This window comes from Echeneis naucrates, chromosome 15 (genome assembly GCF_900963305.1).
Source record: "Echeneis naucrates chromosome 15, fEcheNa1.1, whole genome shotgun sequence".
Classification (NCBI taxonomy): Eukaryota; Metazoa; Chordata; class Actinopteri; order Carangiformes; family Echeneidae; genus Echeneis; species Echeneis naucrates.
This window is the reverse complement of record NC_042525.1, coordinates 22,367,547-22,500,569: the sequence shown is the minus strand read 5'-3', so window position 1 is coordinate 22,500,569 and position 133,023 is coordinate 22,367,547. Positions and strand designations below refer to the sequence as shown.

At 41.3% G+C, this 133,023-nt stretch overlaps 5 protein-coding genes across 15 annotated transcripts; 3 read left to right on the top strand and 2 right to left on the bottom strand.

The window, feature by feature from the left end:
• Nucleotides 1-1,376: 1,376 nt before the first annotated feature.
• Nucleotides 1,377-25,173, bottom strand: dlk2 (delta-like 2 homolog (Drosophila)). Of its 6 annotated transcripts, none has more exons than XM_029521758.1 (7): nt 25,130-25,173; nt 16,098-16,311; nt 11,083-11,188; nt 4,744-4,843; nt 4,302-4,432; nt 4,070-4,214; nt 1,377-3,289 (listed from the first exon to the last, which is right to left on the bottom strand). In XM_029521758.1, the coding sequence occupies exons 3-7, from the start codon at nt 11,165-11,167 to the stop codon at nt 2,506-2,508; spliced, it is 1,245 nt and encodes a 414-aa protein (XP_029377618.1). In that variant the 5' UTR covers nt 11,168-11,188; nt 16,098-16,311; nt 25,130-25,173; the 3' UTR covers nt 1,377-2,505. The 6 variants fall into 6 exon arrangements, with proteins under 6 accessions (XP_029377618.1, XP_029377620.1, XP_029377619.1 ...); XM_029521760.1 differs by lacking the exons at nt 16,098-16,311; nt 25,130-25,173 and adding exons at nt 5,425-5,790; nt 6,550-6,645; XM_029521759.1 differs by lacking the exon at nt 25,130-25,173 and having other exon boundaries at nt 16,098-16,369.
• A 14,766-nt stretch (nt 25,174-39,939) lies between these two features.
• Nucleotides 39,940-90,400, top strand: tjap1 (tight junction associated protein 1 (peripheral)). The gene is made up of 11 exons (XM_029520760.1): nt 39,940-40,285; nt 62,105-62,220; nt 62,984-63,029; nt 68,073-68,245; nt 72,671-72,699; nt 73,240-73,401; nt 74,986-75,052; nt 80,103-80,210; nt 80,417-80,500; nt 81,526-82,227; nt 82,444-90,400. The coding sequence occupies exons 4-11, from the start codon at nt 68,126-68,128 to the stop codon at nt 83,092-83,094; spliced, it is 1,923 nt and encodes a 640-aa protein (XP_029376620.1). The 5' UTR covers nt 39,940-40,285; nt 62,105-62,220; nt 62,984-63,029; nt 68,073-68,125; the 3' UTR covers nt 83,095-90,400.
• Nucleotides 90,401-97,900: 7,500 nt separating this feature from the next.
• Nucleotides 97,901-101,733, bottom strand: yipf3 (Yip1 domain family, member 3). Of its 2 annotated transcripts, XM_029521340.1 has the most exons (9): nt 101,484-101,733; nt 100,712-100,921; nt 100,390-100,496; nt 100,260-100,305; nt 100,050-100,142; nt 99,477-99,608; nt 99,181-99,294; nt 98,980-99,103; nt 97,901-98,855 (listed from the first exon to the last, which is right to left on the bottom strand). In XM_029521340.1, exons 1-9 carry the CDS (start codon nt 101,553-101,555, stop codon nt 98,734-98,736), a joined length of 1,020 nt encoding a protein of 339 aa, XP_029377200.1. In that variant the 5' UTR covers nt 101,556-101,733; the 3' UTR covers nt 97,901-98,733. The 2 variants fall into 2 exon arrangements, with proteins under 2 accessions (XP_029377200.1, XP_029377201.1); XM_029521341.1 differs by lacking the exon at nt 98,980-99,103.
• Nucleotides 101,734-102,265: 532 nt separating this feature from the next.
• ncoa4 (nuclear receptor coactivator 4) lies at nt 102,266-114,379 on the top strand. 3 transcript variants are annotated; one of them, XM_029521391.1, is made up of 11 exons: nt 102,266-102,409; nt 107,755-107,881; nt 109,858-109,998; nt 110,316-110,407; nt 111,057-111,165; nt 111,255-111,335; nt 111,426-111,548; nt 111,932-112,705; nt 112,917-113,228; nt 113,319-113,411; nt 113,611-114,379. In XM_029521391.1, exons 1-11 carry the CDS (start codon nt 102,372-102,374, stop codon nt 113,614-113,616), a joined length of 1,896 nt encoding a protein of 631 aa, XP_029377251.1. In that variant the 5' UTR covers nt 102,266-102,371; the 3' UTR covers nt 113,617-114,379. The 3 variants fall into 3 exon arrangements, with proteins under 3 accessions (XP_029377251.1, XP_029377252.1, XP_029377253.1); XM_029521392.1 differs by lacking the exon at nt 102,266-102,409 and adding an exon at nt 103,213-103,416; XM_029521393.1 differs by lacking the exons at nt 102,266-102,409; nt 107,755-107,881 and adding an exon at nt 109,192-109,451.
• Nucleotides 114,380-121,187: 6,808 nt separating this feature from the next.
• LOC115055839 (zinc finger protein 771) lies at nt 121,188-132,429 on the top strand. 3 transcript variants are annotated; one of them, XM_029521863.1, is made up of 4 exons: nt 125,140-125,232; nt 125,311-125,521; nt 126,830-127,457; nt 130,060-132,429. In XM_029521863.1, the coding sequence occupies exons 3-4, from the start codon at nt 126,880-126,882 to the stop codon at nt 130,961-130,963; spliced, it is 1,482 nt and encodes a 493-aa protein (XP_029377723.1). In that variant the 5' UTR covers nt 125,140-125,232; nt 125,311-125,521; nt 126,830-126,879; the 3' UTR covers nt 130,964-132,429. The 3 variants fall into 3 exon arrangements, with proteins under 3 accessions (XP_029377724.1, XP_029377722.1, XP_029377723.1); XM_029521864.1 differs by lacking the exons at nt 125,140-125,232; nt 125,311-125,521 and adding an exon at nt 121,188-121,263; XM_029521862.1 differs by lacking the exon at nt 125,311-125,521 and having other exon boundaries at nt 125,119-125,232.
• The last annotated feature ends 594 nt before the right edge of the window (nt 132,430-133,023 follow it).

The following is a 133,023-nucleotide window of genomic DNA, read 5'->3' as shown; positions in this document are numbered from 1 at the left end:
GAACAGGGTGATGGCAGGGACAACATATTCAAATAGATGAGGATAAGAAATTTGCAAAAAACTAAACAAAACAAAAAAAAAACCCCAAAACTATCCACCCACCCACTCACACACACACACACACACACACAAACAAGTTTAAAACTGATTGTGATTGTTACACTGATTTATTGACCACTTGGGCTGAATTCATCCATCAGCAAGCTGCTTCTTTATCTCCAGGTGGAGGAGAGCGACTCTCCATGAGCAAAGTGGAATATTAATTTTCTCATCCACATTCCATTTGATGCCTTTGGAGATAAAACTAGAAGGGAAGGGACTGAGTGAGCATGGTGGTTAGTGCTGTTCCCTCACAACAGGAAGGGTGCGGGTTTGATTCCCAGGCCTGGGGCCCTGTAGAGTTTGTATGTTCTCACCATGTGTTTGGGTTTTCCTCCGGGTTTCCTCCCACCGTCCAAAAACATGCTTGTTTTGGGTTCATTGGTGACTCTAAACTGTCCGTAGTGTGAGTGGTTGTTGGTCTCTGTCTGTTGCCCTGTGATGGACTGGTGACCTGTCCAGGGTGACCCCGCCCTCGCCCAGTGTGAGCTGGGATTGGCTCCAGCACCCCACGACCTGGAAACGGATAAGCAGTAGAATCATCCAAACAATGTTCTAACACAAAATGGTAGACGACAATGTTAATAAGTTTTCATTGACAGGACTGGCCAACAGCAAATGTTTCCTGGCTACTTTTTGAAGACGACGTCTTTGATGAACAAGGTAATAGGTAATTTATTTCTCAAAATAAAGAAAAATGAATGGCATGTGACATGAGTGACAATTGTGTAAAGCTTTGCAGCTATGGACATCTTTCTGGTATTCTTTTTTGGTCTTTTGTCTTTATGTAGAGATGGACAAGAATTCTGATGACTCTTGGTTCTTAGTTGGAGTCAAACAAGGGACGCTGTGAATACCTGGTGTGAATTATAAATCAGCCCGATGGGGTTTCACACTCTTTCTGGCTCATTTTCTACAGTTTAAATCAGACATTGCAGTTGTGGGTGGTGTTTACCTTGGAAAGGTTGCCAGTCTATCGCAGGGCCAACACATAGAGATATTCAACCATTCACACTCACACAAAAACCTACAGACAAGAGTCACCAATCCACCTGAACATGCAAGTCTTTGGACTGTGAGAGGAAACCCACATAGGTATGGGACGGACATGCAAACCTCACACAGACATCGAATCGGTCATCAAACACATGACCTTGTTGCTGTGCGGCAACAGCAACCTCGATTGTGTTTCTGAATCATCTTAGACCTGCTCAGTCTCTTGTACTTTCTTTCCAATTATAGTGTTATATGTGGGGATGAGAAAAACCAGCCAACAGTGTCCATAGCTCATCATTCACAACTTTATTGCACAAAGTTTGTTATAAAAACATCCAACCCTCAGACACACAGCTGATAAATAAAAGCAATAAATTAGCTTTTAGAGCTGCAGAAAAACAGCACTTCTTTTTTTTTTTTCCCATCACCACATAAAATACTGTTTTCACTTCCATATAAAAGTCACTGCTAAATATATAAACATGTGTTGGCTCAGAATGCTTATACCCAAATGGAGTGGCAGAAAAACTATTCTACACAGTGAAGCTTAAACCTGCTGTTCTGCATCACTCAACATTGTCACTGCCCTGCTGTACCACAGATATCACTGCAGGGTGTGAAATAATGGTATTTACTCAGTCAAAATGTTCTCCTGAAGTAAACAAATAGGGCTTTGACACAAACAAACAGAATTGGTTACGGTTATCAAAGTGATTATTATATATTATACCATACAAGGACATATGTCCAATTGTACATGTGATGGTATTTTACATGACTGACTATATATTTTTGCTGTACACATTTGTTTGAATATAACAACTCATTCAGATGGAGAATATAGTTTGTCCCACTTTGTTAGTACTTCTTTGATAAAAACTCAAAAAAAAGGTTACAAAGTCTTATGGATACAGTTAACTGCAGTTGACTATAAATCCCAAGTTGCATTTGGGAAGAAACATCCCATTGAGGAAGCGAAAAGCTGTGGTCCATTTCAGGTTACTCATCCTCTGCAGATGCCACTAGACTATTCCAGTTCAAAGGCTCCTTCATGTGCAGCTGCCGCCAACTATCCCAAGATTCATTATGCACCAGTAATTAGAATACACCCCTTCACACCTCACATTCCTCCTTACCTCAAAGGGCCTATGACTGTTTACTGTAAGTGTTAAGGCTACAATGTCAAAGTTCTTTTGCATATAACCATCGTGGTTCAGACCTCTACCTAACAAAAGTGAAGCTGTGAGGTCAAAGTCTGCTCCAGTTTCCAGGATCATGCCGACAGCTCTGACCTCGAACCTTTGAACCTGCACTGTTCATCCAGAGGAGTCGAACCAGCTAGGCAAGACAACCTGCCCACACCTCTCTCGCCCACTCGGCTTGTATTCCTGTGCTCTGGTCCAACGCGGTCTATATGAGCTCTGTGTTCAGTTTCTTCTGAGTTGTGTTGTGTTGAGCATTCAGGAAGCTGATTTGAAAGTCCTGCTCATCATGCCGTGCTTGCTGTCCACTCTTCTGTCCTTGCCATGATGGTGGGGACGATGATGGTGGTGATGATGTCAGGCGCCAGCAGGGAGCACAGTTTTTGCAGTGCCCCTGCAGGACAAAGCTGATGGTCAACACCACCACGCCTAGTGTCATTCCCGCCAGCACCAGCAGGACAATAACCTGGACCTCTGACAGGCGAGGAGCATTGCGCTCATTCACAGTCACCTTAAACATACGGTCGTCAAGACGACTGCTGTTACTGCTAGTCCTCTGATTCCTACCTGCAGTGGTCAGGTGGATTCTGACGTCACCTCCTCCCCCCTCCCACCTATGCGTCGTCCAACCAGGCCTGTGCGCTTCTTGTTTCCTCAGTGGCGTCTCACATGTGGCTCCGGTGTAGCCAGGTCGGCAGATGCAGTGGAAGCCTCCAGCCCGGTCGTGGCAGCGGCCTGCGTTGAGGCAGGGCTGGCTGGCACAGTCATCCAGGTTGACGGTGCAGAAGCGCCCAGTGAAGCCAGCTGGGCAGAGGCACGAGAATCGATTGACGCCATCCAGGCAGGTGGCGCCATTTCCGCAAGGCTTCATCAAACAGTCATTCACATCGGTCTCACAGCGTGGCCCTGTGAAGCCAGCCAGACAGCGACATGTCAGCTCCTCCGCAAATCCATCCGCATCGGCACAAAGACCGCCATTTTTACATGGTGATCTGGAAACAGGAGAGAAAAAGGTATGACGAGGAGGGGAATATTTAGGGGACAGGTGGCAGCAGCTGAGAATGATGGGAATGTCTGTATGAATGTTTTGATCTAAAGATGGCTTGGAGAAAAATCACAGAATGTCATTCTTGCAGGGAACATGAGCAGCTGAGCCACATTTTGTCATAATCCATCACAGCACTGAAGATTTTAATCTGCACCAAAGAAGAGTTGAGTTCCAACATGGCTGAAAACACCAACACCAAGAAAAGAAAGGGGTTAGGGTTAAGATGAGTATACTATGGAGGTCTTATTGCATTAATTCATTGACAAACAGCCTATTGTTCACATGTGAACAAAAGGAAGTTAAGATTTCACTTTTAAGTAAAATGTGGTAGTCAGGTGAGCGACAACCGTGTGTTTGACTTGACACAACACATTACACCCTATATTAATGAGTGTACTGTGTACTCCACAGTGTTCTCCGTAGTGTACTCCAGGTGTAGCTGCCACCTGGAAACCTTCAGATGAAGCTGCTTCCTCTCTGCTGGACAAGCTGCAGTCTCAGACACCGTGACAGCCGCTGGAGGTCAAGCTAGCTTAAAGGGACAATACCCTGCTGTCAGCACATGAGGGTAGTAAATATCCTTGCTGGGACAGAAAGCTGCCGAGATCAGAGGTATTGAAGTCTATATCGAGCTTTGGCTCATCAGACTGTGCTGAGACTTTGTGTAGGCGTGATAAGAGTGACACTCATGATGATGAGTGTGTGTAGGAGCATACACACAGACCTCCTCTGGTGACAGGGTCCATTCTTCAGCTGACAGTTTTGGCCATGGAAGCCTTCAGGACAGAGACAGGTGTATTCACCACTTTCCTCCATCATACAGGTGGCTCCGTTCTGACATGGCTGCTGCTTGGCGCAAATGTGCAGGTCTGAACCAGCAAAGACATACATAAATATGACCAAAATGCAAAAGGCTGATACAAACTGGGAAACCTCATTTAAGACCCATCTCTGACCTTTGCCACAGAAGCGGCCCCCCCAGCCCTGCTCACAGCTGCACTGCCATGGCTGCTCACAGGAGCCATGCACGCAGCCAGGCATCGGCACGCAGTGGTCACAGTGCTCGCCTTCCCATCCAGGGTCACATCTGGAACACAAAAGCCCAATAGCTGTTACTGAGGGTTTTAATACTGGTTATTTTGAAGTCGTGTGAAAGACAAAGAGCTCTCGGTTAGAACCATGATCAAAGCTTGTCTACTTGTCTAACTGGACAAGAAAGGAGTTGCAGTTGCAATCCCCTTAAACATAGCAAACACAAGACTTTCTCTTATGAAAGGAAAGGAGACAATGCTAATAACAAATATGCATATGGAGCATGACATCAGATTAGAAGTTGGAATAAGGATCTGATCAGCTGATTGATGTTTTTGTTTCGTGTGTGACTGATGGATGGCTCACCTGCAGACTCCAGACTCATCACAGTGGCTGTTGGTGAGGTTGCAGCTGCAGTCACTTGATGCAGATTCAGAACGGGACAGATCAGGGACAGCTGATGCCACTGTGAAAGGAAGCTGACATAAGAGCTAGAATGCAACAACGCATTTTTTCTGCCGATTGCTCTGCACAAGTGTGCGACACTGAGCAGCGTAGGTGTACCCTCTTTGTGTATCTTAAGTGCATGTGTTTCAGTCGTCAGGACATATATCAGATCGCAGATGGTTTGACCCCCAACCTCTAACAGTCGGTGAGACACGTGGCATTCAGTGTTTCAGCAACTTGTCTGTCAGTGGGAGAGACAGCTGATGAATACTGGCTGGTCTATTTGAGTAAAACAACTAAATTCCCTGCTCATGGTCTAATGACTCCATCTCTGTTACACCATTGAATAATCACACTTGTTTGTTTTGTTTGTTTCTGTTTCACAGAACCTCACTATGATGTTGACGTTTGACCTTTTAGATATAAAAAGGTCACCACTTCTTTTTAGATATTTAAATTGATAAGCATATGAATTCTTGTCTTACAGTGAAAAACGTGTTTTGTGAGGTTACAATGATCTTTGATCAGCAAACTCTAGCCAGTACATGTGCAAATTTGTGCCAAATTTGTGCAGAAGACATCAGAGATATTGAAAACAACCTTCCATCCCAGCAGACTTTCTCTCTTTAACATAAACAGATCATTTAAATTCCTCTGTGTTGTTTGGAGAAATAAACTGAGGCCCAAACTCAGCAGGAATATCTGCTCCATGTTTAGACCACAGGCCATGACCTTGACCCCTGAGCTGGCAGCAGCTCTGAACACAGGTGAAGTCAAGCTGAAGTGGATCAAGTATCAGCTGGAATGAAGGAGGATTGTTTTCAAAGGGAGTCCTGACAGAGAGACAACAGCCTTGTCCTCCACCCCGGCGGCTCCTGGACCGGTGTGGCACTGCTGGCCTATCCCAGAGATGCCGGGGCAGCTCTCACATAACTCCAACAACAGCTGGGAGGTGCTAAATGTTATCTGAGAAGAGGCAGACAACAGAGAGCAGAGGGTTAATCTGACAGCTGGGAGAGCCCAGATTAACAGAGAACAATAAGATGCCATGGGCCACTGAGCATGCTCAGTGAGGATTCACGCCCACCTGTGCATGCAGCCATGACATGACTGCTCTAACACCAGGCTGAATCACCCTATCAGGACCCTTGATGTGTTCTATGAGGACACTTGAACACACAATGAATGAACAAAGGCCTTTGTGTTATTTTTGTCCAAGAAGGACTCAAAATGAAGTGTTTTTATTACGTCCAGTTATTTTAAAGACAATTAGATGAAAGAAAAAAAAACAAAAAAAAAAAAAAACTTGTTAAATGAAAGAAGAAAATGACCTACAGCAGGGAAGAGTGAGAACAGGAAGACCGAAGAGGAAGAATAGGAACAGAAAAGAGAGGAAGAAGATATTAAATATGTTACTTTCATGTGTTTAAATTCTCTGAAAAAGTCTGTGGTTGAATGTTTCTTGCTGTAGTAGGCTTCAACAGGATGCTGGACAGACAGACCTGCCTGGAATGTATTTAGTGTGTGTATGTTGTCTTCAGTCACGAGTCACATCCTGTAGCTTCACAAGAAAGAAAAAAAAAAAAAAAAAAAAGACTGAAAAGAAGATCTGAGAGAGAGAGAGAGCGAGCTGCCTCCTCAGCCTCCTTTTCTTATGGTGAGTGGAGCTGACTGACAGCTGAGGAGATGCCACATGCACCAAAAGGCTGTGGGTTGGACTCAAACCTGAGCTGCTTTGGTCAGGACAGCGGTTTAATGGGAGAGACTGAAGAGCCCAAATCCAGATTTATTTTGATCATCACTTTCCAGGACATGTGGGACCTGTAGAGGTAATCAAACTGAAATTGAGCCTGAGATACACAAAGAAAAGCCACAACTGTGCGTGTGTGTCTGTGGTTTAGTGTTTCTCTGGATAATTTTAGCTCCTCCTGCTGCTTTAAACATGATGAATGGTCCACTGATTGAAATCACCTCCCTTGCTGCTCTTCTGTTGTGGGATTGGCTGGGTCAGCATCAGCACCTGTTCCTCTCATTAGCCATCCAATCAGAGCTACTTATGAGATGGTGCTAGCAATTCTAACAAAGGTTATTATTGTTTCAGAGGCAGTCTGCATGTTTGCGTGATTACAGACACAAACTAAAGCTGGTGTGAAGATCAGTGCAGTATGTGAAGGGAAGGGAACTAGTCTCCAGTCAGTGACCCTGGTGGCTCTGACTGCAGTGAGCGTACTTTGGGTGAACTATTCTCTGCTTTGAAGACAAAATAGCAATTACGCTCATTTACTGATATGCTATGCTGATTTACTGACTAAAAATGAAGGAAGACTCCATGACTTCACTTTCAGAGCTGCCCTGCTGCTGGCACCTTGGCAGTGACTACCACTGCTTGACTAGGTTCCAGGTTACAGGACAGGCAGGGGAACCACAGAGCAAGTTTTCATACTGCAAAACATTGTAGAACAGGTTGACAAGTGGCAAGAAACACTACACCTGAACTTTGTAGACTTTGAAAAGGCTTTCAACTCTGTCCACCATGACGATTAGGAAGAAGTACGGAATCCAAGAGAAGATTATGGCAGTAATGAGAACATTCTATGATGTCTTCCAGTGTGTAGTTGAAGGAGAACTGTGCAAGTGGTTTGACATTAAAAGCAGCATCAAACATGCATGCAACATGTCAGGATTCTTATTGCTAATCGTTATGGGTTGGGTAAGGAGAAGAACAACTGGACATGGAGAAAATAGAATCAGATGGGAAATTACATCAAAACTTGATGACCTGAACTTTGCAGACAATTTATTATTACTGTCCTCTACGAAACTTCTGAATAAAACCACCCAAATGGATTAAGAAGCTGGCCAAGTAGGACAAAAAACAAATACGAGAATTAATGCAAAAAAAAAAAAACAAAAACACACCACACAATATCAATAGGCGAAACACAGGAAAGGTAGATGAATTGACTTACTTGGGAGCCATAGTCTGCTAAGAGGGAGATGGAATAAAGGACCTCAAAAACCGACTCTCAAAAGCAAAAGATGCATTGATCAGATTTAATAAAAAAAAAAAAAAAAAAAAAAAAACTACCTGGAACTCCAAAAGCATCTCCAGAAGAACAAAGCTACAACAGTATAAGATGCTACTTGTGCCAGTACTGCTTTATGGATGTGACACATACTCAGACAGGAACAAAACAGCCACTGCAATATAGCAATGACACCAGCACCAGAAGACAACTTGGAGACATACTGTCCCCTCATGGTCTGAAGTCAGGACTGTGGCAGCCAACCGTGACTCTGAAGACCTTTTGTGCCACAACACACAATGTGGATAGGTGAATGTGAAGCAAGAAGGGAGGGCAGCATGGTAATATTGTAGTCTGCAATGTTGCCTCACAGCAAGAGGATCATGGGTTCGATTCCCGGGCCTGGGGCCTTTCTGTGTCGAGTCCCAGTGATTCCCCCAAGTACAGTTTCCTCCCACTGTTCAATGACATCTTTTAGGTTAACTGAATTGGCAACTGGTGCTAAATTTTTTTTTTTGGGGGGAGGGGGGGGGGGGGCACGCAATTTACATACATACGTCATGGTTCAGTACGAGCTTGGTACGATGGGGGAAAAAAAAAAAAAAAAGTAGAAAATAATATTTTGGTCCTTTTATTTTTGGCAGGATCCTTTACCGTCTTTTTCACACACACGATGTCCTGTAAGGAATCTAACTGAAAGAGCTCCTCAGGTGCGTATCTCATGTTCCAGTGTTTACACTGGATTATGTTTTACTGGCGTCCTTTACTTAAGGAAGTGAATAAAATAAATTGAACCAAATAAACATTTAAACCACATTTAATTACTATTGACAGTCACCCACAGACTGAAGTAACACAATCTTTTCATAATTATTTGCATCTTACAGCATGTTTGTTTTTAATTTCTGGATTTGATGGGGGCGGCACCCTGGCACCCTCCACTGTTGGTGACTGAATTGTCTGTAGGTCTGAGTGTTTGTTGGTCTCTGTTTGGCCCTGTGATGGACTGAAGACCTGTCCTGGGTGACCCTGTCTTCACCCAGTGTGAGCTGGGATTGGCTCTAGTATCCACTGAGACTCGGAAATGGATAAGCGGTAGAAGATGAATGAATGACTGGGGCAGTAACCACTGTTCTGAGCTGGCTATGGGTTGGGTATGCTGAGCTAAATTCACTGCTTGATTGATATATTTACATGCGTTCTGAAGTTGCAGTGAATTTGAGTGCTCAAACCCAGAGCACAACATTCCTCAAAACAAAGTAGGCCTAGCCATAGTTTGAATGTGATGTGATAGTCACACAGACAAACCTGTGAAACAAAGTGAAAGTTTAAGTTAAAGCCTCAAACTGGAGGACAGACTCAGAATGTGTAACATCAAAGCAGAAATTCAGCGTTCTGTCTCTGAGAAAAATGTTCAATGGTTAGATCAGTCAGCTCCTCCCAGCAGATCTTGACCAAGTGTTGGCATCCTGCGGTGCTTTTTCACTCTTCAGAGCTGAGCTGCAGCACAAAAGACTATCTGCAGAAATTCTGCTAACCTAAAAGCTTATAAACTGATCATCTTAATGAAATGAAAAGATGCCTTATCACATAAAACAGGTGGAGTTTCCTGCTGCTCTCTAACTAACACAACTGTGTCACTTTACAACAGAAAATATTTGATTTCCCTCCTGAAAAACAAATTATTCCTTCACATGTATTTAACCTCAGCATATATCAGGTCTGGACCTTTGAACCTCTCCAGTTTCAGGATTTGTTTGTGAACCTTTCACGCCACACAATCACACTGATTGTATGTCTAGAGTGAATGAAACAATGTCCCAAAATAAGAAGCATCAGCTACGTAAAAATATTGGTGAGTGAGTGAGAAGCATGAAGGTCATTATCTTATCATTATCTTAAAAAAGGTAACAACACCAAGAACAGAGGTCACATTTACAGGCCAAATTAACGAAATGACCCCAAGCACACAATTATCAGCTAGTTAAATGTAACAGCAGCCACCCATCCAAAAGCTACAACCTCAGTGACTCTAACAACATGTAAACAGGTGAGTTTGTTTGTTAATTTTTGTGTGTGTGTGTGTGTATATATATATATATATATATATATATATATATAAAAAATTAACCCAGCAAACTTCTCATGGAAGAGGAAATCAAACTAAACTAGAAATCAAACTAAATTTTGTTTCAGACTGTTAACAGCATGTTGATTTCTGTGGTGAAGTTGGACATTTTACCATGGGATTCTATGGGAACTGCAGACCTCCCGAGACAGCGACCCATCTATCACTTCAAAACATTTGTAAAATAAATAAAATGATAAATATTTCCATTAATTGAGTCTGTAGACATGTTAGGGCATTACTGCCTGAAGATGATTATTTTGCAGCCTGCACTGCTGCTCTCGGGAGTGGGGAGGGCAGGCAGGGAGGGTGAAGAGGGGTGAGGTTATCTGAGCTCCTAAAATTTAGTGATGAGTGAAACAGCAGAGTAAAAAAAAAAATAAATAAAAATATTTAGCTGTGATCACATAGGCTACCCTCACACTCTGCTATAGGGCCCCCCCCCTCCATAAGCAGCCCTGCCAATACCGTCTTCGGCCTGACACCTGTCTGTCCTCGACACCCAGAGCTCCTTTTTGATTAATCACACTGCTGCCTGAGAAGCAGCTCACAGCTGACTCACCCTGGGGTGGGGGTGGGGGTAATTAATCTGTTCTCCTGAGGGGTAAACTGTAATGATGGTGGAGTTGGGGAGGGGCTCAAATGCAGAGAAGTGGCTTGAATTTTGCTGTGTGATTCTGTCTACAATTTCTTTCCCGCTTTCAGTCTAACACAGAAAACAACATTCACATACGCAAAGTCACAACAACATACAAGCCCAATCGCAATAAATCATTTACTGCAAAGTCTGACAGCATGTTAAATTATCACTCAGGTTGTTTGTCATGAATACTAAACAGTGAGATCTGAGGTAAGGTCATGTGAAATCTTCCATGTGATATGTTTCTGGAAAAACTCCACATTTATCAATGCCCGGCTTCTTTTGCTCATCATCTCCTCTTCCTATGTTGCAAAACACTAACTGACAGGAAGGTATGGACAAAAACACAGAAATCACAAAGCCTGTGCAGGGGGACTTTGACTCATTTATTCTGAAAATCTACATGTCTCTTTCAGATATCCAGTTTTACTACCTGCAGAGTAAAAGACCCTGAGATGACCTACCTTGGCCTGTGCAGGAAGGGACAATGAGGACGGTGAGGAAAAAGACACTCAGCAGCAGCAGTACTGCAGCTCTGACTGCAGACATGTCAGCTACGTAGGCAAAGACCTGAAATATAAGAGAGATAAGGTGACTCAGCATTGGAGTTGGGGCCCCATGAAAGGTGAGACGCACACAGCGGCTTCATCACTTGAGTGTCTCCAGCTGTCACCGTCCTGATCAAAGACCTGAACCAGGTGTGAAAGAGATAAATCAGAGCTGCTCCTGCTAGTGTAGGATCAGAGCTGGACCTCAGATCAGCTGTGAACAGGCAGAGGTCACTCACATTCATCCTGACTTTAAGTCACTGTGTTGACTTCTTTTTAGCTTCCTGGTTACAGTGTCAGCAACCGCACAGACCTTTTCACAATAAGTCTGGATGAACAATTGATGTCAAAGATCTGCATTCACGTTTAAATTCACTGCAACCAGTGAAGTGACTTTGACCTTAAACTCATTCAAACTCAACCCACCAAATATACAAACCTCTATGAGGCTCATTAGAGGGACCATTTATTGAACCCAAGACCAGTCAAACCATCAAAAGGACCCAGAATCACTGTAGAGAGTAAAAAAAAAAAAAAAAAAAACCACAGAGATTCAAAACCTCCACAAACACTCAAAGAGATCAGCAGTTCAAAGCCACTACAAAGACTCAAAACTACCACAGACACTGAGAATCAGTATAGCGGTGTTTACAGGTTCTGTAAACAGTAACATTTTAGGTCCCACTGTCAGTGGGTATGACACTTCAGTGCCAATGCATCATGATGTTTGACTGCTGCAGGAGCAGGATGACTGCAGTGTAGACTAAGCCCAAACATGGGTTTATTCCTGACAATAATCAGATCTTGATTTTATGTATCGTTTGGTTTATTTCATATTCCACAATTGAGCCATTTGCTCACAGTTTCCATTGCTGTTGTTGTTTTTTTTTTATATATTAACTTAAACAGTCTGACATCACACTGAGTTGGTTTCTAAAATTTCTAAATTAATTGTAAAATATTAACATTTTCAAAATGTTTGTCAGACCAACTGAGGGGAACCACATGTTACAGCCTGTAATTTGTTGAGTAGTTTAGTAATTGTTGGGAATCACAGTCTGTCTATAAAAGTGGACCTGGACTCTGGGTCTGTGAAGTCAAGTCAATGGTGGAGAGTCTTAAAAAATGTTTTTCTAATGGCCGCCGACGGGGTGCAGCTACTGTGTGATTGGCAGGCTATACCACCCAATCAGGATAGAGCACAGAGCAGGTCAACTTTAGCCCTTGCTCAGAAATGAGGAGATGAGTGAGGGCCCACCAAATATGGTTTAAAAAAAACAAACAAACGACCAAAAAATAAACCCAAGATGCCAGAGGGACAAATTATAAATCTGAAGCTTCAAAACATTAGTTCATAAAACAATGGACGATGTCACAGTTGGTTGATATAGGTTTTTTGGAACATTCTTTGTCCATCTTTGTTTCATTGTATTCCTGTAGTATGTGAAAAGCTGCTGCTCTGTAGTGAAATATTTTGATGACTCTCCAGAGGATTCTTGAAGCCTTGAGATTTAAGGGGTCTCTGCTCCACCATCAGGACGGGTCCCACATGATATGGTGAAGACAGAATCTACATTTAAAGTAGCAGACAAAAGTTAAGTCTTAGAATAGAAACAGAGACAGACCTTGATGTCTGTACAAGAAAGTTTTGTGAGTGACTGCCTTGCTATGTCTGTATATGTCTGCTTTTGTGTGTGTGTCTGCGTTTGGCTGTGCATGTGTGTGTGTGAGCAGTGTAAGTGGAGCTCCTCACTCAGGTGGCTGTCAATCCGGTTGCTGTGTGCTCTTATTGGCCATCAGCCCACAGAGCTCCATCCTCATGTTTCCATGAATCTGCAGGTTTGTTCTCTCTCCCTCTTCCAAGAACTGACAGAGGAAGCTGAGGAGGAGTGTGTCCTGAAGTACAGTCTAGAGAGACAACCTTTCCCAGCTTCCTCTCAGTGAGCTCCAGCTGTGCTGTGATCAGACTGATCCAACCAGCTGCTTCTGCTCTTCATCAGTGGAATAGCAGTTTTACAACAGGAAACTGAAGGTTTTATGGTCTTTAAACTCAACCATTTTAAGTGATGAAAATACACATATCCATTTCCTGTCTCTGTGTGGTTCAGACTGATGTGTCATTCAGTCTGAACCAACAATGGTGATTTAGGTTTAATGTAAACAACCAGTTGTGAACCTTGTATTAAACCACAGCAGGAAACCAAACCTCAACCAGGGGCTTAAAGAGACTGAACAGAACCTGAACAAATTAAATGAACATCAGTGAGGTAGCAGCAGACAGCACAATATACTGCTTAGCTCTGTTGCCCCACAATAAGATGGTAGCAGGTTCAATTCCTGGGCCTGTGATATTTCTAAGTGGAGTTTGTACGTCCTCCCTGTTTCTGTGTAGGGGTGCTCCGGTTTCCTCCCACAGTCCAAAGACATTAAACTTTTTTTTGTGCAAAGACAGCACAACATTGCACAAGCCGAGGTAGACAATACACAAAAAAAGCAAAAAATGTAAAGGGTCATTCAAAATGGAAGTTCAGGGAGTCCAGGGAGGACAGCTTTCTACATACTGCAATTGGATATTACATCAAGCCACGCCTATAGATCCTTTTTCCAGGCCAGATCTATAAGCCTGGACCTCGTTCTACAAGATGCAGTGCATCCCCATGTAGTCAAGAAATGGGTCAAAGGTCCGGTAGAATGAAAAGGGTTTTTTAAAAGACTTCCAGTGGAATGATACTAGTCATGGTTTGTTTCCACTGATTGAAAGTTCAGCGATCCAACAGGCTAAGATACATTTCCGGGCACAGTGTAGCAGTGTGCAAGACGTCTCTGTTGCAAAAATCAGCAGGTGGCTCATCATTCAGTCCCAGCAGGAAATTCCTTGTGCTCAAATGTAGATGGCAATTAAAAATTACATTAAACTGTTGAATAATTGTGATCTAAAACTAAGACAATGAGACCAGCAGCAGATTGGCATTCCCCACCAAGCTCTGACAGAGTAGGACTCATTTTGTGTCTGGTTTCAGGCGTGATATAGGGCCTATGCAAAATCTCGACTTGCCTCTCCCAGGCAGAATTAGACACCAAAACCTTGGAGGGCTGACAGCACAGGGCATTCCAATGCTCAGACTCTATCCAAATCAGATTACCATATAAATGTTTTTAGTAAAATATTTAAGTTGTGTATTGGCCAGTCCTCCAGAGAAATGTAATTACATTGCACAGAATGAAATTTCAAACTAGACATCATGTTTGGGTTAATTGGTGACTCTAAATCGTCTGTAGGTCTGAGTGTGAGTGTGAGTTGTTGTTGGTCTCTGTGTGTTGGCTCTGTGATGGGCTGGCGACCTGTCCTGGGTGACCCTGCCCTCGCCCAATGTGAGCTGGGATTGGCTCTGGCATCCACTGAGACCCGGATATGGATAAGCTAATCTAAAATCATATAAAATGATGATCTTAATGAAATGAAAAGATGCCTTATCACATAAAACAGTGGTGGAGTTTCCTGCTGCTCCCTAACTAACACAACTGTGTCACTTTACAGAAAATATTTGATTTCCCTCCTGAAAAACAAAATATTCCTTCAAATGTATTTTACCTCAACATATATCCGGTTGGACCTTTAAACCTCTCCAGTGAACCTTTCACACCACAGGACACATAATCAGTGTCAGTGTCTAGAGTAAATGAAACATCATGTGCCATGGTCCTCCAAAAACATGAAGCATCAGCTACATAAAGCTATTTGTCATGATGCAGATATTATACTGTGATATTATTTTGTATCATATTAATAGCAGAAATAGTAAATTACCTAAACATGTTTATTTTGAATGTGAGCGCGAAGAGTTGTGTAATTTTACTAAACTGCAGTAGCAGGTCTATGCAGTGTCCAGCTGTTAACGGGCTAACATGCTAACAGGCTAAAACACCAAAACTGTGCTCCAATTTGAGTCCTTCAGAGCCTTCATGTGAAGACTGCTAGTGTCTCAAAAGTGAGAGCATCTATTGCATTTTGAAGGCTCCTTTGAATGCAGCGCAGAAATTTTCTGAGCACCAAAAGACCCAAGAGCTCCATCAAACGTTTCCAAAATATTGTTCAGACCCTAGCAAAGAAGGCAAACGACATATTTCATATCCAAGTGTTGTTTTTAATCCCAGTCGAACTACAGTCGAACCCATCCAGGAGCTTAAAAGCCTGACATTTTATTAAAAAGGTTATGTGTCGTCAGGGTTGCTAGGCAACAGTCATACTTGCAATGCAAAAGGCAGGAACAGGTGGTGAGGCAAAGCAAAAACCATCTAGATGGGACTACATCATTGTTTCCAAAGTGCTTGGTGTCTGCAGAGAAAGTAGACATGGCGGTGTTTTTAAAATTAAGATGTAGCAGTGTGACTGTACGCTCTCTGAGACTGGCGCATGAATGAATCAGTGAGCCCTGAACTTCCCACTTGTTCTCTTTAAAGTGAAAACTAGTGCCAAATACTTATCACAAAAAAAAACCCAAATTGTTAAATGAAGTATACTTGCAAGTTGACACTGTAACATATCTAAACCTACAGGTCTAAACCTCATGCTCAGAAGAATTCCACTACCATCACAGCTGTTATCAGAAAAATAAATGAAAGCCTGAAAATCTAAGCAGGCAGCGGCCAATGTTTGGCCTGTGCTGCTTGCCATAGATGTGACCTCATACCAGTTATGTTTCAGACTGTGAACTTTGGGGTTCTCTTTGGGGTCAGTTGAACAGACAACTGGAGGTTTCATCCTTCATTTGAGCTAAAAACGTTCCCCCTGCTGTCTTGGTGCTAAACTGGGATAAATTCCTGCTCTTCTTACTCTGGATCTAACCAAAGCTCGGATTGTTCCTTGAAACTGAACCTGCAGAGGACTTTAAATCTTGTGATCTGTCCTGCTTCCAGCTTCCTGTTCTTACCTGCTGCTTCCTGTTGGAGGTTCCTGTGTCCTCGTTGCCTGTCTTCAGGTTTTGTCGTCAGATCTCTTCCTGCTCTTTGCTGTCAGATCTTCATATTGACTGTTTTCGTCTGTGTTTGTCTCTTCTTCCTGCTCACAGCTTTAGTCTTTGAAGCCTTGTTGCTGTAGCGACAGACCTTGAGGTCGTGCTGCCCACACACTCGATTGGCAGGCGTCTGCAGCGGGAAACAACGAGCAGGATCATTTTTCCTGAGATTACAGTGACAAACACAACCTCCACAAAGACAGGAACTGACATGCCTGGATTACTGAGTGTGTGTGAGTGTGTATAAATGAGTATCTTCCAGGCTCACATACCAAAGCACATGTTTGTGTGCGTATGCATGTATGCGCGTGCGCACACACACACACACACCCTTCCTTTTAGTGTTTAGTTGAGAAAGTAAAGACTGAGGGGAGTTTGTGTCTGTGTGTGTTTGAGAAAGGATAGCAACAGGTGGCCAATTTAATGCTTCAACATGTATTCACTCACACACACACACACACACACACACACACACACACACACACACAGAGTTGAAGAGTTTCAGTCAGGATTTAGAGCCCATCATAGCACAGAAACAGCGCTGGTTAAAGTCTCCAATGACATTCTAATGGCCTCAGACAATGGATCAGCCTCCATACTTCTCCTTCTAGATCTTAGTGTTGCATTCGACACCATAGATCATAATATTTTACTACAGAGACTGGAACATGAAATTGGAATTAAAGGAACTGCACTAAAGTGGTTCAAATCCTACTTATCAGATAGACATCAGTTTGTTCATGTAAACAACAGCTCCTCCTCATGTACTGTAGTCAGTCATGGAGTCCCGCAGGGTTCGGTACTTGGACCAATCCTCTTTACGCTTTATCTGCTTCCTCTAGGCAACATTATCAGGAAACACAGCATCATTTTCCGCTGCTACGCAGACGATACTCAGCTGTACCTATCAATGAGGCCAAATGAAGTCAGTCAGATAGTCAGACTGCAGGCATGTCTTGAAGACATAAAAGTCTGAATGACTGGAAATTTTTTACTTCTCAACTCTGACAAAACAGAAGTTATTGTACTCGGTCCTAAGCACCTCAGAAAAATACTATCTAATCATCTCATCAGTTTGGACGGCATTACTTTGGCCTCCAGCTCCACTGTAAGAAACCTTTGACCTTTGAGTAATTTTTGACCAGGACATGTCCTTTGTCCCTCACATAAAACAAGTTAGTCGGGCAGCTTTCTTCCACCTGAGAAACATTAGGAAAATCAGAAACATCCTTTCTCAGGATGATGCAGAAAAAACTAGTCCATGCATTTGTAACTTCTAGGCTGGACTACTGTAACTCATTACTATCTGGATGTCCAAACAAATCTCTAAAAGGCCTTCAGTTAATTCAGAACGCTGCTGCACGAATATTAACAGGAACTAGGAAAAGAGATCACATCTCTCCCGTGTTAGCTGCTCTTCATTGGCTGCCAGTAAAATATAGAGTAGAATTCAAAATCCTTCTTTTAACATATAAAGCTCTTAATGGCCAAGCTCCATCGTATCTCAGAGAGCTCATAGTTTCTTACTGTCCTAGCAGGCCACTCTAGATGGAGGTTTACTTGTGGTTCCTAGAGTCTCCAAGAGTAAATCTGGAGGCAGATCGTTCAGTTATCAGGCTCCTCTTCTATGGAACCAACTCCCAGCATCGGTCCGGGGGGCGGACTCTTTAGTAGCTTTCAAGACCAGGCTTAAAACTTTCCTGTATGACAGAGCGTACAGTTAAAAAGTCCTCTACTCTTTAGGTATGCTGCTATAGGCTGGGGGAAGGACTGAGCTTCTCTCTCTCTCTCTCTCTCTCTCTCTCTCTCTCTCTCCCCCTCTCCCTCTTTCTCTCTAACTCCCTCCTTGCATGCGCTGATAAAAACCATCCTTCTTAAAAAAAAAAAACAAAAAAAACAAAACAGTTTCACCCAGTTCTACGCATTTATACTGCATTTACTAACCATGTTCTGCCAAAGTCTCTGTCTCTCCCAGTTCCTCTCCTCTCTCTCCCTGTGCTGTCGCATCTCCATCCCATGTTCCTGCAACACCTGCTGGTCCCATATAGCAAGAGCAATTCTGTATTACAGCTCAACTCCATGAACTTCATGCAACAACATGTTCCTGCCTACACCCCCCTCCCCCCCCCCCCCCCCAATGCCTCTCTCTCTCTCTCTCTCTCCCCCCCCCCAACCGGTCGAGGCAGATGACCGCCCCCCCCTGAGCCTGGTTCTGCTCGAGGTTTCTGCCTCTTAAAGGAACTTTTTCCTTGCCACTGTTGCCAAGTGCTTGCTCATCGGGGGATCTGTTGGGTCTCTTTAAATAAATTTATAAAGAGTTTGGTCTAGACCTGCTCTATATGTAAAGTGCCTTGATGTAACTTTGTTATTATTTGGCGCTATACAAATAAATCTGATTTGATTTGATTTGATTTGTGGCTGAAGATGAATGAATGAATGGACAAACATGGAACCAGGAAAGTCTACTGATGTGGTGGTAACACTGGACTCAAACACAGTGACCAAACACAGCCCAGCAAAATGAAACTTCTGACCAAAAATGTTTTGAGTCTGGACCATGCACCTCCACATTTGGGCACATTCTGTTCTCCTCCGATGTTGTTGGACAGCTGAAAGATGTGTCCATATGTGGAAGTTGCATTTGGCAATCATGGCATTTAAGGGCTAGACTCAGGCCCAAGTATAGACAATTCATTTTGCTATGTGGGCACAATGCATGGATCTATGTTTAAAGGCATAAAGGAACAGAATTAATCTTTTAGCAATGCCACATGCCACAAGTCTTAGGTGTAAAACGTGAAATGAGTGGGCAACAAAACAGGATTTTGAAAATGTGGAGTGTGTAAAATGTACCCAACTGCACACTTATTATTCTGCCCACCATACCAAAGAATCTGATGTTTCCACTCAGCTGCTGATTTTTCCACTCACACAAGTCTGTGTGATGAGGCTCTAATAAAACATAAAAGCTGAAAAATTAAAACAATTAAATCAGAGTGTGGTGGTCCACAGCAGCACCATCTGCTGTTTCTGGATGAATATCTGAGGGCAGACTGGGGTGCTGCTGCTCCCTGAAACCCACGTTGCCTTTTTCAAGCTAAATTACTGCTATTTACATTTTCTGTCTGCCAGAGTATTTTCCTGTAGCAGCAGACTGCAAAGAGCAGATATAATGTTTCCCCTTCAGGATAAACACTTAGTACGGGAACACAAACAGACAGTGTGAGGCAAATTATTGCTCCTCTGTGCAGGTATAACTGCAGGAGGGTGAAAATGTTTAATAATAAAAACTAAAACAGTACGTACAGCTCAGCAGATGGTTACATATGCATGCTGTGTTAAAACTGCAGGAGTAATTCCATTATTTCATGTATGCAGAGAAATTGATAGGGAGCAAATTCAGATAAGCTAATAATCAGCTCTTTGTAATGCCATGTACTTGCCAAAGCAGTACGGCAGATTTAAAAAGATGCTTATTTTAAATTTTGTCTATGGTTCTAACATTAGCATCAACAATTGTTTACTTCCAAATCCTGGAACATCCACATGAACGGCAGGACACAAGGTTTCCCAGGAGAACATCACACTATCTCCACCAGCAGGTCTTCTTCCCATAATGCATCCTGGTGCCATTTTCCCCAGGTAGGAGACAGAACCATGTAAAAGAAAACCTGATCCACAAGACCAGTCTACCATCTGCCATTGCTCTGTGGCCGTGGTCTGAGGCTCATGTGTCCATTGTAGGATATTTTGGTGTGATGGACAGGGGACAGCGTGGACACCCAGACCAGTCTAGTACACAACAAACAAATGTTCTTAGAAAGCACTTGTGACACCTTTCTAACAGAACCAGCATCAACTTCTTCAGTTAATATCATATTAGGGCTAACTTCAGTGAGCTGTTTGTGTATTTTCTAGCTAGCTCATTAACTGTATCTAGCTGCTTATAATCTGCATCTCAAATTAGTTGCCACATTCTTCAGAAGACATCATTTTTGAAAGGTGTGGAAATTCATTGAAAATATATATTTAAGTCACCAGTGCTGATATATTTAGTTTTCACAACCATTTGTAGCAAGCTAAACACATTAATTTTCTTTTCTTTTTTTTTTTCTAAATCCTGAAGCTTCTGTTCAAATTTCCACTTTCATCAACACAAATGCTCAGAAACAGACTTTGGAATTTACAATTCATTCAATTAACATGCAGTGGTGATGTCAGTCAACACAACATTCAGATTTGACTGATGGGTTTTTTTGTTTTGACGATTTGATGAGTTGTAAATAGGATCATACCTTATACATTAAGAAATATTTGTTAAACTGACTCTCGCTGAAATCACACCTACGAACTAATGTTAAGGTTGGCTGAGCCTTTCAATTTCTGAATTGACAAATACATTTATTTTCACTTCTTATATTTCTTTTCGGCTAGCGGGTTGGAAAAAAGGAGTTTGACATTGGCTTTGTTGTTGTGTCTCAGTTCTGACAGGTTTGACTTTAAAACGCTCAGAGGAAAATAATCCACCTAAAGGAGCACTCACTCCACCCTGCAGAGGTCAACTGCTGCCATGACAACAGAGGATGAATCTGTCTGGTGATGTTTCTGATGGTTTCATCAGAAACTAAAATGGAGAAGTCCTTTGGGCTCCAGCAGTGCATGTAGCTCACATCTGTGTTTCATCTGTCAGCTCCTCATATTAGAAAGCCAGACTGTCTTCATCTGGGGTCAAAGGTCATGCAATAGATGTGTGTATCCAAGGATCATTATCAGTTGTATGCAGGGTCAGGGTTAGCTTCACATTGAGTCCTTCCTTCATCTGTTCACTGATGTTGACTTAACCTGATGTTTGTTGCCTTGAAATACTCACCAACAACTCCTAACCTACACAAGTGCCATATGCCACACTGACTGTAAAACCGTCGCATTTCAAGGATCACAACCTTCAGAGATTACATTTGAAGACTGATAGTGTCACAGCAGTGTGATTGTGCCTCTAATGCGTGGGAACTTCGTGGCCCAATTTTATCCCAAAATTTATTGCACCAATGAAATTTATATGGCAGTGGACAACACCACAGGAACCTAAGAATCCTGCTAAATGAATATATTGGGTTTCAGCTTATCCAAAGTTAAATTAAAAAAAAAAAGTATTTAATTAATTAATAATTTTTTTTTAATCAATCTTGCTAGGAGCAGAGCTCATACACAGATAGGCAGGGGTTAGGCATCAGCAGAGTCAAAAACAGTCTGAACAGTCGAAGTACTAAACGGGACAAGGAAAGAGCAAAAAACATGGAGGTATGTATACTGAAAAAAGAAAAAAGAAGGAACCTTGACAATCTGCCAGGGTAGTCATGGAAAACTACGCGTATGAGTACTGAGTGGATGATTGGTGATGGCAAACTGGCATAACTGACAACTGGTGGGAAACTTAACAGGAAGTGGAAGTGAAACAAGGATGCTAGAGAGGTTAACAAACGAAAACAGAAAGTGAACAGAATCTGAAAAATGTCTGAATGTAGTGAGCATTACACATTTTGCAACCCAATAGCCAGTACTAGTACAGTTGGTGATGCAAAGTAGAAATCACATGGAGGTATTAATTGAATTCAGCTTTGGAAACATCCCTATAGCTGTCATTGCCCATGAAGATCTGGCCCCCAAAATAGGGACGCAGAGCTTCTGACTCTGGTACGGTCTCCATTCAAATCAAAAGCTGTTGTAGTTGTAGGATCTGAGATGTTAAGGGATTTCTTTGGGTCAGATGCTATGTTGCACATTGTATTATATGTTAAGCACAAGTGCTATCAGGACCATGAAGCAAACTACCCACAACAAAAAGACTGGCATCCAATGGAGTCTGACAGAACACAGAGAGGACTGAGAGCTGTTAGTGTGCACTCAGGCCTCGGGTCTGATTCAATCAGCTGTTTGTACAGATACTTGCTGTATTTTGAATAAACTCCTGCGACACCAGACCTTGAAGGCCTTTTTCTCCCAAACATTCAGAAGTATTAGTTGCTGATTTTTGAGATCATTTGTTAATGTCGGGCACTGGTGTCTGACCTCCTCTGGCCCATAGCCAGACAGTTTGTGCACGCCCACACACATTTCAGGTAAACACTTCAAACCAAATCCTCTGAGATTGGACGGTGTGGCTTGGGGGTGGTTTGGAGTGTAGCTGAGGGGCGTCACTACTTTGTTGTGACATCACAAAGTTTCAGAATACCTGACCTTTGGTACATTCACCGTATTAATACAGAATCTAGAGTTTATCTATAATCAGAGAACACATGGAAGTCAAACTATGGACCGTATGTATCTTTAATTATATCTGCAAAAACAGCCAAGGCCTCAAGATTCATCAGGCCAGGATGAAGTGTTTGGAGTAGGAGAAAGTGTCACAGCGCACAGATACCACATCTGATGAGACGCAGGAGGAGCCGAGCCAGGAAGCACCCCTCAGAGCCCGCAGCCTCCATGTGGCATTACCTGTTCCCCCAAGTATGTCTCTGGCAAGATTTGCCCCAGCAGCAACTACATGGACACGCTGGTGCAGAAGGGAGGGATCTCTGGAGTACAGAGGTGTCTAGAACACACTCAGCTGGTGACTCATCCCAGAAGCCCGGGAGAACAAGGGGGATCTCAGTGCTGTGGTTAGAGCTAGTTAATGCATATGGCTCCATCCCACACAAATTGGTCCAGACCACCATGACCGAACATTATGTGCCACACCACGTTGCAGATCTCATTCTGGATTATTACGACCAGTTCAGGATGAGAGTCACAGCAGGGGAGGTAACATCAGAGTAGCACAAGTTGGAAATGGGGATAATCTCAGGCTGCACTGTCTCAGTTGCCCTTTTTGCCCTGGCAATGAACATGATTGTGAAGTCTGTGGAACCAGAGTGCTGGGGGGCCCCAAGACCCAATCAGGGCGTTTATGGATGACATGACAGTCACCACAGAGTCAGTGCCAGGATGCAGGTGGATCCTCCAAGGGCCAGAAAGACTCATCCAGTGAGTTTGGATGGGATTCAAACCAGGCAAGTCAAGATCGCTAGTGGTGAAGAAGGGCAAGGTCACGGACAGGTTCCACTTCAACATCGAAGGGTCAACGAAACCATCAGTCTAAGAGAAGCCTGTCAAGAGCTCGGGCAAGGTCTTAGACCTCATCATACTTTGCATATCTGCAGGACTCCTGTCAGCCATTATAGACAAATAAAGAAAAAAAATAATGTAAATGGTGCAGCAGGTCTTCTTCCACCCCTGCTGTTCAGTTCTCACTGCCGCTAAAAAATCTTCAACCCTGCACCACCTCTGAGTTTCTCAGTTTTGTAGTGAAGAAGCCTCTCTTGTAATGTAACTTGAACATTACCGAACATTTCCTAACAACCTTTGGTTTGTCTTTCCAACGTGCTACAACTAATCTGAAATGCCTTTATTCACACTTCCAGGATCAAGAAAGACAACTTTATATATCAAATTGTAAGCACAGACTATGTTACATCCTTTAGCTTATCAGCAAGAAAAAAAGAAATCACCAAAAACCTGCAACAACAGTGATGACATAGGACACAGAAGCAACAGTGAAGGGACAAAACAGCCAAACTGCAGATCACAAATCAGAGCACTCATATATTTACATCTAGCTGTAAAGTCAGAGTCTCAAGATTTAACACAACACAACATTCAGTGATAAACATGTCCCGTTTGATCTGCGTGAAGCTTTAACAGCTTTAATGTGTTTTCCCTGAGAAGTGATTTAACAGCATCGGTGGGATTCTGAGCTCATGCTGCAGAGATGCATGAATGCTGCCTGCAGAGGTGAAAGCTCTTTCATGATAGACTGAGGATGCTGACAGATTTCACCATTTCAACATTTTTACTGCACGATTTCCATTTAAACAAATACATGAATACCACAAAATGGAAAACTAAAAAAATAAATAAAATGCAGTTACGTGTGTGGAGATTGTTGGAGGTGATTCCCGTTTATTTTATCAGAAGAGGTCAATCTAAATGCACTGGTCAATTATGCTTATGTACCTTGGCCACTACATGAATTAAATGTTATAATATGATAAATGTAAGCTATCAGTTGATGACCATACTTACATACATATGCAACTTCTGACCAACCCATATCAATTTCAGGCTTAAAAACACTTCTCTCGTATAAACCACGCCAATTTCCGGTTCAAGTCCCGCCCCTTACAAGTACGAATATGTATACAGATAGTAGTGTACTCGATCATCCCTATTTTATAGACATGATTGAACAATAAAAGGAGAGAGGTCATGGTGGGACACCCTAGGAAAGTGTATGCAGTCTCTGAAGGGCTGACATTAATTTTGTAATTACAAGTAATGCAATTCTAATTACATTTGCTCCATCCCACATATGACTATTGTATAATTGACTCAGTTTATTCTTAAAAATGTATCTCAAAGAAACACTGCTCTGAGTTGATTGGTGTCTGCAAGTGATATCAAGATCAGGTCACACAAACACGACTAGAACTATTACCAATAATGCACACAAATACTACTACTTCTGTTAATAATGCACAAAGACGAGAGATTCAGCCAGAAGTGAAAATATTGCACTGTAAAATTACTTTGTTATAATTTAAAAAGCATTTTAATGTTTTGCCAAATGCACCATGACCAAGTGCTTATGCAGAACACTTTAGCATTACTGTGTTAACTGGTGCAGCAGCTTCACCTGCTTTATAAATTGGTTAAACCTTTTTTTATAATATATATATAAAAATGTAGTCTGACCACATTAGCTAGCAATTGAAAATAAAATAATGAAGTTACTGAAAATGACAAACCATCATTGAAACAGATACAGATACATATTGATAGAGTGTAACATTTCAGTTCCTGAGTGAATCAGAGAGAGTAGGAAGGTTTTATCAGTGTTAAACAGCTCTTACCTTCAAATGACAGCTCCCTCCTCTGCTGTGCTCATGTCACAAAGCTCCTTAATAGTCTGTGCACTCAGTCTCTGCTGCCCTGGAAAGCACACATGAACACACCCTTAGTTCCTCTGAAGGTTATTTTAAAAAAGGTATGTGTTTGTGTTTGAAGCTGCAGACAAACGACAAGGAGACTCTCCTCCACCCTCCTGCCCTTTTCATTTAACACACTCCCCTCTACAGGGTATGTTGGGGTCAGACCCTTTACAGGGGGTGGAGGGGAGGGTGGCTGGTTCTCCTGGTGTTTGTCAGAATAACTGTGGTGTTAAATTAGATTTGATCAGGCGAGAATCATCACACTAACACGCTGAGGCTATGCGTGTTTGTGTCCACCTCTACAGTCAGGTGTTAATAAGTGTTGATTGGGCTTATAAACACTGTCAATGCCAGTTTTAACGCTTTCACAGATAAAGAAAAAGCTGTGTGATGTTGTGAACAAGGCTGCAGTTGACAACAGTGCACAAAATGTGAGCAGTTCATGTACAAATTTTTAAGACCAAAAGCCCAAAGAAAAACAATATGAACTCGGTGGGCTAATCTTCACCCTGTTTGAGCCAATCTGATAAAGTATTAGTAGACACATTAATGAGACCTCAGTCTTTGCATTTCCTTGTGTAACGGCTGCTACATGTAAGTCCAGCTAATAACTGATACACTAGAAATTATTTAAAGTAAGGCGAGTATCAGAGAACTCCAGGTTCAGCTGCAGAGCCTGAAAGAATCAGTGTTAGCAGACAGATGACACACAAACAACCGAAATAAGGCAGTTCGAGTTTAAATGTACAATATGCAAATGAATAAACACATTACAGTCCCAGCCTCTCTAAGCCAGCTTCCTCTGCTTCACAACAGCACATTAGATGGGCCTGGAATAAAAACTGAAATAATGGTGTCCCCTGTGGAGATTCCTTTAAGCAATAAAATAAAGAACCAGGTATGTTTCCCAATGTGCCATGCTCCTTTAATTCTCTTGTGTGTGTGTGTGTGTGTTCTTCTTGAAATCTTTTCCCTTGGTTGCTGGCCACTGACCACACACAGGGTTCAGATCCCCAAGTCAACAAAACCAATGCATGCCCACAGTGCAGAATGCATACGTTAAAATCTGTTCGCTATTTATCTCATTAAGTTATCACCATCATTCAAGCTTTCTTCTCAGGTATAACCAACTATCAAGGACATACAGCACTAATCGTTATGAAATGCATAGATAGGTATCATACAAGCTTTCTTAGTGCCAATGAGGAGTCAACATGTACTCCTGTTTCACAGTATCAATTTAAACACACAAAAAATCTTATAATATGGCAGATAACATCATAATTTATGGTTCTAACATCTCAAATCTATTCATACTTTAACCACTTTTAATATTAAACATTTTTGCGTGTATCAAAATGCCAGCGGTACACAGAGTACACAACTTCACTACTTGAGTGAAAGTACAGATACTTCTTGTCAAATATTATTCCAATATAAGTAAAATTAGCTTTGTCAAAACATTACTTAAGTAAAAGTATAAAAAACGTACCTCAGGAAATCCAGGAAAGTAGCTTTACTGTCATTAATACACTGATGTGATTCTTCTACAGACACATTTATAGCTCAAAAATACCTTCAGTTAAAGAGGCCTTACAAGAACCGGTCTCTGGAGGGGTCCGGTCTAGTCTCTAGCCTCTGGAGGGGTCTGGTCTCGGGGGCGGTCTCTAAGTACAAAACATGGTTTATATGGATACAATAAACACAGTCTCAAACTCCACAGGGTCTGGGGGTCCAGTTTGTGGAGGTCTGTGGGGGTCCGGTCTCTGCTGGTGGTGTTGTGTTACCACATGTTGTGTCTCTGTTGTTCGCCTTGATTAATAGACTGTCCTGTGTGCTCCATGTCTAGTTCCTCCCCGCCTCCTTTTATGATAGTACTTGTCATATATTCAGGATGACAGCAAAAATGGAGGCGAGAATTTGTTAGTTAGAGTCGTGGCTCTGCACTTTAGCTAGCCCAGCTTATGCTAGTGCAGCTAGCTATAAAGCTAAGTCTCGTTTCACTTTAGCTTGGCTCGTTGATGCTGGTAACCATGGTAACTAGTAGTCTGGGCTAATTTCGCACACACAGAGGCGGAGTAGTTGAACACATGGACCCGCTTTATTCAGCTCTTTTCTTCCTTCGAACATCACTACACAGGACTTGAGTTTCATCACGATGACTAAAGCTTACCACAGCTAAACCTGGCGTTACTTCTCACACCATTCACCAGAGAGAGGGACAAACACACAACACAACATGACTACGTCATACGTTACCCACAAGGCCACCGGCCTAAAGGGGAACGCTCAGGCCAGTCACACTGCGCAGCAGCCATGGGACAAGTGAATGAGAGACTCAGGACAGAAGACCTGAAGAGTTGGAGCCCCTAAAGTGGAGCCGTGTGGATATGAACCGCCTGTTTTAGCACAGTAGCTCATTTGCCACAAGTATCAAACATTTCGGTACAGTTCCCCAATACTGAGCTGATTTTGTGTTTGTAAACCTTTCATCATCTAATCTCTACAAAAATGAGCTGTTTGTCTGCAGGGTTCTAATTTAACACCTGCCAGGTTAAAATTCATTTTGGCAGGTGTAAAACTTACAAGCCAGTTTGGCCGGTGATGCATGAGGCGATCGTGTCGGTCAGATATACTCTACACTATGTTTTGTTCTCGGTCATTTGTACCCCTGGCAGTGATTCCTACATTTCCAATCAATACAGTGCCATAATGCATTTAATACGCCCATTGGCTGCATGAATGCAGGTATTTCACGCTACAGACTGGAGTGCAACCAGCGTGAGAAACAAACAGTGTGAGGGAGGTAGATAAAGACAGCGGAGCTAAAGTTTAATGTCTAAAGTAAAACTAAACTAAATGCAGCAGTGGTTGAACTTGGGACAGATGAGGTTGGGCGAGAAGAGAAAGAATGGAGGGGATATAGATATTGACGACAGAGCCTGCGATACGACAAAAATAAAGTTTAACGTCAAATGGCTGATGGAAATTCTGATTGGCTGGTAACTTTAGAGAGTCATCAGTCACATTGGCTTGGTTTACAACCTCACTTGTCACTCTGCAAGTGTCCCACACTGCTGTACTGCGGCTGTTTGTTCAGGTCTCCCTTCTCTATCTGATCCTCCACAGTGAGCTGTTATGTCTGTACAACTCAGCTCCCGCCTCCTTCCCATCGCACATGTTTCTGCACGTCTGTTACTGAATCAGATTAATCAGAGATGCTTCCCGGTCCAGCAGGCTGGGTCTTGTCCTCACCTGGAACAAGGCGGGGCTTTTTAATATTTCCAGGATAGAGTGAGGAGTGGAAGCAGCTCAGAGACGGTTGATCCTGGCAGACGACACACTGGGAAATGAGAGAGCTCTCTGTTCAGAAAAAAAAAAATTCATTTCAAGTTTCAAAATGTGAATGTCCTAGTATTTAACTAAGTTAGAAGTCTTTTTAAGTTGGAGTTTGGTTCCAATAGCTGTGATGTGGAACTATGAAATTCCACAGCACATTAAATCATCATTGGATTGACTAAAGACATTTGTCCAAACCACATCACCACCTCAAGGTCCAACAACCACCTAAAATACCACTGAAACCTCCTGAATTATCATGAAAACCAAGGAGCACTAGGTTAATATAATTAAAACATCCCAGGGGTCCTAGTAAGCGGCCACAGAGAATACTTTAAATTCCCTCAGCCCATCCGATGAACACTAAGAATCTTTTCAAGTCCTTGAAGAACCTGTGGATGACCACTGGAACCACTTTGAGAACTTAGTCTCTTTGTCTGCCTTGCGATAGACTGCTAACCTAATCCAGGTGAACCCCACCCTCACTTGGAATGCTAGCTGGGATTGGCTCTAGCACCCCCTTCCACCCTGACAGATTAAAAAAAAAAAAAAAAATGAAAAAGGAATGAATATAGAACACACACACACACACCCGTGATTAGCTCCTGTTAGGCAGCAGCTGATTGAATTAGGAGGCAACAAGTTCAGAGAGAGCAGAAGAACGCCTGCAGAAGGCCTGTCGATGTGTGACATCGAGGATTAAACCGAACTCACATCACATATGGTGAGTATCCTTCATTTTGGTCATGTTTTATTTGTTTCCCTCACTCAGTTTATTTCCTGTTTTATTTTGGTGTCTAACTCTCCTCTCGTTTCAGATCCACTTCCTGTCCTTATGTGTTGTCCCGCCCTGTCCTCGTCATCCCCTGATTTCCCCCACCTGTGCCTCATTACCCATACTCCCCCTTCTGTATTTAGTCTCTGTGATCCCTCCCCTCTCTGACAGTTCATCTTTGTATTTCCTCTTGCAAGCGTTGCAGCATTTTTTAAATTGTGATTACCCTCTACTGTTTCTGACCCCAGACTTACCCTTGGACTTTGCCCCTGCTGTACTCCTTTTGTACCTTTGCCTTCACGTGTACCGAACCTGTTTATTAAACCTGACTTTTGCAAATCCCTCTGTTGGAGTTGTGCTCTTGGGTCCATCCTAATTTCCTGCCCTCCCTGTCACTCATATAGAGAGTATGCAGAACTTTATGACCCATTTAAAACACTTTACAAAGTGAGCAATATTTTACCAACACGCACTGATCGAACATATGTCACAGGAAATTTGAGGTTCAGTGTCTCGCGAAAGCAAACTTATACATGACCTGGCCACCAACCCTCTAACAGAAGGGCCCACTCCACAGCGTCACGTACTGCTGTAGCAGGGTGGTGAAGCGGTTGGGCCTGAGGTCTCTGAGTGTTTGTCCCTGAGTGGAGGCACAGTCCAACATGTGCATGAACAGGTTGATCTGTGATAAACTGGCAATGTGTCCAGGGTGGACAGATGGACAGGTGCCCCAACCCTGACAGTCAAGTTGTAGAGATGAATGAATAATAAAGCTGATAATATTGCTGTGATGTGTCATTGCAGCAACGATATATCTTCTCTCTGCTCTCCACCTTGCCTGAAGGCAGCTGGTTGATGTGTACAGTTAATGTGTCATATCTCAGCTACTATAAACTCTGTGCTGTCTTTGATCCACAGCTAATTGTGGCACCCCTCAACCCCCTCACTATTCTACTTTCAATTTTTCCAATTTCAGTCTTATCATCTGGAACAGTGGCCCCACTGATAACACATGGATCAGTGAGATTAAAACATCTCCATCTGCAAGTGAAAAACCAAATCAGCAGAGATAATTTCACTTCAACATTTTTTCATTATTTACTTTCCAACTCCTGGTTGCACCTCCCTTCTTTCCTTGGAAAATAAATCTGACCACTGGGGGACATTCAGCCGATGCCACTGAGACAGCTGTGGGTGGTGAAGAGGGGCCGATGAACATCTAACCTGCTGAATGGAATGCAGCAGGAGCAGCTGGGAGATTCCTTTGTGCTCCGCACTGTTAAGCCACCTACCTCACTAGGCTCCTTTGTTTATCCAAGGGGAAGAATGGCAGTGCGAGAAGGGGGCCAACCTCGACCCCTCCCTCAACCACAGCAGCTGAGGATCCCCTAAATCCACCCAACCCCTGCTTTAACACTCAAAGGGTGGCATCTCAAAGTTAAAATGGAATATTTAGGAGTCACTTTCACATTTCCTCACCCATCTCCTTTTATTCACCTTTCTACATCCTTAAATCTTTATTCCCTTTACTTGTCTCATTCCTTTTCTTTAGTATTTCCTTGTATCCTCTATTGTGTTTCTTATTTTCACCGTTCTGCCACTGTCCTTACTTAGTTTCCTTTCTTTGCCTCAGTCACATATTCTCCTTCGCTACCTCTGTCTGCATTACAATCTCTGTTTCCAACAACTGTTTTGTTATTCCTTCCCTTTTTTCCTGCACCTTTTTAATTCTCCCTGTCTTTGTTCATTACTCCTCCATATCACTGGCATCACCTTTCCTCCAATGATTCATTTTGTGTGCTTTTGACCTAGACCTGAGGTTATTTTAGTTGTTCAGACTACAGTTTGAAAGAAAGAAGAAAATTTAAAACAATCTCCTTATTAAAACTTGTTTTAGTTTAAAAGAGCAGTGGGACCTCAAGTTCAAGGTGTTGTCCTCTCAAAGTAGAGTTGCAGTCAAGAAAACTTGTCTCAACTGTGACCTCTGAAGTTTTTACCTTCAAACTATTTATTGCTGTTGCTCAAACTGATCTAATATGGAGCCAGAGGTAAGGATGACTTCACAGCTCCTCCCAATCAGCACCTGCAGTCCTGTGTTTTCTGTACAACTTGTATTACTTTTTAGACTTGTTACTGGTGAGAGCACATACCGTATAGGCATATTGAATGCTGAGTCGTGACTCCCAAATAGGCAAACACTCATCTTCAGCCACTTTATCCGTATCGTGGGGCTGCTGGAGCCAATCCCACCACACAGTGGTACACCCTGGACAGGTCACCAGTCCATCGCAGGGCCAACACACAAGGACAAACAACCACTCACGCTCGCATTCACACCTATGGTCAATTTAACGTCACCAGTTAACCTTTACATGCATGTCTTTGGACAGTGGGAGGAAACTGGAGCACCTGGAGGAAACCCACGCAGACATGGGGAGAACAGGCAGACTCCACACAGAAAGGACCCAGGCCGGGAACCAAACCCACAACCTTATTGTACCAGATAGTGAATTTTATGTTTACAAAAACTAACCTTGATAGTATTGTGACAACACAACCTGCATTTTAATGACTAACCCCAACGGAAACAGGTGTACAAGTCCAAAAGTTTACTTAAGGCAGATCATAATTCCAGTCCAACAACCCAATCCAACAAAATTTGGGCAAACAAGCCAATATTCTCACAAGACAATCCTAATTCCTAACACCCAAATATTTATACATTGAGTCAGCTTGGCATTTTCTTGGAAGGTGGGTGGAGCTATGGGACAGGCTGCAACATTGGCGCAAACATCCCTCTCCACAGATGGCCACCAAAACCCTCTGTCATGGAGAATCAAGTGTCCAAGTATATCCCCACTGGAGGACATAGGACCAGACTGAAGTGGAGACAGAAACTTGTCCACAGGACATAACCACATTCATGATGAAGTGCCTCCTTAACCCTCTGCTCCACCTCCCACAGCCAACCTGCAGGACTTATGAGTAGGTCCAGGCATTTTTATCTTAAAACTCAGACCCGAGCTCATGAGTTTCAGGTTTTAACATTTTTTTTTTTTTTTTTTTTTAAATCTGGATGATAGAGTAAAATTGAAACAGGGCCCACCTGGCTTGCTGAGAAGTCAAGCTGATTGGATGTACTGCAGATTCTGTCCAAGCCAGGAATGGCTGTTCTGTTCCATTCCTTCAGGAAAAACAGCTGCTTGTTTCCAACATCAATTCTTCTCATGAGGTGAAAACTTACAGGAAAGAAAAGCGCATGGGTGCACCTTATGATCCTTAGCCAAGTGCTGAGACAGGACTGCACCTACAGCCACATCTGATGCAACCACTAACAATGAAGTGGTGAGTAGGATCTTGTTGAATGAGATCTGGAGCAGATTTGCCAGCTTCCTCCACTTGAAGAAAACAGGAGAAAAAGAAGCCATGGAAAATATACAGTGCATGCAAACTTGTAGTTCTAAATGTGCACCGGTAGATATTAGCAGTAGGGGAGGAGGTTATAATGGTAAGTGAGTTGTAGTGTGTAATGATAACCAAGGGTAACTTTTGCAGCAGTAGGTAATGAGCAGGAACTTGGAACAAGAGTTGTTGCAGGCCCTTCTGAGTCCCTGGCTGAGGCCAATCTCTAAGTCTGGACTTTGTGTTGTCCATTTTGATGATGCCTACTGAGATCACAAGACCCAGAAAAAGAATGGTGACATGAAAGACACTATTCACCCTTAATGAACTGTTGGTTCTCCAACAGTGCCTGTAGCACCTGCCAATCATGTCACATCAGTGACAAGTGCTTGAAAAACACTGGGGGTATTTGTGAGTCCAAAAGGCATTACCTGGCACCAGGGTGGTTTGGACCCAAAAGCAGCTGAGAGGTAGACAGTTGGTAATGACTTATTGCCAGGGACGGGTAAAGACCAGGGTCTACAGAGCCAATCGCTGGGGCTGAAGTGCCGATGAGGAGACAGAGGAGCAGTCGGTGATCAGGGTGGTCGAAGCTGGGAGAGCAGTCCAAGGAGGTTGAGGTACCGACAGGGAGCAGGCAGAGGATGAGCTGGGAGAGCTGACAGAAGCTGAGTCAGAACTCATGGACGGGGATGGAAGGCTAGCAGGTACAGCGGGAGCAGACGTGGAGAGCAGGTAGCGAACAGGCAGGGTCAGCAACAGGAGATCTGACTGCTGTAAAGTCTTACATGGCAAAGAACAATCTGGCAAGGAGTGAGTGTGGAGCTGGTGAATATATACCTGGGTTGATTGCGGGTGATGGGCTGCAGGTGTGCTGATGGCTGAGTGAGAGCAGGTGTGGTGTGAGTAGTGGAATCGCACTGAGCCCATGGTGAGAGACAGGGGCAGACTGTGACATTATCAGGTACATGACACTATCCACATTAAACACCATTCTTCCATTCATCTCCGTCTCTGATCCAAACTACAGGGGTATGCATTCTGAAGGTCCAATTTATTAAAGATGTTGGCATTCTGGAGTAAATCATGAGGATGTTTGAAGAGGTAGAGGGTAGCGATGCTTTACCATAATGTTATTGATGGGCTTGTAGACAATGCAAGGCCCAATGCTAGACCCTTCATCTTGACAAAGAAAAAACCAGCACTAGGTGGTGATAAATCTGTCCAGCAGCAAGACTCTCCTATGTACTCCTCCATTGCCCTCCTCCCAGCTGCAGAAAGGGGGTACAACCAGCACCTTGGAGGTGTAGTGCCAGGAAGGAGGTCAATAGCCATGGCATAGGGGCAGTGCAGTGGCAAAGAAGTCACTCTTCCTTTACTTAAAACATCCATCAGGTTATATTAGTCCTGTGGCACACCTGAGATGTTGAGCTCAGCTGTAGCAGAAGACAGACTGACGTATGACTGATGTAAAGTGTTAGTAAGACAAAAATTTCTCCATCCCACAATATGTTGGTTGTCCAATCTATGTGTGGATTATGCTTCTTCAGCCCAAAGCTACCCAAAGCTAGTTGTATCTGAGTTGATTTTATCAGGTAAAATTTCATTTTCCTATTGTGGTTACCTGACACAGCAATCTCAACAGGAACAGTTACGAGCATAATGGTTGTGAAAACCCCAACGTCTAGGGAATAAGCAGGAACTGGTTTCTCAAGAGGAACAGTCTCAGTGCCCAGCTGACATACTAGTTCCATCCATCAAATTTCCGTCAGCACCTGAATCAACCAGCACAGCCACAACACTGGTTTGGCCCTGATGAATCAGCGATGTCTGAAGAGGAAAATGTGGAGGAGAACTGAAACAGAAATATGACTAACCACTAGTCTGCCCATTTACTGGACAGGCTGTGTTAGTGCTCCAACGGTTTTCCCATGCCCTCATTAGGCGTTAGTGAGGGTCCAAACAAATCTGCCCAAGTGCCATGGTCTGCACAGCAGCTGACTCCTCTTCCCTGCTAACTGGTACCTTTCATTTTCCAGTTTCGTTATTCCAGGTGGTCTTTAAGGAGGACACTCTCGGCTGCTAGTGATGCAAATTCAATAGCAAACGCTGCCACTCTGTATCACCCTTGTCACAGTTGAAAAAGTCTGTGCTGCGTCTGTACCAATGACCCAGTGATCAAATTCCTTCATTCATTCATCTTCAACCACTAATCTGGTTCTGGGTTGCAGGGGTTGCTAGAGCCAATCCCAGCTCACATTGGGGGAGGTCGGAGTACACTCTGGACAGATCAGCAGTCCATCACAGGGCCAACACACAGAGACAAACAACCAGTCACACTCACACGCGAACACACCTACGGACAACTTTCAGTGATCAAATGTTTTCTTTATTTCAGCAGTGAACAGCTCTACCATACATACCATAGCCCACTGTCTTCCTTGCCCCGCCAGAAGGGAATTTATATAGGCCACCTTGGAACAATCTTTCTAAAAACTGGAAGGCTGGAGCTCAAACATTAGAGAGCACTGGGCCAGAAAATAATGACAATTAGCGGGCTCACCAGAGTAGCGTTCAGGATGAGGAACTTGTGGCTCATGATGTGTTAAAGGCAGAGGTGGAGCAGGATTGGGTCAGAGGAGGTGGGAGGAGGGACAGGTGTCATAGTAGCCTAGAACTCAGCAGTCATATGGACCAGGTTTTGGTCAAAGAGTATAGACAATTCAACTAACCCTCCTGCAACCTGGGTCAGCAGTTCTTCATGTTGCCCAGGAGCAGAGGCTTGGGGTGTTACGGTATTATGGAGCTGATGAGCATCTGCTGGGTCCATGCTGGGTGGATTGGGACATGACAGGTTACCCTGACAGAAACTGCAGACAATTGGAAGTCCAAAGGTTTACTTAAGGCAAAACGTAAGTCCGGCAACACAATCCAAAACATTTAGAGAAAGAACTGATCTAACTGCCAGGTATTGATACACTGAGCACTGATGACTGATCACAACCAGGTTATCCACCGCAGGTAGAGGATAGCTTCTCGTTGGGTGGGTGGAGCTCACCCACATTCACACCAGCACAAACACCAACAACACACGCAGGGAAGGAGGAAGAGATCAAATAGAGATTGAATAATGAGTCAAACCCCATGACGGTTTGAATTTATATTACGGATTGGGAGTATTTTCAGCACGACTGGTCAGACTGATGAAGATGTTTTCTGAATTTTTTAATCTTTTGTTCATTGACTCAAGCTCTCTGAGCCACAGCATTATGGTGTAAAAACAGCTCTGCGGACCAACGTCCTCTCACAGCTGGAGGAGGGCGAAGGAGCATCAAGCACCAGGACAATGAACATCAAGGAAAATCTCCCTCCTGGGGTGGTCCAGCGGTGCTCAGGGTCCAGACCTGAGCCCAGTAGAGATGCTGTGGACTAAGCTGCTCACACTAGAGCATGTCTGAGCTGAAGGGACATAACACCTTCATGTTGATGTCACCGTTATCTGTGAGTTCAGATTAATACTTGATATCAGGGCTCTGCACAGCCATCCATGTTCTTCTTATCTCTCTGAGCTTCTTGTCCTAATTCAATGTGTGTGTGTGTGGCCACTTGCCATTAATCAACTTCCTGTGAGGAATTTCACAGACTGGAAACATAATTAGCTCGGATAGAAATGAGTGAAGACCACTTAATGAATTCAGAACTAAATATAAAATGATTTTTCATATATACCAGCTCTACACCATCAATCTTATTTTAAGCAAAGAGCTGCATTTAGAGTCACTATCCACATGTTCATTGAGAGCCAGACAGCAGACATGTCACTGATCAGTTCCAGATCAGCTGATAATAACATTAACCATTGATCAGTATCAAACTGACTTTCTGGTACTCCATAATTTTGTGTCCTGGTTTCCTGAGTCTCAGTTTGAAACATCTCGGAAAGACATCAGCAGCTGCTGGGATTCAAACCAGTGACGTGTTGTTCATATCTCCCATTACTTCCATTACTACCATAGCTCTCACATAAGAGGAAAGAGGGGTGGATCTGCATTGTTGTGGAGCAGCTGGACATTGTCTTCGCCTTCCCGTCCTGCAGGGAAATGATAATCTGCTCAACAGCTGCTATCTGTACCAGGGAGCAGGAGTCCAATCCTGGAGTACCAGGATGAGGAACAGACTCGGAACAGAATCAGCATCAGGAGATTTTCTTTAAAACAAATATGGTTCTGCTGATGAAATACTCTGATTAAGGTAATTCAGTGTTCCTGTGGAGCTGACCCCCCCCCACTGCTCATCCCCAGTCCCCCTTCCTCCTCTGATCAATTGAAGACATTTTATGTGTTATTAACTTGTTAGAAGGGCTCTGTGGTTAAAGGAGGCGACACTAACAAGCAGCTAATGAGATGAAGGCGCTCAGAGGAAATAGAGCTTAGATTCAATTAACTCATTATTAACTGCATGGGGAGAAGGAAGAGAAGGACATGATACTGTTGCTTTGTAACCAGTGACTCAGCTGTTTGTTTGGTTGCTCAGATGATCTTTTTTACTGTCATTTGGCTTCCACAGAAAATTTTCATCAGTGATTTATTTATCAATTTCTTAAATATATTTACATATTTATTTATTATGCATGCAAATACATGCAAATGTTTTAATTGTTATTTTTAAATATGCAAATGTAGGAACCTTCTATTCTTCGTATTCCTCTTATTATTATTATTATTATCATTGGAGAAATCCGTGAAACAGAGATTTCTTTATTGTGTTAAAACAATTAACTATTACCATTTTCAAATTATTTTTCCATCATTGTTTTAATGGAAATGATAATATAATGATTTCGTATTTAGTGAGTATATTTATTGAACTGATCATCATGAAAATTTTTTTTGTTCTTTTGTACTTCTCTTATTTCTTATTCATTTCTTTATAGTGAAATAAATACGTAAATGTTACGTAATACATAAATACACAAATACACTTTGATCACTGCAAAATTATGTGTCCATTTTTCCCTGAAGTCAGCCTCACCCTGCTCTGATGTAATGACAGAACAGGTCAGTATATCTCTGAGTGCCTTTTCTTCTGCAGGATCCTTAAACTTTTATCTTTTCTGATGCTTTGTCAAGAGGATGAATTGGTCTGTCAGTTTGTGTTTGTGAGGATGTGCCATAGTTCACAGTTCAGAGGAGCTGCTGGTTCCTGGTCCTACTGGTCTGCATGTTTGTCACTGTGACCATAGCTTATTCCATTTTGTGGCAGCAATATGTTGTGCAATGAAAAAGTTCAATATGCAACAGGAAATTACGGCTGATCAGAGAAAAATCATACTTCAGATTTTTTCTGAATTTAGGTTTTGTTATGATACTGGTTTTAATTATTTATTAGCATGATTAACATCATTTGCTCTGAAAGCCAAATGGAATGGAACCCTTGTTAATGCATGACCAAAATCTATATTTTTGTAACTCTTTCTTGTGAAAAAGTTTGATCTCACCAGGTTTGTACAAGACATTCATAAGCATTACATGCCTATGTTTAAATGTTAAGTTGAATTCATTGGAAGCTTAATCATACATATAAGCCCAATTTTCCAATATCATGGAGTGGCAGTATATGAAGAGTAGTAAGTAAGGGTGAAACTTTCTGGTTCAGCTGTTCACAAGATGTGAGAAGAAAAGTAGAAGAGGGATGGAAGAATAAGTGCTTCAGTGAAGTATGGTGCCATATTTCTGCTAGTGGTGTTGCACATATTGTCTAAATTAATGGGATCCTGAATGCTGAAAAGCACCAACTGTTTTTTTTTTTTTTTCTGCATGATAGAAATTCAAAGCATAATGTCATATTCAGAAAGAGCAGCTATAAAAAACTGACGATTGTGAAACACCCTCCTCAAAGCACAGACCTGAATATTATCGTGGCAATATGGGATCACCTCGACAGAGAAAGAAATAAAAGAAGAATAACTGTGGGAAGCACTGAAAGAAGCCTGATATAATTTACCAGAACATTACTTTAGAAAACTTTGGGACAGTCTCCCCAACTAGTGTAATTGGTAACTTGTGCCGGAGGAGATGTTAAACAGACTTGTGGGCACAGAAAGAAAACATAAAACAAAAAACAAAGGCTTTTCCATGAGAATTATTTAGAGACTCTGGAACCATTTTAGACTCTAAAGTAAATAACAAGGTAAAAGTCCTGCACACACTGCACACTTTACACTTTAGTGTAAAATCGAGTCCTGAATAAGCATCCTTTGTAAATATAGCTGCTTCCCATCTAAAATCCCTTCAAGTTATTTATATATAGGCAACAACACAGATAAATGGCCCGGTATAATGTTTAAATTGTGAGAAAATTGTAGTTTGGCTTTTACTGTACCTTCACACTCTCCGTAGTCTTGACCTTACTGCCATCTACTGACCATTGTTTCCCTCTCCCCCTTTTTTCTTTCTCAACTTTTCTCTCTTTCCTTCAGGCTTGTTTCACCTGAACTCACTCCTGTCACATTCAAATTCACTGTGAATATTTGTGTACCTGGGTCAGTGATGTTGGACACGACATGAAGGCAAGATTAGAGCAAATGTGTTTGTGCCAGGTTACAATTCACACAGAGATCAAATATACTATATTATTATATTTTTTGTGTGTGTTATATTAAAATGTGGGCTCAGAATCACAATGAATGACTATTAACATCATTTATGTTTTTTTATTTTGATTTCGCTTTTTTTTTTTTTTTTTTAGTGTAGTACGATTTTACGTGCATGTTGGAAAAGTTATTCTTCATCACTCTCACTGTTTCTTGACCACAACATATTGGAGAGTTCTCTCAGGTTGCAATTGAACCTTCTCTGTAAGACCGAGGCTTCTGCTTTGCTTGAAAGAGGACTGAAGTCTTTTACAGCAGCTGTACCTCAAGAAGAATGAATGATGGCTGAGAAAGACTGCACATCGGCAAAGTCTCAGAGCCTTTTTACTGCTGATCACAGTCTGTATTAGTGGCATTTTTATCAGATGTGTGATAAATATGGCCCCTGGGTACTGTAAAACTCACTCACTCTAACCCAAACTCCATCAACTACAGAACAACCTACTGACTCGCTCCCTCTCCAACCCTCACAGCTCCACAGATTAAGTTCGTGACGTCAACACGCCGGACGTGGATTGGGAGGTGGGGGTCGGGATTCCTAAGGATTACCCGTCATGCCCCGCGGGTAAAGATGGCGACAGCTGAATGTTGCAGTAGATCAACTTTATCCTACCGACTCTGACTGGATTCTCAACCCGGTTAACAGAGCATCTCAGCCGGCCGCTTCTACTCCGCTGCTGTCTCCTTGCTCGGATCTCCTCCGCAGCCGGACCTCAGTGCTCCTCCCCGGCCTCGGCTCTGTGCGGAGCCCCCCCCCTCCCCTCTCTCCTCCCTCCTTTACTCCCTCCTTTACTCCCTCCTCGCCCCGCCGGAGGAGCAGACCAGAGCTCCGGCTAAAGTTTCCTCTCGTGTCCGCTCTCTGGGATTTGTGGCGGATAACCCGGGCCGATTCGATCTAACAGCCTCCCAGGTAAGCACAGACCGAGTCAGCTGTCGGTGTGTGACAGTTGGGCAGCTTGTTTTGCGGTGAACAGGGCCACAGTTCGGCTGGGAGCGGGGCTCGGCGGCTTTTGTCCCGGATTGACGGGCCGTCGTGTCACGTTGGTGTGGTGTCAGGGACGGTTCGAGCTCCGGCGTCAGCCGGAGACTGTGGTGGTGGCGGCGGCGAAACCTGGCAGCAGCGTGAGGTGGATGTTTGTAGTGACACACACAGACACACACACACACAGGCTCCTGGACCAACACATACCTTTGCCATCTTACCTGAGGCTCAGACACCCAATCACGAGTCAAGATTTTTAAAGGCCCCGGAAGCCTCAGAGCTTTGAGATTTTTAAGATCACAAAAGTCATTTAAAAGTCCAGAAAGACTTAAGCCCATTGATCTGCCAGAGAAGTCCTAGTCCTCTCAGACCTTGTAAACCTGCCATATCTGAGTGCTGAAGAAGACTCAAAAGAACCAGTTTTGCAAATGTTCGACATCAAAGTGAAAATCACATTTTCCACCCATCACACACGGTGGGCCTGAGGCCACTGCCGGTGACTTGCAGGTGAAATGGGATGGTTGTGTAATGTCTTGAGTGCAGACACCTGCTCTACTCTTTGCAATATACTCATCAACTTGTTTAGGTTGTTATGTTGTTAGGCTTTATTGCCCTGAAAAAAAATCTCTGCAGGCTGACGTAGGTTGTGCTCTGGGAGGTGCTTGAATAGTTCTGTAATTTTGTGTTTCCTGTTCTAAAGTTTGTTTAAATAAGTTGAGTTAAAATAAACGTTTGCTTCTTTGTGCAGATTTGCAGCACTACATGACTGGGATTTAATTTGAGTATTTGATTTGTTTATTGCAAATTTTTGTCAGTCTTCAAGAAAAAAAAATCATACTTCTGTTCCCTACTTTTTTTTTTTTTTTTTTTTACATTTTCCAAAGATGATGCATTGATAACTGTGAGTCAGTGATCATCAGATTGATAGATAGGGAGAACTGTCATTGTTAGTGTGAAGCAGAACTGAATCCTGTGGTCAAAGATGGTGTACCCTTTGTTTCAAAGTTCTTACTGGACTCCAACATTGAAAACACCACTTTGACAGAGCATGCTCAGTGGAGTGCTGCAGCTGCAAAGCTGACTGAATAGTGCAGGTCACATACTGTTGCAGTACCAGTTAGGTCCACTAGTCCAGAATTGCCTCACAACAGTTTTCAATTTATCTGTTAAATTATTTCCCCCCATAATCGATTGATTACTAATGTGTCAGTTGACCGAGGTGGTGTTTCGCCAATCGTGACTCCAGAGCTGGAAGATAAAGAAAGCTGGAACCTGAGACTAATTTATTTATTTACAGGGGTTATGATTATATTTTCAGTTCGCTGTTTTGAGTGGTTATGAAATAATCCTTTCAGTTTAAGTCAAATAATGAGAAGGTCTGTGTGTGAGGTCTCGTATGAAGAATTCTCATCAGCTTACAGCGTTTGCATCCAGACAGACAGGAGAGTGTTTGTTTTTGGTCTCCATCATCTGGTGTAGAGAAACAGCGGCCCCTCTTCAGTACACATTACATTAACATTAGTCAGAGCTGCTCCACGTTCTCACCTCAGAGCACTGAAAGAAATGAAGTCCGTTTGCATCTCAATCCACTAATTCAACATTAAAGTGGCAAACATCATTGCTCCCACTGAAGCTCCCCTTTCCTGCAGGAACAAAACAGATCTCTTGGTCAAATGTGTTATTTTCTGAAATGTAAAATTTCCATGATGTGTGTTTAGTTTTTAAGAACATGGTTCCTTGTTATCAAAATCTCACTGCTTGATAGTTCACATGTCATATCTGGTAAAGGTGTGGCCCTGGACCTGGACTCTGAAGTGAAGCCAATGTTGAAAAGTCTTACACCCTATTTCTGTTCTAATGACCATCAAGCCTTGTTATCAAAATCTCACTGCTTGATAGTTCACATGTCATATCTGGTAAAGGTGTGGCCCTGGACCTGGACTCTGAAGTGAAGCCAATGTTGAAAAGTCTTACACCCTATTTCTGTTCTAATGACCATCAAGCAGTCACTCCACTGGTTATAAGAAGTAGTCAGATTGCATGAAGTCTATGGGAAAATGATCCCACTTGTCTTTTGATTTGTTAACACATTTTTCTAATGAGTTAATGGCCTCAGTCTCTTCAGTACAACACATTGTTTCAGCTACACTCATTTAGAAGTGGCGAGCCACCACTCCTTCAAATTTAATTTTAAATGTTTTTTTTTTTCCCCCATTGTTGCAAATACACCACAGCAGCATTTCTCCACCTTCACAGCACAGCCTGGTGATGAGCGGTGGGTTGGGGCAGGTGGGCCTATTGGAGTTAATACAATGTTAATTACTCCTGAGAGAATGGCCTTGAAAGTGACATCACTCCAGGGACCCAGGCACCAGGTCAGAGAGTCAGAAGAGTGTTGTCTTGGAAAATAGGGCAGCGACTTACCGGAGAAAAGGTAGACTTATTAGCTTAAGATAACTCACAAGAGATTCTACAAATTAAAAAGACATTTAAATCAAAAAATCTGATCAAATCAGATTGATTTTTTTATAGTACCAAATCACAACAAAGGCACTTTGCTCTTTCTAAAATGGTTTAAAGAGGCCCAACAGATCCCCCATGAGCTAGCACTTGGTAACAGTGGCAAGTAAAAACTTCCTTTAAGAGGCAGAAACCACGGGCAGAACCGGGGAGGGGGGCGGCGGCCATCTGCCTCGACTGGTTGGGTTGAGAGGGGGGGGGGGGGCAAAGAGAGAATGAGAGCAGGGGGAGGGAATATTCAAAACAGGTGTAGGGTGGGAACATGATTCTGTATGGATTTAATAGAGAGATGGGAGCAACATAGGTTGGCGATGATTCACTACCTGCAGGTTGAGGACAGGGAGAGAGAGGAGAGGAACTGGGAGACTTTGGAGAAACATGATTAGTAAATGCAGTACGCATACTTAAAACTGGGAGAGACGGATTTAGGAGAAACATGGTTGTTTGTATCTCGGCGCATACAATGGGGAAGGGGAGAGAGAGAGAGAGAGGGAGAAAAGTGCTCAGTCCTTCCCCCAGCAGCATAGCTAAAGAATAAGTGAGTTTTAACTTTTTAACTGTAAACTGTCATACAAAGAAGTTTTAAGCCTGGTCTTGAAAATTGCTGGTCCCCTGGACGGATACTTGAAGTTGGCTCAATAGAAGAGGAGCCTGATAACTGAAAGATCTGCCTCCAGATTTACTCTTGGAGACTCTAGGAGCCACAAGTAAACCTCCATCTAGAGAGTGGAGTGGCCTGCCATGACAGTAAGGAACTATGAGCTCTCTGAGATATGATGGAGCTTTGATGGCCATTAAGAGCTTTATATGTTAAAAGAAGGATTTTGAATTCTACTCTATATTTTACTGGCAGCCAATGAAGAGCAGCTAACACAGGAGAGATATGATCTCTTTTCCTAGTTCCTGTTAATATTCGTGCAGCAGCGTTCTGAATCAACTGAAGGCCTTTTAGAGATTTGTTTGGACATCCAGATAGTAATGAGTTACAGTAGTCCAACCTAGAAGTTACAAATGCATGGACTAGTTTTTCTTCATTCGCTTCAGAGAGGATGTTTCTGATTTTTTATTTTATTTTTTTTTTCCCCCGTCCCCTCCTCAGGAGGAAGAAAGCTGCCCTACTGACTTGTTTTATGTGAGGGACAAAGGACATGTCCTGGTCAAAGGGACATGGTTTCTTCTTCTTCAGGGTCCAAGGTTTCTTACAGTGGAGCTGGAAGCCAAAGTAATGCCGTCCAGACAGATTGAATGATCAGATAGGATTTCTCTGAGGTGCTTAGGACAACAACTTCAGCTTTGTCAGAATTTATAAGTAAAAATTTTGGGTTATCGAGAATTTTGTCTTCAAGACATGTCTGCAGTCTGACTATTTGTGAAACTTCATTTGGCTTCCTTAATAAATACAGCTGAGTGTCGTCTGCATAACAGTGGAAACTGATGCTATGTTTCCTGATAATTTTGTCTAAAGGAAGCAGATATAGAGTGAAGAGGATTGGTCCAAGTACTGAACCCTGTGGGACTCCATAATTGGCTATAGTACGTGAGGAGGAGCTGTTGTTAACATGTACAAAGTGATATCTATCTAATAAATAGGATTTGAACCACCTTAGTGCAGTTCATAAAGTATTGATGGCCAACTAACGTTACGTAAAATACTGTTAGCTTAAGTTAATTGGGCCCGGTGCCAACTCTGTGACGCTAACGTGAGTAAACTAATTGATAGCATTAAGCTAATATCTACACGCCATGTTGTATTAACTGCTGACTGCATTTTCAGATGAGCTTGTTCAAATATATCTCAAAGAAGAGAAACACAACTGATGGAAGATGTCAGGTAGTCAGGTATCATTAGCCTTTTACTGACTTAACTTTATTGTATCATTTATTTTTTCCTTTTTACATTCAGCCTTTATCTGACATTGTATATGGCTGAGGTGTACAGGTTGTACTCGTTGGAAGGTGATAAGCCATTTTCCACTGGCCAGCCAATAAATAGGGTGTAAAAGTTAAATCTGCAGTCAAGTGTAATTTGTTTACGCCACCAAGGCCCCAGACAGCCTGCCCCTGCTGCTGAAAAAAATCCTAGAGGAAACACTCCAACATGATGTTCAGTTCTAAGTCATGGTCCTATTTAGAGGAAAATAGACCATAAAACAGTTGATGGATTTGTCGGAAGCAGGGGGGGTGTCTCCTCACTATGAATCCCTTAAACACATTTAGGTCAGACTTATTAAATAAAACCTGGCTTATAGATAAGATAATGGTTTGCTGATCACAATTGATCAGTCCTGCTCTAAGTTGCAGAACAACCTTCAGCTAATATTCTCTTTGTGTATTTGAGGCAGTAGAGTCTTTAAATAGAAACTGTCATCTCTGTGGGATCAAAACTTTCAAAGGTTAGTGTTGGTTTATTTTTCATCCTGCTTCCCTTTAGAATCATGTTGTTTTTCCAGCTGTGAGTTCACATAAAGAGACTGACAGGTTTCTGTATCTTGACGGTGATCAATAAACCTGCATTAACATACAGATTGCAGATTTTTGTAATAACGAAGGGGGAGAATGGACTTTATGTAATAAGTGGGAACCACGCAGCATGACGCAGCCACTGCACATCTGATATTACATAGATAAGTGATTGACATTTCAGCATGAATGTGAGCTGACAGTGTTAAAGATCTTAAGTAATGCCTTAAGATCTAAATTAAGAAGTTCATAAGAAAGTTTTCAAGTGCAATTCCTCAATACTTTAAGAGCAGTCTCAAATCTTACAAATTTCTTTATTTTCCGACTTACAAACTTCTTAAAATACATCATGAATTAATATGTTGTGTTGTATGAGCCAATAAACATTTAAAAGGACGTTATAATTGAGGAAATGAATGTAAGAAAAAAAAAAATACTACTTGGGAAAATAGAAGATATGGGAATATCAGTTGAAAATAAGTCTACAGGGTGGGCAAAAGTGGCCAAGACGCTGAGAGACGGTGCAGGTGTCAAGAAACAGTGGGCGGATTTCACGTCGGAGCTGAGAGGCTAGTTGAGCTGAAAGTATTGTAGCGTTGCAGGGTAAGTAGGTGGATGGAGGAAGGACGAGGACAAGGCGATGTTGCAGTTTGCTAGTTCAATAGAGCCCGGCATATTTCCTTCCTTTCCACAGCACAGCTAACCCGAAGTTAAGGTGTCCCCTGGAAAACAACGAACAGGGTCTCTAACTTTTTCAACTACCGTGTTGCAACTTACCCACAACATCCACCACCCCTCCAGTTGACACCTCAAAGCAACAAACCCACATCATGGCAGCCCCCATACTATTTTCGACTGGAGGAGATTAGTTACATTAGAGGCTTATCTCCCCACTGTAGGAATTTTAAAATGGGTCACGGTTGTCTGAAACATAAGAACAAATTTGAGAACTTTGTTTTTTCTTAAGAAGAAACCTATGAAGAAAGTTAAGAAAATACTTAAGAGCTTAATTTGAGAATATAATTTTTTTATTTTTTTTTTATTCTTAAAACAGAAGTTAGGAAAAAATGGCCCTTAAGAAGATTTTTTTTTTCTTAAGAAAGTTTTGTGAATCTGGTCCCTAATCAACTACTACTTCAAACACATGATGAATTTCAGTTTTGACATAATTTTAATGTTTGTTTGTTTTTGTTTTTTTCTTTTGGCATGAGTGTAATGCTACACTCATGAGAGAAAGTTCATAAAGAAGATGGAACGCTTAGAATCATCTCTTGTAATTGTGTCACGTTTCTCTGCTTCCTTGCCCTTTTAAGGAGCGTGTTCAGTCCAATGGCAGAAGTGAAAATTGACACAGACTGCATCTGATTCTTTTGACCCAAAGTCACTAAAATAAGTACTTGATTGATTTTCCCAGGCTACAGATCAGAAAATTTCAGACCCCAAATTAACTAAGAACTGTCTCTGTCTCACCAACACACACTTGTGAGATCACACAACATCAACTGGTTGAGGTTCTGACTTTGTTTCACTGCTGCAGGCTTGACTAGCCAACCACAAAGGGACTTAAATGCCAAACCATAAAGTAAAAGTTTAAATCAAATAAAATAAATAATAAAACTCAATAATAACGTCGCTGATATTATCCTTAAACTGTTTTTGGAGGGAGAACAGAGACCAATATTAGGCTGATACAATCTTCTACTGTATTATTGTCATGTTTTGACATGAACAAGCAATCGTGACTATGCCCAATTTGGAGATTTATATTATTTTATATAACTGTTGCTACTTGTAATGCATCATATTTTGTTCTGTGAGTAGATTAGAGCTGTCCAGATTAATTTAAGGACTCGTTCCTCTAATCAGACTGGCTCATCCAGTCCACATCATGTCAAAGTGGCTGTGGATAAGACAGACAAAGAGATTGGTGCAATGTGCATTTTATTCATCATGTCTGGCGCACACACTGCTCTCCTGGTTGCAGAAGACGTGAGCAGGTGATTGGAAGAGAAACCAGCAGAAACAAGTCAATGTTTTGATGCAACACAGGCACAGACTTGTAGATGCTTCACCAGAGACTGTTGGACTGGAGTTTTGTGGTTTCAGAGCAGTTCCTTCAGGTGTCTTACCTTTTTTGTTTGTTTATAATGGATAGTAGCTGGCACAGTTTGTTTGTGCTAATGCCAACCCTGACTGTCTGTAATGACAAGGCTTGAGGTTTATTTAGCCGTAGTCAGTCATGGTGTTAACTCACTCATCATGTCTGTATTATCCACCTTTAATTCTAGCCCCCATTGGCCCTTGCGTGAATTATGGGTGCGACTTCCAGTATGAACTGAAACTGCCATTTCTTTACATGTTAATTGTTCGCGCTAATCCACTTTCTATGAGTGTTAGAGATGTAAACCATGCAGGAACATCAGCTGTCGCAGCTCAAACGAGACATTACAATCGCGCTGCCTACTATTGTAGAGGGGTGGGAGGATGACTTGAAAAAGTGGCCTAATATAACTTACTGCAGCATTTTTAGCTACGTCCTTAACTATTGTCGCTTCAGATGGTGAGGCAATGAATAATCGAAAAAGCTCTGAGGCGTATCAGTACTTACACAGTAATCAGGTTGGTTGTGTTTTGCTGAAAGAGATGGGACAGAATCTTGTTTACCTTAAGGGGGACATAGAGCTCAGCCAAAGCCTTAAAGTCCCTTATCACTGAGTCTGGGTTTTAGTTTCAACATCAGGTGAAATACAAACAGCAGGGTGTGCATGTATTGCAGGTCAAGACAGATCTTGCAGCCACGCTGCTGCCAGCCTTTGGAAGGTAAATGTTGATTGTTCTGGTACTTTTAATAATCATTTTCACAGCATTTAATGATATATGATGCTTTTGTAAAAAAAAAAAAAAAAAAAAAAAACATTGTACGTATTGTATATATCTTTTAAGGTATTTTCAATTCAGGTTGAGAATGCAGTCAGACAGGGGAAAACAGGGACATCATGCACTGATGTACAAAGTAGAATGCAGGCACAAGAAAGAATGCTGAGCTGAAAAGGGTGAAGCACATACATTTTAAACATCATAAAGCACACCACATTCATGAAGGCTCATCAGCATTACAAAGGATCTAAAACTCCAATGGTCTGTCATATCCCAACCACGAAGTACGGTTCGGGTGTTCCTCCATCGGCTTTTTGTCAACAAAGTGAAAAGAGCACATGTTTAATGTTTTAGCTGGTCTTTTCAATTTTCAATCTGGGTTCTTCATATGTGGGTAGATAGTGGAAACTACTGATTCTCACAACAACATTCTCTCTTAGTCCAGGGTGCATGTTCAAAACACAGATTCACCTTTGTCTGGTTGTTAGTACAATCACAAACAGTGCAACATGTTCCACACTTTCAAACTTTCAAATAAACTGCTAGCAAACAAATGGCTCAACCCATAATTGTTTCTACATCAGCGCCCCCAGGAATAAGGCGGATAGAAAAAGATCATGTGAATGTTCTGTTCTAAGTTGCCAAGAACTGGTCATGGAGCTATAAGTGCCGTTTTGTGTTATGCTGACATGAAAGCAAGGAGTTTCATCGTCTACTGAGGATTCTATGGACTGATTTGACATTTAGAAACTTCACGCTGCCATTTGTTGAGCAGGGCCTGATGGGAAACTTTCACAGTGATTTGTGTAAGACATCATCATGTTTGGTTGAATGTCAGTGATCTCAGTATGCTACTATTCTCATCTGAACCACTCAGGTCACAGCAAGGTTTCTTCAAAATTTTGGAGCTGTACTGGGAGAGGGAGGGAGAGATTGATTATTTGCAACTACAGATACAGTCTGAACTCACACACTCACTCACTGCATATATTTAAATTGTATGTAAACCTAAAACACATGGAATACTGCATGTCCTCCAACTAGCTGTGAAGGGGGGCTACCTGTGACCCCGCTGAGCTTCGTAGCAGCCTGTGAGACTGAGCATCTGACATTCAGCTGATTCAATTTTCAGAGTTGCAAGTCATTTTCTTTATTGATTCATGAATTCAGTGATTGTCAGATGTTCCAATGGTGATGTCTTCAGGAAGCTTTTTTCCCCTGGCCAACAGAACTGTTAATAATGATGGATGCAGCCTCTGTGACGTCATCCACAGGTTTCCAAAGAGCAGCTTTGAGACCCAGAATGAGCTGCTGCTCCACTGTGCCCTCTTTCCCCTGCTAATTAAAAAATGAGCAGCAGCCTTGGCAAGCAAACACTCACCTACCGGTCACTCAAAGCAGCCACATCCTACTAATATTTTCATTTCTTCTCTAAAGTTGGACATTTTAATATGGGAGTCTACAGGGACATGATTTATGATGCATCCAGCTGTCATTGGGAAAAACATATAAATGTCTGGAAACTGAACAATATGACATCTGTGTAGCTGAAACCACATACTATTGTGGATGACAAATTCAAATGATTGAGTGATCATCAAAAGAATTTGAGGGGTGCAGGTGGAGTGCGTGCCCCATAAACTTGAGTCTACAAGTTCCTTGTTAGCAACTACAGTTGGGTTCCAGTTAATGTAACTTGCCACATGTAATTCACCAGTCTCTCTGTCTTGCCAATTTCCTGTCACTCTTCAAGCTGTCTTATTCAATAAAGACAGGAAAAAAAAAGAATTGAATATTGAATCAGAAACTGGTTTATTGGCAAGCAGATTTACAAATAGGACTCTCTAGATGTTGTGCACAATGTTCAGAAATATACACAGGGAGAAAATGTGCAAAAATTATTAACTCAAAACAAACATGTTGTATCATCTTTAGTGTAAAAACTGTCTCCTTACTCAAGGATCCCATCCTGCACAGACTTCATTTGAAGATCCAAACTATCCCAACACAACCAACGTTCTGAAAACATTTGTGTTTGTGGTCTACAACACCAAGAAGGACCACACCTTTATAGACTGCGTTCTCCAGATGATACAGCCCTTGAATTGGGACACATCTAAACAATCAGACAGGGCAGGTATGTTACTGTAATGGGAGGTGTCAATTATGGACTGTATTTCATTCTACACAACATCCATGTTTCCCATATTCACACATTTGAGTTCTTATGTATTTGTATGTGTTTGTATGTGTTTTCTCTTTCATATGTGAATAGTCACTTTATTTTCAGCTAAAGGCCATTTTTTAGGATAAAAACTAAATGTATTTGTTTTTCTGTTTTTAAACAAAGTTGGATTAATGTATTTCCCTCCTCTTCAATGTTGGTCCTCACCAGCCTCTGCCTTATACTGAGAAAACACAATGTCACCAAACTCAGCTGTTTATTCTGAAAACCAACTCCAAACCCTGAGCTAATCATACAAAATCTGTGTTGTCACTTAGAATACTTACATAGTTGATGTTAATGTGATGTGGAAATTCTCTGGCTGACGTGGTTTCAGTCTGGCCAGCCGGTCATATAGAACTATACTAGTCTGTTGCTAGGAAACCGTCTGCTTCTGTGATTCTCTGTGAAATCAGAAAACACCAACAGGAAGTGAGGTCTGAGGAAAAGATTTGGACAGGACCTGAATCTAAAGTGATGAGCAACACCCCTGGTTTCAACTGGGGTGTTGCTCAACTGGCTGATCAGAATTGTGCTGCTCTGGACAGTGCTCGTGTGGCTGTATGTGAGGCATATTTTCAGAGTTAATGAAAGAAATGTGTGTTTGGGGGGTTAATGAGCACATGGGATTCATGGCTGACGGACGTACACCATCTGTCCTCAGACTGTGTGAAGGTCAATTAGACACTTCACTGTCCTCATTAAAGGCAAAATTGTGTGTGTGTGTGTGTGTGTGTGTGTGTGTTTGTGCGCGCACAATGCTGAGGGGGAAGCTAAACTGTTCATTCTTTCTCAGTGGAAGTATGTTTAATTTGGGGTTTGGGTGAGAAAGTGACATCAGGCTGGCTCTATGTCCCAGCTCCACATTCCACTAGTTCTCAGTAGAAACTTACAGCTTTCTCACAAAGATGTTGAGAAATCAAGAATTATGTAACAAAGAACATCATTTTTGACCAAATTTGAAAGCGTCTTGAAATGTGATGGCCTCGTTTAACATTTGCCTCAATAATAGCTTGTTTTTTGTTGTAACATTAGCATTGTGTCTGTGGCGCTAGCAGCTTGGTGGGTAAAGTGTGTGCCCCATAAACAGGAGGCTGCAGTGTCCTTATTTACAATCATCTGTTGCACCGCATTCCCGTGTAATAATGCTTCGTGACATTACTGAAGTAACTTTTGGGAATGGCTATAATTAACCCCCCCCCCCCCCCCCCCAACGTTCGTTTAACGTTATATTCCTAGAATAAAACACCTACTTTTTTCATTGTATTTCTCATAAAGATCTTTATTACTCGTTATTACAAAAATGAAAAAAATGCTGGGTGAATGTGTGGTTAATCAGGACTGCATGTCATCTGTAGGCCTGTAACAATTATTTCGTAATAGTTTTTTAGTTAGTTGCGGTTTCTTTGTTTAACTGCAATTAAAGCAATTTTTGTGGGGTGGTGGGGTTTGTTTTCATGAGATGTTTGCATCTATAAAACACATTTCCGGTGTCAGTTTCCATCCTACAATGCAACAGAACAGTAACTGTCCCATCAGAGGACGCCTCACGCGCAGTGATTTACAGATGTGAAGTCAAATCGGCTTTCTAACGTCAACAATCCAAAGAGAATTGGGTAGTTTTGTGAGAACTGCCCATAACATTAAGCTGGTACACGTTCACTTTTCACTGGAGCTTTTGTTTAGTGTTGGTAATAAAGTGTTGCTTGACAGTGTCCTGGTCCTGGTCCTGTCAGAACGTAGGGAGTCTGCAAGCCCAACTGGTTTCAGCTAAATGATTGGTTATTTGGGAAGGGACTAGACTGTCATCCTGCTTTCAGTTATAGCATCATTTTGACACTGAATTTGGACAACGAGACACGAGAAGGAGATTGTTTCTAAACGTAGTACAACTTCTCCGTTGTGGGATTATTTTGGTTTCAAGCCAAATCAGAGGGGAGAGCCCGCAAATCTGGAAGAAATGATTTGCCGGCTATGTAACAAAACGGTCGCAGTAAAAATGCTAGCACAACCAATTTGAGACGGCATCTAAAGAAAAATCACCTTCCCTCACAGTTTGCACAATTAAACAACAATATAAAGGTGACAGCGCATGTTCAGCACAGAGAGGTCCAGCCTCAAATCAGAGAGACTGAACATGGTTGTTTCTTTTTTTAATCGCCCGCCACCCCATGCCCTATTTTCAGAGGACTATATAGTTGCATTATTATTATTATTATTTATTATTTAAACTGTTAATTGTTGTCACTTGTCCATATATATCAACTAAAATGACAAGGGAGTTGGGAAAAAATGCAAGTCAAGAAGTGGTAGTAATGACACCTGGACTTGCATAATGTTGGATAAAGTTTTTTAAAAATTGGACGGAAAGACACAATTGTGGACAATTGGTAATCGCAATTATTTCTGAGACAATTAATTGTGTAGCAACATTTGGAATTGTTACAGCTCTAGTCATCTGTTAATCACTTTGTGTCCAACATGCTCTTAAAGCGCCCAACTGTTAAAAAACATCTATGAGCAGCGGGCTCAGCCAAAATAGCTCTGGGCCCTGCGTGTAGGGTGACACGTTCATAACAGCGACCCATTGGGATCAGGGGAGGCCAGCAGAGGTCGGGGGAAGTGATGTCTACTGGTGCAGTGGAGCACAGAGAGAAATGGAGAAATCACAGTTTGTGGAATCCTGATTGGAGATGAGTGAGTTTAAACAATGTCTGAAGCCTGTTGCTGAGAACAACCAGGAGATTTACTGCACCAACTTTACCTACCTTCATGAGCTTTAGTGTACAGATTGTGACTACCTACATGAACTTTACAGACAGATCAATGGAACCTTGAAGGGTCAACCCTGTCAAAGCCCCCACCAAAGGCAGGCAGACATCATGACTTTGATCTGTATTTATAATATTAACCAAGATGTCCTTGTGAACAAGTAAGTGTCACTTGTGTGAATGAAGATGTATTTTGATCAACCCTGCTCTTGGTTAATTTATTTCTTTTGAGCTTTGCTGCTGGTGGTTGTGGTTTATAGATTTCATTGTAAGCTACAACTGTTTAGTAAGTTAACCCGCAGCCCGAAGTGACGATAAGGTCTTAAAACATTCTGCAAAGGTCTTTAAGAATTCTTGACAAAAGATTAACTGCAGGATTCCTGCATATACCCTGTGAGTGTGTGAGTGTGTGTGTGTGTGCATACCTGTGCATGTGAGTGTGCTTGTGTCTTACTGAGGGCTGGAGTGCTGCACGGTGTAGTCCCCCATACTCAGTGCTGTAGGCACCAGGCCACAAACAGATGCCAACTATTTTTATTGGTTGTTTGAGAATATGGAAATTGTTCATGAACATATTTTTGAAAACATTTCTATTTAATTGACAGCATTTACTTGTTATAGAATACTTGTTAATTATACATTTAATGTAAAAATACTTTTGATATTCACTTTCACAGACTTTCCTTTAAGTAATATTCTAATAGGTGAGTTTCAATTTTACTTCTGAGTCATTTTCCAGTAAGTTAACTGTACTTTTACTCAAATATAGCTGTCAGGTACTTTATTCAAGACTGTTTAAAGACTAACTCAAGAAAACTTGAGCAAATTAAAGCATTTTGGGAGACTAAAACTGAATGGCATTTTTGTCAAAAGACTAAAAATAAATGTAAAAAATGCTTGTCAAAATCAACACTATGGGGCAGCAACCAGTCCACTGACATCAGCGCCCACCTCCTTGTCTGCACTGTCCTCCTGACTCACAAACATCCTTTTTAAAATCACAGGCTGATCTTAACTAGTGTGATGCTGCAGAAGCAGCTTGAGCACGGCGATGAGAGCTGAGCAATACACATCAACGTATTAAACCAGAATGAAACAAAGCTGAGTCACTAAAGCAGAGTGACGACATGATGCAGCTGACTGAAGATCGATCATGTCGAGCAGAGTAATCACGGTTTCACAGATATGTGTTCAGATGATTTTAACCTCAGGAAGCTTTTTCTTTGCAGAAGGTTTTTGTGTTTTAATGACATCCAGGGTGCGATATGGTCTACATTCATATTTTATCACAGTCTTGGGGTCTTGTTGTGTTTACCTCACTCAAGCTGAAAGACTCCTTTGTGTAGAGCTGAGTCAGCTGGGTCCACCTAGATCTACTGGGTCTGGGCAAACTGATCCGGCTTCAGTTTAGTTGAGGAAGGAGGAAACACGTCACAACTAAAGATGTTCTTCATCACTAGGCGTGGTATGGAGCAGGACTCCTGAGATTATTTCTGCCATGCAGGTTTCAGTTGATCTCCCAGATGAACATGGTGATGTTAATGTGGAGAAACAGTGTCGTGTTAACAAAGCCCAGGACTGAGACCAACACATGCTCTGAAATATTTAAAAAATTTGCTGCAAATGTTTCATGAGGAGGAAAGAACAGTGAACACACGTTCCAAGGCTACCTACTCCTCTGCCTCAGTTTCTGTGGTTGTTGACTTTCCAGGTACGTCTCAGGAGTCTCATCACTTGCAGGAGATGCTCTTTATGTCCACCTCTTTGAAGACAAAGACACCATCTCTCCATCTTTGCATGAAAACGCCACAGTGACCTTTCAGACAAGACAAATTGATTTATACAGTTAATCTGTGAAAAATCTGTTGATCTATAAAGGGAAGTGTATTATGGGTAACAAAGCTGAAAGAGGACTTTTTCTGTCATCAGACAAGGCAGGAAAGTCAGTCACTCAAAACTGACCAAAAGCATCCATCAGGTGAAAGGGCCCCACCTTCCTGTTTATGGCAGCGCCCCCACTGGTTTCAAACTACTCAGTGTTCTTCCTCAAACGCCTGTTTGAATCCGAAACAGGACTGAAGCAAGCTACCTAAATCAAATCACACTTATTTATATAGTGCCAAATCATAATGTGTGTGTGTGTGTGTGTGTGTGTGTGTGTGTAAGGGACTGTGGGATTTCATGTCTCTGCTCAAAGGTTATGGGTAGGAATCAGGAATCTCTGATTGGTTGATAGTCCTCAATTTTCATGTCAGACTTAATACACCTGGGTGGGAGGTGAAACACAATGCATTGCAGTTGATAGACAAGTAGTGTTGGAATAGAAGTGTCTGTGTGTAACGTATAAATAGGAGCTTATGGGAGGGGAAAGGCCTTCTGGGTAACAGACTGTGCTGATGAGAATGAAGCTGACCAATAGAACCATCTCAGTAATTTATTTACAATAAACATGTTTGTTCTTTGTTTGGCTGAACCTTTGTCAGTTTGTGTCAGCACAACAGCAGGTTCTGAGGTCAAACTGGACGTAGAAACATTGTGAACTTGGTAAAAGTTGGTGAAGTGGAATCAACAGCAGAGCCACACCTCGTGTCAAATCTTCAGCGACCTGACTGAGCTTGATCTTAACACTAGTTAAGATCACTGAGCAGAGCTTGATGACGAGCTGATAATTTGAATCAGGTGTGTTGGAGCAGGAAACATCTAAAACATCTAAAGCAGGACCAGAGGTGGAGACCTCTGGTGTAATGTATTGCCCTCTTGTGGTGACAACACAGTATTGTCCTCCAAGCTAGCATAACTTCCAGCCGTTTAAAGTATTGTTCGTTGTCAATGTCACTATGTCTGATTGACAAACACTGTAGCTAGTCAAGCAGGGGGGAATCTTAATTAGGTTTGATAATTGACAGTAATCCTGTATCTTTGAGTGGTAATTTGCCACAGACAAGATGAGCTAACTCTTCTCTACTGCACAATTGATAAGTGTGAGCGTCATTGGGTGACTGGTTTTAGACTACCTTTTGACTATTTCGACCTTGAGGTGACTCATAAGTGCTACTAGTTTGGTGGTCAATGGCGCAAAAAGTGGGTATGCACTATATGCGATGCATAGGGGCGGCACAATGGGGGGTAAAAAATAATAGTAATAACTAAATAAAATTGGTATTGGGCGCCAACATTGTTGCTGCATGACTCCTGAGACTGGGTAGCTTTTCCCCGGTTGTGGTCAACATAAAGACCACAGACAGGTAAATGTCAGGTGAGGTGAAATGATCAGTGTAGTTGGTGTCTGTAGTGCCTAGGAAAAGGTTTTATCCTCATGAAAGTGGATGAATCATGAATCATGTTAGTTTACTGTGAACATCAGAAGTTTGTTACAATTGCCTTAGGTTTTTGCATTTTTCCTAGCAAATTGAATTTTATCATAAATATTGTTGAATTTGCTTGTGTCTGTTACCAGTTCTGCAAAGACTGAGACGAAATGCAGGTTCCACACAACCTGTTTTCTTGTGTTGGACTCAATCATGCTGTCTATGCAGTCCTTTCTGCTGCTGATGTTGATTTTCCCAGCATGCCATCTCTTGCAGTTTGACCTTATGTTGGAGTTGAGTGTCGCTAATGTCAGTGGCAGGTTATCAGCTGGTCACTCCGCTTCTTGTTGCAGTTGCTTTAAGCCGCTATTCCTGACGGATGGCTGTGATGCAGCCAACACACAGTGTGCGTGTGCCTAATTTAGGATCAGTTATTGGTCTGTTAGTGTTATTGGTGTGTTATGTCTTATTTATGGTCCTGCATTAAATCAACACTGTACCTACGCTGTTGCCGTGACGCCGACGTGAACTCTTCATCTTCGCCGTCATTCCATTTCGTCGCAGTGCAATTCACTGCCACAGGGTTAGGGGGCTGCACTCCTGTCCGGAATGGTTATTGACTCTAGTTGATTCTTTGTTTACCTTCTGGCTTGAGGCGTTGTAAAAGTGCTCATATTTTCTGACTTCCTCAATGAGTCGTCCCTTGACTTGATCCATGGTCCGTCCATGTACAACAAGATGTTTAAAAATGGCAGGGATGGCGCAATCTGGAAATTCGGAAATCCGAAAACTGGAAATACGTTGCTACGAAGCAAACCAATCACAGCCCTCTCGCTCTGCACAGGGTCTGTGTCTCCTCGACATGTACATTTTTTTGGGAGGTGCACGTCAAGCTGTGGTGAGTCTCCCTACCCTACGACGTAGATATGGTGTTGACTTAACACAGGACCATAAACCAGGCTTTATCGGTTAGTTAACAGTCTATTACAGGGAAAATATTGGTCTGTTACTGATCAGTTATTGCTGCATTGTGGGCCAATTACTGGTTTGTAATTTGTCTTTTACTGGTCAGTTATTGGTCAGTAATTGGTCAGCGATTGGTAGGTTGTTGGTCTCTTATTGGCACCTATTGGTCAGTGCTGGGGAACAGCCCATTCAAGAAAGGGACAAGACAGCGTGCTCCTTTGTTCACCGGACAAAGCAGGGTCCTTTGAAGTCAGCTCTCCCAGAATGCCCATCTATTCACACCTATGTGAGAAGACAACCACAAACTGTAAGTCCAGCTGCTATTGGTCACTGTATGACACATGACCCAGGTCAACAGGTTCCCCTCTTACTCTCTTCTGAGGCTCTGGCTTCCTTCGGGTCCATTTGGACCCCTCTGTCTTGGTTCCTGGATCCTCTCTGGGCTAGGGTCCTCTGAGGCCTCCTTTGGATTAGCTCTCCTGACTCAGGGTTAGCTCTGACCTCCTTGACAACGCTTCACTCTTCCCACAGTAGCGACCTAAGGTCCTTCCCAAGAGTGCTAAGGTGAATGCCAGCAGACTTGATGCAACATCTCCCTGCTGTTTTCAGCAGGCAACGAGCCTCAAGTTAGCATCAACTGCTAACTTCACTGCAACAACAACAACGCAACCAACATGACTCTGGACACTGGACTTGGACAAAGCACAAGGAAGGACAATTGGTTGTCCAAGAACTGGGTAATGTTCACTGGGCCAACCTAGCAGAAATCAAGCAGAAATTGGTGGTTAGCCGTCAATGTCAATTGTTGTATGTTCACACATACTTTACAGCATCACTCACCCTGCATTCAACCCCCCCCCCCCATTTTTTTTTTAATAAATGTATTTATGAAGTTTTCCACATATTACAAACACACATTACAACACAGAACAAATACGGTGCCAGAGATCAGGTTCACAACAAGGCAGACATACAGACTACACATATTTTGACAGAGCAATATACTGTACTATACTATATAATCCAAAGTCCACACCTAACAATAATAATTGGTATGTCCCTTTATCAATTAGGTCACAGAGGTCTCTTTGGCCTTCTCCCCTTCCAAAAATAATAAGAATTTCCAGATTTGCTTCAACATGGGGTATTTACCCTTTAACATAAATGTAAGCCTTTCCAGGGATAGGGAATTCGACATTGTGGCCATCGAGGTTTGTAGACTCGGTTTATTCATAGATTTCCAGGAACTGGCTAAAATGTATTTGGCTTGTTGCAAACAATAAATTGTCATTTTCTTATTTTCTTTGTTTAGTTTGCATTGTGTGTATGTTTTTTCCCTCCCCCTTTTTACCCGGTCACCTTGGAACTATTTCAGCTGGCCACATGAGACATGTGTGCCCCAGCAGCCATTTTGTTTGTGTAGTTTTGTTTGTAGTTTCATTGTCTCCCATTTGGTCACTGTCACACATGCATACGGACACACATCACCAGTCGTGACCAAAGGGTACACACACTTCAAACCCGTCATCTCTTTGCGCCTTAATTCAAATTGCACTCACTCAGTCTGGAGGAGGAAAGAGTTGTAGCTTACAATACTCACAGACGCGATGGACAAATCATATTGAAATCGACAAATCCCTCATTCCTGTCTTCAGTCTGTAACTGTCTGCAACCACTGTTGCCACTTTAATAAAAATCCACTCTGCTACCCAGTCACCAAGCAAACATGGAAGTCGGTATCCACAACCCAAGCCAAGCCGTAAAACCTGGACTGGGGAGCCTGACTCATCTGACTGGACCGGAAAAACTGCCATGATATTGTATTCCTTTCATGGATTAAAAAAAAAAAAAAAGTGAAAAGGAAAACCTGAAGTTGAATTTTGAATTTGCAATTGAACTTTTGGACTGTATGAATTAATCTTTGGATTTATAAAGAGACTTATAACACAGCAAAGATTTCTCAAGCCAAAAGCCAAGTGTGGTGTTGTTTGAATTTATGTCATTCAAGGTAGGGATATGTGTTTGGTACGATAAATGTCCTTTGCGAGGAATTGGTTACGCTTAAAATTGACTGACTGACCATAACATTTAAATGCCAGCAGGGAGAAATGGCTGGCACGCCAGCTACAACACATAAAATAAACCCTTAGAAAAACCCAACAAACTCTGAAAATGCGCACACACAAGCAGTGTTTTTCTGCTACTTGATAATAAATGTTATTAAACACAAACACTAGTCTATTTGATGGTGCAGAAGAAGGAACTTTGCCAACTTAAGCCAACAAATTACCAACATGTGGTAATTTGGCTGTAGTTGCTAAATTGATTAGTCATCGTACCAAATCAATAGCATTTTATGGTAGAAGTTATTATTTAACATAAATATCTTTCATATTAATAGTCAATTTTCTATAGACAATCCCCAATGAAGTGTCAGGCCCCAACAAATGGTGCCCCATGCAAGTTGTACCACGACATCAGTCACTGGTCTCTTACAGCTCAGTTACTGGTCGGTTATTGCTCAGTAATTGGTCTGTTACTGATTGGTTATTGCTGTATTGCCTAAGGCCATGAAAAAGTAATCAGTGTAGCAAAGTTTTTTTTTTTTTTTTTTTGCACAATACCTCATTCAGATGCATTTTTTAAAACACTCAGAGTTGATATTTACACTGAAGATTTCAATAAATTTTTGTATCACTAGTTATAGTGATGTTGAATCTACGCTGAAACAGAATTGAAAGCACTCGTTAATGCCATATTTTCAACCACATCTGACATTGAATCAACACTGATTCAACCATCATCTAGATAGTATTCTACATTTACATTTTAAACATATCAATAGCACTATTATTTTTGTTCAATATGGCCTTTGTGTGCTTTAATTTGAATTACGAAATATAAAATTTTGCATTTGAATTACTAAAGAAAAAAAAAAAAACAGCACATCTTCATATTTTCTTTGAAAACTTTTGAAACAACAGTAACAACTGAATTGAATAACTGAACTACCCTGATTTTCCCTGGGAGTCCTGCTCAAACCTCCCTCTCAGGAGCATCTTAGCCACTTTTCTAGGTGGGACATCTTGCAGTCAAACCTCTCTGTAGCTGAAAGATTAAAAAATAATACATACAGTGTGGACTGTGCATTTTTAAACATTTTTAGTGATCATTAAATGTGATAGAGTGTGACTTCAGACACTTTATGAATCACAGATTTCTACTCTCAACGGACACACAACATTAAAACGTTAAGCTAACTTTGTGTGCTAAGAGCTTAACCTGGGCAGCTAACAATCAAAAATTTATGAACTCTAACACCCACAAAACAGACTCAGTTAGGAAAAATATTCTCCACTTACCGAAGCTACCAAAGAGCAGCAATGGGAAAATCAGAGGCATAGACAGTTCCCGAGTCTTGATCGTAGGCGGGTCAAGCCCATTTTTATATTGTGCCCTGCCCTCCTTAAATATGAGTAAAAATTATTATTATTTTTTTTTTTTGTATATTTCTGATAAGAAAAAAGAAATGTTAACAAATTAGTAGCGAGTCTTCGGCTTAAATATAGTATTTTAACAATGAGAATACAGTCCCCCCCCTTTCCAATGGTATGATCCACACTCTCGGCGGCACCTGCCACCTGCTTGGAATATACCACCAGGCTTAAACGTTTTGACTGCCCCACTCTTTCCTGATGCAATCCAGAGGCAACTTCTTGATGTCATAACATATTACACACAAACTTTAAGAAGATTTACGCATAAAGATAACATCCACAACATAGGATGCTTAAATTGGACTGTATAAGGCACCCCTAAATGGTCTGCCCCAGTTCTGCACATCGAAACAGCATCGTTGAAAAATATTGATTCAGTGCTGGCATTTCAATCATCAAACTCAACCATTATTGTTGATTCAATGACATATTTTCAACAAAAAATTATTAGAAGGTTGATCTGCTGTTGATTTTTACCTTTCCAACCATATATCAACATTGATTCAATGTGATTTTGCAATCTGGAAAGGAATATTTAATTCAAAATTTAAAGTTGTAAATGACTGTTCATGCGATCCTGCCCAAGAAGTATGTTGTTCAAATGTGTAAAAAAAAAAAAAAAAAAGAGAGAAAAAGATCTCCTTTGTGATTTGTGATATGTCCACGTTTTCACTAAAATTCTGAGAAATATCTGGATATCACTTTTGAGCATAATCCTTAAAAGTCTCAGCTTGTCTATTAGCATCATGCTGTGATGATGCTAAAGAGCAGCTGTGGCGCTGAGGTCTAATTAGACTAATGTGCTCACCTGGCAGACTGACTTCATTTACCTGACACTGATAGGCTGTTTGTTCTGTTCCTGCAGACAACACTGAGGGAAAAGAGTTGCCATTTTCAGTGTGCATTCTAAGTCTTTTAGCTAGTTTTAGCTGTTTTGGACAGTTTTAAAAAAGTGATTTTAACCTTTGTTTTTTTTTTGTTTTTTGTTGTTTTTTTTTAAGCTACTATACCTTGTACTTTCGCTGGTTGAGCCGACTTTACAGCTATTATAACTCTGTTGTTTTCTGTCTGATTGGCAGCAGCTATTGACTCGTGTTTTTCCATTCCCCCGTCTTGTGTTTCAGGTTATCAGAAGCCTCAGGCTCACATGCCCAGAGGAGGAAGAGGAGGAGAAACTGGACTTAACGTGCAGAGATGAACAAAGCAAAGAGCATGGAAATTTTTTGCGCTGATGTATGAGGTGAGAATCCATTCATTTATTCTTTCTCTTACTTTGTGGCCTTGGCTCTTTTTGCTCTTTTCATCAGATTTTTTTTATGTTTTCTCCATCGTGAACCTCACACAGTGATTATGTTGAGTTGATTGTGATGATAATGATGACTTATGTCATACGAAAAAATTTGTTTCAATACAAGTGATTAATATTGAAAGTTGTCCTTTTAACTGTGTGCTGTGGTTTATCTAACTCCCTTACTGTCTTCTTGCTGCAGTAACCAGTGAGAAAATGACAGACCCTGCACCCTCCCCCAGTTTAGTGGATTTTCATATAAGACCATAAATGTGATATATGTAACTACAGTTTTGGGTCTGAAGCTGAGTTTTGTGTCATTCCCATGGTTGCTCTTGAGGAAGCTTATTGCATTGTTGAATTGCTGTAAGACTTTATACACCTTGGGCAACAGGTGCAAACACAGCAGGTGATTTTCCTCACTTCTTGTCTGATTTTTCTGTTTCACCGTTAGGGCTGCAGGTGTATCAACCGCTAATGGCCTCCTTTATAACGATAGCAACTGATTAAAGTGTGAGCAGGAAGATGAGTCTGATGATTTGTGTCCTGGAGCTGCAGAACTTGAGAGTTTCATCAATTATTTACTCCTCTCTTGGATATTTTGTCTTTAAACATGTTCTTGTGTTTTGGTGTAAGGACAGTCTGAACTGCTGCTGCTTTAAATATTTTAATAACTTGATATGAGGAATAACAACTGATCCTGTGTCTATTTCAGGTTGTTTCTGTTGATGAAGTCTGATCTGGAGCAGCTGACAGTTGAGGTATGTTGAATACACATGAGCTCATGATGTCAAATCCTCGAAGATAATGAAATCACACATGGTAAAACTAACCTATGATCTAATGAGAGAGATTCAGATGAAAAGTATCTGAGTGATCAGTGGTTTAACAAGTTTCAGATGTGAGGAAGGAGCAATTAAATGAAGGGAAGGGGGAAAGGAGAATAGAAAATAAACAATAAAAGAAAAGGAGAAAGACTGGATGAAGAAAGTAATCGGACAAAAGAAAACATGGAAACAGTGCAAGAGGAGAGGGAGGTTGCGGAAGGAAAGAATGGAAAGCTATAAGAAAAGGAAATTTAAAAAATAAAGAGGAAGGAAGGGGGTAAAAAATAGAAAACAAAAGTGGTGAAAGCAAAGAAGAACAAAAGAAGATATAGATTATTGCATAGATTATTAAAGAAAATTGCTAGCGCAGCATCTTCTGAGATATTATTTAATTGTGTATAATGTTATTACAGGCTCCTCACAAATACTTATGTACTGATGTGATGTGTGCGTGCTGTGTGACAGTACCACAGGCTTGGCAAAAACTCATGGGGCTGTGATGTAAAATTCAGGAGCTGCAGTCAGAGTAGATGAAGACACCATCCTTGTCCTCACTCATCAGGACAAGAAGATGGAGAAAAAAAAATTATCATTCAAACTATTTTGTAATGATTATCTTCAGATCCAAGTCTTATCTGATACTCATGTTAAATATAAGCACAGAATAAATGATTAACTCATAGCTACTCACACAGCCACTATATTTACTGGTCAGTTACTGGCATGTCCATGGTTATTTATTGTTTTGGGTGCAACTTAGATACTGCTTATCAAATGAGCCAAAAAGAGAGAGCTATAATTTGCCAAACAAATTCAGTTTAATACAAATTTATTACAGGGCACCATCTTAAGACCAGAGATTCCAGCTCACATTGGGCGGGGTGCAGCCTGGATAGGTTGCCAGTCCACTGCAGGGCCAGCATATAGACAGAGATTAACACTCATACTCAGACCTACGGATGATTTAGGCCTCCCTTTGTTCTCAGCACATAGTCAGTAAAATATTGGTCTGTTACAGGTCAGTTCTTAGCCTGTTATAGGTCATTTTTTGGTTATTTCTGGTCAGTCATTGGTCTGTTTCTGCCCTGTGATCGTCATCAATAAATCCTTTGCAGCCTCTCTCAGCTTGTCTATTAGCATCATGCTGGGAGGGCTGTGATGATGCTAAAGAGCAGCTGTGGCGCTGAGGTCTAATTAGACTAATGTGCTCACCTGGCAGACTGACTACATTTACCTGACACTGATAGGCTGCTGGGTGTTTTCTGGCAGACAGCAATGAGGGAAAAGAGTGATCTTTGCAGTCTGTTAGCCTTTGTTTTGTTTTGTTGTTGTTTTAGCAAATTGGCTTATTTCTCTTATCCTGTATGTTTTCACTTAGTATCTGTCAGCCAATCAGAGGAAAATCTTTTGTGTTGTTTGTTTTTCTGTCTGCATTTGTCCTCATAGTTTACCACTATAAGGTGTCAACTTTTTATGAGCTTGATGGACTAGGTCTTGCAGCTAAAAGTTTTTATTCCTTCAGTGCGTGTCTATGACCATCACCAGCCCTCCCTGGAATCTAGTTTATTGATCTTTATTGAGTGAAATGTCCTTTGTGAGGCTGGGAGGGCAGTCATTCACCACACTGAACCTAGGGAGAAACAGGACAGACAAGATGCAGCAGGGTGGACGGGGGAAGGGAAACGGGCTGTGCTCATTAGGGTAAATTCTGTGTTGATTCTTCTCCAAGGTGGTGCTGTAGTGCATTAACATTGGGGGACCGGAGAGAAGGGTGGAGGCAAATCAGAGGGCTGAAGCGCCCTGCTGCCCTGTCAAAAACCCATTGCAGACTAATGATGCAATTTTTTTTCCCCATATTAATTGTGCTCAGATATTTTGCCCATTAACTGCAGCTTTAATTTGCCATCTACAGTGGTGTGAAAAAGTGTTTGCCTCCTTCCTGATTTCTTATTTCTTTGCATGTTTGTTACACTTGAAACAAATGTTTCAGAATTTAAATATTAGACAAAGATAACCCAAGTAACACAAAGGTGTGTGTTCCCTTATATCTGGGGCACAAGTAGCACAGTATTTCAGAAAAGGAACATCATACCAACAGTAAAATGTGGTGGTAGTGTGCTTGTCTGGGGCTGTTTTGCTGCTCCAGGACCTGGAAGACCTGTTGTGGTAAATGTTAACCATGAATTCTGCTGTCTACCAAAAAATCCTGAAGAAGAGTGTCCGTGACCTCAAGCTGAAGCTGCAGCAGGACAATGATCCAAAACACACCAGCTTAAGACTTTGGAGCAATTCTGCTCCAAAGATGAGCGGGCCAAAATTCCTCGCTGCAGCGCTGCAAAAGACTCATTGCCATTTATCGCAAATGCTTGATTGCAGTTGTTGCTGCGATGGGTGGCCCAACCACTTATTAGGTTTAGGGGGCGATCACTTTTTCACCCAGGGCCCTGTAGACCTCTTCATTTAAAACTGCATTTTGTGTTTTGTTGTATTTAGCCTGGCTCACACTACAGGATTCTCAGTCCGATTTTACCCTGATTGGGATAGATTATCTTCTAGTGTGAGCGAGTGACAGATCAATCCTAAAACCCTCGATCAGCCCTCCCAACATTCGGGGGCACCCTGATAATTTTCAAACATGTTTGATTTTTACTGGGATGATTACAACCCTTTTCGCTGAGGATGACAATAGCCAATCAGAGAGAGCTGCTTATGAGGGACCGGAAATGATCAACCTATGTTGTCCGCGTCTCCCCAACCACTTCTTCATCCAGATTCTTTTAGCCTTTTCCACTACAGATAATGGCTACAGCTAGCAGCAGTGCATTAAGCTACATTTTTTTGTGCTTTTGTTTACATTCACTTCCTTGTCAGATGACATAGGATCATGTGGTGGGTCAGTCTCTGGTCTGATAAGCTTGATGAAATCCTGTAGTGTGTGTGCGTGTCTAAGATTTGTAATCTTATAAGATTCTCCTTATGTGTGTGATACAACCCGATTTCAGAATCTTAACAAGATTTTTAAAGTTCTGCGGTGTGAGCCAGGCTTTACCTTTGTTGAATATTTAAATTTGTTTGATCTGAAACATTTAAGTGTGACAAATGTGGAAAAATAAGAAATCAGGAAGGGTGCAAACACTTTCACACCACTGTATATACCAGCAGCATGCTCCTTCCTGAGGCTTCATACATTATGGAGCAGAATGACAACGATTGTATTCTGATTGCTCGTTTTACCAAGAGAGAATAATAAAAGTAATTTGCTTGCGTATAGTGGAACTGAAAATATTTTATATTTCATAGTAAAGGTTAGCTATATTTCTGTAGTAGACGTATCAAAGAACTGTTAATCATATGACAAGATTTTGACTATATGTATAAAAAAAAATTGACGTTACAAAGTGCTTAACAATAGACTACAATCAAGCTGAAGCTAAAGCTGCGCTGACAGGATGGTTATATCTGGACACTGCATTAAAGACCAACTGTGTGTGTTTGGCAAATGTAATGTGCACTGTATAGTTCACTGTCCGAAGAAATAAATCATTAAAGGAAGTTGCTTCCTGCGTGCAGAACTTGCTGGTGAAGATAAAATACTCAAAGTTGTGCATTTGGGGTTGGACACATCAGAAGGAATGTTAGATGGTTTGTTTGAGTTCCTCTGGGTTGCAAGAATTGATTGCGTCACACAAGACTGAACCAATATCAAGGGTGGGGGGCATTACGTCTGACTCAAAAGTTGCAGATGCGCTGGTACAAATATGAAAATTACAAATGTATATCTGACTGTGGAAATCGCACAGTGATGGATGACTTGTCATTGGTTTCCTCAGGGCTAAATTGTTTGGTGTTACGAGAACAAACTCGAAATGGAGCAGATTGTTCATCAGAAACAGACCACACCTGCACCATCTGAGGAAATTACTATGGTTGAGGCTAATTATTTATAAACGGGTTATAATAATTGCGTTGTGTATGAATGTATGGATTTGTTTTCTTATCTGCTTTCTATGTGAATAGAAACCAGAGTTCAAACATTTAAAAGCAGTCAGTAATATATTATTAGTTAGTCAGATCAATGTCTGCTGGTCTTACATTGAGCATGTTAGCTGCTTTAGCTCTGATCAGCAGGCTAATGCTGACATGCTAACATTTGCCCCAGTTAGATCAATGGAGCTGCACTTCCTGTTCTGGAAACAAACCCAGATCAATGTGTTGCTTGAGGCCAACACGCAGCCTCTCTGGATGGACACATAAACACACAAACAGTGCATTTATTGATATCCTTGTTAGTTCTGTCAGCCGTTCATGTTTGAGCTTTGAATAGCTTTACAGACAGATATGAATATCATGTGTAAATTCATCCAAGCAAATCCAAACCTTAGCTCTAACCCAAACTTGACATCTCTTGCGCCTTTGTGACATCAGTCCTGTGGGACTAATTTTACTTTAACCATGCTAGGACTACTTCATTTCTTAACTTTGTGAGGACCAGCACACATACCTGGATCTCAGGAAGGTATGAATACATGGATATGTATATATACCTTTGATTTATCATTGCTTTATTTCTGACTTCTTGATGACAGACACAATGTGTTGTTCCTAAGTACTAGACTTATTTTTGACCTGCACTGTGTACGCTTTCCTCAGACAAGAGGAAAATGTTCTCACAGATCATCTGTGCCATAAGCCTGATCCTTAGAATCATTCAGAAAGTCAACAAAGGCACGCATTTACGCTCCATCAGACGCACAAGCATGAGCACACATGCAGGCACTGTTGATGTTGATGAGGGTTGATCACACATTGATCTGCAAAGTGAGGGAGAGCTAGAGTGAGAGAGTTAGCGAGAGAGATGGAGACACACAACAGGGTAAGAGTCTAGTTGTGGTTGAGGTGTCGTGGTGAGTGGTCAGTGGGCAGCTGGCAGGTTTCTGCTGTTTTTCCTACCTCATTTTTCAATTGTTCCCCTGGCAGGACTGACAGAACGACAGGAAGAAAAAAAAAAAAAAAAGGAAGCAGGGTCCAGGATGACAAGTGCAGCTCCAGCAAGGAAGCCATACCGTAAGGCTCCACCGCAGCATCGTGAGACACGCCACGCCTTGCCCACTGCTCCACCCCCACCTGCACTGCAACCCGACATCAATCAGGTAAATCAACATACCCATAGCACACTTTCATCAACCTCGCAGCACCTAACACACTTCTCCGCTGCTGCTAAACGACCACAGAGTGCTAGCCCGCGGCATGGCGTCCAGACGCCAAAAATCCTACCCTCAGCTAGTGAGCCAGAAGTCTCCAGTTCGTCCAGTCTAGAGCTCTGTATCCCACCACCATTACTTTTCAGAAGCCACTCCTGCAGACCTAACCGGACAAGAACTGCAGCAGTGGGCATCACAGCATCTGACCACCACATCACCAGTCATCATAAAACTACAAGTCCTAACTGCAATTCAAGCCTTCATAACTTCACTAGTCTTCACTGCATTTCAATTCCTCGCCACACTTCAGGCACTCATAACACCTCAAGTCTTCACCGTAGTTCAAGTCCTCATGACACCTCAAGTCTTCACCGTAGTTCAAGTCCTCATGACACCTCAAGTCTTCACCGTAGCTCAAGTCCTCATGACACCTCAAGTCTTCACCGTAGCTCAAGTCCTCATGACACCTCAAGTCTTCACCGTAGCTCAAGTCCTCATAACTCCTCAAGTCTTCACCGTAGCTCAAGTCCTTGCTGGACTGCGGATTCCTATAACACGCTGACTCCTCAAAACACCTTGGGTTCTCATGACACCACAAGGTCCTACTGTACCACAAGTCCCTTGTGTTCCTCGAATTCACGCTATTCAACAAGTCAGTGTACAGCCATTGGCAACAAGCGTTTGCCAGTGCATCCAAGCCTTGAAGCAGCCCGGAAGCGTTCACCTACCAGGAGTCCCAGAGGAGAGCGTCGTAACAATAAGACTCTATGGCCACAGACCACCAACCGGATCCAGCCTACCACCCCTCCCAAGGGCATCCTAAAGCAGCCAGCTTCATTGGGCATGGAGCATACCTATGATATCATCAGGAAGTCAAAGTCAGTGGAGAGACTGGATAACAGCCGAGCGGGTAGCGGCCCAAAATTCCACCGGCCAGCTCACTCTCTTGACCGGGTAGAGAAACGGCCACTGGCCCCAGGGCGGTCCTCGGCCCCACCCTCACCCAGCAGGACAAACTGGAACTGGAAGATGCAGATTCTCGAAGATAAAGTTCGTTTCTCCAATTTTCTGGATGAGATCACCTATCGGGTCCTAAGCCCTGCCCACCTCACACTGCTTGGTAGGTCCTCCTCCAGAGAACAAGAAAGCCCCGCTCCCCAGTGCAAACGTCACTGCCACCAACCTGCACACCGGAAGCAGCAGGTGGAGTGTTCAACCACAGAACGGACTCGCCGCTGGAATGACTGGGTGGCAGCGCTGCAACGACCTGGCAGCTGGTATCAGCCCCTGCAAGAGGAAGGGGTAGGGCAGGAAACCCAGCAGGGTAACGTCACAGAGGAGCCTCAAAAGGAGGTGTTGCAAGCGAATAGAGGAGTACAAAAGAATGCTCAGGAAAATACACAGGGACCACCAATCCTCAATTTGTCACTTCTGTCCCGAATCAAGGTAGGTCAGAGGGAGGACGATCTTCATCATCATCATCCTCACTTTCCCTCTACATGCTACCTCCTGTGTTTCTCCTGCATGTTAAAAAAGCAAAAAATGTTCCAAGAGTTTCAGAAACTGTTAAAGAAACAAAAAATCCATTAACTAGGTGTTGGGTCATACATATCTCAACACATGAATTATTATTGGCTATAAGAGATTAATAAAATATGAACATGAAAATATTAACTTTATCAAACTACTAATATTTACTCACCCTTACCGTTATCCTCTTGGGCACCAGTCCAATGACAAAAGATATCCTATATTGATTATTGTTGATTTAGAACGCGCATTAGTCCTTAAATTAATAATTCCAACAACAATTACCACATTAACAGTAGAGTTGAAGGTTGGAAGCTCTATTGAGAAAATGTTGGCAGTATTCCTATTTGTAAGACATTAATCTCAACAGTCGATATACTCAGTGCTAAATTTATGCTGGAGCTTGCCCGCAAATGTTCTGGGACTTTTCATTTTGTGACCAGCACCTGGCATCTTTATAAAACATATAGGCTAAATATATGTTTGTCTAAACCCTATTTAATATGTAATGTTTTGACAATCTTTAATTTCTGTTACAGGATTTCATTACATGAAAATCCATAGTTTTCCTATATTGGATAAATTTTTTGCAGTGGTGTTGCATGTGGAAACAATTTTGAGGAACCCAAGTGACACACAACCTTGGACGTTTTGTACATTTTAGTGGTGGGGGCAGAAAAGACAATGTTGCAACTTACATGTTGTTATTTTATATATCCAAATGAAGTAGAAGAGCAGACAATATGGTTTTACACATGCCTGTTTTCTAACCAACACTCTGAACACACATTCTCTGTCACGCACCGTGCCTCACTTACATACAACACTGTTGTTACTGTACAAATTACATGGGGCACCATTTTTTGGTAGCCTGGTAGTTCATGGTGATTGGCCATCAAAACTGACTAAACTATTAATATGAAAGATATTAATGTTAAATGATCAAAGTTAACCTCGGGGCACCACCCTACAAGGGGAAACAGCCAAATCACCAATTCAGTTGCATAAAATACAATTTATTTGGCTCTGATTATAATTAACGAAATAACTACCGCATTAAAGTAGAAGAGTTCAGACCTCTGCAGAGAAGAGTTTGGCAATAGTGTTTGTGTTTAATAACATTTATTATCAAGTAGCAAACAAAAACACAGGTACTATTTTAATATGGGCTATATACGTGTGCGTGTGAACATACAACAATCAACATCAACATTTGGTGTGGCTAACCAACAACTTAAATACATCCAAGAAAGCCCAACAGATGAAGTAACCAATTCTACATTTGCGTGTGCAAAGGTTAACAGTCCTGTTCTTAGCTGTGTGTGTTTTCTGCTAGGTTGGCCCAGTGAACATTACCCAGTTCTTGGACAAACAACTGTCCTTTCTTGTACTTTGTCCAAGTCGAGAGTCCAGAACTGCAGGTCTGAGTGGTTGAATGCCTCCTTAGTCCCTTAATGTGGTTGTGTTGCTGTTGTTGCAGTGACGTTAGCAGTTGATGCTAACTCAGGCTTGTTGCCTGCAACCAGCAGGGAGATGTTGCATCAAGTCAGCTGGCGTTCAGCTTGTCCACTCTTACAAATCTTGGGCAGGACCTTAGGTCGCTACTGTGGGAAGAGTGAAGAGTTACATGTTTTCATACTTTTTTCATACTTTTAATGACTTAAAAGGTTATTTAATCGGAATCTTTAAACTTTTGCAAAGACAGGTACTGAAGCTGACTTTTTAACTGTGATCCGAATATGACAAATGTGAAAATGAGTTCAGTAATGCTCAGCATCTAACATTTTTATATTATTTTATTTTATTTTATTATTATTTATTTTATTATTTGTTTTATTTTATTTTATTATATTATGGTTCAGTCTCAACTGATGTGTGTCCACGGGAAGATCTCAGTAAAACTATAATTACCAATGATTTATTTTAATAAATGATTGATGTTTATGACTCGTTTGTAGTTGGAAACAGTCATTACTGAATCAACACTAGACTTTATTCAAAAATCAATCAATTTAAGCTCTTGTGTCTGAGAAGAAATCTGTGCTGCTGGTTCTATCTCCTGGTAAATTTCACATTGAAGTCATGAATCAGTTTTGACGACATCTTCGGGCTGCAGCTGCTGTCAGGTGCAATTAGTCAGAGAAAAAAACAAGAAAGCTGAAGTGCAAAGGTCAATGTGGGGAAACATTAATTTATCACACAATCTTTTAATTCTTACAAGTTCATCTTCTTGACTACCGATAATCACATTTCAGTGGACACAAAGTGTACATAATAAATCATCATTTTTTCCCCCGTCAGACTAGGCCTCTCTGAACACAGCAGCTTTATCAGTGTGTTAGCCTCAGTGGCAAATGTGAACCAAGAACCAGACTAATGTGGTTTACAACATGCAGTAATCTGACTGTGCACATACCTGTGTACATTTGCAATGAGTGGTCAATGAATGGTTAGAGATGATAATGAGCAACAGTTTAAAAAATTATTCATTACATTAATTCTAAGTTGGTTTTAGCCTCTCAAGCAAAATATATATATTATTTTTCCACTACTGCTCCTGATGGTTATTCAATAGAAGACATTGGAGACATTGATAATATATCAGAGATAGTTTGGGAATGTGAGTTCAGTTCAAAATGAGTGTAAGTGTAATAAAGTGTAGTGTAATAAAAGTGTAATAAAATAATGTTCATAGTGTCCTAGTGTCCTAGCAGGTCATTGTAAATATATTTATGAAATTTAACACTTGCTTTAACAGATGTTTTACATAAATCTTGCTATCTTTGATTGATTATGGTGTTATTATGTATTATTAAGTATTTGTAACTTTTTTTTCTCTTGCAGGAGGCCTTAACAGATGCTGACAGGATCAGGTGAGAGTTTTGTCCTGTTCTATTCTCTCAGTGAAGATATTTCTAGTTAGTCAGGGGATTTGCACCCTCTCTGTCAAAGAGAACTGAATACTGATCTTTGAGCTCTTAGTATTAATCCATAGGGAAAATAATTGTTGGCTGATAGCCTGCTAACAGGTGACTCCAGTCACAAGACTTGGACTGTACATAAAATAAACTCAAAGTTTCAACACAACCATTAACTTGTGAAATAATGAAATAAATTGTATTCTGTATTCTATTTCTTTCACAATTTATCCATTAATTTTATTTTATACTATATGTTATATTAATGAAATAATCATTTCATTTCTTTTAGATCTAAGTATGAAGTTTTTTTGTTTGGTTTTTTTTTAGCCTCATCATAGAGAGCAGCAGAATCTTATCAAGAAACATTGAGCAGTTTCCAATAAGGTGTTTTAATTTTCAAAACTTGGTCACATGGGCTAGAGCCTGCTACTGTATGTGATTTACTTCTGCTCGATCGGGACCTCCATCCTCCTGTCTGTTTCTGTTACCCAGAATACTTCAGCAGCAGAATGAAGACCTGCGGCGGCGCCTCTCTCTCTCAACCCACAAAATGGAGGCTATGGAAGCAGAGTTTGATGGAAACCGTCACTACATGGACGCGGAGCTCTGTCGGACTAGAGATGACTTGGACAAGATGAGAGACAAATTCCGCAGGTGAGGATTCAGACGAGTGCGATCATTCACAGCTGATCTGTCATTGGTCTGCTCATACAGGTCCCTCCCCCTACAGGTGTTGCCAGTGCAGTAACAGCTGGTGCCTGAGCTGATTTATGGCATCTGGTACAATCTCCTTACAGGCTGGTTAGCAGTCAGCACCTGATAATAAACTGTGGTCTGAGCTAACAAGCCCAACCTAATCATCAGCGCCACACTTTGCATGCTGTGCTTGTGCTTAAATGAGCAGTAATTTTATCACACAGCTCAAATACATGAAGACTTACAGGATGAGGGCACATGACTAACACTGCTCACTCTTAACACTCACCTGCATACACTGTACTCCTCGATACATATTTAATGAATCTGATCAAAGATTTTTGAATAAATGAAAGCTTAGCTCCTCTAATTATCAGAAGCCGCAGGCTGTGTGTGTGAGCTTGTACATGTCTCTGTTCCTGACTCTGTGAACTCACGGGATTATTTAGCTGAACATATCTTGAAGCCTTGAGGGTTAATTTAGATCAGGTTTTGCTATTCACTAGCATCCTATTTTATTTTTTCCATGTGATAAATCATTTTGTTTACATCCCCTTATTATTTCTGAAGAGGGTTTTCATCCTGTAGCTAAATGTCTTGGTGTACATTTCATTTCAATTAAAAGTTTAGTCACTACATCATGAAAGCAGTTGAGTCTTATGATTCATGTTTACTTACATCCTCTTTACATTTACTTAAAGAGAAATTTAAGATGAAGTGAAAAGTTCAGTATAAAGGTCGGAGCAGGAACAAAACATGGAGATATATACACCAAATCCAAACAAATTCAGAGAACATCTTTAATCAGCAACAATTTGACATCTTATGTGCAACATTGAAAAGACAACCAAATATTCAAGCATGTAGAAAACACATTGATCAGTTTGTTTGAGAATTCATTAAAACAATTTATCATGTTTAAGCTACCTTAGTGTGCGTTCTCATGAGGTGGTTTAAGTGTGAAGTCCAGTCATTTTGTTGGTTTCAGTGTTATGCTGAAGACTACTGTAAGATTGTTAACAGTTCATCAGTTTTATTTTGCTCTGCAAAGATAATCAGTGATTCTTTGCTCAACCAGACTGAGCTAAAAGGAGGAGGAGAAGGAAGAGGGAGAGACAGGTTCTATGTTCAACCAGATAAGAAGTTTTTTAAAGTTTTAACCCTGAAATGTTTTCAATTATTCTCTGCAGAAGATTTATAGTTTCTATTCAGAGGATGCTTTCAGTCTGCTCAAATAGACTGTAACTTGACTGTGACTCAGCTGTGTTTTAACTCCTAGTTCATCTTTAGCTCTGCTATGACTCTCCTTCATAGTTTAGCTGTGATTAAATCCACCATATAGCCACCAGAATCTTTCCAATTACTACAACAACAACAACAACAACAACAACAACTGTTTCTGTAAATGATAACTAATCAATCCAAAAATTCAAATAATTCAGGAATGCCTGTGTAAATCTAAGCCACTGTTCCTGCAACAGTCCTGTCCTCTGAGGCTGGATTAGCACACTTTACAGCACATTTCTCTCCCTCTCTCTGCAGACTTCAGAACAGCTATACAGCATCTCAGAGAACCAATCAGGATCTAGAGGAGAAGCTTCACGCTCTGGTAAACGCTCATCTTTTCCCCTGACCTTTGACTTTTGATCAGCATTTTGATTGTCAATATGCTTAAACCATGTGAAATAATAACCAAGGCCAGAGAGTCTTTCAGTCCAAACAGAAAACCTCCTGATTTTACTGGATTTGTTAATTTAGGGGCCCAAGCTGTAGACAGTGCCAGAGCCCTGTTGCATCCTTTGGCAGTATTATTATCCTTCCGCCATTTCAACAGCCTTTTTGGGGACTTTAACATACCCCGAAATTCTCAAAATTTGCACTTCAGGACTAGGAATTTGGATATTTCATCGGTTACAGAAACGCATGTCAAAAATGGCTCAGTGTCCTTCGATATAAAATTGAGCCCCTCACTTAGGCTTGATGTACATAAACAAAAATTGACACAAATAGCTGCACAGAGCCGCACAGAAAACTCTCAAGGACCCATATCCTCACTGCAACAAGACGTCGGCCATTATGATTTGAAATTGAAATTTTGGCAAATTCTGCAGATTTTGATAACTCCTTAAATTTTCATTCAAATGACTTCATAATCACTGAGTGTCGTCTCAACCTTGAAGATGAAAAGCTAACAAAAAATTTTTTGTCCATAGTTTTTGGAGGGCATGATTTCGATTTCAATTTGTTGCCACAAGGGAGAAAACCCTCTGAATTCCAGCATGTGTTGTCCAGTCTACCCCAATTCTTGTACACATGTTGCGGGTCCTGTCCAATGCCATATTTCCTCTGCACAGGAATGCATGTCAAAAAATGTACTCAACTGCCCAACCTTAAAAATTGGTACACAAATGTATGATGGCCAGCTACACAAAAAAAGTCTTGAGGACCCAAACCTCACTCAAACAGGAAGGCGCCGATTTTGATTTGAAATTTTGATCTTTGGTCAGTTTGACAGCTTTGCACCCATTGTACTTGAGGCTTGGATAAGGGACCATGAAGACCGTAGAGATGTAAAACTATAAATTCTTTTTGTGCGTTGTACCTGCTTGGTGTGGCATTGTGTCAGGCTTTTTGGACTCTGGCTGGTTTCGCCATATGAAAAGAAATCCTCATAACTCTATCATACGTTGTAGTCATATCCACTCAGTATCATCTCAAAAGCATGAAGATGTAACTTTATCAAAATCTATTAAATTACTTGTCCTTACTTTGCGTGACGTAGTAGCAAGTTTTGAGGCTTTTCCATAAAAAGGAACTCTTCATAACTCCAGCATACATTGTCCAATCAGGTCTAAATTCACCAAACATGATCAGAGTCTCCCTCTCAACACGTCTGTGTATTAATGAGTCAAACTTAGAGCGCCACCTACTGGACACAGGAAGACAGCAAGTCTCATGAATAAAATAACTCTTTGTTCACCTTTTAGCCAAACAAGTTCACATGCAGTCAGTTTCATTTCAAGACACTGAAGATAAAAAGTCATCAAAATTGTTTTCGTCTGCTACACCTATTGGCCCAATGCAATCTGCTCCAAATTTTGCACATATGATGAGATTCCCACCCTGAACACATCTATGTGTCAATAAGTCAAACACCAAGCAACATTTCCTGGACACAGAAGGTCAGCCTAATAACACAAACATCATCAGATGTACATGATATACAGGCTGTGTTCTCCATGCTACGAAAAGACATGAAATCAGATCGGTGTATGTTCTCTAGCTTAACAGAGGGGACACTCATAACGGGACATCATTATAACTCTTACATATAGCATCCAATCTGCAACAACTTTTGCACACATGTTCAGACTCTCTTAACAAGTCCAGATGTGAATAGTGAATCAGAACGCCACCCAGTGGACACAGGAAGTCAGTCTCCTTCCACAAACATCATCAGATTTGTATGATATTTACAAGGCATCTTCTCCATATTGTGCACATCCACATGATGTAAAACTCATGAGTGCTCTCTGACGCCACATAGTAAGCACTCACAGTACATTGCACACATGCCACACTCGGCAAAACATTTAAAGTTTTTATGCGTTTGGGGGCAAGTCTGGGGTGGTCCGAGTTGCACAGGCAGGCGAGAGCCTGTTCATCGCCTCCTGCAGCTTTAATTAGATTTATTCTCCTCATTAGTTTAATGAGCCTTGTTACTGTCATCGTGGAGCTGTCCCTATCCTGCCAGCTCAGTAGCAAATCTCCTGATTGGTCCAAACCCTTTTGGGTTGGGGTGGGTGTGTGTACATGTTACTGCTCAATATCTGATGCTGTTTTCTCTCCAGTGTGTGAGTTAGTGTTTGTTTAGTGTGCAGATCATTGATGAATCTGCTAATAACTGATCGATGACAAAATGATCTGACGCTGTGTATTGATCAACTGTGGAAAAGTGGATCTGACTGACAGCGGGGTGGTTGCCTTGGGCACCAAAGGTCACTGTAATTATCAGTGTGCTGTAAGGAAAAATTAAATATGATAAGGAAATGGAAAGGTAAAATGAAGGAACTGTTACCTTCACTGACGTCATGCAGCTGAATATTTCATTAAATCATTAACACCTGGTGGAGACACTTTAATGTAGTCTGTGTGTTTGATGACAAATTTGATAATAAATGTCTTTGAAATCAAGGACGAAATCAATTGAATTTTCCTGCTTTATTTGTTAATGAAGTTAAATTAATCTTGGAATTAATAATGTTACTTTTCTGAGGAAATGCTACAGCTGATCCTGTAAAACTTTTTTAGTAAATTCCGTTAGAGTTGTTCCAGCTATGGCTAACTTTTCAGTGAGTAAGCATCTGTTTTCCACTGAGAATTCAAAATAACTCTTTGTTTACTTTGCTGTTCAAGCCATTTCAGTTTTACAAGTTCACTTAAAAGAGTCAGACATATTGCTATCTAAACTTCTAGAAGTACTTTCATTTATTCAAAAAAGTAAATTTTAATTAAATCGGACTCGGACTCAGTTCTGTTAAAACTTTTAAAACCAAAAGTTTCAAGTTTCATTAATCTTCTGAACATCGACTTCCAATGTGTCTTTGTCTGTTTGGTCTGATGTTGTTCTTCATCTTCTCTCTCTTTCTTTTTCTCCTCTTCTCTCATGCTGCCCTCTGATGGATTGACTCATCTTCATCTTCATTATCTTCCTCATCTTCATCAGGCTGCTGTCAGTCAGACATGGGTTCATGCAGTTGCGTTTCATTCATTCATCTCCCCCTTTTCATCCAACCTCTCTTCTCTCCATTCTCTCCCTCAGTTTTCTCTCTTTCAGATATTGTTGAAGTTGTCTGAAGGTGTTTGAACACCAAGTCCTAACCTTAGTATCTCTCTTGTAGTTTTTTGGTTTATCTCTTAACACATTGTTTTTATAAATGAAGTTCTGCCTGTAGAGAACGATTGGGGACTTTGTGTTAGACTGAGTTTCTGTTGGTATATACAGGATGTATCCTCCAAAAGCCTGCTGTGGACATGGTGTTCAAACTCAGCCCAGCTATTCCTTATTTATTTATATTTTTGCTTGTAGTTAAGGCAGCACAGAGTTATACTGAGTATAATACTGAGTACAGAATGATCACTGAACCTAATCGCTCCTCTCTGATGCAGGGATGGGAATACCTATGGATCTGTTGATACCAGACCTATTATTGATTCTGTGTATTGGTCCCATTCCGTATCTATTCATGAAATTATTCCTTCACAGTTTCTGAGTTTCTCCCAACAGTTTTCTCCATCTGTTTGCCTACACAGAAAATATAGCCACATGAACCACATGAACATGTCCAGGATGCATTCATACATTGTGTGAGACTAACAGACCACCTACTCAACTGACGTTCTCTGCCACAGTCTGTTCAGTTCCAACATGTTCACCTGATCGCTATTCCCACATAGCTAAACTCCTACCTTCACCATCCTTTAGTAATTTCCAAATTACATCACAATTTGTTGATCATCCAGGTCTGAGAAACATAAAAGGAAGCAATGAACTTTAATTCAGAGGAATCGGGCAGTTTGTAATCAGTTCTCGAAGGAACAGGTCCTTGATTCCCACCCCTGCTTTAATGGCCTGGACTCAAAAACCTCTCAAACTGTGAAATCAAATCAAATGGAAATCATAATTTTCAGATTTCACCTAACAGCATATTTGATGTAGCATCTAATCTTAAATATATCTAATGTATCAGTTCTGTATGACATTACATGAAATCTAACGTATAATTCAATACTTATTATTTTACATTATCTTAAGAGTAAGATTACATTTTGGTCTGTGATGTGTGTGGAGCCAGAGGTCAGATCAGAACCAATTAAGGCCATGTGTTAACCTATGATAGAAATGGTAGAAATGATTTGTTAATGTGAGAGGGTTGGTTCAGGTGAAGAGAAGTGAATTAAGCAACAGGTCATGTTCACGGTTTGGCTGACACCGGAGCGCACCCATATATGCCGGGTCCGGGCTGCAGCGAGGAGCGATTTACATGTTAGATCAAATCTGTGGTGACATAAAATCCATGTTAACAGAAACCTTTACAGAATATAGCTGTTAGCTGGCTGCTTTTCTTTTCTTCATTTTGTTCAGTGCAGGGAAAAACTTGATGAAAATATTCATCTGTCAGCTTTGCTGATGCTTTGATCAAGACCTTATTGATCCCCACGCAGCAACCACACTCTGCATCTCATAATGCACCTGCGAAGTGCTGCTGGCTAATGCAGCATTCAAATTATCTGGGAAAACTGTCAGATCAGGAACTTTAAAACTGGTGTTAAAATGTATTTTCTGGCGAGGACAAAGTGTAAAGTTTAATGTTAGATGAAGCATGAGTTCAGTTTGTGGTCAACCTTTTTTTTTTTTTTTGAAGATACTATGACTAAGTAACTCTACATAATGCTACAAACATGACGTCTCTATGAACGTATCCAGATTATTCATGTATTAACATTTTCTAAGTGTGTATTGAAGATTATTCCCACATGATCTGAATGTAGTTTTTCTGCTGAAGGCTTGCATCCTGTCACTTCTGCTGGCTGCCCTAACTATGATTGACAGCTGATGCTCTAATATGAGATCTCTTCCCCCACCCCCTTCTTCACAGCTGCGGAAAGTGGAAAGGGACAAAAAAACAATGGACCAGGAGATTGTGGAGCTAACCAACAAACTGCTGGATGCCAAAAACGCCATTGACCGACTGGAGGAGCTCAATGTGAGTTTGTTTACTTTGGTCTTTTTCAACTTATCTTTGTTACATGGATCCTTAATTAAACTAAAAATAAGAGAAATAGCATTGTAGTTGAGTCTAAGAAAACAAAAAGGAAAACACTTAACCTGCTCAAGATGGTTGACCTGTTGCTACAGCTATGATAGAGAGTAATAGCAAACTGATTGTGCTTTCTTTGTCTCTTTTTTCAGGAGCGTTACAGGCAGGACTGTAATTTGGCTGTTCAGCTGCTCAAGTGCAACAAGTCACATTTTAGGAACCACAAGTTTGCAGATGTAAGTTACTGTGACAAACAGTAACGCTCTTCTTCGTTATTGTCATACTTATTATAGTGTGATTGGTGCAGTTTTTGTTGCTGGCTGTCTTCATATGTTAATCATCAGCAGCTGGTGATCTGTTTTCGCCTGAACTTAGCTTCAGAGGAGTCCAGAGTCCACAAAGCTTAGGTCCAGCAGGTGTCTCGGCTTTAAGTACACAGGTGGGAACCCGAAGGACATGTGCAAGGGTTTCCATGTAACAGCACTCCAAATCCACCATAAGTCACTAACAGATGGACTGGTGCGGGACTATGACCCAGACGCTGTGGCATCTGGGCCGAGATCTATGATGTATAAATTATTGAGGTTAATAAAATTTGAATGAAGTGTTTCTATTTTAAGCCTTTACAGCACTGGTCATGTGACGATACCCTGCCAATCACTGTGACTGCTGTCAGTGACTAAGATAGACACGAGGAAGAGACAATGTCAGGGAGGAAAAAGAGGGAGTGGGATATGAGAGAGAAACAAAGAAAGGATGCGTTAAAGCCGTTCAGTTGTTGTGTTGACATTGTTTACAGCTCAAGTCTGTACAACTTTTATAACAATGAAGAAGAAAGGAAATTGGAAAGTGAAGCAAAAGTATTTATTTCACTTTTCTAATCTAAGATGCACATTTTTATTAAAATCTCTGATACGATGTGTTTATTGTAGAAATTGTGTCTGACTGGAACTCTTTGAATTTCCAGAGAACTTTCTGATTTAGAGCTTCAGCAGGACTGGATGACACTTATAAATGTCTTCAGAGCTGCAGTGACTGTGCCAGCCCTTTAATTGTGGAAACGGGCAAATTGGATAATGGTGTGCGCGTATGCATGCTTCCTGATCCTGCTGAGAGTGTTAATGGTTCCCTTAGAGTTTGTAGAAACTCAGCTGTTACAGCTGACAGTGCCCCACTTTCCGGAAACACTTTAACACTGAGCCCGTCTGTGTGTGTATGCATGTGGGCTTTGTCTGTGTATATGTTTTCTATGTATCCTCAGCTGCCCTATGAGCTCCAGGACATGCTGAATAAGCACATGAAGAGCGGCCTGCCGGAGGGTGGCCCTGGCTCCGCCCCATGCCCTCAGGACCCAGATACACTGAGTTTGACTCCTGCTGACGTTGTGCCGACTTCTGTCATCGCACGGGTCTTAGAGAAACCTGAGCCGTTGGTCCTGAACTCAGCCCAGTCCAGCAGCTGTGGCCGACCCGTTGCTGAGGATGTTTTTGTGCACGTGGACATGACCAGCCCCACAGGGGCTGATGGCCAGAGTCGGGAGAATGTAGGCATTCTGGAGGTGTCACAGCAGAATGGGTCCTGTCGCAGTCAGAGCAGTCTGGATGGGCAATCGGGGGCAGAGGAGGCGGGTGGAGCTCCGTCCTTTGAAAAACTGAACCCATACCCAGCGCCACCACCCCCCCATCCGCTGTACCCCGGCCGCAAGGTCATTGAATTTTCGTCAGATGACAAAGTGAAGATCCCCAAGAACTCTCCGCTGCCCAACTGCACCTATGCCACAAGGCAGGCCATCTCCCTGAGTCTCGTACAGAATGATGACGAGCGGCTGGCCCCCGGCAGCCCCGTCCCTTCTTTATCCTCAGTTCATGGAGGTGGAGTTAACCAACGCACACCACCATCACAGCAGGATGTTGTCAGTGAGCCTCAGTCCAGCCAGTCCAGCCCCTTCAGCAGTCCCCCACAGGTAACACATAGTGCCACCCACCAATGCAACATCTGATTGTAGAGATTTTTCACCAACACACAACTCTTTTATATTTTCTTTTACACTGTGTCAGCCTCACTCTGAAAACTGTATCTGTTATGAAGATTAGTATTTCTATCTGTCACTGAAGCTCACAGATACAAAGTTGCTTCTGTTCCAAAAGTCAAGATGTGACTAATGATGCCCACCCCCCAGGCCCCAAGCGTCCTGGCGAGTTCAGGAAGCTCCGAGGAGGACCTTCTGGCCAACTGGCAAAGGATGTTTGTGGAGAAGATGGCACCATCCTGCGACAGCTCTCTGGCCCACCGCACCTCATTCAGCAGTCAGACGGCTCAAGAGCTGCAAAGGAGGAGGCAGGTGGGGGGGGGCAGCGTGTCTTCTGACCGGCACAGGGCAGCTTACTCTGACGGGGAAGAGGGCTCATCAGCAAGGAGCTGGACACCGAGCCGCGGCTCCAGCTTTGACACTGACACGGACACTGAGCCACGCTCCAGCAGGCGAGGACGCTTTGGAGGGGATGGCTCTGTTGAGGAGGGGGAGAGATTGCTGATGCAGCTGGAAGACGATGGTGACAGTGCAGACACTGCAGTCACTGTGGCGACCTGCCCTGCTGACCCCCATGGGAAGGAATTGGAGGAGGAGGAAGAGAGCTCAGCTGAGGAGAGAGATATCCTTCCCCATGACCTGCCTATAATCTCACCTCGCCTACTGGACTTAGACCCCACCCTCACTACCACCACACCCTCACAGAGGCCACAGAAGAGTCCGAAGAGGATGGGTGTCCATCATCTGCACCGCAAAGATAGCCTGACCCGAGCCCAAGAGCAAGGCACGCTACTGGACTGATTCTTACTCTCCACTGTCTGAGCACCACTCATTTGCCCCACACTGTGCTCCCTCAGCTGCTGTCTGTCTCCATGGCTACAGACCTGTACATCACTGGTCAGAGGTCACGCCCATCCAGGATATAGCCATACTCTACCGTATGCTGCCGAGCTTGCTGCCTGACAGTGGTGTGTGTGTGTGTGTGTGTGGTGTGTAAGTCATCATGTAGGGCACAAGTATGTAAAACACATGTCCAAATTCTTTTGGCCACATATTTTTCCAGAATGTCTGTATACCTCATAGAAATCAATACACTAAGGTATATGGACGAGGAAGTATGTAGTTCTTTGGTTAACTGTCCACTCACTTTTGGCCAAAGAAAGTTTTTCACTACCCGTCCAAAAATATTCTCAATGCTTCACTACAAAGTAGAAGATTCTATATTAGAAATCCCATATCTACTGTGTGTGTGTGTGTGTGTGTGTGTGTGTGTGTGTGTGTGTGTGTGTGTGCGCGCGCGCGTGTGTGTGCGCGTGTGCGTGTGTGCGCTGCAGGATATTTTTGGGGACAAAAGCCATGTTTGGGTCAAGGTAAGTCTGCAGGAAGTGAATGTAAGTTTATCTAACGTCCCCAGAAGATATCTAAGACGTGTTTGGCTGTGTTTCTGTGTCTTAATCAGCTGATAATTGCTTTAAGTATCACTGATTAAAACCCAGTAAATCAGCAGATAGGTTGATGTTTGGATGTGTAAATTCACTCAAGTGTACTTGTGAATAAATAACAAACTAAAAATAAAATAAAATAAAACATTTTCTTTAATTTAAAGAAAATTAAACAGTATCATTATTTTTAAAGATTCTACGAAGTCCTTAAAAAAATATATGTTTATCTTCAGAATGACTCAAAACTCTTTATCTGGCCTAATGTTTTTGGACAGCCTCTTTGCACATAGCTTAGCAGAATTGCACCCGTAGAATACACATATTTGAAACCAAAATCTAAAAATGTGACATGAATTTTCTAAAAACTACGATTGATTTAGCAAACACTTCAATCAATAAAGTTTTGATGTGGTGAGTGATGGTTTATAAATGAGTGTCCAGATATAGATTAGTTAAGTGTACATGTGTTTTCGGATGGTTAAGGTTCTCATTCTTGTGCTCAAAAGCTTTTGGCCATGTTTGAAAATGTGACTAGGTCCTACTTTGTACTGTGACCAGTCATCTGTGTTGCTCACATTTCCAATGCTATCGGCCATGTAATGTTCTTTGATTGGCTGTGTACATACAATGTAAATTACAAGGCCAAAAGTTTATGGACAGCTGATTAAAAGATTGCCTCTGGATGGTTAAATTTTCCATTATCAGTGCTAGAATCACAACAATCTATTTTGTATGTGTGTGTATGCTTGTGTGCTTGTGTGCTTGGTTGACTTGTCAGAACTTGTAGGATCAAACTTCAGACGTCTTTGCCTTGCTTCCTGACTGGGAGCATTCATACTGAAGACAGTAGATGAGACACAACTGGATAAAAAAACATGCACGCACACACACACACAGTCCTGTTTCAGTGACTTCACAGGACTTGTATTACATTACTAACCTTATCTCAACCTGAAAATATAAGGACTTGCGTTATGGGGACTTGGGCTTGTGTTCTCATCAGGATAGTCCTCATAATGCCCATAATGTGACTGTGTAAACAGTGTCAGGTCTCCACAGCCTGAGTGGTACCTGGGCCAAAAACACACACACTCACATTCAGACTCTCAGTGCCTATTATTCTGTCTGGGGAAGGTTGCAAGTATGATGCTGGGCTTGCTGAAGGTCAGACATTTATTTTATATTTTATTTTTAGGCTCCTCATTAATCCTTGATTTTCATTTCCTGTCATATTACAGTTTATTTAGTCACCTGATTGGTTTGTCGAGGAGTCACAGATATTTAATCGTGGGATTTGGTTTTCTTCAATACAAATCTGGCATGTAGTCAGTAACCTTTCTGTTTTTTTTCATTGTAACCTGTTCTTTGTTGTGAAATATGGAGTATGCATCCTCTAGTAAGACATATTTTTTCACTTTGATTTGATTCTGTTATTGATTTGTTGTTGGTTTTTATGTTTAAACATTTTCATGGCTGTACGGTGGCCTGTTAGGGCCAGAAAGAAAGCATGGTATTGATATATAGGTTCCTTTTCTAGAGCACCTTACAAGTAAGACTACTTTTCTCAAAACCCATTTTTAATTGAGTTTCAAAAAAGCACTAATAATCAGCACTAACTGGGAATATAAATGCAAATATTTAAAAGGATGGAGTAAGAAAAGTGACCGTAAAGTGCCCTCATTATGGGACATGTATTCTGTCTTGTATCATTCTGGTTGCTTTGAAATATTGGAAATTTTTCCCTAGTTCTTCTTTTCATGCCCACAACTGATTGTCCAGCTGTATCATTATTCATGTGCTTGTTCATATTTCTGACACTTCAGGTGATGTAATAACATGCGTGGGTGTTTACATGTTTTAATATGCACCCTGATTATTCATTTATGTATGTTAATAAAACATACAAATACTTATTCCTGAGATGTTTAACCTGTTCTAAAGGGTCAGCACTAATCCGCAGCAGCAATGGCCAGAAAGGTTGGGAAGCATCTGTTTAATCAAAGTTAGAGGTTTCCTACTTTGAAGATAAAACAATTCAGTGTGCATCAACAAAAAAATAATGATACTGCTCAGTATAGCAGCAGAAGGGTTGTCTGGGAGGAACCGGTTGGTGAAGTCAATTGAGGAATTTGTTGAACTTAATATAAATTACCCTATTAAGACATTAATTTGTTCATATTATAGTTTGTTGCTTTTTATTTTGTGTGTTGATGTTGCATATTTCCAGAATAAGAGTTGTGTGAAGTTTCCCAGATTTTCATGAAACCAGACTGAATTTATGCGTAATTTTTCAAACAGTAATTGTAATAGTTTTTTTCCCAGTCTGGGTTCAGAATACCTTTACTGGACATCCTGCAGTCTGGCCTTCATTGTGAAAAAGGAACATGAAACACACTGTATTTGGTAGTGTAATATCTTAAGTTTAATTTATTTCATTTTATTTTACTTTATTTTGGGAATTCCTAGGTTTTTCAAGTTTTTGTTTTTTGTTTATATGTGTATTTCTGGAACTAGAGAGCCTCTGTACATTAACAGTACCTTTCTACTCTGAGGTTGGTGTCGATGATTGAATGTTGCCTTTTTGCTTCATCATAGCTCTTTGATTGTGACTATAAATGAGGACCAATGATTGATCTGCTGAATAATTGAGTTTCCCAAGCAGACTGTACCAAGTCTTTTTTGATGTCCTTTGATTTCACATCTGAACTGGAAACAGTTTTTCTTGACTCCAGTCAGCATGCAGGATTTCACACTAAGATTCAGTACTGATCAGCACAGAACTCTGCACTGAAACTTGATTTTAAAGTGTTTAACTCTCTCCATTAAATGTTTTCCTTGTTCCAGTCACAGTATGTGTTCAAGCTTCAGTCTGTGATCAGAGCGTCAGTTGGCTGAAGATGAAATAGCATTGATCGATCAAAAAAACAAAACAAAAGAACTCCTCATCATACCTGAATGGCTTAATTTTTAGCTTTTCAATGAATGACAAATGTCTGTCACAGTTTTATGGAAGCTGAAGTTGACCTGGTGATGATAATCTTGAGGAGAATTTCCTCGAGATTAGGACGCCAAAGATGAGTACCAATCACAGACTGCCGCTTCACAATAGGACTACAAATCCTGTTGGTGTATAAGAGTGCATGATGGGACACAGAAGAATTAAGTGTCCATGATCAGTAGAACAATTTTGACAATCTTTCAGCAACACAGACAACAGGTATTTTAAACAATGCAACTGCATCTGATAAAGCAAATGTAAATGTTTTTAATGTAGACAATTCAACAGTAGCTGTTGGGTTAGTTTTAAATTGTATCACATGGCCTTCTTCAGCAGAATGTGTCTGAACACTGTCAAGAGTTGTGAGACCATACACTTATTTTTTTTACAAAATATAATGTATAGAAATGTCAGGGCTCGCCTGGTATTGTATGTATCATATCAAGGCTGAGTCCTTGTCGCAGTGGCCTAGGTCTGGATCTGGTTTAGCCACTTCATTGCATTGCATGAGCAGGATGCTTTTTAATCGACCACACCACTGTTCCCACACCTTTTTGCTCACAGCAAAAACACACGGAGGGGTGTTTGCAGAGACACACAGCTGAGATAACTGTGGTGGCCAGTGGGTAAATAATGATGCATGTATGATCCTTTAACTGCAGTCTGTTTGGCTGGAAAATGTTCAAGTGCTTAATTGTTAACAACGGCATTTTGTCACGTGACAGCGGCACAATTCCACAGTCAGAGAAATACATGAACACACCATCCACTCCCTCATCCTCTTTCTTCCTTCCTTCTCATCATCCTTCTGTAGTTATCAGCAGGACAAATGGTGAATGTTAAATTATTTAAGTCAGAAATGGGTCGCTAATACTTTAATGTGTGTGTGTATGTGTTATCAGATGTTCAGAAGACAGCAAAACGTTGGAAATGAAGGCAAAAGCATGTGCGTGGTGCAATGCAACATAACAGAGTGTGTGTGTGTGTGTGTGTTAAAGAGCAATGTAGCGAGTGTATAAATAGACTTTACATCTGGCCTGGTGAAACTTTAATGACTCTTCTTCGTGAATATAATTGGAGATGCCAACCCACTGTCTTGTCTTAGACAAGGTCACCTTCACCACTCCTGCTCCTCCTTCCGATCCTCAGCCTCTTCTTAGTCAGAATCTTCTCCTTTTACCCTTCCTCTTTTCTCTTTCTGTCCTTTTATCATCTTTTTCTCTTCCTCCATCTCCCATCCTTTTTTCTTCATTTACCTCCAACTTATTTCTGCATCTTGTATTCTTTCTTTTATATCTCATTCAGTTGTACTTTCTCATAGTTCCCCCCCCCCCCCCCTCGATTTTTGCTGTTGTTTCTTTCCTGCTTTATCTCATCATTTTTCTTTTTCCACCTTCACAACTTCATTTATAAATATTAGTGAATCCGTGAGTTACATAAAGCCACATAGATGTTTCACCCTAATTACAAAAATCTTTAGTGATTGATGTAACAGTGACACTAAAGCCCATCTCTTTCTGTACTGATCCAAGGTCAGTTTATAGTGTCTGTGTCCCAGCATGCATTAAAACAAAAACATCAAGTTCTTGTCTGCATACCTTTGATTTAAGCCTCACTTGCATTTTTTGAGCAGCTTGTGTTTCTTTTGAAATCCTCAATATGCCCATCTGTTAAATATTCCATATGTAGATTTTAGCTGATGCTTCATGTGGGTATGGGTTTTAGTATGGAAAGAATATTCTGTACTGAAGTGTTGTTAATGCAATAGTCTAGATCTGTAAGAAAGCTTGTTTTATGTCATGTCATATTATCTTTAACCATCAGGAGTCATAACCAGCCTCATTGTTTTGATGAGGTGAGCACAACACTAGGGTCAACGTATTGTTGGGCTAATGGATCTTCCTTTCAGAAACAAAATGTCAGGTGCTCTATTGGTTTTCGTTTAGTAGAAATGCAAAAATTTCAATGAAGCAATTTCTCTTCTCAGCAGAATTAAAAAAACTGGTTTGATGAGGTCTTGCATTTCATTAACACAAGACCTGTCATTTCACAATTTAACTTTTGTGTCTTGAATAGACAAACAATGTTTTTTCATTTGTGAAAGGATAATTGAAAAACCAAAATATATGGCCCCATTGATAAACACAGAATCTAGATTTAACTGGAAGACAACTATGTGGTTTGTATTGTTTATGTCAGTTGGCATCTTTTGGAATTGATGTGACAGAACCTGATTTTCTGGACTGGATCGGGACCTTCAGTAATTCAGTGACATTGATATGGGGCCCAGCACCCTATACAATCAAAACTTAACTGAGCTGGAGAATGTAAAAGGCGCCTACAACTTGTACCAGTGGGATTTTCCTCAGTTTTAGCAACTAAAAATTAGTAAATTAATTATCAATAAAAGAGAAAAATATTGGCTGCTAGGTGTAGCAGTTTCATCTTTACAGTAATGGACTGTTAGCTTCTCAACTTAACTTCTAAATGTTGAGCTGACACAAATTGCATTCATTTGATTCGCTAACAAGCAACAGCTTGACCTTCAACAATATCCAGATTCCTCGTCATTTTTACGGTAACCTGTTTCCTGTGGTCGTATGGACACAGCAGTGTGGTTAGTAGGCCAACTAGTTCCAGTTCAGTTCTGTGTGTGTTGTGTCAATTTGTTTTCAACAGTATTTCTGATGAATCAGTAGTCGATAGCTTATAAATTAATCCTACATTATCCTACAAATTTAAACTCAAAATGGATTACTGGCAGTTTTAGTAGAAAAAATTAAGATAATTAACAAGTGGTCACAAGTTACCAACTAAGCAGGAGAAGTTATAGTAATGTAAGCTAACAGGTTAGCAGATTTTACATCAGTATTGCATTGGTACAGATCTGAATGATTTCTGTCTTCATCCTCGTCAGCTGCTAAATTACCAATATTAGTTGTTTAGCAGGCTAGCTAATCTCACAAGGTAACTACAGTTAGATTTTAGAGCAATAATTAGCATCTGTGGATGAAGACTGACAGATCTGGTTAAGGGCACAAAATTATAAGATCTTGTTCTGCAACTGATAAGTTATTGCCTTGGAAGGTCCTTATCCAGCGTAGACCAACGATCAGACGGAGGAAACTGTTAGCTTCATAGCTTCTCCTGATGCTCATACTATCACGTTAACATTACCTTAGAGGCTAAACTGGCTGTGTGCCTGTAAGAACTGTTGTGCTAGTTAGCTGGCTAACAGCTGCTAGCAGAGCTAAGGGCCACCAACGTGGCCACCAGAGATGGCTCTGTTGAGGACATGGACTCAGACATTTGAGTGTGAACTTTGGTTAAGGAACCAGAGGAGGTTCTGATAGAGAAGCGGTTACGTTTACTCATTTTTGGATGTTTGGAGCTGAATGTCATTTTTAACATGATGTTCAGGTGACTGTAACCACCTACTTGCCCTCTATGGGTGCTGTTGCTCAAATTGAGGTCATTGACCTCTGGTCTCAGCCAGGTGCTTTCGGCTTACCTGAAATGTTTTTCTTCAGTTCCTCTGATTGTCTCTGTTTATTTCACTCTCTGTTGGGAATGAAAAAATTACAAAGAGACTGTTAAAACTCTACTAATGATTTTATTTTCTGAATTTGTAAACTGATGTATATTTTAAAGCAAATAAAATATTTTAAATTTAGCTCAGTCTTTGTGTTTTGGATTGTAACCTTAGATCAAGAGGATCCCAGTGCGCACTCAGATATGTTACAACCTGAGGCCCCACATGAGCCTCCTGAGCTCAGGTGGCTGGTGTGTGACTATGAAATGAAAAGCCCATTGTCTCAAAATGTATCCATGCCTGGATGAATAGACTAATTTAGTTTATCAGTTTTGTTTTGATTTCTTAATTTGTCCCACGTCTTGATGATAATGAATGATTGAAATCCTTATGTCCATTTCTCTAATACAAATGTAACTAAGTGTATGATGAAGAAGCTGGACTTTTTTTCTTGGAACAGCTCTCAGCTTTGTTATCTGATCAGCTGCTGATTAAATTGCATCATTACTATTAATGAACATGATCATCATTACTTTGAAACTTACACGCACACACACTGACATCCGATCACTACGCGTCATTCACCAGTGATAATATGTCTATTTTTCACTGCTAATGTGAACAAGTGTGTGTTTTGTTGCCTGGCAACAGCCGATATTGATTATTCTGGTGTGAATTATTGATATTTGATAAAAAATGAAACAGTTTTGTTTAGCAGCTGCTATGTCAGAAGCCCGTCCCCACTTGATGATCAATCAGTCAATGTTTCTGTAACAACAGGTCAGGCTCTGTGGAACCTTCTTGAACTCTTAATTTACAGACAGACCTTTGTTTGTTTTTTTTCCCAATTATGAGCATTCCTCTGCGTTCATCTGTGTTTCTAACTGCTCTCCTGACTTTCTTTAAGGTTTTCAAGGAAGGAACCTCTTGACCTTTTGGAGTTGTCAGGGTTCCTTCAGGTCTCCCTGACTGACAGGTTTGCCGTTCTTCAGATTGTCAGGTTTTCTTCTGCATTTCAAAGGTTTCTTTGAGTTATTTGTGTCTTTGGGGCCTTGTGAGGGTTCTCAGGCTGCAGAAAGTCTGGCCTGATGATTCTCAGAGACATTCTCGATGTTTCAGCTTCAAGGATCATAATTGTTTTCCAGGGTTTCTTCCAAGTCTGATGGCTCTTTGTAATTAATCAGGCTTGTTTAAAGGTTCTTTAGGGTTCACCAGTATTTTTAAAGTTTGTTTCATCATATAACACTGTTTCCTTGGCGTTGTTGTGGTTCTTTTCAGACCCACAGACTTAAAAGTGTGATGTTGACTCTTCTCACTTGTGTGGACACTGGAGTGTCTAAATGCCATTAGTCGTTCAAAGTCTAATCTGTGAGCTGTGCTGCCACCTGCTGGACCAACATGAAACTGGACCTCCTGTCTCCACCCAGTTCTTTGGTGGCCTATCCAGTTTTTAAATCAACAAATGCACATTTTCCTCTCTCTGCACATACTGTGTGTGTTCACTGTAGGTCTGCACTAAAGTGCTTGTGATTCACTGACTACAGTGTATATCAACAGACATCATACTTTTAAGCTGCAGTAAAATCTCAGATAACAGAAACTTATAATTATTGAACATTGAATATATAGTTTGCATTGCTCAGTGTAATTCACAGGTCATGCTGTGTGACACAACTGTGTGTGTGTTCTTTTTAAGGTTACAATTAAATTACCATCATAAAAGAAAGCTTTCAGGTACAGGGACATACAGTGCTCAGCATAAACGAGTACACCCCCTTTGAAAAGTAACATTTTAAACAATATCTCAATGAACACAAAAAAACTTCCAAAATTGTCAGTCACATGCTGAGTTAGACCAAACGTTTCAAGGACTGCAGTGAGTTCTTTAGCTTGCCTTTCATTGGCTACATCCACATGCACTTTGAAGTCACCTGTAATGACCAAACAGTCAAAATCAGTGCACACAACTGGGAGAAGTTCAGTGAAATCGCCAATAAAACAATTCTGTGGTGGTTTGTAGGGGATGATATAAAGTGTGGAAGATTGTTTTAGCGCCATTTAGAATGACACATAATCAAATGATGAAAAAACCCCAAATGACAATTTGTTACCGAGTATGATGTCTCTGAATATGGCACAAAAACCTTCACCCTTCTGTTTTGTTGTGTTTCAGACACAAATTTGAAGTGAAGTGGACTAGACTCAATTAGGACTGCTTTAGCTGTGTTTTTGTCAAGTCACGTCTCAGTTAAAAACATAAAATCAAGATTGTAAGAAGAAATAAAGAAATTAAGAAAGATTATTTAAAGATCTGACATTGAGTACTGCATGTTTTAAGATTAGCTGGAGTAGAACTGGATCTGGTTCTTGCAGGGGATATGGATCAGATTTCTCTGATCGGACAGTCTAACTGTCCCTCTCTTATCTAATCTCTAAGAAAGAAGCCTCTCCTAAAGGCCAGGCATAAAAAGTCCGCCTTGAGTTTGCCAGGGCCCATGCTGACAAAGATTAAGTAGAGACTACTGGGACTCTATACTGAGTGATGAGACCAAGATAAATGTTTTTGTCATTAAAGATCATGGAGGCCATACAAAGTACTAGATGTACAGTTTTTGAGTAAAACTAAAAATGTAGTTCTAAGTTATATTATTGACCTTACTTTAATGTTATAGGTTAAACAGATGTTACATAAAACTTATTCTTGTCAACATTTTGGAAATTGTTTGCGTTGAGATTGTTCAAAATGTTACTTTTCAAAGGGGGTGTACTCATTTACACTGAGCACTATAATGTATTCAACTGGGAAGAAAAAAATCTCTAAACTAACACAATGTTAACGTCTTGGAATTCTGAGAAATTCATCTGAATGTGTTTCCACACCCAACATTAATATTCATACACTAGGTATTATTCTGTTCTCAGTGAAATTCATTGTTGACCGATCTGTTTTCTAACATTTTTCAATTCAAACAACCCATCTACTCACGGCCCACCTGCTAATTCTGTACATAAATCACACTTGCTGTTTGTGTATTTCACTCAACTTTATTGGCTGGTGTATTCATAAACAAGGTGAACAAAGTTATAGCCTGGCTGCATCTACAAAGTCCTTATGCTTTTGTGGTTCTTTTCAGCCCAATGAAGAACTCCTCCAGAACATTCTCCATGTCGTCCTCACTGTAATCTTTCACCACAAACCCCTCATAATTGTGGGCTCCTTGAATCATGGCGGACAGAACTGTGGAGAGACGGGAACATGATGTACAGGGGAGTCCAGTAACCAGGTGAAAGGTGTCACTTCTTTTTCAGCCACTAAAGGTTCATTAAAGATTAAACATTCCTGTTTACCTTTAACATGTTAGTATTAGCATGTTCATGTTTTATCTTTCATAGTTACATTTACAAATGTATTATAATTTTGCAATAATTTCTACATTAGCATTCTAGCATTACCTTTTAAAATATTATATTTCAGCTACTTTGATTTTAATGTTTCATTTTAACTTTACAACTGTAACATTAGCATTCTAACTATCATTTTATGTTGTTTTAATTTAAGTATTGTTAAATTAACATTCACATTTTAACATAACATTGCCTTTTTAACTTTACTACATAATAAAAGTAATCTTAAGGCATGTTCCATACAGATCATGTGCTTTATAATAAGAATTACTTCACAGTGGTGGCCAGCACAGCAGCATAGTGGTAAGCACTGTGGCGTCACAACAAGAAGAACACAGGTTTGATTCCAAGCCTGTGTGCAGTTTACATGTTCTCCCTGTGCTTGCATGGGTTTCCCGCCACCATCCAAAGACATCATGTTTGGGTTAACTGGTGACTCTAAAGTGTCCGTAGGTCTGAGTGTGAGTGGTTGTTGGTCTCTGTTTGGCCCTGTGATGGACTGGTGACCTGTCCATCACCCCCTTTGAGCTGGGATTGGCTCCAGCACCCCCTGCTGCTTGGAAACGGATAAGTGATGAAAGATCAGTGTGTGTTTAAACTTTAGCAACATAATTTAAGCATTTTAACTTTAGCATTATCTTAACTCTTAAACTTCACTGCTGTAACACTGATCACAACATTTTCACTTTTGCATTGTAAAATTAACATTTTAACTTCAGTGTATTGATATTAGTATTAGTAACATCAGCATTACTATTAGAATTCTAACTTTAACCTTTACCTTTAGCAATAGCTCATGTTTAACTTGATTATTAAAATTAAACACAATTTCACCCCTAAAACTCTGAATACCAGGTTACCTAAAGACAAACTGACGTGATAGGTTGATGACCTTGTGATTAGCACTATGGCCACACTGCATTTGAATCTCAACAATGCCGCCCCTCTCAAAAAGAAAGTATTCAATCTGAGGAGGCTGGCTCCCTGGTATAATTACCAAATACGTACCTTAAAGCAGACATCAAGGAAATTAGAAAGATGTTGGCGTTCCAGTAAGTCAGAAGAGTCTCACAGAGACTGGAAAGATAGCCTAAAAACATATAAAAAAGCTCTCTGCAGTGCTAGAAGTTCATATTACTCAGCACTCATAGAAGAAAACAAGAACAACCCCAGGTTTCTCTTCAGCACTGTAGCCAGGCTGACAGAGAGCCATAGCTCAGTTGAACCAGTGATCCCCTTAGCTCTAAGCAGTGATGATTTTATTAACTTTTTTCAGATAAAATTCTCATGATCAGAGAAAGAATTTATCAGCTCTTGCCTACGTTAGATAAAAATCTCCTACTGAATACAACAACTCCTGAATCAGCTGCAACGCCTTTTTTACATCTGGAATCATTCTCAATTCTGAATCTCTCAGAGCTAGCTTCTATAGTTTCATCATCCAGACCTGCAATCTGTCTATTAGACCCAGTACCTACTAGCCTCTTTAAAGAGATCTTTTATTTAATTGAGCCGTTCATTCTAGATCTGGTTGATCTGCTAATCTAATCTAATCTACTATTATTATGGCATTTTCAATATTTAATATTTAATATTTCAATAATTAACAGTTATATCACAGCCAGCTGGACAATGCACCCAAAGTTCAATGACTGTAACATTCAAATTAAACAGAAACTAACGCAGAAAGATCATCTTTAATTTTTTTATTTCATCTGTTCCATGGAAGAAAAATCAACCACAGTGCGTCAGCACTCAAAGTCCTGAAGAGCAGACAATGAGAAATACTTCCTGGATTAAAGTGCTGCACAGCCAGCCAAAGGTGAAGGGTCAGCACGGCGCCGGTCAGCCTGCTTCGTCACCGCTTCCCGTGCTGTTGAGCCTCAGCCAATCAAGTGGTTCCCTTATGTAATATATTACGTATATTTGCTGCTTTAAAGTTTTTCTTAATGCTTTATTGAAAACATAGAAAAATAAACAAATATGGCAATTTTCATTTTATATACATTGTAACATTGTAAAGAACATTTTTGCCAAGGGGACATCAATTTAGCATTAGTGGAAATCCTGTCAAAGTGTAACACATGTTGGTGCTTAATTTGATAAATTCAGAATGGATTGAGAGAAAACTTAAATAAACATTGATAAAATTAATATAAACAATTGAATACAGTAATATAACAAGACAAATAATCACTGATTTCACAAGGGGTGGTTCAGATAAATTTTAGCTATCCGTTTCAGTAGGGAAGTTTCTTAAAATATCATGTAACTAATGTCCTTTTACACCTTTTGGAAGTTTTAGAGATTTAAAGTCGTTCATGAAGACAGTAAACGTAGGTGATCATTTCAGTACTTTATTCTCGTGGATAAAAATCTTTGCTAGGCATAAGATTACATTACAACAGAGTTCATCATATTTGTTTTGTACGATCATACCAAAAGTTAAGTCATCTCTAAAGATAGAAGCTGGAAACAATAAGATTTTTTTGTTTGATCTGTTTGTGAATATTAAACCAAAATGTTGGTACTGCCCCACATGAGAAGAATACATGGTTCGTAGTTTCAATGTGCACATTGACACACTGACATCGATTGACAGTGGGGCCAGTTTTGGCATTACAGGTTGATGTGCCAATACAATTTTTGTTAAAATACAAATTCTGGAGGAAGTGCTTTGTGTAATTTAATAAAGTCTGATTTTGAGGGGTTTAAATTATGTTACATTTGGCTGAAAATTGAAAGGTCTCTTTGGAGCCATGAATTTAATTTGTAGGTCTGAGTTTTACAGTTTTTCTATATTCAAGGTTTGATTTTGTTTTTGGTCTTTTGTAAGGTAGATCCCTAGGTATTTGATTTCTGACTTGATAGGTATATTATAGATGTCTTTGTAGATGTGGTGTGTCATGAATTGCCAATAGTTGACATTTACTTAAGTTCAAAGTTAACCCTGAAGCTTAGGAAAATTTTTTAATGTTTTCAATAGTTGTTGGAATTTGATATTTGTCTTTTACGAAAATTGTTGTGTCATCCTCTAGTTGACTGATGACAATACCTAAAACATTTAATTTCTTACTGTCTTTACAATTTTTTATGTAGATTGCTAACATTTCTGTTATGTCCAAATAAGTATGATGACATGGAACAACCCTGTGAAATTCCTATATTAACATTAGAGTTGGGGGTGGTGCCATGAGGTAGTATGACACAGCTGCTGATATTCTGATACAGTCCACCAACTAAATCCATAAATTTGATTTATGGTTTAGGAATTGAGATGATAAACTCATGTCTCATGTGGCTGGACGTATACAATATTACCAGAAAAACTTGATGTAGAAGTTCTTTTATATCTTCCCAGAAATGTCTACAAAAGTCTCCTGTGAGGCCATTTGAGCCAGGGGCCGTGTTGGCAGAGAGGCGGCCACTTACTCTGTCCAGTTCCCTTTTTTTATTTGTCACGTTTCTTTGAAGTTGCCTTCAAGTTTGGGAATATATTTTCTTTCTTTTAAAAATGTGTGGCAGTCTTCACTAGAGAATCTAACCCTAACCCTGATCAAAGAACTGAGGTTATTTCCCCTTCTCTATCCATTTAGCTCTAGATGTAATAAAGGCCCCTTGTGCTCTTTGAATATACATTTCAACCATATAACATAATATTTTCTATCATCTTCAGTAGGGTTGAGTTTACTACAGTAAACATTTGTTTGCTCATTTTTCTCAAAATCTTTTTACATTTTTTTTGAGTGAAATGGTAAATTGGCATATTTTATATTTTAAAACTTGTTTTTTTGACAGGTTTAATTATTACTTCCAAGTTTATTTTTTCTGTAGTGATTTAATCTCTTGACAGTAATCAGTATTCATAATTAGAGAGTTAGACTTCCAATATTTGTTTGAATAAGTTGTCTTGTTGTTAGGCTTCACATATAGATAACACTGTGATCAGTTAGTGGAGCATTTGCTGCTCCTGGATGCTGTTTCCCCCACTTCCAGCCTCATCGGGACCTCTGCAGCCTCTGATTGATGCAGAATGGAGGAAGTGAAGCACTGACCAGCTCTCAGGGTGGAACAGTCAGTTATTGTGACAATGGAGTCCCAAAAGTTAAGCAAGGATTACTATATTAATCCCACATATTTTGCAAAGTCTAGTAGTATAATACTTTGGTAGCTGCAGTATGAAAGTACATTTACACAACCATTTGAGTACATTTTTGAGGTGCTGCAAAATATGTCCATCAAATTGTTTATTTTTATTTTTTTTTTACAAATAAAACTTTATTGCACCCCAGTGGGAAATAAACAACCTGCAGTATAAAATAATTCAAATGAAACATTAAAGTGATAAGCACAATAATTCATCAATATTTATAATACATTATAATATGGGACTTGACATATCAATTACTTTTGGTCCATTCAGCAGATTCTGATGCTTTTGTTTTTTGTAAATGAGTTTATGAAGTGTGTCTATATTTACAAGTTAAGTCTGAATTCTGCATTAAATCGGAATTATGCTTCTATTCATCATAAATTTCTGGTTAAAATTATCACATTCATTAAATTGGTTTGATGACGATGATGATGTGGAATGAATGATTCGTAATTCTTCTCAAATGATGATTATTTCAGTGTCTCCAACAAAACTCTATACAGTTTACTTGAGTTTCTGTACAGAAATTATAAATACATGAATGAGAAAAGACATAAAAAGCCAAATCAAAATCTGACAGAGTGGATAAGAATGTACAACAGCTGAGAGTCCGAGTTCATTAAAATGAAGCCTCACCCTCAGCAATATTAATACAAAATCAGCAGCTGGAGAACTGAAAGTCTGATAGAATCATGTCGACTAAAATTCCACTTAGTAGCTTTTCCTGGACTAACCTGTTCTTTATTAGCATCTGGACAGCTCAGTTGTAACATGCTGATGAAATTCTACACAGGCATTTGAGTTGTAATTATTTTGTTGTTTTAAGTTCCTGGCAATGAATATTTATAATAAGACTGAAACATTTTTCTTTAAAACAATGACTGACAATATCTCTGACTGAGTTGGGGCCTCAGTGGACCTTTAATGAGGCCCCTAAGGTCCCCATGGTGGCATTGAGTGTTAATTCAGGTACGTTTCTGGCCACCCGCTGCATGGGAGCCATGTTGGGTCCTTCCAGCGTGTCCAACAGCCCTGAAACAACAACATCAGAAGATCTCACTCAGATGTCAGCAGGTAAATATTTTATAATTAGTCACATGAACTAAGCAAGTCTGTAGACTTATTGTGATGTCAGGTGCAGAGCTGCATATCTCACCTTCTACAATCTTGTGGTATGCAAAATGCAGGTAGAGCAAGAAAAGCATGTGTAGCACAGACAGAGTCCCACAGAGCAGGACACGAGGAGTCTGACCAACTGTACGAGACAGAAGAGCTGCCACCTTAGAGAAGCACACAGGAAAGAGAATGAGTCGGCAGCTGAGGGAGAACTCGGGTTGATCAGAAACAGAGTCCTTACCATACGCAGAGTGGACAGTCCTCCAACAAGCAGCCACAGGATGTAGAACAGAAAGTGGAAGTGGATGTTGTAAGTGATGAGGAGTACGGCACAGTGACCAAACAAACCATAACCCTGACAACAGCGTACAGAAAGTTTGTGGTGTTAAAATTCAGAGAACATGAAACAAATCAAAAGATTAAAATTGATAAAGTACAACTATTTATTGTACAGGATTGCCACAGTTGGTACTGATACTCTGTATTGGGAGTGTTGTGTGTACTGTGGAAACATGTAGTTCTACAACCAATACTGACCAGTAGAGACAACATCTGCAGCATGGTGATCTGAGCGTTGACAAGGTACGCGAGGAAGTAGATGAAGGAGGAAACACCGAGCCAATAACCAAAACATGTTCCTATAGCTGTACCCATCAGAGTCCCTTCTCTCTGGAAAATCACACACACATACCCTCATCAGAGCTGTGCTAAACAGATGGACAAACTGTGGCCGGCCTGTCAAGTAGTCAGTAATCCAGGAGATCACTGCGTCGTCAACACCCGTCACCCGCAGCTTCCCACCCAGTAGCAGAGGCTGAATGGTGTTGAAAATGTAAAATGACATAAAAATACAACCAGAAAGCAGTAGAGTTGCTGCTGTTACATTAGGTGAGCAAACCCAGTAGCCCGCCCGATAAGCAATATAAATGATAGAGGGTTATATCGTACGGTAGACATTTTTTGTTGCGCTACTATTTATATATATATATGCGTTCACTGCAGGCAGGATTTAAATCTCACTGCTGATGTTTCACTGTTGATTAAACATTTTGTTGTTTGATAGTAAAACCAAGGTAAAAATGCTGTCTGTCTGTGTGTGTGTGTACTTACAATAACAGTTCCTGAAGTTTTCATTCCATGCAGCAGGATGGCCACCAGAGTAAAGACCAGCATCAGAGGACCATACAGCTCACCTGCAATCTTCTGTAGAGGAAGTTCAAACTGTTAGGGGACACTGACTTTTATGCTGATGCTGGATCGTGATTTGTGCGTTCAAGTTAGATGAACTTAAGAATACACAGAGTGTGCATGTGTGGTTACCTGGGGAAAGTTGATCATACGGATAGGTATCATGGATTCAATCAGCCTGTGAGATATAGAGCAGCTGAAAATCAGGCCAAACAAGCTGATAGCTGACAGCTGATAGGAAACTTCGAGTGGTGAGCCCTACCTGCTGCGGACCTGAACCGGCTCCACATCAAAGTACGGCCTCAATATGTCTATGTTGGCGTAAAGATTGAAGGCCCTGGAAGCCTGACGTTTCCCTGCCTGCCACACCTGGACACATCACAGAGGGGCAGCACATCCACCAAGTTAAAACAGAGAGGAAAGTCCAATCAAGACTGCACCCAGAGTGACAAATACAATACTTCCTTAAACATTTAATTGATCAACTGTATTGTCTGTTAAACAATCAATTGCTGCAGAAATATTTTTATAGGGGGAAATATAGACACAGGTGACCTCTGACCCCCATTCTGAGGGGAACTCACTTCATCAGCCACCTGTCGGCCCAGCTGACCCTTTAACCCCTTCATGCCCAGAAACTCTCCATCGTCTACAGTGTCATCCTCAGTGGCTGCTGCCTCTGCTGCCACCTCCTCCTCCTCCTTCATCCTCTGGTGCATCTCTCCCATGTCCTCAAAGCTGGAGCCTGATGTGTCATCCATGTTCTCCATGTCGATTACAGCTGAGCTGCTGCCCTAAAATAAAAAAAAAAAATAATAATAAAAAAAAAAAAGGTATTTAAGTATTGAGTCAGTATTGAATTGATTTTCAGTACACGTTTGTATCTTATCAGTCACAGGAACTGAGTTTGAGACACTGATCAATCAATACATTAGGAAATTATGTTAAATTGTGCTTGTATTGTGTTTGATAGTCAATGAGTGGACCCTCTTTCTTCTGAAAACATCTACAACTGATTCTTTCAGAATATAATTAAGGGTCACTGGACTAATCAGTTGCATCTGATTTTGACAACTTCAGAATCTGCTTGAAGGTATTAATATTCAGTAACATCAGGTGTTGGGGGAACTTGGCAAAGAGTAAAGTTGCTGCAGCTGTCAGACTAATGCAGGGCAGAGAAAGTTTAAAGTTTTAAGTACTCATGGAAAACATCCGTCCTGCCTCAAGCTGAACAACCCTGCAGCGAATGGACCGAGTTACTCTGCACTGCTGATGAACAGTTCAGGTTAACATGGACGATCTGACAGTGAGGTGGAGAGTTAGTGAACTGGTTAGCAGGGTGGCCTCTTAGCTCACCGGGATGAGGTTGTCGTCGAAGCTCCCCCACGGTTCCGTGTTCGTGTTTCTGCCGCCGGAGCCCGCAGACATTTTCCCCGCAGCAGTCCAGGTGGACTCCAAGCCCTGTCCCGAATCAGTGACACCGTCCGCTTCCTCTCAGACGTCTGTCGGAGTTCAACCACGGCACAATTTTTTCTGCAGTACTGATGTTTTAGTGTCTAAAATACACAACATTAGGACGTAGCCGATCCTCCGTACGGCGCACAGGGAAACGTCATGACGTCATGAAAATTGAGCGACTTGGAGTCTGAAGTGTCGCGAGATACTCGTGTTATCACTGTGTGACGCAAACATGTTGATTGTCACACAGTTAAAGCCATAATACAAACCAAATTTCTACAGTATTGCCCTTGAAATTCTACGGTTTTTTAAAATCAGTAATCACACAGAATCAGAATAGTTTATTGCCAGGTGTAAGTAAATACACTAGGAAATTGACACCGGTTTCTTTCTTCGACACGTTATATATATAAATATACATTGACATAAGAAATATTTGCAGTGGAATATGTGTGCAGTCGTTCATGAGCTTGACAGCTGGTTTATGGAGAGATCTGGGAGACAGCCTGGTGATGTGTATATAAGCAGAGCGTGTTTTTGAACTAAATCATACAATTGAGATCTTATATAATATGTATTTTGGGTTTTCTTTCAGCAGGGGGGCGACCTTGCTCCGAGTCCTGAGACGGTATTTAGTTCTCGCGATACTTCGAAGCCTGGTTTTTGATATTCTCCATTTTTTTCCTTGACGTGGTCGTGACATTGGCTTCCGACTGGTGTCAAGAACCGGCATTCAGCGAAAGTTTTTCTTTGTTCGACGTGACGCTGATCTCATCCAGATTATCCATGATACCAAACCGGGGAGTCCACAGCAGAAGCACACGGTGAGTTCGGCTGGAACATTTGGCTGTTACTTTGAGTTGAACGGGGTCAGGTGTTGGCAGGCGTCAGAAAAGTCTCCGACAGTGAAAAGCCTCCAGCTGGCGTGACGTTCGTAAGGTTCACCTAAATTTAACAGCAACACAATCATACAGTCTGTTTGACCAAGAATGTAACGTTACATTCTGTAGACAGTATCCGCTTCCTGCCGGTGCTCATCGGCCGGGTTTCGCCTGGTGTAACATTATAAGTGGATGTTAATGGACGTTTTATTCATCATTAGCATGGACTCTGGATTTTGGCACACACAGTAAAGACACTTGAACTTAACCATCTGATTCCGCTGTCATCTACGCCAAATTCCACTGCATCACCAAGCAGAAGAGGCCAAGGGCCGTTTCAGAATCAGAAATTGTTTTATTGTCACTTGGACAAGGGGAACGCAGAAATAAAAGATAATAAATATAAAATAAAAAGGAAATGTATGTTTAAAAATATACGTACATACATAGATACACTGAAATTAGAATATTAGAAATAATATTTACAATAGTGCAGCAATGTGCAAATGTTTCATGAGGTTGGCAGTCGGCTTATGGAGAGATCTGGGGGAAGTTTTAGTAAAATGTTGGGAAAGTGTGAGGTCTTTCTTTCAGACAGACGTACCCATAATGTTTTCGTGACTGAACTGGGACAGCTGCTTGTCACGTTCAGTCTGGGTTAATGTGCAGCAGACTTATCAGCTGTGTTGGCCCCTGTCATATCTTAACTCATCACAAACATGTGCCAGTGTCAAATGGTTGTTGATGTTTTACACGAACACACGGCGGAACCCTCCCCCAGCTGAGAGTGTACGTGTGGGCTGACAAGCAATGATGGCGGACATGCAGGAGAGTTTCCTCATTCCTCTGTAATCTTACAGCCCCGTGAGACAGGTCATCCAAATAAAGAGCGGTTATACTGAACAGCCCGCATCGGAACCCCGATCCGACAGATCCACCACCAACATGAGGTACAGTGCCGGAGCGTTTATCGGCTTCATTCACTCGTTAGCTGCCGGGTTAGCCTCCTCATGGCTTTGTTATAAGCGTGGCCGAACTGTGCCACACACAGATCACAGAAATAAAATCCTGCTCTTACTGGTGTTGTCAGGAAACTTCTGTCTTCGCGAGAAAAAACCCTGAAGGTTATATTCAGTGAAGGTCTACATTTCTTAGCTTGTAAAAATAACAAGCTGAAAATACCATTAGAGGTACCGGTCCAGTGTCGTCACGGGTTTCACAAGTAGACTAAATGAGCTGAGGGAATTATCTTGTTGATAAGTGCTTTATGTGGTCACATCTACAGCAACACTTGATCATTTTGAAATCATAACAGGTTTATCCACTCAAGCTGTCAGATGACAAGAGGTGAGTTGCAATTATGTTGCAGAATAAGAAATGCACAAATAAGGCACTAGTATTTTAATAAGGTTCTTGCTTACAGTACTGCAGTGAATATACCTGGCTATGATAAATGTTAAATTTATACTGTTGAACAATGGCAGCAGTGCGAAAATTAACAGGTTTTTGTAGTCAGTTTTCAATCTAAGTCATCTTGGGGGGGAAAAAAAAAAAAAAAAATATATATATATATATATTCATTTTTCTTTTTACTATTTGCAAGAATTAGAAAAAAAAAACAATGAAAAGAGCAATTGATAACATAAATGATTTGGTATTCTGTTGTCATATGCTAAGTGATTCTCATTTTTTCTGTTGTTTCTGTCACTGTTCTTGTGTGCCGATTTACTGGCAGCTTTAAGAGATCTTCCTTTCTTAAAAACATTGACTTCTGTGCCCTAAGGGAATTTAAAATTTGAAAATTATATTTACAAATTGACATCCATACAACTGTATAAGGCACTGACTGATGTGATATTATATGATAATGAGTATGTATGTGAATAATTTTCAAAGTTTAATTACTTTTATTTCCATTGTGACAGTGAAAAATGTCTTTGTCTATTCTATTTTTAATGATTTAAACTGTTGACTGTTGAACACACAGTGTGGAGCTCAAAAGTCAGTCTGTTTCTCCTTCAGAGAAAATGAAGTTGGGTGTTATCAATGGTTCATTCAGTGCCCAGCTGATGGTCTGTTCAGAGTTGATACTGAAACACTGCCGCACCCACTCCAGTGGAAATACTCCAGTCTGTTTGAAATACTTAACTGTTGGAAGCAATCCAAAGTATTTGGAAGTACTCCACTGTGTTTGAATTACTTCAAGGTATCTGGAAGTATTTCACTATTGAAATCACCCCATGGTATCAGGAAGTATTTCGCTGTTGGAAGTACCCCCAAGTATGTGGAAGACTTCCACCTTTTTGGAAGTACTTCAATGTTGGATGTGCCCCAATATGTTGAAGGGATTTCACAGTTAGACATACTCCACTGTTGGAAGTACTCCACAGTATCGTGTAGTATTTCACTATGTTGCAAGTACTCCATGATATCTGAACGTACTTTACTTTGTATGAAGTACTTCAAGATATTCTGAAGTACTTCACTTTTGGAAATACTCTCTGGTATCTGTAAGTACTTCACTGTTGGAAGTACTCCATGGTATCTGCAAGTACTCAGCGGAATCTGGAAGTATATCATCTTGCCTGAACACATATCCTGTCTGTAAGTACCAAGAGGTGCTCCACCATGTCTCTATGGAAGTGTCCCACTGTATTTCTAAGTATATCCCAGTGTTTGTGTAGTACTTTGTTTATGCAGTGATGTCCTGCAGAATTGTGTTTTGTTTCTGTATTAAGGTGGACTGTTGACTGTGTCTGAAAATATTTCAGTGGTTTAACCGGTTTAATCCCAATGTATCTTGGTAACCACCCAATTATCTGACCAGTCAGATAACACAATGCTGTGTGTTGACAAACATCATGTGTGTCAGCGGACCACGACGCAGTGTCAAGAGAAGAATAGAAATAATTGAATCTGTTGGTTGAGTCGGCCATGATTCAGCTTGTGATTACATGACATCACTCACTCTAGCATCATCAACCAGATCAAGGAGTGTTGCACGTCAACAAGATTTTCCAGTCTTTGTCGTGTGTTCATAATTTTAGTCAATAGCTCTATTAACATTCTGCATGATAACTCATTACAAGTCATTCAATTCATCTCTTACATTCATTTGGATTCAAGAATCACCTGTAGAGGAAAGTACCAGATAATCAAAGCAGATCAGGATGTGCTGAAAATAGTGCTGATGTTGATTTTATAAAAAAAAAGTTGAAGGGAGGGGAAAGATTGCAGTATTAGTTAAGAAAACAGAAGAGAAAGTACAAGGAATCCTTGTTTCCTCAGTTTCATTTCACCATCATAATGGAAAGGGAAATTACAACATAGGTTCTGAAAGACTCAGATGGCGCTAAGACTGAGAGGAAAGTCTTTAAATTCCAGACAGGATTTGGACACAGCAGTTGTTTTGTGTTGGGCTGCCAAATTAACTTTGCTGAAATCCCCTTAAACACCACGTGTGAAATTACCAACAGTATCTTCTTTATGCTGCTGTTCTGTTCTCCTGTCAATCTTTCATCAGGCCAGAACAGTAGGCAGAGCAACAATTTTTAACAGTCTTCTCCATGCATCAGTCAGAATGTTTCCCTTCCCAGAATAAAATGGAAGCAGTGTCGATAGACCACAAGAGGAGGGCTGGCAGCAACATTTCATCCCAGTTTATTAATCAATCCTACAGACTGGTTATAGATGTATGTGGTCATACATTTGTGAAACTGTCATGTGTAAATTCAATAGAGGACTTCTCCTCTACACAGATTGATGACCTTGTGAATAGCACAATGGCCTCACTGTGTTCAAATCACATAATCATCTGCTGACAGAAAGTCAAAGCTTCCTCCATTGCTTCCTTTAGCTCTCAGCAGTGATGATTTTATGGGCTTTTTTGCTGATAAAATCGTAACAATCAGAGCCAAAATTCATCAGCTCTTACCTACAATTGGCAGTATTCCACTGTCAAATGCAGCCGCTTCTGAATCAACTGTAACAACTGCTTTGTGGTTGGAATCTTTTTCATCTTTAAATCTCTCCGAGCTGATTTCTATAGTTTCATCAACTAAACCAGCAACTTCTCTTTTAGATCCGATACTTACCAGGCTATTTAAAGATGTTTTTTAATTAATTAACATGAACATTCTGGATTTAATAAATGTGAGTTTATCTTTAGGTTTGTACCAGGGCCTTTCAAGATTGCAGTTATATGACCTTTTCTCAAAAAAACCTAATCTTGATCCAAATATTTTGGCTTATTATAGACCCATATCTAACCTCCCTTTCATCTCTAAAATTCACGAAAAACTCCTTGAAAAACAATTATGTGAACATCTGTGTATGACTGGCGTGTTTGAAGAGTTTCAGTCAGGTTTTAGAGTACATCACAGCACAGGTAAAAGTTACTCACCACATTCTAATGGCTTCAGACTACAGATTGGCCTCCATACTTGTCCTGTTAGATCTTAGTGCTGCTCTTGGCACCTTTGTCAATAGACATTTGTCTATAGAGACAGAAGCATGAAATTGGGATCAAAGGACCCTCCATAAGCTGGTTAAATCAGACAGATATCAGTTTTTGTTCATGTTAAGAATAGCTCTTCGCACATTTTAGTTAATAATGGGGTGCCAAAGGGTGGACCAATCCTTCTCACCCTGTATATGCTTCCCCTAGGCAATATCATCTTGAAGCACAGCATCAAATTTCACTGTTATGCAGATGATACTCAGTTACACTTGTCATTGAAGTTGAATGAAACTAAACAGCTAATCAGACTTCAGGCCTGTCTTACAAACATAAAGACCTGTATGACCTGGAACTTTTTACGTCTGGACTCAGACAAAACTGAAGTTACCCTCTTTGGCCCTAAGCACCTTAAAGCATTATCTGATCATTTAACCACTCAGGACAGCATAATCCTGACCACCAGGTCCACTGTCAGGAATGTGGGTGTCATTTTTGATTTTGTCCTTTGCCCGTCATATAAAACAAGTCTCTAGGACAGCCATCTTTCAGACACATTCCTTCTCAAGAGGATGCAGAAAAACTAGTCCATGCATTTGTTAGCTCTAGACTGGGCTACTGTAATTCACTGCCATTAGGATGTTCCAACAATTATCAGAACGCTGCTACACATATATTAAGAGGAACTAGAAAAATGGATCACATTTCACCTGTGTTAGCTCCTCTGTATTGGCACTCTGTTAAGATATGGCACAATATGAATAAATTTGGTTTGATTTGATCTGTTTCAACCTTTTTTATTTTGACATTTTGGACTTTGTGTCTTGTCCAGGATGCCATCAGCAGAGGTAGCAGCAGCAAATGGGCTGAAGCAGTGCCAGCAGGCCCAGGCTCAACTGGAGGATGCCATCAGTAGTGTGGCGAAAGCCGAGCAGCAGTTGAGAGAAAATGCCAGAGAAGTAAGCATCTTCATCTCATCATCTGTAACCAAATGTGACCCGTGAGTGACATGTGAGAAGTGCCGTGTTTATAAACTGCTGGAATCTGCTGTTGTAGCTGCTTTGGTCCTCACGTGTTTTTTTACTTGTAGTGGGAGAAAATTTAAATTGCATACTGCAGGAAAATGAGCAGTTAATGAAGCCAATAGGAAATTGTCTCTGCCTCAACAACTTCCTGTACTCCTGAATCAGCTGCTGATAAGAGCCTGCAAACATTGACGATGGTCTCAGGTTCAGGAGGTGAACTGAGTGACACTGTCTCACTGCAGCTTATTCAGAAATGAGCCATAGTTCAGCCATGTTGTATCTGAACTGAATCTATCCTCATTTGTCAACATCTGAAGTTATAAAGTTTGACATCAGATCAGCTGAAATCACACATTAATTATTCTAGTCATTGTTCAGATCTGGAGCAAAGGTGTTTTCTCAAAAGATTCTTTACAAACCATATGATTCAGTCCCTAGAGCTCCTGATCCAGAACTCATACCTTAATGAGCTCCAGATATTGATCTGAGGACTGTTGTCAGCTGATCAGAACTTCTTTTCTGAACTCCAAATGTTATTTAGTGCTGGGTCTTCACTCATGAGTCCAGTCAGTGACTTGAACAGGTGCTCATTAACAGTCAGGTATCTCTGGACATGTACCATAGTTGACATTTATGTTAACTGAGTAGAGCTGTGATATTTGCTGGTTTCAAATCAATTGCTAGTTGCAGCCATGCAGCTGATCTGCCACTGCTGATTTGAACAGGGGAAGTAGCCAACCTTAACAGTGGGCTGCTAAGAACTTCGACAGTTGGCACTTAACCAACCTGGTATGTTGTTAACTGGAGCCCCTCCCCGGCCTTCCTCAGCTGTTCCAAGGATGCAGCAGCTCCAGACTGGTTGATATCAGCATCTGAAGATGTTGCTGCTTCTGGTAGTTGAGTCTGATCTGTTGCTCTGATCCTTCTCCATTAGTCTGAGACATTCATCATTCTGTGCTGCTTCACTGCTGACTCACTCTGTGTGTGTGGTCAGAGAAGCACCACCATAGAGGCCCTCACATTGTTCTGTCCTGCACTTGTGGTTGCAATGATAATCCAGGATGAATTATCCATTGACAGGCCAGATCGTGTGTGTGTGTGTGTGTGTGTGTGTGTGTGTGTGTGTGTGTGTGTGTGTGTGTGTGTGTGTGTGTGTGTGTGTGTGTGTGTGTGTGTGTGTGTGTGTGTGTGTGTGTGTGTGTGTGTGTGTGTGTGTGTGTGTGTGTGTGGTGTGTGTGTGTGTGTGTGTGTGTGTGTGTGTGTGTGTGTGTGTGGAAACGTGACTTGAGGTGGAGCAAGCAGAGGTAGCATGTAATAGACTAGAATTGGACAGAAGGGTGTGGTATTCTGTGCATAAAAGAGAGGAGGACAGAGACACTCGCTCATACCACTGATGAACTAAGAACTGCTTCAGTTTCTGGACTCTATCTGGTTTGGTGTGGTGTCGTGGAACCTGCTCTTACCTGGTTTAATGTGTTGCGATATAACCTGCTAGAGCTCAAAGGTAAGTTAAACCTCATACTGTTACTATTAAAGCACAGACCATATTGGTCTGGTCAGAGCCGATTGTTTTCCGCTGTCTCACATTGTTTTCATCTCTGGTTATTCTGCTGAGCCTGCACTTCAGATAAACAGAGGTTAGCAGTGAAGGGACTTTGGTCAAGAACTGAAATGCTACAATCAGCAGTTAGTATCTGATGATCTAGCGTCTCTCTTTCTGTTTTCATCATTGCTTTTAATTTTTTATAAAACTCTGAGAACAGAGGAGAACATCTGCTAAAGGATTTTCATCAACTGTCTCCCCTCTGATGAGCTCACCCCATCTCCCCCTCTGAATACCACACCTGTGTATTTCCTCGGTCTCCCCCTTCTGAAGACATGACCTGTGTGTCTCCTGACCTGTGTCTCAGGTGCGTTCAGAGCTGCAGAGCTGTGTGAGCCGTCAGCAGGAGGCGCTGCGTTGCAGAGAGGTGTGGCTGCTGGGTCAGATCGAACTACTCGAGCAACTCAAGACAGAAACTCTGCAGCAGCAGCTCCACCAACTGCATTGGGTATATAAATCATGAAATTATTATTTTCATGATTCTTATTAAATATTTTATCTGCTGTTTTCTGTCAAAAAAGGTTCCCAGATCCCATACAAGACTTGACCATTCATAAATTTAAAAAAAAAAAAAAAAAAAAAAAAAAAAAAAAAACCAGAGCAGGAACATTTAGAATATATGGTAACATCAAATCTGTGGAACAACATTGTTGTGGTTCTTCTGTCTAAACAAGTTCTCAATTCTGGTCCCTCAGTCTAAACATGTCTTCAATTCTTGTTAAAGATGTCTGAGGGGAGTGACCATCTACCTGTGCTCTGTTTCAGCTCCGAGGTCAGTTTGATGTGCTTGCTCATCAGTTGCAGAATTCCAACAACAGCAACGACCTGAATAACCATCTGACCAGCTGCATGGAGAAGTAAATACACACACAATGCACCAACTGTAACTGTGCTACAGCTGTAAACAGTAAAAACCTGAACCTCCTTCAGATATCAACATCACTAAACAAACTGAGGATAAGGAAGGATTCACTCATTGAATGCTTCACTGTCATTCATAATGACCCTCTCACTACTAATCTATAGATGTTGAGCCTTCTGTCTCAATGTCAGTTGTTTTCACCAGTCTGGAGATAAAAGCTGCAGAATCTCTGTTCAGACATGTCCAGTTCTGCTGCACTGCACATCAGCGTGCTAACTGCAGCAGGATTGAACTGAGGGGTTTGATACAGACGGACATTCAAAGATCTTAGAACGATAGAATATTCATGATAAGAAATATAAATAAGTTACAACTAAGTTCTAACTGCTGCAGCTTCTACTTTCTGTGGACGGCATTACTTCTTATGTCCTTTCACAAAATTTCATTCAAAATACAGCTTTTTATGTTTCCTGTGGTATCTGAAATTTAGTAACAATCATTTAATCATGAAACACTGAGAAAAGACCTAATCAGCCGTTTCTAACTTTACATAATCAAAGGTTTATTCTGCCGCAGATGATGGTGATAGTCTTCCTCAGTAAGTGGCGTAATGGGGTGTTTGTTTTCTCCTCCTATGTTTGCAGACTGTCTTCTCTGAGTCTGACACCAGAGGAAACACCTGAGATGAGTTTCCACGCTGACACTCGTTCTCTGAAGCAGGCCATCACATCTTTTGGCAGCATCAGTGCTCAGGTAACACGCGCCCATACGCACACAACACAAACAGGTGTTCTGAAGACTGGAATGCTGACCAGGTGTATTTTTTTTCTTCCTGTCTCTAGCTTGTTGAAGGTCTGCCCTCTCAGAGCTCCACTCACCAGAGAGCTCAGGTGCAGAGTTGTCCAATTGCAGCTAAGAAACAGGTAACCCCAATGGCAGGAACATGAAGGCATGTTTGCTGTCGTGTGATCAGGATCAATCTGGTCTCATTTTTTGGATCCATGTCTCTGCAGAAGACTGAGGTCAGCGCTTTGGGTGATTGGCTGCTGGGAAATCATCCAACCAGCAGTGCTCTTATTGGTTACCAGTCCAGCAAGAACCCTCAGGATTGGCTAATGGCACACAAGGAAAGCAAGGTGAGAGTTTTACTCTTCCAAAGATCCACTCTGATCCAGACCAGGACTTGCTGAGAAAATAAAACCAAAAATGCTCCGTTATGTAAGTTGTAGATTTTTTTTATTTTGCTCATCTCTAATGGGCAGACAGCAATTGTTTATTCTTGAAAACTTTCAATGGATGCTGAAATGTGATGAATTTTCAACAGACTACTCTGTCACTAAGTTGTACAGTTTCCCCTGTGAATTAATTAATAGTCAATTATGCACCTTTATCCAAGGAACTAAATTAACTGAACTCAATAAATTACCGATAGTAATCGATAGTCTATAGATAATTTTCAGGCCCATGACTTTACAGTTTGTGGGTCATTAATTACTTCCTATGTGTCTTGTCTTTGCAGACAACCTGTAACATCCAGGCCTCAGTGGACTTCCTGCAGGCCTGGGGTCAACTCAGGGATCTGGAGGAGTGGCTGCTTAAGGACCAGACTTCTGTCAGCAGGAAAAGAACAAGCAGCAGCTGCAGCTCCTCATCCTCCTTCTCTATCGAGAAGATTGAAGAATCAGAGTTCACTGCCCCCTCTAGTGAGGAGGAGGGGGAAGGAGAAGAGGAGCTGAGTGACTGGCTCATCACCCCACCTACTGTTGCCATGGAGACCATGTCAGATGCCCAGCGGTGGCGGCAGGTGTTAAGGCCTTTTGAGGACGATTGGTCATCCAATGACTGGCTGGCAGTGCTGAGCCGCCCGGCTGCCGACTGTTCCTCTTGCTGTCAGACCACCAAGGCCATAGAGATTGAGAACCTGGGCCAGCTCAAGTGCTTGAAGACCCCACCTGCCTCCAGTCCGACCTCTACCTCCCCTACCTCCCCTACCTTGGCTCCCAGTACACTTCCATCTGTCGTTCCCCCAATGACAACCCTGGAGGCGTGGCTCCAACAGGTGGTACCAGTGCAGCAGAACTGCAGGGCCAATGAGCTCTGCTCCACCTACTCAGATTGCGTCTGTGACGAGAACTGTGGTAGAGAAGCCCTAAACATGTGGCTGCTCCAGCAGGATGGACAAGACAAGAACGGCGTCCCCGTGGTCAAGAATAATGCCACTACAGAAAAAAACAACCACCCGACCCCGAAAGGAGCCCCACCCACCCTGCACCACAGAGAGCAGGAGCAGAAGGTAAGACCCCCACACTGTCTTTTCATCTACTGTGTACCATTCTCAGCTTTGTATTTCATCAGGGTACCAGGTGCTGTCGTTAGTTTATACAGTCCATCAGTCAGTAATATGACTCAACTACCAAAACAAAAAAGCAACCTCAACATTAAAATGCACTTCCTACTAGGGAAAGATCACAAGACTATGACTGAAGGCTGTCTTGTCTTCCTAGGTGCAGGCCATCCTAGAGGCTTGGCTCCACCCTACCAACCACTCCTCTTCCTCCTCCTGCAAGACTCCTCTGATGGCTCTCACCTCCTCCCTGTCCAGCTGGGTGGTATCTGAGGAGAAGGAGAAGGCAAGCAGGGAGGACCATAGTTCTGAGCTCCTGCCTCCCTCCTCCTCCCCATTTCACAATCCGCTGATACCAGACCTTTGGGTACTCCGAAAGATCCCAACTCCTGTTCCAGGGTCAGGAGGTCAGCCCAAGCCAGCTGTAGAAGAAGACGACAAGTGGCTGCTAAAAAAGAGGAATCAGGCCCAGGTAATACAACCAGGAGGAAACCCTTCTGCAACAATCTCCTGGCTCCTCTCTCTGTTCCCTGAATGTACTCTTGACTTTTTTTGTTCTCAGGAGCATTTGGTGTTACCTACAGTTTGCGACCTGTTCTCCTGTATGAAGGTGGGCGGGGACAAAGAAAAATGGCTGCAGAAAGCTCCTGTTCAGGTGAGTTAAAAATCCAAACCGTCACATGGCTTCTCTGCTGCTTTAATCTGTTCATTGTGTAAGGTGCTGTTTCCACCTGTCATCAGCAGCCCTTTTACCACCAAGCTCAGAGAGGAGCAAGTGTTTGATCACAGATCAGATCAACTGAAGAGGTCCCAACAAATCCCTCTCATCGCTTGTGTCTCTGCTTTCTCCCCAGATGTGATTGACGATGATGTTTCTTCTTCTTCTCACTTTAATGCTGACCAGTGCACACAACAAAAAATGTAACCATTGCCTTCTTCTACCTGTGACATCACAACGCTGAGGCAACATTCTCCTCCGATCAGGATTGGACTGATCAGAACATTAAGGGGTGAACTGTGGGGATTAAATAACCTCAGTTTGAGGTTAAGGTGCTTTCAAAGCTTCAGAAACAGATGAGAGTTAAAACGCTAGAAAAGCTTTTAGAGAATGAATGTGTGTAATGGACTGAGCCTGCCACACTTCATCCAGAAAATCATCATCATCTGGGTAATTGTTAATGCAAATAATTCTTTGTGCTGCTGCTTTACAGCAGTATATATATAATAGCCTTTCTTTTAATGGATCTTGTTTTAAAAGCTGTTTTTATCACCTGTTTGGAATATTCTTTCTTTTTCTGTACCTGCTTCCTTGCAGCCCACTTCCTGTTCAAACCTCGAACTTAGTTTAAATGCAGTTTTATTTTCCATGGTGACACCTGTTTTTTATTTTTTTTTTTTTATCTGATGCAGTGTCATTAACCCTAACCTGGCAGAATCAAAGAAAGAATTTAACTATCCAGAAGGCTTTGCAGGCATGGTGGTGGCCTTTAGCCTGTGGGAAGACAGGTGTCACGACTCTGTCAGCAATGAATGGTGCTTCTTATTGATGCTCTGCTGTGGTCTTTTGTGACGTCATCAGTTCTCTGCTCTAATTCTCTTTAGAAATAAAACATCATGACATCATTGCTGTGTTTCTGACATCACTCTGCTCTTCACTGCAGTAAAGCACTGACACCACAGATATTCTGACCTGAGTTTAAGTACCAGAGGAAAAAAGTCCTGACTTTAGAGAAAATAATGATGCATTCATATATTTAGCTGTTGTGAAGGAGATTTTATTTTTTTGATATTTAGAACAGGAATAAAACTATTTTCAATGACCTGCAGAAAAGTGTGATAAATGTTAATTCTAGTCCTGTATCTGTCACTACCTGCCCCAGTGTTTACAAACACATTTCACATCAGTCATTTCACAGCCCCTGAGAAATTTAACATAAATTCCATGAAGACACTGAGCCAATCTTGATTGGCTGTTTTTTGAGTGATGGAATTCAGATTTTTTTTTTGTTGTTGTTGCATCAAAAAGTTGAACTTGGACATGACTATCACTGACACTAGACTGTAAATCTGAAGCTGACATGCCTAATGTCAGTTGTTCTCTTGACTGGATGCTGTAATTGTGCAGCTGGTTAATATCAGATGATCTTCATCGGAATTAAACAGGAAGTGGACTCTGGTTTCAGGTAAAGAAAATAAACATTTGTTTTTACATTGAGGGGAATTTATTTAGAATTTCCCAGAGCCAGCCAGGAGGAAGTTTATTGTTTCAGTATGATGAAGAGAGAATCACCTGCAGCTTTTTTTTTTCTGTTTCCTGTTTCCTTGACACTTAACAGTTGAGTCCTGCTGCTGAGGAGAATACTCACTTAGATAAGGTACACTCTGACACCCAAGCACAAAATCTGCACCAGAAGGACATAACCTCAAGTTGTAATGATGATACATACCAAAAATTCGTATTGGTAAATGACACCCATAACAGTTCAGATCTGTAGACGCTCCCAGCTGACCTTAGCCTATCACATAGCAGCAGGTTTCAGACAAGCAGATTTAACTATTGAAACCAATAACACCATGAGGATCTCAACAATATGATTAAGTTACGAAATTAATTTTGGAAACATTCATTGAATTACCAAAATGTTCTGAATACACACACAAACACAGAAACGTGCCAATAAACCTTCTGTTTACTGCAGCTGATGATGTTACACCCACAACCAGGAGACACTGATAGAAAAAGTCATTTTCCTAAGACACACTAGCTGAATTAAAATGCTGATCTTTTCACAAAGATGAAGCAACACATAAAACCATGAAGTTTCTACAGTACTTCACAAATATGCAATAGCTGAAGAGTGAGCTTGGACTTTGAGAAATCCACATAATTTCCTTTGTCTTTGAGGTGTTCAGCAGGAGGCACTTTTTGTGACTCCAGTCACTGAGGGCTTTAATCAGATCCCTGTTTTCAGATTTCCATCCATCCCGATACACAAAACAACAGCACTAGCAACAGAATATTTCTGGATGTGGCAAGACAGGAATGGAGCCGGAACGCCAATGTTTATCTTTACTGTCCCAGAGACATATTTTCCCGACCTGAAAAGCTCTGGCCTTTCTGTCATGTAATCAGTGATACGGGATGCCAAGTGATGGGTCAACTCACATCCATTTGAGCTTGTTTCTAAGGATGATGGGTCCAATGTTGTTGAACGCACTTGAAAAATCAAAGAACGTAATTCTAAAATAAGTACCATTACAGGGCAAAATCTGTTGAAAAACTGGTTGAGTTTTATTGTTCTGTCCACATTACCCATTAATTGCCATCTTTTCTTTTCGCTGTAACAAGTGATGCTGTTGATTTATCTCCACACCTCACAGTTGTTGCTCTGGTTTAATTCCTCTATTTTCTTTCTATAGTTTACCTTTGCCTGATTAATCTCCTCTTCAACTCATTCTGCACCTGTTAGCTTCCTTTTTTGGTTCTTCTTATGAAAAGAATCTGTTGGTTTGACCTGATGAAAGAGGCCCTCGAAGTTCAAAGGTCTTTTTCACAGAGCAATGATCCACATGTGACCAGCTGGCTTTCTCCGGGAACCACAGTCAGCTACTGAGAATCATGAAGTGGCCTCAGTTTACACTGAGGCAAAGGTGAAAGGACTGCACTTTCCTAAGGAAAAGATTTGTGTTTCGTCGTGTCTACCAGTCTCAAATTAGGTTTGAAAACAGTCAAGTCTGGAGTCACTCAAGACACACCAATGTCTCAAATTTCATGTCAGATTCAATTTCAGTTCTCAGTGTAGATGAGACAAGTTGAAGTTTAGTCCCAAGTCTGTCAGGCCAGTTCAAGTCTGAAGACAGGTCCAAGTCAATGGACTGAATATTATTGTTCAGCTCTGTTGAGGCGTTGGACCCTGAGCTGACCCTGACACTCAGGTGAGTTAACAAAGCTGTTTGTGTGTGTCCTTTGGGGACAGCATAGGTTCAGGGGAGACATCTGTGTTTGAACAGATAAGAGGTGCCCTGCAGTGTACATTTTAAGCTTTTCTCTTGAAATGTGTCTGTCCGGTTTCTCTCTTTTTTTTGTTTGTTTTTGGGTGTTCAAAGTTTCGTAATTTTACAGTGCTTTTTGTTGATTATTTTTGTGTTTAATTCCATAGAGAAATCTGTCTGAAACATGACAGAGTTGAATAGTTTAAATCATAGGTCAAAAGACCGCCTGTTTCTTTTCAAACTGAGGTTTACAAATGACAGTGTTGAAGATGATAATGGTATGTGTCTGAAGAATCACCACAGATTTAAGGATGAATAGCTTGTGTCAATAAAAGAGTCAACACATGAACTGATAATAGTTATCAGGCTCCTCTTCTATGGAACCAACTTCGAGCATCGGTCCGGGGGGCGGACTGTTTAGTAATTTTCAAGACCAGGCTTAAAACCTTCCTGTATGACAGAGCTTTTAGTTAAAAAGTTAAAGTCCTCTACTCTTTAGCTATGCTGCTATAGGCCTAGGCTGCTGGGGGAAGGAGTGAGCTTCTCTCTCTCTCTCTTGCTGTCTGTCTCTCCCTGTCACCCTCTCTCCCCCTCTCCCTCTTTCTCTTTCCCTCCCTCTCGCTTGCTCTCCTTTCCTCCCCCCTTGCATGGGCTGATAAGAACCATCCTTCTTAAAAAACACAGTTTCACCCAGTTCTAAGCATTTATACTGCATTTACTAACCATGTTCTGCCAAAGTCTCTGTCTCTCCCAGTTCCTCTCCTCTCTCTCCCTGTCCTCATCCTGCAGGTGGTGACTCATCGCCATCCCATGTTCCTGCAACACCTGCTGGTCCCATATAGCATGAATTTTGAATTACAGCTCAACTCCATGAACTTCATGCAACAACATGTTCCTGCCTACACCCCCCCCCCCCCCGCCCCCTTCCAATGCCTGTCTCACTCTCTCTCTCTCTCTCTCCCACTCTCAACCCAACCGGTCGAGGCAGATGGCCGCCCCCCCTGAGCCTGGTTCTGCTTGAGGTTTCTGCCTCTTAAAGGAAATTTTTCCTTGCCACTGTTGCCAAGTGCTTGCTCATCGGGGGATCTGTTGGGTCTCTTTAAATAAATTTATAAAGAGTTTGGTCTAGACCTGCTCTATATGTAAAGTGCCTTGATGTAACTTTGTTATGATTTGGCGCTATACAAATAAATCTGATTTGATTTGATTTTGATTTGATAACAGCATTATTCTTATAGCAGCTGCAGCAGTCTGATATCATAGTGTGAGGCTGAAGCTTTAGCTGATTGATACTTTAAACAATGGAACATCTTATTAAAGTTACTGTTAATCTCATTCCTGTCTGAAAATGATTTGTTCTCCAAGGTCATGAACTGCCTCAGTGTTCAAAAAACACCAGGAGGGCAAACACAAGTTGTGTCAATGGTTGCCAGTTAAAGGGAGGCTATTTAATAAACTAAAAAAGTGTTTACCAAGAAATGCAAATAATGAATAACAGAACTAGTGAAGTAAATGGCAGTGTGTGTATAAATGAACAAATACAGAGTGACACAGAAGTCAGTCCAGACCAGAATCCAGGTGGATGCCATCCCACTGACAAGTCCACTCTGCTGCTACTTCCTGAAAGAGGAAACAGAATTAGGTCAGACAGGAAGAACAGTCAGGGATCGTCTCACTATAGCGGGGCTATTCAGGTAAAATTCAAAAAGGCCCAGTGGTGATGCATGTGCGTTTCTTATGCCTAAATTTCAAAGATGTGGGTGCGTCTCCCCATCAAATAATTGCATTTGCTGTGTTAATATGTCAAGTTGAGGATACTATCATTCCCTTTAGCTGTATGATTGACAGCTTACTATTAAATCAAATGAAGCATATTTTAGTAATATTTCAACAACATTTTTTAATTTTTAACTTGATTTTAAATCAGGCCTAGGCTGCTATAAACACGTTCTTCTCTCCATACAAGTAAAACCAATGACACATCAAAAATATAAAATACATATCAAATGCATTTTTGAAAAATGTGAATCTTAAAATAAAGTGCTTTCTTTTAGGAAAATCAATCAAATTATTATAAAGTCCATTTGACATCATAACAGTCTCAACACCCAACAAGTGGACTACCGTAACAATTCCTGTGTTTCATGGCACAATCTCAGCATAAAAAACAGACGGGTTTAAACTGCTCGTGGGAAGAATGAACATCCAGCCCAGATTGAAAGCCCCAATTTCACTGTAAACCTTTGTTTTATAACACACCATGTGAAAATATTCTTAATTATGGTTTCTCTTGCATACATTTATTGGCAGATAATAATTCTTGCCTCATTACTCAATGCTTGTCCCTTTCTGGCCCCTCTGACCAATTGTCCTGGGAACTGACACCTCAGCTGTGAGCTGAGATGATAAACTAATAATGTAAAAGCTAGAAATGCTGTGCAGGTTAAGTAAAGCTCTGTCAAAATGCAGACATTCTCAATAAATTTGCACTTTGGTCTACTTTATTCTACAACACACAAGATTTGATCTGATTAATCTGGTTCCTTAATCATCTTTTTAAGAAAAACTCAGTGAGTCCTAGTGACTGTTCATATTCAGGTCGGTTAGCCATCACACACGGACACGGACGTATATTTATACCAAGAATTAATTTGTGTTCATGGTTTTTCCTCCTTTCATCTCGTCAGTTGTACAGTTTTATGAGCATGAATCAAGTGATTGTTGTTAAAAAAATATATATAATGATTAGTTTTTCATTGTGTGCCAGGTTTGGCAGCTGTAGAGACAGAGCACCACCTGCTGCTCACTCACAGTCACTGCCGCTGATCTGACACCTGCCTGCCACCCACTATCTGACCGACTATCCATGATTTTGATCTGCTTTTTGGAGAATACACGTCTAACATCAATTCATGGCTTCAGAAACACGTATCCTGGTTTGAAAAAACCCACACGGTTTCTTTTCTTCCTATGGACTCAATTTCCATCTGCTGCTCTTCTGTTGTTTTTCCGGGTCTGACGGAAAAATGACAGCAGCCAGCCTCAGTCCAGCTGCTAACTTTTTATTGAATCGTTCTGTTTGACAGTTCACGCATAGGGAACTGCTGATGGGTTTCTGATTGGCACCCTTGTTTTACCATAATGTGCTATATGGATCCCATAATTTCCAGCACAAATTTGAAAATGTGTCTTTTTGGACAAATTCTTGAGCCACAGGTCATCCTTCACTGATGAAAAGAAAGGTATGAAAGTTATATCTTATTTCAGGCATTAGAAGTCTTGAATCCTACAAAGTGATGCACTGGGCCTTCGCATTTTGTCAAGTGAAAGCAATAATGCTGAATTGACCTCGAGGTTTGCTTCCTAGCCTGCCTACCTCCTCAAATGTGTCAAGTTAAGATACACCTGTCATACCCAGAGCCTCTTTAAAAAGTCATACAAGTCATAAATGTGGCCATTGCCTGTCTCTCATTATCTCATTCCCTTTTGTTTTTTGACCCTCAGTGTTAATGACTCAGCATTTTGACTTGTCTCTGTGAAGTCAGCTCATTCAGCAGACATTACACCAGCAGGGCAGGGGGCTGGAGAATGACAGGTTGAAATGTGTATTCAACTCATGAAGTGTGTTACTCATGCCATGAACATTAGCATGTCCTGTGGGTCCTGGAAGGGCAGCTTGCCGACAATACACTGCATTCAAAATGTATTTTTAACACCAAAGGTAAACGCACTATGATGGAGTAAAAATTATTAAGCTACTTCAGCTATAACAATTCATGTCTCCATGCTTTCATCAGGTTGCTGAAGCTAGTGAAAATGTTAATTTGAATGTATTTTAACTGCAAGGAAGTTTGATTCTCACCTTAGTCGTGATACATCGGTGATTTCTTTAATCTGACTCTGCAGTATATGACAGTTAAATAAAGGTGTGTAGTTCGGTGTAAAGTAGGACAATGAGCTGAGCGAATAGCAAGACCAACTAAAATGTCTCAGTTTAACATGACATGGCGGAAATTATTTACATCTGCGCTGAAACAATGGAGCTCACTTCACTTACTGATCAATGGGAAATACAGTTTCGGTTGAGAGGCAGAAATAAGGAGAACAACACTGATACGACACCGCAGCGACAGGCCTGACTTTCAGCAGTCACGGAGGCGTGCAGACGAACTTCCCCGGGCTCACAACTTCACGACACTTTGCGACAGTTGCTGGCGGAGTTTGCGCTCAAGCAGATTGGATCCACCGAGCAGGCTGCGTAGGAGCTCAGCCAATCACAGATCAGAGAGAATCCGCGCGGTCCGCCGCCCGCCGCCCGCCGCCTGTCTCCCGCTGCGTCTAATCCACTCTGCCCAGCGACCTGCCGCTCCGCGCCGCTCCGTGCCGCAGCAGCGGTGCTCGGTCGACAGGCTGTCGCTGTTCCCAGGTTGGGATGTGACAGAGGTGCAGTCCACTACCGACCCAGACCTCATCCAGAGCGAACCGGGAGGAGGAGGACCGTTCCGGGTTGAATCGTAAGTTTTGTAATGTTGATGTTGTCGGATAACGTTGAGCATTTCCTCGGCGGTGTGAGCGTTAAAAGGCTGAAACGTAAAGCTATCTGCTGGAGCGGCGACGCGTGTGTGCGCGCGCGCGCGCGCGAGCGAAGGTACAGGGGAGGAAACACCGGGACAAATACGGTTAGCCCTCCGTTCACAAAATGTCGATTCAGGAGAAAAACAGTGACGCTGCTGAAAAGAAAGAAAAGACACCGGAGGCCCGAGGGTTTACCGCCCTCTTCATCCTCCCCCTCTTCGTCATGTCCTCTTGTCTTTCTCCTCTTCATCATCTTCTCCCCATGTCCATTCACTCATCGCCTTCCCTCCTTTCCTTTTCCTCCTCTTCGTCCACATCTCCTTCCTTTCACTTCCATCACTTCCATCAACACATTTTCACAGGCCTATTGAATGTCACAAAGATGAATATAGGCTACTGAGACAAAATAGAATGATGAAGATGATGAAGATCGAAGATGAAGAGCACCAGCTCCTGGGAGCACAGGAGGGCTGTGGAGACATCTCTGGCCATAAAGTGTCTGATCTGTAATATTTTAGATAAACCATCAAAATAGATGAATTCAAACACATCAGCAGGCACAGAATCATCTTGTGAGTATGCCAGCTGACATACAACTGATGGCAAATGAAGATGAGGACGAAGATAGTATGTGTTTGGAAAAAGTGGTAATGTTTCAAATGGCCTTTATCAATATGTTTATTAATGTTACATTTCTGTTATTTTAATATCTCAGTATGTAAACTCTTAAATATCAAAGACATGTCAAAAATCCCTCATCTGTCACTGAACAGTCACTGAAGTCAAACAGTGAAACATGTCTGTTGTATTTCTGAAGGGTAACGCTAAAAGATTTAATGATAATGATGATTGTTACTTATAAACTATATGCTGTCTTAAATTTACCATTTGTAATGCACACCACCTGGTTGGGTCCAATTATTCACTCAAATGGTTTCTCATGCCATTGCTAAGCAGATGACACCCAAAAATACCAGACAACTCTATGGGTCTCCAAGACCACACTCCTTGTTATGCTGTCCAACCCGTGTCTTTATTATAATATCAGTATTGGCATCCTTATTGGTGAACAACTACCCGTCTCTCACTGCTGCATCCATTTCTCGGTCATGCCCCTTTGCTACACTGGAACTATAAGGCCTTAGGTTGTGCAGCGTAAAACCCTTAGAGCATTTGTCCACAAGGCAGCACCACATCTGGTGTTTGATCTTTCTAAAGAATATCACATATCTGCAGCGTCAGATGTTCTCCTACTCTGTCAATGTTAATTGGAGCCACAGCCTTCGCAATAATTGTACAGTTTAAATTTACTTTCTCAGTCCATAAAACCATTATATTTTGAGTGCTGTAATGTGTTCTGACTATGGACAAAAATAAGGCCGTTATTTGTTTGTGGTTAGTTTAAATATATTGTTTCTTCATAAATGTAATGTGGAATAAGCTATGGCCATATTTTGAAACAAATGTTTTCATAAATGCAGGTAATTTTAAATTGTTTCCTTCCAGGACTCCATCTCTGGGAAGAATTTATTTGACGTGCAGATTCTTTGGTTTGGCCCATGTCCCATTACAGTTTATAACCTATACTCTAGCCAGCCACCAGAGGACGATGAAAAGGATTTGGTTCGACTTTTGGGGAACAGAGATTATTACAGGAGCCCAGTTCTGGACAGTTATAGACGGTTTCTATGATACATAGTTATAGACACACAGACAGTTACACTTATGTGACAGAGAAATAGACAATGACAGACTGTGATCAAGAGACAGACTATTAAAGTTACCAACAGTTACAGTAACAGATGTTTGTATAGAGACACACAGTTACCTTTATAGATGTTTCAAGAGATATGGACAGTTACAGTTACTAGAGTTGCAAAGTGGTGGTAAATTTCCAGAAACTTGTAATGGGAATTTTGGATAGTTTTTTTGGGGGGTGGCGTTGGGGTGCGGTTGAAATTCCAACTTGTTAAATTAAATTCTGATGCATCTTTGTAGTATTCTTAAGACATGTATTTGCTCATAATTTGCAAATGTACAGAACCAGTAGTCCAGATGGTACACGTGGCATTGCTCTGTAGACGAAAGTGGAGAAAAATGGCTTGTAAAAAGCTCGCATAAAGAGGCCCCTGGTTCAAACCCCAGCCACAAGGCAAACCAGCGGTAGGCTTGTGCCGGCCCCAAGCCCAGAAGGGTTGCAGCAGCAAGGGCATCTGGCATAAAAACTTCAGCCAAGTCAATCATGCAATTCACAGAGCTGACTTGCTGTGGCAACCCCAAATAAGTGAAAGCGAGAGAGAAAACATAGATCAAATACCTTTACCCCAGTAACGTAAATGTTCTCTGACGTTTGTAGTCATTGGCTGCAGTGGTCTGGCATTATTGTCTGTAGTGTTCAGGTTTATCGAATCTTTGTTGCGGATAAGGTGGAGGATGCAGGGGTTGTGTTGCCTCAGTGGCCCTGAAGTTAGTAGTGTGCTCTGTTCATGTGAGTGAGGAAAGTATAGTGCAGGGTTGAAAGTAAACTGAATTTCCATCCAATCTGGTTATTTAACCAAGTTCATCTTCGAAGATGTTTTTTCCCAACTAGGTATAGGTTCCCTGTGCAGGCTAACTTCCCATGAAAAGTTTCCACCTTTGCTGTAATTTTGCAACCCTAATAGTTACAGGCTGTTTTAAAGGCATACAGTTAGATTTACCGACACAGGCAGTTTCACTTACAAATGTTTAAAGAGAGACAGACACTTACAGTTACTTACAGTTATACAGAGAGAGAAACCAACAGAGGCCTACAGATTATTATAGAGAGATAGACGGTTGCAGTTACAGACGGCTATAGAGAGACAGACAGTTGCAGATAGGCTAATCTGATTGAGGGTTAGACAGCAGAGAAATCTGTCAATTTGAGTATTATTACAGAGCTGACTCTGAGATAATCAAAGTTCAAAATAAAATACAATTCAAAACTGAATTCAGAAGCTTCATTCATTCATCTTTAATCGCTTATCTGTTTCTGGGTCGTATGCGGGTGCTGGAGCCAATCCCAGCTCACATTGGGCGAGGGCAGGGTACAACCTGGACAGCACGCTAGTCCATTGCAGGGCCAACACACAGAGACAGACAGAGACAAAAAACACCCACACCTATGGGCATTTTAGAGTCATCAGTCACTGTGGCTTTAGGGAAAACTGGAGTATACCATGTAAATACTGCACAGAAAGGCCCCAGGGAATCAAACCCACAACCTTCTTTCTGTGAAGCAGCAGCGCTAACCACTAGGCCACCGGGCTGGCCAAGTTCAGATGCTTTATATTAATGTTTCTCCTGAGTACAAATTCATCACTAATTTGAATATTTTCAACCCAAAAAAAGGAAATGGGAAACTTGTGACGTGGATGCCCTGTTTGTCTTTTCATACAGCCATTATAGAGTAGAGTTTTTTCCGACCTGTCTTCTGTCCCCTTGTGGCTTGACAACAAAATATTGTTAAATTACTGTTTCCAGTATTTCCAGTTACCACTACCATTTAATTTATGTGTATTTTCCATGAGTGACAGCGATTACTTAAAAAGTACTTGATAGTTGCATGTAGATGTAAATTTATTCTCATTTTACGTTTTTTTTATACTATGTAGGTTTGTTTTCAGTAAATATGTTTCATTTTCTATTTTAAACTTATTTTTATCGTATTCGTATGTTTTTCTGCCAACTTTATTTAATTCATATTTTTAGGAATCTTTTTATGCCGCTTTTATTATGAAAATCTTGGCGGCTGACTTCCGTTCTTAGCAACCATTTAATCCTTTCCCATAATGCTTTGTGTCCACGTCCCCTGCTTCCTGTTTATTGTGACCGTCTCCACCGGCAAAATTTTTCTAATTTCACCGCTCTGTCGCCGTTAAAGATCGGTGAGTAACCCAATCTCGAAACGTTTCGAGATACGCTAATGTCCGTTTATTACACGGTGTGCTCTTTTACTTTGACAGCCGACGTTGAAGGAAGAGACAACCCTCCTCTGCTTCCTCATCACTGCCTGTGAGCTCGGCCGAGCCCCGGAACTGCGCTCACAAAATGAAGCGTTTAAAGCCTCCACTCTCTTAGTCAAAGTCAACATTATATCAAAGAGGATTCCAAACATCGCACAGAATTAAAGAGTTTTGTAATGATTTCGGTATTCAGACAAGATGCGAAAAAACGGTAAACCTGGATGGAATATCGTTTTTAATAATGAATGCTCTTCTAGCAACCGCCCTCCGTGGGGTTATTGAGTCGGAAATAGTCGCGGGAATAATGCAGAAATCTTTAAATTGTATCAATATTCAAGGTCAAATAAATACGACTTTGTTATAGGATGCACCCTAGACTTTAAAACTGGGAAAAAATGCTTGAAAATAGAAAGCCTGCCTGGCACATATTTCCATTTTCTGGCGGCCGTGGACACATTAAAAATGGCTTATTTCTGAACGCAGTTCGGTGAGACGTTTTGGCCAAAAATAAGAATTGTACTTATTTGTTTTTATTATTAGGTTGTTTGGCCAAACGTCTCTGCTGTTTCTCATAAATCGCATTATGAATGTTTTATGACCGATTTCTTTTGGGGCTTGATGTGTTTGATAGAGGTCACAGGTCACCAGCGTTTAATATGTGCCATGACGTCAGAGAGTGCTAACCTTATATGGTTATTACTGTCAGTCCACTGTGATCACAGGGACATTTTGTCTTCGAATAAATGCTGTCTAATGACAGATTACTGTTGCTGTAGTAACCAGAGCTGCAGATACTGATCGATAGTTTTTTTTTTTTTTTTTTTTTTTTTCCCCCCTTCATCTTTAATGTCACAGTAATATCAGATGTGTCTGTAGGCTGGAGTTGGTTCATCAAATTAGATTCAGCCTGACGTATTGTCATCTCACTCGGAGGTAAAACTGAGAATATGTAATTAAAGCTGCGTATTGCAAGATTCAATGTTTTCATTAATTCATTTCCACTAAAGTAAGTCATTTATTTGTTATCTCAAATGATACTGTACTGAATATGAGATGTGTGAAAATTGGTGGGGACGTCTTGGCACCAGTGCTGAAAAAATTATGAAGAATCATTCAGTTCAATCAAAAACAATAGGTCCTCAGTCTGTCGGAAGGCTGACTGTACTGCAGCACAAGCATAAAGGAACAGAATATGCAAATCCTCCAGTAAAATCCTAAAATATAGAATGTGCACTTATTTTTAAATCTATGAGAACAAAACTCCTGTAAAAAAAACGTTTAATGGAGAATAACAGAAGTGTTTGAATTCAGATTCAGCACAGATAGCATTTGCCAAAAAAATACGATATAAAGTCAAAATTTTTACTCTTTGTTCTTTTAAAGACAGAAAATCGAAACTGACAGCACATTCTGACCTCTCCCCTTTTTTTCCCCTCCTCATTCTTTACCTCCTCTTCCTGCCCCAAATTCTCCTCCTCCTTGCTTTCTCATCCCCCCCCTTCTCATTTTTCCTCCTCAGGCCTGTTGGTGCTACTCTAAAACACTTCCTTTCCTCCACCTTGGTATAAGATGGAGGACACAGAGACGGAACTGACAGTGTCAGAGTCAGACACTCTGGGTGCGGACTTCATCACGGTGGAGCTGGACACGCAGCCCATTGAGTATGTGGTCAAGTGGGCTGAGGTTGGCTCCAAGTTCACCATCTCCTGTGTGAAGAAGGACTCAGATGACCCATCGGACCTGACGCCTGACCAGCTGAAGATCGAAACAGATGAGGCCTTCTTTGCTCCCTACGAGGAAGTGTATCCCTGTGAGGTGACAGAGCAGAGCGTGGAAATAAAGGCAGACTCTGAGGAGGAGGAGGATGACACTGAGGAAGAGCATGAGGTGCTGGTGGAGGCTGGGAGTAGCCAGCTGGACGGTGAGGCTGACTCGGACCAGGCCGACTTCGAGCCAGACGAGCGGCAGTACCGTTGCAGCTATTGTGGAAAGTGCTACAGCCATGCCTCCAGTCTGTACCGCCACCAGCAGACGCACACTGGGAAAAGCTCCGGGGCGCCATCCCCTGCCAAACGAGCACTGGAGCCAACACATCAGGAGGCACGCTATACCTGTCCTCACTGCGGGATGAGCTTCAAAGGCAGCAGGTCTGTATTCACTGTTCAGCCTCCCTGCACAAAGAACTTAAATATTTTAAATAAGGAAGTTCTGATCAAGTTTCTATAGCCCTGATCTTGAGCCATGTTCTTTTGATGGTCTCCTGCAGATACAGTCTGATCTGATTACATTCGCAGATTCTAGACTATAAAGATATTGAGCTGATATCTGATTATATATTTTGGGTAGTTTAACTGCAGAACCTGGCTTAACAAAACGAAACTGTTGAACCAGTGGGTTTCTGTAGTTTTCTTTTACAGCTCCATCAGAGTGAGCCATTCACTCTCATAAACCATCATCTGATTTCAGGTAAGTTTCATGAGTCAAAACTTCCAGTTAAGTCTTCATTCAGATCAGATCAGATCACCGTCTTCAACCAATCAGCTTTATATGTTTTCAACACACCTTTGGTCTTTGGATTGTTGTGAAAAAAGTTTAGTGTCTGTAACAGTTATTAAGGCAGATGCTATTGCCAACTCAAAGATGGGCTGTATTTAGGTTTACATAAGCATGGTGTCAGACAGTAAAGTGATGGTTGAGTGGTCGATTTAAGGGCTAATAAGTATAGTATTTGCATGTCACACATTAGCTCCTTCACTTATTAGTCTGTGATTATCTGGATGACCCTTGTTGGCTGCTGATACAGGTTAGCTGGTCACAGAGACTTGGTCTCATTTAGTGTAGTGTTCATTCTCTAAGTCTCACTTTGGGTCTGTCCTCAGTCTGTTTGTTCTGGATCCCAGGACTAAAGATGATAAATGTCCACTTACTTTCTGAAGACTTTATTGTAAAAATCTGTAATGCATTACTCACGTATTCTTTAGTCCATTATTGTTAGCCTTTATTTGATAGGTCAGTGTAGCTTCATGGACAAGAAGAAAAGGTCTGTTCTGACCTGCCAGGACTCAAACCAGAGATTTATTGGTCAGTGGTTACACCTCTGTGGTATGTGTCCTAATCATTTTGGTTGTCCCTCTAAAACAATTTTTCATCCGTTCATTCACCTGGAGTGATGCTGGAGCCAATCCCAGCTCACACTGGACTAGGGCGGCATACACCCTGGACGGGTCTCCAGTCCATCACAGGGCCAACACACCAATACAGACAGAGACCAACAACCACTCACACTCACACTCAGACCTACAGACAATTGAGAGTCACCAGTTAACCCAAACATGCCTGTCTTTGGCAGCGATGGGAATAACGGCGTTACATTTTTCAGTAACGAGTAATCTAATTGATTACTCTTCCCACCTTTTATAATGTTGTTACCGTTATAGGTCTTGGATGGGGGGAGGAAACCATGCAGACACGGGGAGAACATGTAAACTCCACACCAAAAACCCCAGGCCATGCCGCCCCTAATAAAATTGCGATTGGGAAAATTCAATAATAATTACAGTCTGTATATTGGTGATGTATAAAGTATGACAAAAAATAATATGATGCATAGTTATATTATGTAAAAACAAACTGAATGTGGTCCTGGTATGCGATGGCAATTAAAAAAACAACTAACAAACAGCCTTGATCCCTGAGTGTGAATATGCCGTGTGCCATGGTTATCTCCTGTTCCTCAGCACTACTGCCAGTGACCTGCTGACTTGCTTGTAGGCCAACCCAGTCACCATTGTATCCTTAAATATTATTGCTTGAGCAGGTCTGCCATCTTGAAAAACTGGACAAACTACACTGATCATATGTTTTTCAAATGAAAAGTGTCCCCAGATAACATCTGTTGTAATTTCATGATATTCGTTTAAAATGGAACTGATTTGACTTCGAGACAAATAAGCTGTTACACAGAGAGGGGGGAGAAGATACATAAATCTCTAAACAAAACAAATGAATTCATTTTTGATTGATCAGTCAAGGTTTTGTCATTTAAATTGCACAAATAATCAGTCACCAATAAAGAATTGATTAGAACATTGGCTCATCAGTATAATAGCACCCAACCTCAGTGTCTCGCAGCGCAGTCAATTGTGTCATGTTGAATTTCAAAATGAAAGCCTCAATGTCATAAAAATGATACACAGCAATACTTCTGCTGCGAGCTTTTCCACCTTTGCTTTGACCAGGTACATATGTTGTCACCTGTGGGCAGTGACAACTACTGTGGGATTTTAAAGGGTGTATTAAGTATACGAGGAGAACATTTGGTCACCAGTAGATGGTGCACTGTGTGTATTTAAGCTCCACCAGGATATGAACCTATTAGTAATTGTGTGCTCACGGGAGATAGTCACACACTCTTTCAGATTCTGCCCATGCTCAGTTTGGTTTTCTTTTCACAGAATACAATATTGCTCAGATGCGGAGGTAGTCATAGGACAACTGCAGTGACAGGGCTCAAATCAGTACAGTAGTTCCCTTTGGCATCCACGTTCGTTGATCTCAGTCTGTAGTGGTGGCACTAAATCAGGTTAATACATATATATATATATATATATATATATATATTAAAAACGTTCCAGTCTCCAGTGATTCTGAAGTAAACTGAACTGTAAAAATTAGGGTACATAACTTGCCAATTAATTGATAATGAGGATACAGCCCTAATTAATGTTGTGTTTATTTATCTGTTGTCAGGATGCTGGGGAGTCACCTGCGGCTGCATGGAAAGCGGCGGATTCATCCCTGCAACATCTGTGGTAAGGAGTTCAACCACAGCTCCAGCCTGTCACGCCATCGCCTCATCCACAAGAAAGGAAAAGGAATCCCCAAGGACATCGCCCTTGGCCCCAACGTGGCTGCCCTGCGCCACTCCTTGAAGGCAGGTGGCAAGAACAAGAAGACCAAGAGGCAGCAGCAGCAGCAGCAGCAGCAGCAGCATGTGGCGACCGCCATCATTCAGAGCCAGGGTGGTGACAAGTTCTATGCCTGTCCTCAGTGTGATATGACTTTCAGGACGTCCACACAGCTGTCCAAGCACCAAGTGACCCATGTCAAGGAGCTGCTGGACAACTACACACCTGGTAAGGAGAACCTTGGGGAGACATCATCTGACCTCAAGATCCGCCTCAAGCTCTGCTCCCGCGACAAGCCTAACTTCTACACCCTCTGTAAGAAGAATCGGCGCCGCCGGGGAGGTCGAACTGGCAAACGAGGGTCTACCACCTCTGAGGAGGAGGATGGAGGAGGAAGAGATGCAGGAGGAGCTGGTCGCCACGGCTGCAGCCAATGTGGAAAGCGGTTCAGTCACGCCTCTAGTCTGGCACGGCACCAGCAGACCCACAGGGTGGGGGATGCCAGTGGGCGGGGGAAGGTGCAGCAACACCGGAAGCAACTTCATGCCAAGACTGGACTTCCTGCAACCAAGACCAAGACCTACACCTGTGCGGCCTGCAACAAGACCTTCATGCACTCATCCAGCTTCTCTCGCCACAAGAAGGCACATATGGAGGAGGAGCAGCGGGCCCGCACCGCTGCTGCCAAACGCCGGAAGAGACCTATCTTAGATGAAACCGCTCCACTGGAATCTGACTCCGAGTGATATCGCCCAGGTCTGGACAGGGTTTGGACTGGTTCTGGGCCTGTTTTGGGTTGGTTCTGAATTAGCATTGACTGGCTCTGGACTGGTTTGGAACCAGTTCTAGAAAGGTTCTAATTTGGAAAAGTTCTGGACCAGCTCTCCACCAGTTCTAGACCAGTACTTGAGAGATTCTGGGCTGCTCGAGGCAGTTTGGTTGTCCAGGTCTTGATGGCTGGAACAGGTTGATTCTTCTCTGGTGTAGATAGCAGCAGGACATCCATATACGGTCGTATGGCATGTCATAACTGACCTTTAGCTAATTGCTCTTCAGGATGGGATTAGATTTAAAGTGTAACCCCTACAGCCTGTACTGACCTGCCCCACCACAGTCGCGCCCTCTCATCCACCTGCCTGTAAGGTTGCTGGGCAGGTACATCTTGCCCTTGCCACACTCCATTTCCCATTAGTCACCCAAGGAAAGCTGGTGTTGCTTGTTTGTGGTAGGCCACACTCACTCATTACCACCTGTTCCCATCAGCCCCAAGACCTTTGAAAGCATGCAGAGCAATGTGGAAAACAGAGTGTCTACAGATTATAGACTCCTTATAAAACCTGAGGTCAAACAGCAGCAGGGCAGTTTGATTTATGGAAGCTTATTAATGACAAAGTGTTATTTTAGATAAATCAGGAAATTAATTCACTTAGATTAGTCTGGATCTTGAAAAAACAATGTCCAACTTATGTTTCAAATTTTTTGCCCTCAGAAATCGAGTTTGTTGTTTCTTGTATTCTTTGTTCACGGGCTGTACATCTCTAACAAAGAGTTTTGAATCATAATCTGAAATTAAAATGTCTTTCAGTTGATCCTCATTTCAACTCTACAACAAAATTTTTTTTACAACCAAACCAAAACTTTTTCTTACAGAATTTTTTTGTTGTTGATAAACTTCCATAAAGGTCTAATCTTGTTTCCATCAGAGCAGCAATCACTAATTCTCCATGTTTGTTTTCTTTCTCCTAATTTTTCCTCTAGGATGTCAACACCCCGTCCCCCCCACCCACATGCCCTTGAGTGATTTTGATTGGCTAAAGTTCTTATTGGCACAAAGTTCTGATAGGTTATGTGTTGTTGGCTGTATGACATTTTAAAAGGTTAAAATGTGAAATTTGGGCAGACAAGCTGATCCGTTGGAGCTGATGTTCCTCCACATTAATGTATGCATGAAGACTATTACTTGCAGCTCGTCGGCCATATTTGTAGTTTTTCAGCGGGATGTGTTTCATGACCGACCTGCAACTTCCGACATTTGGGTTTCTCGTTTTAGCAGCAGGGTGTTGGTGGAGGTTGAAGGGGAAACTGCACTACTTATTTATGAATTTGGAACAATGTTGTAATATATAAATAAAAATGGTATTTAAATGTGATTCACGAGTTAAAAAAAAAAAAAAAAAAAAATCAAGAGAGTGTCTAAGCCATGCCTGGCCTAGCTGCCCTCATTACTGTAGCAACATCAGACATCTTCATCATTTAGCATTGTCATCATCATTAGTGGAAGACAGGAAAAGACTCAGTATACATCCGGTTTTACAAACCCTCCAATCACTTTATCAACAAAACAACAAAACCTTCACTAGATTTTTTTTTTTTTTTCTCGCATAGACATTTGGACTTAAATGAAACAAAAGACGCTGTTGATGCCAAAGTTGCCACTTTAACAAATTGTGTGAGAAAGTACAAACACAAGCAGCTCCTTCACACAGTCAACGTAAAATATCAATTTTCTCAAAGAGAGATGACAATCTGAGACATTTGGACAAAAATGGTCAATTAAAACAAAATATTGCTTGTACAGATATTAATAAAATGATTCTGGCGTCCAATTTACTAATGGCAAAGTCTAGTTCAGTGAATTCCATGGTGAGGCTTAAACAGAAATCAGCTGTTTCCATCTGGTGATAGATCTTTGGACTGTCTGAGACAATATGTAGACCTAAATCATCAAAAACATGTCTCAATTTGATAACATGGACAAAATATCTAGACAAAAAGCTGCAAACAAAACAGGAATTAGTTGTTTGCA

Bases quoted from the DNA above. Each gene is read 5' to 3' on its own strand.
- dlk2 (XM_029521758.1), bottom strand. From the start codon at position 11,167: ATGTCTGCAGTCAGAGCTGCAGTACTGCTGCTGCTGAGTGTCTTTTTC. The intron at 4,215-4,301 runs GTCAGAGATGGG...TTGCTGGTTCAG, and splicing joins GGGCCGCTTCTGTGGCAAAG to ACCTGCACATTTGCGCCAAG. The intron at 3,290-4,069 runs GTCTGTGTGTAT...TCCTGTTTCCAG, and splicing joins GGACCCTGTCACCAGAGGAG to ATCACCATGTAAAAATGGCG.
- tjap1 (XM_029520760.1), top strand. From the start codon at position 68,126: ATGACAAGTGCAGCTCCAGCAAGGAAGCCATACCGTAAGGCTCCACCG. The intron at 72,700-73,239 runs GTGAGAGTTTTG...TCTGTTACCCAG, and splicing joins ACAGATGCTGACAGGATCAG to AATACTTCAGCAGCAGAATG. The intron at 82,228-82,443 runs GTAACACATAGT...CCCACCCCCCAG, and splicing joins CCTTCAGCAGTCCCCCACAG to GCCCCAAGCGTCCTGGCGAG.
- yipf3 (XM_029521340.1), bottom strand. From the start codon at position 101,555: ATGTCTGCGGGCTCCGGCGGCAGAAACACGAACACGGAACCGTGGGGG. The intron at 100,497-100,711 runs GTGAGTTCCCCT...TGATGTGTCCAG, and splicing joins GCCGACAGGTGGCTGATGAA to GTGTGGCAGGCAGGGAAACG. The intron at 99,104-99,180 runs GTAAGGACTCTG...TGCTTCTCTAAG, and splicing joins GACTGTCCACTCTGCGTATG to GTGGCAGCTCTTCTGTCTCG.
- ncoa4 (XM_029521391.1), top strand. From the start codon at position 102,372: ATGATACCAAACCGGGGAGTCCACAGCAGAAGCACACG. The intron at 102,410-107,754 runs GTGAGTTCGGCT...TGTCTTGTCCAG, and splicing joins GTCCACAGCAGAAGCACACG to GATGCCATCAGCAGAGGTAG. The intron at 107,882-109,857 runs GTAAGCATCTTC...CCTGTGTCTCAG, and splicing joins TGAGAGAAAATGCCAGAGAA to GTGCGTTCAGAGCTGCAGAG.
- LOC115055839 (XM_029521864.1), top strand. From the start codon at position 126,880: ATGGAGGACACAGAGACGGAACTGACAGTGTCAGAGTCAGACACTCTG. The intron at 127,458-130,059 runs GTCTGTATTCAC...ATCTGTTGTCAG, and splicing joins ATGAGCTTCAAAGGCAGCAG to GATGCTGGGGAGTCACCTGC.